This window comes from Podarcis tiliguerta (assembly GCF_965153285.1).
Source record: "Podarcis tiliguerta genome assembly, chromosome: 2".
Classification (NCBI taxonomy): domain Eukaryota; kingdom Metazoa; phylum Chordata; class Lepidosauria; order Squamata; family Lacertidae; genus Podarcis; species Podarcis tiliguerta.
Window position 1 is genome coordinate 82,420,905 of NC_139535.1, and position 107,949 is coordinate 82,528,853.

At 44.0% G+C, this 107,949-nt stretch overlaps 4 protein-coding genes and 2 long non-coding RNA genes across 16 annotated transcripts in view; 2 read left to right on the forward strand and 4 right to left on the reverse strand.

Annotated features, from left to right (window-relative positions):
* CCDC42 (coiled-coil domain containing 42) overlaps positions 1–6,887 on the reverse strand; it is an 8,166-nt gene extending 1,279 nt beyond the window's left edge. Inside the window, exons 1-6 of the mRNA XM_083429711.1 lie at positions 6,660–6,887; positions 5,053–5,158; positions 4,515–4,619; positions 3,303–3,500; positions 1,902–2,123; positions 453–611 (exon numbers count right to left, since the gene is read on the reverse strand). Of these exons, the coding sequence (XP_083285837.1) occupies positions 453–611; positions 1,902–2,123; positions 3,303–3,500; positions 4,515–4,619; positions 5,053–5,158; positions 6,660–6,736 (867 nt within the window). The 5' untranslated portion in view covers positions 6,737–6,887. The remainder of the gene's footprint in view (positions 1–452; positions 612–1,901; positions 2,124–3,302; positions 3,501–4,514; positions 4,620–5,052; positions 5,159–6,659) is intronic.
* Positions 6,888–6,935: 48 nt separating this feature from the next.
* LOC310672065 lies at positions 6,936–13,130 on the forward strand. 2 transcript variants are annotated; one of them, XR_014508375.1, is made up of 4 exons: positions 6,936–7,812; positions 9,937–10,007; positions 11,362–11,546; positions 12,161–13,130. It is a non-coding gene; the product is annotated as an uncharacterized lncRNA (long non-coding RNA). The 2 variants fall into 2 exon arrangements; XR_014508376.1 differs by lacking the exon at positions 11,362–11,546.
* Positions 13,131–18,544: 5,414 nt separating this feature from the next.
* On the reverse strand, positions 18,545–57,373 carry LOC310672502 (bMERB domain-containing protein 1-like). Of its 3 annotated transcripts, none has more exons than XM_083429772.1 (7): positions 57,318–57,373; positions 43,835–44,044; positions 38,889–39,009; positions 26,825–26,898; positions 24,711–24,825; positions 23,821–23,894; positions 18,545–22,664 (listed from the first exon to the last, which is right to left on the reverse strand). In XM_083429772.1, the coding sequence occupies exons 2-7, from the start codon at positions 43,911–43,913 to the stop codon at positions 22,546–22,548; spliced, it is 582 nt and encodes a 193-aa protein (XP_083285898.1). In that variant the 5' UTR covers positions 43,914–44,044; positions 57,318–57,373; the 3' UTR covers positions 18,545–22,545. The 3 variants fall into 3 exon arrangements, with proteins under 3 accessions (XP_083285898.1, XP_083285897.1, XP_083285899.1); XM_083429771.1 differs by lacking the exon at positions 57,318–57,373 and adding an exon at positions 44,116–44,186; XM_083429773.1 differs by lacking the exons at positions 43,835–44,044; positions 57,318–57,373 and adding an exon at positions 44,116–44,201.
* MFSD6L (major facilitator superfamily domain containing 6 like) lies at positions 50,179–59,690 on the reverse strand. Of its 7 annotated transcripts, XM_083429766.1 has the most exons (3): positions 59,583–59,690; positions 56,645–56,731; positions 50,179–54,995 (listed from the first exon to the last, which is right to left on the reverse strand). In XM_083429766.1, coding segments are annotated over exons 2-3 (1,983 nt in total). In that variant the 5' UTR covers positions 56,647–56,731; positions 59,583–59,690; the 3' UTR covers positions 50,179–53,014. The 7 variants fall into 7 exon arrangements, with proteins under 7 accessions (XP_083285892.1, XP_083285894.1, XP_083285890.1 ...); XM_083429768.1 differs by lacking the exon at positions 56,645–56,731; XM_083429764.1 differs by lacking the exons at positions 56,645–56,731; positions 59,583–59,690 and adding an exon at positions 57,128–57,343.
* A 668-nt stretch (positions 59,691–60,358) lies between these two features.
* Positions 60,359–103,532, reverse strand: PIK3R6 (phosphoinositide-3-kinase regulatory subunit 6). 2 transcript variants are annotated; one of them, XM_083429763.1, is made up of 22 exons: positions 102,842–103,532; positions 83,748–83,823; positions 82,725–82,901; positions 81,766–81,895; positions 80,852–80,935; positions 80,183–80,274; positions 79,335–79,403; positions 77,541–78,145; positions 77,068–77,271; positions 76,771–76,954; positions 74,909–75,056; positions 73,407–73,499; positions 72,164–72,623; positions 70,815–70,914; positions 70,578–70,700; positions 69,795–69,905; positions 69,569–69,659; positions 69,115–69,185; positions 68,137–68,227; positions 66,487–66,557; positions 64,142–64,254; positions 60,359–62,774 (listed from the first exon to the last, which is right to left on the reverse strand). In XM_083429763.1, exons 9-22 carry the CDS (start codon positions 77,118–77,120, stop codon positions 62,618–62,620), a joined length of 1,866 nt encoding a protein of 621 aa, XP_083285889.1. In that variant the 5' UTR covers positions 77,121–77,271; positions 77,541–78,145; positions 79,335–79,403; positions 80,183–80,274; positions 80,852–80,935; positions 81,766–81,895; positions 82,725–82,901; positions 83,748–83,823; positions 102,842–103,532; the 3' UTR covers positions 60,359–62,617. The 2 variants fall into 2 exon arrangements, with proteins under 2 accessions (XP_083285889.1, XP_083285888.1); XM_083429762.1 differs by having other exon boundaries at positions 77,068–77,137; positions 78,013–78,145; positions 102,842–103,531.
* Positions 79,307–81,545, forward strand: LOC310672503. The gene is made up of 3 exons (XR_014508631.1): positions 79,307–79,444; positions 79,706–79,794; positions 80,090–81,545. It is a non-coding gene; the product is annotated as an uncharacterized lncRNA (long non-coding RNA).
* Positions 103,533–107,949: the final 4,417 nt, after the last annotated feature.

Sequence of the window (107,949 nt, forward strand, 5' to 3'; positions counted from 1 at the left end):
AACTCTTGGTAGAACTATGGACTATGGGGCTGGTGGGGGGAAGCAATGTCCAAACTACACTGGAGAGAGAACATGCTGTAGCACAAGAGTCAATTCACTACTGTTTCCAGCTTACTGTGTTTCATTTCCAGATGCATTCTGGATGAACCAGATATAAACCCTCCCAATTATATCTCCTTGTCACAACATGGCTTGATGGGCCTCAAACAATGAAGGACTGAACACTTTATGCTCAACTTGCAACCAGAAATGGCCCACTCACGAGGCGGGGTGAAGCAACCATCTCAGGGGGCAGAAATGCAAGAGTGCCCTCAGGGCACTCAACCCCATGTGTATTTTGTGGTTTTGTATTTTGATTTTGTTCTGTGAACTGCCCTGAGACCTTCGGGTATAGACTTAAAAGCACTGCCAGACCCTGGAGAGGAGAGGTGGAGAACTCAGGACACGTGTACCATATCCAGCTGCTTGTGTGTGTCCTCCACGGGCACCATTAAAGCCTCCTTCATCTGCTTGGCAACACTCTGGAAGAGATTCAAAGTGGCCATCTTGATGGTACCCAGCATCAATGTTTTCTTCGCGGCCGTATTCTGGATATGGGCCCAACGTGACTCCTGCGGAGAAGGCAGAGGCATAGAAAATGAGGTTTCGATGGACGTGACTAGTATGCTGCTACTTTCCATGTTAAAAGTGCCCCGAACTTCATTTGGGGGAGATGGCGGGGACAGGGCTCAACACAACTTGCATAGCAACCAGCCTAAGATGCCTCTCTTATGTTTTGCATTTCCATTGTGCAATCTGATCTGCCACACACAAAGCCTTTTCAGCAAAATGTTCTGTGTTATTGTCTGCCTGTCTGTCTCCCCGCCCCCCAATGGAATTTTGGTTCAAATGCTAAGAAGTTTGTTACTAGGCAGAAATGGGCAGTCCAGTTAGGGTTCATGGCATCATCCTGCCTTGTCCTGCTGTAGCTAGTCATTCAAACACAAGCCCAGCATCTTTCTTTTCCCTCCCTAAACTGTAAGATATTCACCATTGCCAAAGATGGTGGTAAACGTTCTCTGGCTACCACTAACAAGGTTTAAAAATGAAGTAGCTCCCTCCTTCTGTCATTTCTTCCTGATAAAGAACAAATATGGTGGTCTGGAATGGCTCCTGGAATAGCTCAGCTGGTTAGAGTGTGGTGTTGATGTTGCCAAGTTTGCAGGTTCGATCCTGGTAAGGGACTGCTGCATATTCCTGCGTTCAGGGGTAGGGTGGGGTTTGGACTAGATGATCCTCAGGGTCCCTTCCAATGCTACGATTCTCTGAATACTCCAGCCCCATTTGCGCTATGTTTTGAAAGCAGTATCGTGCCACTTTAAGCAATCATGGCTTTCCAAAAGAATCAAGGGAACTGCAGTTTGTTATAGTTGCTGAGAGTTGTTAGGAGACCCTTATTCCACTCACAGTCCCCAAAGTTCCCCAGGAAAAGGGATTGACTATTAAACCACTCAGAGAACTGTAGCTCTGTGAGCAGATTTTGGCTCCAGGCCTCAGATTCCCTATCCCTGATTTCGAGTGATACAGTGGTATGTGCTAGCCAAAATGCCCTGCCCACTGCCAAACAGGTAAGTGGCTCCCAGTGATGCCCAGTGGATTGCTGACCATTCCTGCCATCCTCTCTGGCTTAAGTTTGAGCCAGGGTTTGTCTGCAGCTAGTCCAGAGTATGGGTTCATGGCAGCGGATTTTAAGTTATGATTACACCGAGGTCTGGGATGAGAGTAAGCCTGTTAGGATATGCAGATAGTTCACGAAGAGACAAAGATTCTGATCCATCCAGACTGGTTTCAGGCTTGCCATCGTATTACCAGGTCAAAGCCCTCCATGCAAAGGAAGACATTTCCCCATCCCTACTCCTTACCCAGACGATGACATCGCTGCGGGCATGGTCGAAACGCAGCTGTAGGCGGGCTAGCTCATTGTTGTGCTGCAGCATCTCATCATCTTTTTCCTCCTTGTAGCGCGCCAGGCGGACTTTAGCTTGCTCAATCATCTCCATCCCCTCCTGTGCCGACTGCACAAGGTCCCGGTGCATTCCTACGAGGGTCTTGTAGCGACCGATGACCTCCCGGATCTCCTCAAACTACAGGGAATGCCTTGCATTACTGTCCTGAACCCTGAGATACCGATCTTCCCTTAGCCAATAGTCAATTCCAAATAGTAGCCCCTCAAGGATCACATCGTCTCCTCCCCATGACAGATCCTTGGACATGCAGGAACAGATGGGTGCCTGGCCACAGACACCATAGCGCAGCCAGCCAATATATTGGCTTAGGAAGCCAGCTATTATTGTACAATGGGTATTTGACCACGGCTGTACTGCACTGTGCAGAACTACAGCTTAAAGGCAGCAAATAGGGGGACAAATGCTCACGATACAAAGTCACCATCATTGTTCATGAAACTGTGTAGATGCTTGAATAGCAGTTGCACCAATGATCCAGTTGTTCTAAACTTCAGATTCTAAAACTTAGTTTAGCATCAACTGTAGAAACTTCAGATTCTAGAACATGATTCTAGATTCTAGCATGAACTGTAGAGCCAGTGCTAAACCCAGTGCTTTTTTTTCTGGGGGGATGCAGGGGTACACATACCTCTAAACATTTTGTGAATCTAAGTTTGGCCTCATTGAGGGGCAGTATTTCAATATGAGTAGGAAAATGAGAATTACCATAAACTTTTTTTTCAAAAAAGAAAAAGGAAAAAAAAGCACTGGCTAAACCACAGAGCCTAGGGCTTACCGACCAGAAGGTCAGCGGTTCGAATCCCCGCGAGGGGGTGAGCTCCCGTTGCTCAGTCCCTGTTCCTGCCAACCTAGCAATTCGAAAGCAAGTCAAAGTGCAAGTAGATAAATAGGTACCACTCCGGCGGGAAGGTAAACGGCGTTTCCGTGCGCTGCTTTGGTTTGCCAGAAGCTGCTTAGTCATGCTGGCCACATGACCTGGAAGCTGTCTGTGGACAAACGCTTGTTCCTCGGCCTATAGAGCAAGATGAGCACCACAACCCCAGAGTCGTCCGCTACTGGACCTAATGTCACGGGTACCTTTACCTTTACTTAATTCTGATCTGCATATTTCTGGTGGCACAGACAGAATCACAATAAGGTAACTGAGGTTTCTCCCACTCCCCACCTCAAGTGTTGGTCCTTTGTCCCCCTGCCTGCTTCTTTGGTTCTGCACACAGGCTACAGACCAAAGAACTGGACATCTGCTCTTGAGCTCCACCCTCAGACTATGTCTCCCATCTTAGCAGCCATACGTACCTCGGAGACCTCAACCACTTTCTCCAGGTACTTGTTGAAGATGGAGTATTGCTGTAGCTTGTTGTAGAGCTTCTGGTGCTGCTGCTTCAGAGCTGCCATCTCTAACTTGGCCTTGGCCAGCTCTTTCACTCGCTGCTTCTTTAGTTCCCGCTCCTTGTTGGCTTTCTTCAGGGCTCTGATCCGTTTCTGGTCATTCTCCTAATGGCCCCATGTTGGACCCCACCCCACATACCATTGAAAGGGAATCAAGACAAGATGCAGAGTCTATAAGGCTGTCAGAAGTGCATAGGAAGTTGCCCTGTACCCTGTCAGGATATTTGCCCATCTAGCCCAGTAATGCCTGCTAGTACTGTTCTGGAGGCAGAGGCAGTGCTATAACTAACTAGCCATTTCTTTGACCAAGGCTGCGATTGAACATGAGACCTCATGCACACAAACCGTGTGCTCTACCACTGAGCTATGATCTCTCCCAACACCATGTCTCCATCTGAACCAGCATTGAATTGAGCTAGGAAATGGAGGTACTGCTTTAAAAGTACCACTACTGAAATTCTTGGCATTCAAACTGAGTCTACTCAGCATCTGGTGTGCAAAAATTCAGCTGGCTGATGGAGCCAATGTGGCTTGATCTTCTCCACTGCTAGCAGTAGTCAATGCCTGAATATGGTTTGCTTGGGTTAGCCTGCAGAAGCCTCAGCTATGGCACTTTGCATAGCCTGCTGCATTTATTGAGTCTCTGGTAATCTTCCACAAGCTGATATCTAGACTGTCCTCTACATCTGGAAGACAAGCTCACTAATTCGATGTTGAAAATAAAACACGATGTGATTTAAATACCTGGTGATTGCATTAAATGAATCTTGTATATTTTGTGTCCTTGCCCAGGTTATGCCCCCTATCACTCCACCTAAGTTAAACTGGGGTAGTTTCAGCTAGGATAGCTCAATCGGTTGGGCATGAGACTCTTAATCTCAGGGTCATGGGTTTGAGTCCTACGTTAGGCAAAAGATTCCTGCACTGCAGGAAGTTGGACCAGATGACTCTCGTGGTCCCTTCAAGCTCTACAATTCTACGATTCTACTACTGGGTGAAGAGCAACTAGCCTGTGTACATATGCGTAGCTCCAGGCATATCACAATCAGGCCTGTGCTGTGCTTAGATAGGGTGGAGGTCTTATAATGTAAGAGCCAGAGAAATGCAAGAAGCAAATACCTGTATGAATTGCTCAAATTTCCGAATATATGCTTTCAACTGAATCTCCTTAGAACCAAGTTCCTCCCAACGATTGTTCAGTGCTTCCATCCTTGTCTTGAATGCCTAAAAGGTTCACAAAGGGAAGAGACCAGTAGGACATCTGATTCCAGTAGATCAGACTGGTGCCTTTGAGATATTTTGGACTACAGCTCACACTCGTCCCTATTAACCATTCTGATGCTGATGGAAGCTAAAATTCAAAATATTTGGAGGACACCTGGTCAGGGAAGGCTGCAGTAGTCTTCTTGTTCTGTTAGGAGTCGGAAGACTGTGTTGCCTCCTTCTTTTCTCTCAAGTTACAGAGAGCCCAAAACCTCAAAGAAATTAGCATCCTGGCCAGGTGGATCAGAAGGTGTTTTGATAGCAAATAGGGAAAACATGTGCAATTTGCTGCCAATAAGCCATGTAGTCCTGTGGTTTTGAAGTGGCTGGTGACAAATGAAGGTAAAGCTGGTCATCAGGGATACAGAGGCAGTAAAGCAGGGCATCTCCTCACCTCCTTTTGTGCCTCCATGGCCTGGTGCACCAATTTGGCTTCTTTTTTCTTCTCCAGGAGCCGAATGGAGGGAGATGGGGACTCCTCCTCAGATACTGGGAATTTCCTAATAAAAGAGAAAAAGAATTTTCCCATGAAGAGTGCAGATATATTTCTAAGTCATAGGACCTGTGAGCTAGGTAGGTTTTGTGCAGCTCACACACCTTAGGATGAAGGGGCAGAATGATAGAATATCCTGTTTGTTCAAAGGTGCCTGGATCAAGCCCAGAGATGAGTTTCAGTCAGAAAACAGACAAGGTTCCAAATTACAAGGTCTACAAGGAGCAGCAAGAAAATGGGGCTTGGATTCAATTTAGATACCCAGCAAGAGAAAGGGGTTTGGAGGAAGGAAACGAAGCTTTAGTGGCAATAGTGGAAGAAAGGGAAATGAAAGCAGTGAATGGAACATGAGACAGACGAAGAAGGATGTTGGAAAGGAAAAGTGAACAGCTAATCATGGAGCCAAGAAGTGAGGAAGCTAGGCTTGTTTTAGTACTGGGTGGTCTGGTTAGTTGCCGAACCACTTGGGAACAGGGGTACAGCACCATCCAGGGAAGTATCCTGCAACAATTAGAATTAGGATTATTTGAGCATGCCAACAAGTGTATAAATAGTGATAATCTAGTAGATGCTATATATTTGAAAATACAAAAAGTGCTTTACAAAGTCCCTCGTCAAAGGATCCAAAGGATCAAACTACATGTGACATAGAGATTTATGTTCAGGATCTCCTACTTTTTTTAAAAAAAAGTTAATGGCAGCAGATGGATGTTACAATCAGGACCATAGCACTGGAGGTGAAGTTAAAATCCTCCTCTTACAATTTTCCAGTGTAGGGGGCTGTTACCTTCATGTCTAGTTTGGGTAGGCTTCAGGGAATCCGATTCCTCCCCTGGTGGCAGCAAAAAAACAGATAAACAAGAAGAGTTCTTACCACGTAATTTATTCAGTATTTACAGAATGAATGCAGTCTTTATTAAATAATGGTGTTGCTCTGAATAAATTCCAACCCCCTCTGTCACTCCTATGTTATCCCTGCGCCAGCTGATCTGAGCTTTCTGTTCTACTACTTGCAATGCTTGCCTAGTCCTAGTCCTGGGAGAGGGTGGCTCAGGAATGCTTTCCAAAGACACTGAGACTGTCAGCTGTCTCTCTCCCACTGCTTCTTCTTCCTGCTGTTCTTCTCCCAATATTCCCCAGCTTTGCCCCTTTGCAGCCTCTGAACTATGGCCTTCTGCCAACCACTGTTCTAAATCTATACTGTCTTCCTGTTCTTGGGAAGGTTCAAGAGGACTGAGGCAGCCCCCACCATTCTTCCTCAGTCCAGTCCCTGATGTAGACTTTCCAGATGCACCTGGCCAGCTGTTGCTGGAACCAGGATGCTGGTAAGACCTTGGACCCTTTTATTAAAAGTGTGGGGGGGGGGCGTGAAGCAGGAGAACCTAGAAGGGGAAAGAAAGAAGAATATACCAAAAACATGGGAGAGCAAAGAAGAAGACCATGGAGAGTAAAAGGTAGAATAGAGAGGAGCCCAGAGGAAGGTTCTTGCTGGAAGAGATTTAACTCACATCAGAAGTTTCAGCAACTTCTGTCCATACTGTATGCGGAAATACTCGCTCAGATCCTCTTCTTCCATGGTGGTCATGATGCCTGCTCACTGGCTAGGCAATGCACCCCTAGCCCTTTTAAACCCAACACTCTACGCAGAGCTAGAGACACCCCTTTCCACCTCTCCTAATGCCTTGGGAGGAATCAGGCAAAGAGAGTCTGTTACAGTTGGGGTCACAGAACCTTCCGGAAGATGCAGAAGGGTTGCTTAGCAACCACAGGGCTGTTCTGCACTGGGAATGATGTAGGGTCCTATGTGAAGCTATCGTTCTCGTGTGAAGGGTACCAGTAAATGCCACAATCCATCATTCCCTCTTGGAGAAGGACTGAACTGGCCAGGGAGATTGTGTGAAGTAGCAAGCATATACTTTTAGCGGCCAGTGGTTTCAGAGTGGTCAGGATAACAGGAAGGAGTTGTCATTTAGAAAAATGGTCAAATTAACCTTTTCTGCTAGATGGAGGAGAGCATTAAGGAATCAAAACACACATAATGCTCTTTGAAACAACATTGTGGCACAGCACGAGTTCTGATTAGAGCTGAAAAGAAATTAGATTCACTTTATCCTATCCTCACTTTCTGAAACAATATGTGAACCGAAACACAAACAGCCTTTAAAATTCACGCATCTCCAAATTTTGTAATGCAGTTCTCCAGCTGAGCGATGGGGCGGGGTGTGTATGCAAACATTGGTATAAAGTGTGTACAGGAATGCATATATCAGTGAAAACTTCATGCAAATTCATTATACTACGCAAAATATATTCTCAAAGTTCAAAATGTGCCCACTGGCCCAAAGAGGTTGGTTACCCCTGTTCAAGGTTGTTGTGTTCAGTTCCATCCACCCTATTGTCTCACAGTTGCTATGGCAAAAATGAAAACTTTGATGGTGACAACCAGATTGATAGGATGATACTACATACAAGTCTGGGCTTCTGTGCAGATAAGCAAGAGTGATTACCATGGTGGCAACTTTGAAGTAGTGAAACTTTAACTGGTCTCTTCAGGTGCAAAAATATTTGAGACTGGGACAAGCTCCGTCAAGCCCTGAAGCTCCAAAAGGTTTCCTGGAGAGTGGAATGCATCTGCCAGGCTCCTACGCCGACTTCCTTGAGGTGTGTGGCTGATCATGCTGCAGAAATGCCAGCTAACCATCAACATTGTGTGGGTGCTTTTCAGCAAATCCTGGGATCTTGTCACCACAGAAATGTGCCCCTCCCTCACTGGAAGCATGAACAGCACGAGAGTGCCCAAGATTTGGCTGAGCAAATGTTATTACGCCAGCCCAGTGTAGTATCGGCATCCTTCACCCCAACCCATTGTGGATTGGGCACTGTCTGTGGTGGAAGTCTTGATCATTCCATCAGCTCTGCTGTGTGTGGTAGGCCAGCTCCATCAGATCTCATCTCCCCTCAGCTGGCATGCGGGGTCAGCCATTCCATCAGGCTACCATAGCAAGAGATTAGAAGCAGGGCTCATTCATCAGCTCTGTTGAAAACCGAACTCCGTCAGGCACCTCCCAACCCTGAACTGTGCCAGCTGGTCACTTTAAGAACAGCTGTTTAAGAATTGGTGCCTGAGTTTGATTTTTATTTTCCTCTTCCCTCTCTGTCCTTTCCCCCTTGTGTGTCATTCCCCCCCCTTAACCATTGTAAGCCTGTAGGCAGTGATCTGTTTCAATTAACTGCATGTTAAACCACAGAGCCTAGGACTTGCCGATCAGAAGGTCAGCGGTTCGAATCCCCGCAACGGGGTGAGCTCCCGTTGCTCGGTCCCTGCTCCTGCCAACCTAGCAGTTCGAAAGCATGCCAAAGTGCAAGTACATAAATAGGTACCACTCCAGCGGGAAGGTAAAGGGCATTTCCGTGCGCTGCTCTGGTTTGCCAGAAGCTGCTTAGTCATGCTGGCCACATGACCCGGAAGCTGTATGCCGGCTCTCTCAGCCAATAAAGCGAGATGAGTGCCGCAACAGCAGAGTCAGTCATGACTGGACCTAATAGTCAGGGGTCCCTTTACCTTTACCTTAAGCCACTCTGGGAGCCTTTTAGACCAAAGAGTGAACTCCAAATAAAATAAATAATCATAATAAGTATTCCCCAGGGCTGATCTAGTCATACTGTCCTTGTGTTTTCACGTGGGCTGCAGCAAATGCCTTTACACTGGGGCTGAGCCTGAATTCTCCTGAAGTCAGTGATGGAAAAGTTTTGGAGCATTACCTCATGATGGAGTGGAAGCCACAGCGGGTTAGCTTTAATTGTCTTGTGCTTCACCCTTCTCTCCCAGTGTCTTTACATCTTCTCCCTGACTGAGCGCTCGGCTCTTGGATACAGTATGTGCTTTAAAAGCTCAGCTTCTTTTTTTCTTAGGTTCTCCATGGCAACTGCATCAGCACCCCATGAATAAATTACCTCTCTGACACAACATCGCTTATTAGAATAGAGAAAATGCCATTTCTGAGTCGTGTCTTTCTGATGGGGCCTTTTGTCTCTTCCTTCATTCTTCTGTCTGCCCAGTTCTCTGTGTGAAGAGAAAGTCAGCCAGACAGTTTGCCTTGGGGTGAGCACAATGTCCCTCTCCAGGCCATGGGTGACTTCAAAGGGCAGTGAGAGTTTCCTGTCCTGGCCTTAGTGTGGAGGATGCCATGGTAGGGAACAGACACTGTGGGTTGGCTTGCTTGTCTACAACCCTTTTCTTAAACCTAGTCCTCTACGGCTCTTGAATTAACCTCCCCTCCATCACCCACATACGCATCCTGCAGTTCTCAGTTAGTCTCATCTTTATCCCTCCTAACTGTTGTCCTGCCACAACATGCAGAGGGGAGATCGTTTTGTCATGCAGAAATGTTTGTGCTGATGGAACAATTATAATAGCAGGCCCTCCAAGTGTCCCTAGTTTCCAGCGACTGTCCTGAATTTACAGAAGCAGTCCCAGTTTCTCGCTTGATCCTGGAATGTCCCGCTTTTCCTTAGGACATCCCTATTTTCTTCAGAGGAATGTTGGAGGGCATGGAGTTATGTGACCCCTGAGCCAAGAAGATAAGTAACTATACAGACTTTAGAAGACATCTGAAGGCAGCCCTGTATAGGGGAGTTTTTTCATGTTTCATGTTTTATTATGTTTTTATATATGTTGGAAGCCGCCCAGAGTGGCTGGGGCAACCTAGTCATATGGGTGGGGTATAACAACAATAACAGCAGCATCCTCCCCATCCCATTTTTCTTTTGTGTCATATCTTTTAGGTTGCAAGCCTGTGGGAAGGAACTGCCTTATTTTTAATTGATTGTACATGAATCAATTGAGAGACCTGTGTGTAAGTAGGTGTGCTTTTTCTAGTCTCAGGATTCCAGGTTAATCGGTGTTGACTACAAATGAAAGACTGGAACTCTGCACAGAGAACTGTCCCATTTGACAGTTTTCAGCCTGTTGTGAGCTAAAAGTTCAGAATGTCAGGAGGAGAAAATTGGGGGGGAAATGCTGCAGTTAAATGTTGCAATAGAAGCACTTCAGTAACTCAGTGGAATTGTTTGTTTGGGAGGTATTGTGTGTCATATTGTGCATTCAGAGTTGTTGCAATCATCACAGTGGCAGACCAGTTTGTTTAAACTGTCTGTCCTGTTGCTACTAAGTGAGAGCAAGGGCCTAATTTTAAGGTTGCAATGGGTAAGGAGAGTTGAATCTCCCTGCAGCATAACTCCCAACAATTCATTGCCATCTCCCACCCCAAAACTGGCCTCTGATGTCAGAAGCCAGCTCACATACCTGGGAGAGGGCTGCCAGGAGGTGAGTTTGGGGACGGCTCATCTCCAACCTGTGCACACATTTTGCACTTAAAAGCAATGCTCCCATTATGTAGGGAACAAAATGCATAAGCCTCACCAGCTGAGTCCCCACCCCAGTTTTAGCTAATCTCACCCTCCAACACTCTAACAAGACAGTAACTAAGAGGGCCATTTGAAACCAGAAAAGGGTAACCTCTGAATTTGAGCACTGCTTAAAATCTGAAACAGTCTCCCATTGTCATGTGCAGCTTTTGCTTCAAACTTCTCCATCTGTGATTAATTACTGAACCTTAATGGCTTTTCGCATCTATGATCAAACAAACTGGTGAGAGGCAAAAAGCTGGATTCTGTGACCTTTGCTAGAGATTAAAATTCAATAAAATAATAATAGTGGCGAGAATACCAAGGCATTTGACTCCTATCTCCTTCAACTTACCAAGTGTGCAGTCCTACCAAAACATTCTCCTGGGTTTCAGCCAAAATGTTTCACCCCTGCAGGCTTATATATTTTTTCCTTTCCTCCATGTTGTATTCCATACAATTTTGTACAGTTATAAATGTTGCCTTTGAAATTCCTTTTAACCTAGGTGGGGTTTACTATTTTTATTAATAATAATTCTGAATCTTATATTAGCTCAAACAGATAAAGCAGGGAACTGAAGTACCGTACATGTCACAAAAACAAATACAAACAATAGCTCCCCTTGTTCCTACCATAATTATATAAGACACAAATCTGGGAACACACAAAAGTAGGGAAGAAAAAGGCTGTGGATAGCAATAGAGCAGTTGAACTAAGTTTATTATTGACATCACCACCATATTACCAGTTTAGAAAAGCATTTCCATTCCATAAAGAGGATGATTTTTTATTTTTTTTTGCAGATTGCAACCATTCTGTACGTCATGGGTAGCCAACATGGCAACTTCCAACATTCCTTGGCTATTGGTGATACTAGATGAGGCTGATGGGATTTGGAACCCAACCACATCTAGGAGGCCACAGGTTTCCCACCCCTGACATTACACCTTCCTTTCCATTTGGGGCATTGTCTGGCGGTTCATTCAAAGTAGGTGAAAGAAACAGATTAAACTCAAGAGGCTGAATTTTCATAGGTAGACAATTAGGTCTTATAACATATTTGTGCAAGCAGGCTCTGGCTGGAGACCACTCAGTTCATCCCTAGCATGTTCTTTCTACACTAGAGATTAAAAACATCCCAAGGTAAAGACGATTTCTCCCTCAGTTGTGTTCCATCTGCAAAATGCCACATGGTGGGGCTGTTGCAAGGCATCCTTGCCTTGGCTGGAATATATTTGTAAGATTTATTTATTTATTGCTCAATAAATACTGAGCAGGGTTGTTGTTGTGGATGTGTTGTTGGCAAGAGGCTGTTTCAAGGTCTTAATCTTGAAATTTGCTATTTTTGAACTCTGTATAAGCCTAACTCAGCTATTGTGGGAGCAGCAGCCAGGAGAAGGTGTGTATGAAGGAATAGAGAACGATCCTCTTATACTAGAATGTCAAGAAAGAAAGAGAAAGGGCCTTTCTTTGGAATGGATGCCAAACAGAATAGAACTGGGAGGGAGAGAAAGGTGGAGTGAGTTGCTAAGAAGTTCCCACACTTGTCATTTCAGAAACAAACATCAGAAACAGTGTCTGATTTCTCTCTCTTTCCAACAGTTCCGAGATAACATGTCATGATGAAGATGGGTTTCTTCTGTCTTGGAGTTTGGACCCACAGTATCAAGGCCCTGATCATCCATACACACCAAGCCTGGAATTATTCTCCAACTCAAGATTCCTGAAGTCAAGGACAGGGGCAGGAAATGCTGTTTCTCATGCTTTTGCTAGGAAGGACAAACCCAAGGATGAGGAATCTGTTGGTGGACTTCAGCTTCCACCATTCTTGCCCATTGGCTATGCTGACTGGGACGGATGGGATTTAGAGTCCAAGAACACCTGAAGGGTACCATGTTGGCTAACTCTGCTGTATACTATATGCTTAATCAACTGGCGACCACAGAGTTCCAGCTAGGTAAATGCAGGAAAGATAGCTACTCCTGTTTTTAATCAGTGCAGGTTTTATAGAGAAACCTCACTGAGTCTTTGGGGAGACTGGACTGGAACTTGCCACAGCAGTGGCCTGCATGTCTTTGATTTCCCAAGTCTTTTTAAACACCGGCTCTCCCTGGCACTCCCCCCCCCCCAATCCATACAGCAATTGTGAGTCTGAAAACTATGAATGATTGCCAGCTGCTAGTTGGAATCTTCAGAAATGTGCCAATTCATCCTTCCTCTCCTCTCTTTGTTAAATCCTATCCCTCCCCTCCTCCGCCCCATCTTAAGAGCATGGAATACAAAAAAGCTGCCTTCTACCAAGTCAGACCACTGGTCCATCTAGTTTAGTATTGCATACACTGACTGGCAGCAGCCCTCCAAGATTTGAGGCAGGGGACATTCCCAGCCCTAGCTGGAGATGCTGGGAGGATTGAACCTGGGACCTTTTTGAGCTTCTTGTGTACACACAGTGTAGAATTTGCCCTGGATGTAGATTCTGAAATATAGCCGTTTCTCCAGAGAGTTAGGAATATGCAAGACACAGCTGTAGAGGAGGAAACCGCTGCCAAGAATAAAATTCCTGGTAAACATTCCTGTATTGCTTTAATTAAAGCACAACTCAGCTCACAACATCAGAAGAACAGAGGAATGAAAGGGGAGCACCCACTGATGCCTGTTATGCTGCTACAGTATGGTGGGGGGACCTGAATATTCAGGAGTTTGCATTTGTGATTTGCTTTCTTCTGATAAAGCACTTAAGCTTTTTGCACAACACTGCAAGACTTGTGGCTTTTAGGAGCACAATTACCCCTGCTTCGTTCTCATTCAGACTCCTTCCAGTGGCAGATAGCAGAGTTGCTGGCAGCACTATATTCTTGCTGCTGAACATCCTTTGTAACGACACTGACATTAACAGCAGCGCTCGCCCCTTTGTATCCCTTCTGATGGTGCCACTTATCAACTGGACTTAAAAGAGCCTGGGACAAGCCACTGCGTCAGCTAATGGAAAGCCACTTTTCTGAAGAATTGCTTCGGAGCAGGTGCAGGGGGCTAGGGTCTTGTTGGTGTAAATCAGTTTATCTCTGTTATAGTCAATGGGTTTCGCTCAGGTACAGATTGGGTTGTCAGTGGCTCATGGAGGGTGCATTCAAAGAAAAAGAGGGAAGGTAATAGTTCATTTTTGTTTGGAAAACAGATTCAGCAGCAGGGGTCTAAAGACTGCTACCACTGTTGTGGAATTGTTCACCTAACCTCTGCATCTGGCCTGCCTGCAAATCCCTGGAAGCATTTGGAAGGGCCTTAGCTCAGGGAAGGGCCATTGTGCAATGGCAGAAGCTCTCAGTGCCTGTCCCCGGTATCTCTAGGTAGGGCTGGGAAAGATTCCTGCCAGTCAACATAAACCAAGGCATCTTCAAACATGCAGCAAGACACGTTTTGTGCAGTGTCTTTGTTATTTTTTTCTTCCTTCTTGTCTCCTTCTCTCTTAATTCTTATTTTCTCTTCCCTCCTTCATGTTTTTTTCTTTTGGTTAAAAAATGGTTTGGGTACAGGCAGTGTGCTGGCTGCTTGTGCAGTGTGTGTGGGGAGAAGCTCAGAATAGAACTGGTGGAAACCAGCCTTCTTCCAGACCTTCATCAGTCCCAGTCTTGGAAGGCAGTTGTTGTAGACCAGAACATCTGGAGGACACATTTAATGGCCTTGATCTACTTAGGCAAAGTGAGCAGAGACCACATTGGCTTGCCAAATCTGATGGCAGAAGATGGACTTCCATTTTCTGGAGGAGGTGATGGAGGAGGTCACTGAATAGGAGCAGAAGCAGTCTCAAAACCATGAAAAACTCCTCATCGGGAGCCTGCGGTAGAGTTAAACAAACTGATTACCTTAGGCCCGGCTGCAGAGTCATTGCTGGGCAACATCTCCTCAGAGTAGCTCCTATCACCAGCAGTATGATTTAGCTTTGATTCCTGCATTGGAGAGGATTGGATGAGATGACCCTTGAGGTCCAACCAACCCTTCAGTTCTCTGGTTCTCTGGTGCTGGGTCTGGAATGACTCACAGAATTCCCCAAGTAAGCCAGCATCTGCTGGGAAATGTATGCCACTACACCTGCAGCCTTGGCACTTGGAGACATCTTGGTGGAAGCGTTCAAGGAAGGCTGCTGTAGACCATACTAAGGTAGATAAACCAGGGCTGATATGGGGTAAATCAGCTTCCTGTGCTCCTTCTTCTGCCCCTCCAAAATGAGATATATTTTCTCATGAGATATATTTCATACTTATGATCCTTGGGGTGACGGCAGGAGACCAGAACAGGCTAAAGTCCTGGGAATATGTGGACTGTCAGGACAGTGTACACACCTGATCTATGAAATAGCAGTCACTGTTTTGTACCATGTAGTGCTTTGCTACAGTAGCATAGTTCAGAGCATTGAACACCCACCCACACCAAATCTCAGTTCAGCCTTAAACAAACAAGTTGGTTTAATAAAGCGTACCAGCTTACCTGGGTTGTGTTTCTTCTACAAAGAGCTAAAATAGGACCCCATTAATAGCCACAGCAGTGATAGTGATGCTGTCTGCCCACTGACATTGACGGGCACCCAGTGACTTGTGGTGACTCATCTGTGAGGCTGCTTTAGACAAGAGGGTTTGCAAGTTTGAGCTTATGGAGGGTGATAGCTGCAGTGTCATCATTGCTTATGAGGCTGCACATTCTCACACAGATTCATGGGTCTCTTGATTGATTAAGCTGATCCTTCCTGCCATCACTTCCCTCAAGAGACTTTGGCACCAGCCGCCTTTGGCACCAGCAGCCCCCAAATCCCATTTCCTTGCAGGACTGAGTTCACAAAGAAGCATTTCATGTGGATGGTGTAGTAAATTATTTGTTATGGGAATTTTGATGAACTGAGAAGGGAATATTTGACTACTGAATGTGATCCAGCTCACTGATCTTATGACCAACCTATTCCTTCATGCAACATGCAACCTGACTGTGTGCATCTTTACTCCAAAGTAAGTCCCAGTGTGTTTAATTAGGTTTTCTCCAAAGTACATGTGCACAGGGTTGCAGTCTAAGGCTGTGTGCACATGAATGGCTTTAAATGCTGTGAAGTCATTTCCCCCCTGTTATGTTTCAGGTTGCATTTTATGTTGCAGTGTACATACGCCAGAATCTAGGCCCTGCAGAAAACCTTACATCTCTAACTGTGGTAGATTTATTGTTCTGCATTTTAAGGATTATTACATAAACTGCTGTGGTGTGGTTTTTTTAATAGAGAAAGCAGGATATACATTTTCCATATACATAAACAAAATTTTCTTATTAGGTTGGTAATTCTAATTCTTCACACACGTCCAAAATCTTATTGCGATGAGAATTCTAAAATAATAAGATGCTGGATGGAGCTTAGAAGTTCAGCCTTACTCAATGCAATGTGAAGCTTTTTCCTGCATTCACTCTCCATCTCTGTGTGTCATTTAAACGTAAGCATACGTGGGAAGATCATTTTGACATTTCACTTTTTGTCTGAAAATGTCAAAGTTCTGCAATGCAGTTGTCCAGCTTTTCATCCTTCTAAAAGGGGTGGCAGCAATGGATCCCTTGCGAAATCACATCCCTTCCATAATGATAAAAGAATCTTGGATGCACTATCATGGGTAAGCAAAATAATATCTTAGTCCTGACACCATGGTGACAATAGCCTGGGAGTAACTTTGCTTGGGCACCCTTCAAAATCTGCAGTTTGAATAGATTGCTAAAAAAAAAATGTCAGAGAAAGACGGAGTGTGGGTGGAAGCTAAAATACACCCACAGTTTGCCTCACACTTACAGAAGGCCTCACAAATTGCAATATTTTGAAATGTGATTTATTGACTACATCAGGAACATGTCGACACTAATTCCAAAACCTTTTGTTGTTATATTAGCTTGTGGAGTCATGGAATGGAAATTAATATATATTTTCTGGCAGCTGGAGATACACATGGCAGATTGCTGAAGGCTGTTGTGCTGTGGTTTGATAAGGAATCCCCATAGAGAAAGCAGCAAGGCAGGCCAGAAGTTTCAGGACCACGGATAGCTCCAAGTGAGCAACTTGCTTCACCTAGACCTAAAGCACACAGAGGCCTTTAAAGCCAGACTAACTTTTCTAGGCTCTACCACATAAGTTAGGAACATTGACTTTTCAGGTGTTGAACTACAACAACCGTTAGCATGTTCAATGAAGAAGGGTGATGGGAGATGTCAAACAACAACATACTGAACGCCACAGCTTCCCCATTACTGCTCTATTCCAGGTTCTTAAAGGGCCAACTCTCTGACCTGAAGATAGGTAGTCCCCCTCTGTTCCATAGCCTCTCACCTGGTGTGCGCCTTGCCCTGCTGGAGTGGTGAGGTTCTGGGAGGAAGCATTTGGTACCTCACACTCAGGTGAGGGTCCTGGCTCTGGCCCTGATGGTACAGGTAATTTTTCTGGGAACTCCTCTCTGACACTCTCCTGCTGGTGGTCTCCTGCTCTTCAGCAGCACACTCAGAGCCCTGAACTTTTTAACTAGTGCCTCTGTAGCCTCTGAGTTGTATCCATTGAAGTTCCTCCCCCTCCATGGCTGCAATCACTTTCAATCACTTTGAACCACTCAGAGAGATCCTTCTCATTTTCAAACTGATGATGTGGAAGAGGTGAACTGATACTGCTAAAAATTTGATTTAAAAATAAACAAATGCTTCTGTGGGGTGGGCGGGATGAATGACTCAGTCATTTAAGGGAACTGAGCTATGAGCCTGTGGCGAGAGAATGTGGCATGGATGAACTGATGCTGTTGTAGATGAAATCATTTCTGTCTAGGAGGAGGAAAGGGAAGAAATGATTGTGTCTGCTATTAACTGATAGAACAATTATACACAATAATAGATCAAATTAACTGGAAGGTATCTGAAAGTAATATTTTCTAACCTCTTGTCTTTTAAGGGGTATGCAGGTATATCTGGGGATGTGTGAGAGATTTTATTGTTTTGCAGATTATTTTATTTTAGGTGTCTAGTGAGTGGTGATGGGAATGGGGAGCAGGGATGGGGATCATGGCGCTGTTTCACTTACATCCACTGAACAAAAGTGGTTCCCCACATATCAAACTTGACTTACCCTCATCTGATGGAAAGAACCATGCTTGCCCATTAGGTTCATGGAGAGGGTAAGCTCAAAGGTGTTTCCAGTGATTTCCCATCAAGCAGCTCTCTGATGCCTGCCATCTTGACAGCCTGAGGGTGGCTTGTTTCAGCACCCCTTACGCACACTCAAGCCTGTAGCAGTTCTTGTAGAGACAAGGTTAAGGGTGGGGTAAAATCTCTTAACCTCTCCCTGATGAACCATCAGAATAGCTCGGAGCTTAGGATGGGCTCTCCCCCCCACCTGCACATTCCACACTTCTTCCCTTGTCTGTGTTCACAATGGCCACCATATCTGCAGAGTGTCCTGACTGCACACAGAAACACAGCATGCTGTGGGGCTTTCTGTGTGTTATAGCAGCAGGAGGGGAACTGCTTCCCTGTGGCATCATTCATGGCTTGCCTGCCACACTCAGAAGCTGAGCACCATGTGGCTTCTTCCCTCTCTGTCCTCAGTTCTAATTACTACGCTGGAAGAAAATTACTGCCTAGGAAAGACAGGAGCAACTGACCACATGGTGCAGAGCTGTTCAATGTTACAGCAGTGGTAGCTTCTGTAAAGGACTCAGGGCATATGTCTATGCAAAAAATTTACATAAATTTGCATATTCATACACACAAAGAGAGCGATCCATCAGAGGAATTGCAAAGAGACCCAGGGTTTGGGGCAAAAGAACCAGGTTTTGGGCCCATCCGCTAGCTAGCGAAACCCTTGGATGTAGAAAAGCCATTATAGCCTCTGCTATAATAAAAAGGGACCCATGAACAAGAAGCTTATTTCACCATTAGCAAATGGGTTTCACAAAGAAGTAAGGAGAAGTTAATGATTCCAGACACCTCCATGCAGACAGGCAAGTGCAACTCGTAGCTTTTAATGAGGTTCTTAAATTGGGCCTCCGTCAAAGGGAGCTGACAGCAGTGCAACTTGATACAAACAGGTCCCAGAAGCTGGTACAGCATCTCATTATAAACCTAGATGTGATAATGGTTTATTGAGAGTGCAATGAGATTAAGGGCCACTATCTTGGTCGTTTGAATGCCCTTTTTACCCATTGTTGTCTTTTTAATTGCATATATTGCTTGTTTTATGTTACTATGGCCATTGGCTAATGTGAATAAAGTTCACCTATCTATCTATCAACCTAGATGTGAGCCAGATGTGTGTGAAAGTGGGCTGAAGTGTACGATTCCACTGGGAAATACATTCCTATGAAGGGCTTTGCTAGTGTAGAACTACTGCACTGCTCTTTGTGCTTCCTGGCACTGCAAATTCTGTTTTGTAAGGCTTCCCCTCTTTCATTAAAGTAGGTGTGTGCCCATCTTTCAAAATTAACTGATACTATGAATGAGCATACCTCAGAAATCCCTGTTCTCACAATTGGGGAGCCTTACTTTTCCCACTCATACATAGCCATTTGGAGAACAACCAAATACGATGTCCTTAAGCTAGGTGAGTTCAGGGATGAAACCCGCACCTTCCATTTCCCCATTCCTACCCCCAGGCCTCAATTAATTCAAAGCTGCATGTCGCTGCACAAAAGATAAAACAGTACAAGGTGCGCATTTGAAAAGATGCCAATAAAAAAAACCCTGCAACTCAGCTCTGCGGATGTATTCAAATTTATGGGGTCAGAGAAACTCAAGGCATTTGTGTCTTTTCCTTTGTGAGATGGGGAAAGGGGTGCTTTCTGTCTATTCTGAAGGATTCACTAAATAGGTTCCTGCATTGCAGGGGGTTGGACTATATGATCCTTGGGTCCCTTCCAACTCTACAGTTCTATGAGTCTATGGTTTGTGGCAAAGCCACAGCCAAATCAAGGTTCTGGACAAGCCTTCTCTGAAAGAGTTCTGCCAGGACTTAGAATAAGTGTATATATAAGACAGGCAGGCACATACAACTGATACGTGCCCATGTGTGGCCATCCCTGATGAAGCTAGCATCCTGTGTGCCTTAGCCATACAGAACAGTAGCCTTTCTTCTTCTCCCCTCATCTCATCCTAATCACTTCCAATTCATCTCATTTGGACACTATGCTATTCACTTCTTGCAGCTGCGATTTTCATTTTCCTTCCTAGCTGGAGCACAAAGCCATTAGCACAGGTTTCTGATCTGAGCCTTTGATCCACATTAGCCCTCTGAGCTTGAATTCATTTTGTGAAGAAAGTAGTGTTTACAAAACGGTGCGTACTACAACCATTAGCCATTGCTTGCCGAGCTCATGTGACACCCACTTCCCTCCCAGCCTTGACCTCTGACCTTTGGGGTTTGATCTCTTAACCTTTGCCCGATAGGGTGGCCATTTAAGCGTCACAAAATGCATCATCAAAAAGGAGAAAAGAGAACACAGATTTGCATAAAATGTGCATATGATCATTTATATGTATAGGTGAAAGCTTAGAAATAATTACTGTAATTTAAATAGAAATACAATACATCTCACCATAGCAGGGAAGATTGTGGCGAGATGACCTGCGCCCATTTTGCTGCCCAGGCATTTCTTGTTCTTGGAGTTCTTTATCTTCAAACCTGACTTGGACCAGACAGCCTTCTAGATGTTGCTGAACTGCAGCTCTCATCATCTCTGGTCATTGGTCATGCTGGTTGGGGCTGATGCGAGTTGTAGGTCAGCAGATTCTGGAGAGGTGAAGGTTCCCCCACACCGGATACAGAGGATGCTTTCAAATAGAGGGCTGCCCTCTGATAGGCCTTCAAAAAGTAGGTCCACCTCAAGCATGGCCACCCTAACTCCAAGCATGTGAGAAACAATCCTGGATACCCCCCATAAGCTATTCTGCCAAGGTGGGAAATCGGAAATCAAAGGAGGACATAATGCTACAGCAGAGGTCCCTGTGCTTCTCTGTCTAGCTGCAGCACTTCAAACATAGACATGAATGCACAGAGATTCTGCAGCTGGGCTTCACTTCAATTTGACAGCCACACATACCTCCTCAATTCCAATTCATGGCCTGGTCCCTCTAACACAAGTGGCATTCGGTGTCATAAAGATGACAGCTTGGAAGACCAAGCTTTTGGCTTTTTCTGCCCCCGAGAGAAATGTTCACCACTTGCCTTGGTGCCAGAAGCATGATCAGTAGAGAGGAAGGCTGAAACTCTCAGGGATGCCTTGGCAATTTCCTGGAGACCTGTGGGAAACTGATCTGGAGAAGAGAATGCTCTGGGCAGACTGTTTAGGTACATAGGATGTTGCTTTATAGCAAGTCAGACTCTTGGTCCACTTAGCTCATTAGTATCTACATTGACCAGCAGTGGCTCTCTAGGGCTTCAGTCAAGGAGTCTCTCCTAGCCCTGCCTGGAGGGATTGAAGCTGAGACCTTCTGCATAGTAAGCAGATATTCTACCAGTGAGCTACATCCCACCCCCTAGATTTGAAGTGTGAAAGTGCTCCAGTTTGACCAATTGACGGTAGAATGAGGCATGTCAAGAGGAAGGGCTGCAGAGTTCAAGGCAAGAAGCAGAGGGCACAAGAGCACTTTTCAAATATATAAATGGCTGCCATAAAATAGAGAAAGAGTGCAAGTTTGCAACTAAGGGAAATGACAAGAAGCAGCGGGTGAAGGTTCAGTTGTAGCAAACTGATATAAAGTATATTTTTATGGATGGCTTCCTCATTATTTTTATTTTTTCCAAAAAAAAATTGGGAATATACAGTAGGGGCTGCTGTAGAAACCATTTAAAGGAGGACACTGGATGTCCTGCTAGGGATGGTTTAGGAATCCATTATTTCTGGGACTCTCCGGGCTGCTTAATATGTGTCTTTTTCCCTTATAGGCATGGGGGAAGTATGCCTGTCTATATCTCTGCACACCATCCTATGTGAAGACCATGCAAGCACCTATTTTCCCAGAAGGTGTAGCTGACAGCAAAACAGACACGTGTGCATTCACACGTGGTAGTCTCTCCTCTGCACATACTCCTTACACCCATTTTCACACACCATTTGAAGCAGCATTTAATTAGCCACCCGTCTTTGCGCTGAACAGAATGAAGAATGAAGAGCTGATGATCGCTGTGAATGAGACTGCTGCTGGGCGGTAATTTAAGAATAAACTTAAACAGATTGCCGTCATTCTGCACATGGAAGCGGCCGCAGAGATGATACGGTGAAAGGCTCAGTGCCCCACAGTTGCTAGGTAACTTCATGGCGGTTTCGATGTAACCTGCTAATCAGAGAAGGAATGAAGAGGAGCAACATCCACATTACTGAGAGGCCGGGGTTGTGCGTGAGAGAGACGGGGGGGGGGGGGCAGAGAGTGTTGTATTAGTCCTGCTGATTCTTCTTGCTTTAAAACTATCAGAAGGGCTCGGTCCTTCCATATTGTTTGTGTCTGCATGTGTGTGCATCTGTTTGTGTGCACCTGGCAACAATATTTTGCTGCCTGAAACCTTCTCTGGTTCACCACCCTGTAGCCAGTCTGCAAATAGTATCCAGACTGGGGGCTCCTGTTTCCCCCCTGTCTGCCCTGTTAAAGGGTAGGAAAAAGGCAGCAGGCTGAAATCTTTGTCTGTGGTTTGGCCCTCCCATTTGGCAGCACACATACTGGCTCTCTGCTTGTGATGCCCACCCTGATTGTGTGGGTTGGTTTTGGTCGGCAGGTGGGTGGATGCCGGCCCTGCCTTTGGGCCCCCAGCAGTTTCCACATGTGCTTGCAAGGTCCATGTCATCTGCAAAAGAATCCCTTGTCCCTGCTCCTCAAGCTTGTGACTCTGCTATGAGTTGAATGGATCCAGTTGACCAGGGTGTGGGAGGGCAGGGCTTGCCCATGAATGTATTTTGTGTTTTGGGGTGGGTGGGGTGGGCAATATGGACAACAGCCCCAGCCTACATGACCGAGCAGGTGAAGCCGCAGCATTCCTTCAGAAGAGTGAGGCCTGTCTTTGTTACATATGGTGTAGAGGTTTGCTGTCCTCTTGAGGTCATCCTCTTTTCTTTTACTGGAGCTGTGAAGGAACAAACAGTCACTGCTATGGGAACAGTGGCTCATGCTCAGGCCCTATGATAGCCACCAATCTGCCTGAGGTAAGCAGGTGTCTGCATCTGGGATCCACACAACTCATATGGAAGGAAGGTGTGAGCTTTAAAGCTGGCCCATAACCAACCAGTGGAGGATTGTTCATATGGGCAAATGGGGCACTGCCCCACCAACCTCTGTCTGCCCTCAACCAGTCCTCCACCTGCCTGCTTCCTTATAGCCAGTCCAGGGCGTGACACTGGCTGCAAGCTTAATCTTCCTTATTCTCAGTGTTGCCCTTCTAGAACTTGGCAGGGAGGAGAGTGGAGACAAAACTAGAATTTGTTGACTCGCGTTGCCATTGGCTCTGGCTCCACCTACTGTTGACCTCCCTGCCTTCTGCCTTGCTAGTTCCAATGAGTACCAGCCACCATGGTAACCAAGTCATTTGTATATTTGTATATTGGGTGGCAGCAGCAAATCACAAAGGCACCAACCCTCCACTCCAAACTACACTCAGTGGGAACAGCTGCCAGCGCTGATAAGTATCTGTGTGTGCATATTTGCAAACATAAACTTGTCACACTTACACTGGACTTTAATAAGATATACTAGTAAAAATATTGGGCCACTCATTTTTTAAAAAGTAGATAATTCAGGATCTTTTTGATTATGAAGCAAGAAATACAAATAATATGCACAAATCATATAAGCAGCTGCTTCCCACATAGGCCAGCTGTTTTCTATTTGCAAACAACTTCTCCTGCTCCTTTTGGGCAGGGTGTGTGTGTGTGTATGTGTGTGTGTGTCCATCTGGCTGATGGACATTTTCCAGACTGCATGGGAACCTCTTCACACAAATGGCTTCCCTTCTGGAGCAGCATCTATGCAATGGATTCAGCCATGCAAGATAGCAAAACCCAGATCTATGAATGCAAAAGAGCAAACAGGGCAGAATCATAACACCTAATCTAAATTATGCAAATTTGCATCATTTACACAGGTTACAGACTTCAACTTTTCTTGGTGCAATAGAGATATAGAAAAAGATGACAGAGATAAAGATATAGCATGGAGGAAACACAACGCTGTTCCTCCATACACACAGCAGTGGAAAGGGAGGCTGCTCACTCCCAAGTACCTACTTGTTTTCGGAAGGCAGGTTTTGGAAATCCTGGTCTTCAAAAACTCTGCCATTTCTTTGTCTTCTTCTCGTTCTCTGTGGAAGGAGGAAATTGGTTACTACTCTGTGGATGAGATTTGCATCCCAGCAATAAGCAACCATTGCTTGGTGTGTGTGAAGGTATGGCTATAATCCAGATAGGTTAGAGTCAAGGTATCCTGAATTATTGTTCTTCAGATCTCTGTGAAGGACAAGGCAGGTTTTTTTGTTCTTTCTTGGCTCTAGGGAATATTTGCTTTCAGAAAGAGTGGTGCTTCACTGACATGCACAGCTCCTTTCCCCTGCTTGTACCAGTACCCCAAGCCTTTGTTTCTTGTCCTTTATTAAAAAAAACATTTTAAAATCTGCCTAGACTCCAGTATTGCAATACTGCCCAGAAGCAATGGTATAAATCTACGGTTCAAAAAGGTTGATCATCCCTGGAAACAATGATTTGAGTTTTTGGTGGGTGATGTAGAGTAAGCCCTGCCTCCATCTCCTCACCTTACCTTTGGAAAAGTCCCTTAAAAAAACAAAACAATATGCAACAATGAATTTAACAGCACACACATTTACAATTGCCCTGTGTGGGACTGAGGAGGCAACAGAAGCAAAGTCTGCCTGCATACCCCAACCAAAGAGTCTAGTGGATAAAATTGGCTTCAAATACTCGAGGTGACTCCCAGCCAGCTACCTTCACTCAGTCTCACCTACTTCACAGTGTTGTTGTGGGGTTAAAATGGGATAACCCCTGGGTATGCTGATCTGGGCTCCTTGGATGAAAGGTGGAAAACATATATGAACAGCACTAGGTTCATGCCAACACTGAGCTGGAGCCAGGAAGCTGGCACAGCCGTTGGTATCCATGTGTACCTGAGCCTTTCAAACTCCACGTCATCCACCAGGAAATCTCGGGTCTCCACAAGTTTGTGAATCTGCTGCACTAGCTCCTCCTCCTGCTGCTTATCTTCTTTCGATTTTTTATTTTCTGCAAAATAGGGGGAAACCCACAAAGGAATAGGTTAATGACAGAGGAATTGCATGAGAGATATGTGGGTGTCCTCTGCCTGACACAGAGCCCTCTCAGTAGTGGCATCCTAGTGATGGAACACTTTCCCCACAAAGGTTTTCCTGGCACTTACCTTACTGTCCTTTCAATGCCAGGCAAATAACTTTTTGATTTTGTTTTTTCCTGAGCATCTTATACACAGTGTTAATGTGTTTCTCGTGTTGCTGAATCAAAAGCTCAGTGGAGGTACATCAACCTGTAGCTGAACTAGCAAAAAGGAAAGACAAATTCTGAAGCTTGTAGAGGTCGAAATGTGACAGTGGATCGGCCTCTCCACTCTTCCTTGACCGTAATTAACTGATTCATAGAATCATAGAATTGTAGAGTTGGAGTTTGTTTCTCCCTATCTTCTCAAGTCCATGCTTCTTCAAAGTCCATGATGCCTTTGGTAGAGGCTATTCTCCAATTGGAGCGCTCGCAGGCCAGATCTCACTCGCAGGATCATCACCTTGTTGTGGTGAATGGCCTTGCACTTTCCTATGTTCCTTGTGAGCAAAGCCATCAGGAGTCTCATACTCCCATTAGGGTCACCCAAGATGATAAGGTCAAAGGGGAGAAGCTGGACAAAGAATGATCCAAGACGTCCTCAAGGGCAGAAGAGGCAGAAGACAACAATGTTGTTATGTTACAATGGCTGTGAAGGAGGACGAGGACTACGGCAGATAAGAAACTACTGATCATCATAATACTCATGACCTCGGAATAGAGCCTGACTGTGAAGACTGTGCATTGATCAGCATGCACTGATCTCCACACATAGAACAAATTCATGCACAGGCGTCTTCCAAAAACCCATCCACACACTTTAAAATACATAGATAATAGATAAATATAAAGTATGCACCCAACTGTTCTCCGGCAATGGATAGGCAGCATTTGAGTAGCCCCTCCATAAGGACAACTTGGCTTCCTGGTGGAGGTGGAAGTGGTTGAGGGGCAGGAGAAGCAGAGTGGCAGGGCTGAAAGTCTCAGTGCTAGGCAGTGGACAAGACCTGGAGGATGAAGACCCATGTTGTAGGGCACTGTTGTACAGAGAGTGAGTTGGTACTGATCAAGCTGCACCATGAAGAAAAGGAGGGTGCACCTTGGACTTGAGAAACTTTATCGTATTTAAACATTTGGGCTGTGGTTCAGGATACAAGGATTCCAGACAATGACTTTCAGGCCCAACTTGCAGTCCTCTGTCTAAACATCTCCAACCAAACATAGTGGTGGTTTCCACTATGACCTCCTATGGATGGTTGTAAATCTTTGTTCCTCCCCACAGGCTCTTTCCTCCTCCCAACCTTTTCATGAAGGTTCTTCTCGATTTTTTCTAACCTTTATTCCCTTCTTAATGATGGCACCCCTTAACTGGGACTGGGTGTGACAGACAATGCTATGAGCAGTACCTATTTATAAAACTATTTTTATTCCCCCCCCCCCCCGTGGTAGTTGTGGCAGAATGGGTTTTATACAGCTTTAGTAGGTTTCACCTGTTCTGAGATGCCTGGGTTCTCCTCCTGCCTTGCTTAACATTTAAAAATTCAGATTCCAAAGCTAGCCAAGCACCTCTGAGACAAGAAAAGTCTTACGATAACTTTGCATTGGCCTGTTTAATTCACATTCCTTTGCAACATCCTCTCCTAGCTTAGTGCATTGGAGGCCAAGTGATCCTGTAAATGGCAAACCCCACTGGTGAATAGGGTAGGGGTGGGGAATCCACAACCCTCCAGATGTTATTGGACTCCAACTCCCATCAGCCCCATCCAACATGGCCAGTGGACAGGGGTGATGGGAGTTGTATTTGTGCAATAGCTGGAGGTCACAAGCTCCTCATACCTCAATACATGGGGATGGCACCAACAAAGCTTTATGGAAAAACAAGGTGCTAAGAAAACTCACTCCCTGGGAGAGTTGCCATGGGTTTGGGCCTTACCTGGCACTGCAATCAGCTTCTGCAACTCCTTTTTCAATCTGGTGATTTCCTTACAAAGCTGGATGTCATCCATCCTGAAAAGACAAGGGAGGGAGCCTCAATCCCTTGTCCACAAGAGACCACAGAGACAAGTCACTTGAGCATCCCTTGCTGCAAATCCTAATCATTTACCTTTCAGCATGCTGCTGGGAAGAACTCCAAGCTGGGTTGGACACATTTGGCTGAAACCAGTCGCTTGGGGCCTTTGATACCACCTTGCAACGGATTATATGTGGAATATTTCTTGTTTATCGTTTTCCACTTTCTAATCCATCACCTGCATTTTACACTTTAAAACTCTCTAGCTGCTCCACAACCTTTCCTCCAAATTAGTAAATTGCTACATGAGACAGGTAAGTGAAGCAGCATGTGTTTCTACATGCAGAATGCAACAAGGGATCATTTAAGGAGCTGTAGAAGACAATTCGTCTTGGAAGGAGGGCTTACACTAGGGCGTGCACATTTGCTTCAGACAAACCCTTGAATCCTGAGACAAATCAGGAAGATTTGAAGAGAACTGGGGCTCTTCTAAGGTGGGTGTCCAATGCAACGTCACAGACTGAATCAGGCTGCTTCCAAAGCCTCTGGGATTGCCTTGGATATTTGGACATCGCAGGATACCTCTGGACACCTCCAGATTTGTCAGTATTATTACATCGCATACCTGAACTTGTGTTCACACATTTAAAGTAGATTAAAGCACTTCTTCACCCTTGTGACAATGAAACACGACCAGAAAATTGCACTAGAATGTGTGGAATAATGACCAAATATTGTGCAAATGAACAGCTTGTATGAGTTTGCCTTTTCTTCTGAACAGGCATTTGGGCTTATAGTAGATTACAGTAACGAGGGAGATCAAGCTCCAACATTGTAGCAAGGTATCATGAACCAATGGCAGGGACCAAGTGGGAGAGATATTCCCAGGAACACAGAACCTATTGCAAAAAATCAAAGGCAGCCTGCTATGAGAGCTTTGAACAAAGATGATCCAGTCTACAATTTTCTCTCAGCCATGAAACTGACTTAGCTGTAGATGCCCTTCAGGCAAGTCACTGCCTTTCAGCCTAATCTGTCTTCATGAATAAGAGGAGAAATCTGTACACTGAGGAGTGCGACAGAAATAATAAACTATAGATCTGCATCCCAGCAAATGGATTTGAATCAATGTTGCTCCTCTAATGACTCAGTCACAAGCTGAATACTTCCAGAGGATACTGTTCTCTAAATATGCAACCCTATAATTTATCTTGGTCACCGGTGAAACCCTATGAGAATACAGCCAAATGTGTTGATACCCATTCAAAGCCAAGAAATAATTTTATAAAGAAGACATTATTCAGGTTTCCTCCCCACATGCCAGCTGTTTCTTCTCTCCATTCTCCTTCAGTTTAGACGGCATTTTGGTTTTATAATGTGATGCTTTTAGGATTACAAGAAGGATCTTTGGGTGGAGGGCTTCTTCTAAGATAATCTAATAACTTGGGATGCTCTTTTTCAGGAAACACAAGCACACACATACAGGAATCATAACTTGGACAGGACTGAGACAGAGGAAGGAAAACAGAGTTCAAGAATTAGGTGGCAGTGAGATACTAATTCACCTTTCTAAGGACAACTTAGTGATAGTCAGAAGAAACTGCACCTGTGGTTTGCAAATTATCTGTAGCCTTGGGTGCCAAATCACTCTTAGAATCATTAAGGGTTAGAAATCGAATTCCTAGCTAGATTTAACTTGGGGCTGCTGGGAGCAAAAGTTATCTATATTGATCCATGCTCGCTAGCTTGCAGTGATGCTTGATGCCATCTATGGCTAGCAAGCCATGGAAAATGGGGAAGATTTAATGGCTGTGTACTTGGAACATATGGTACTGACCTTTAAAGGCCTAAATGGTCTCAGCCCTGAAGGAGCGTCTCCACCTCCATCGCTCAGCCCAGACACCGAGGTCCTCCTCCAAGGGCCTTCTGGTGGTTTCCTCACTGTGAGAAGTTAAGTTACAGGGAACCAGGCAGAGGGCCTTCCCAGTAGTGGCAACCACCCTGTGGTACACCCTCCCATGAGATGTCAAAGAAATAAACAATTATCTGATTTTTAGAAGACATCTGAAGGCAGCCCTGTATAGGGAAGTTTTAAATGTTTAGTGTTTTATTATGCTTTTATATTTGTTGAAAGCCACCCAGAGTGGCTGGGGCAACCCAGTCAGATGGGTGGGGTATAACAACAACAACAACAACAACACAAGGAAAAGTCCCAGAAACAATATAGCAGCTACTCCTATAGGTAGTATACCATGTCAACTATGTCTCATTGATCTAGTTCCCCTTAGTCCAGGGCATGGTCTAGGGGCATGTGATGCAGTCACCATTGCTGCTGCTAAGCAGGTCTGTGTCTGGTCATTTTCTGGATGGGAGATCTTCTGGGAACCACTTTGAGTATGTCATCTTGAGATGCTTGAAAGAAGAAAGGTGGGATATGATTGTACTGAAATAAACAAATATATAATAATCTTTGCTGTGCAGTACTATCGTATTGTGGGTGCTCCAATATGAGCTGATAGAATTATATTTTCTCTGCAGTGACTCAAAGAGCCATGCACAGTAAAGCAGAAATTAGGAGCTGTTCAACTGCATTGCAAGGAGATAGATACAATTTAAGAACTGGGATTCTTTTTTAAAAAAACAACAAGAACATTGGTATTTTACTCCCATTTCATGCCTTATTTTTAAATTGAATGTGAATTACTAAGTACGGTAATTCTGTAATGATTTATTGAGACCCCTTGGCTTAAACAAATACATTTTATCTGACAACAAAAGAAAGCTGGCTAAAATTAATGAAATTTTATTATCTAATTGTCTTTACAGTGCCACAATAGAGATTGTTGTATTATCCATCAGCGAATTTGGGTTGGCTACCTTTTGTGTATGTCTGTGTAATTTTACTTCCTATAGCACATCCCCGCAGCAAAAGAATTATGTGCATAATATACATGGGTTACATTCATCAGAACAGTGCATCTAATTGCATTACATTATGTAACCATCCTGGCAATCTCTCTTTTTTCTTGAGTTTTCCATTTTTCACAGAGGTCTTTTGATGTGCTAATTAATCCACACAGCCTTGCTCAGCCTGTCTTTAATAAGTGAAAAGAAAAATGGTCCTAAATGATGAGTGAAGGCCCCACCTAGGTACCATTTGATTCCTAAACCCTTTGTAGAAGCTACTCTCGTTATAATAATTCCCCCTTCCCTGCAGACACGAGGGCTAGAGGCATACTTCTGTATAGCAGGAAATCTCCAGGAGCACCAAATTCCGCATTATGAACCATATCCCATTAAGAATAGCAGAATGCAGGTATGGCCAACTGACAACCTGTGGTCTAGGTACAACCTCCAATACAATTTCTCCTAACCCCGGAAGGACCGACCAGTTTGAGTCATAGTAAATTGATAACCTACAATTTCACATGTAAAGAAATTGGGGATGGGGGGGGTGAGATTAGGGAGAGTTGGTAAGATCACAATTCTATGCATGTTTTTTTGGAAGTAAGCCCCACTGAATGTAGTGGGGCTTGCCTCTGAGTAAACATGCATCTGAATGCACAGTAGGTTTTAAGCAACAGACATTTCCACATTTTGTGATATCTCTCTTTTTGCTCTTGAGACCTGAGAATACAGGATAGTCCTCCTTGGCTTAATGCATTAGAACATAGGTAGGCAAACCAAGGCCCAGGGGCCAGATCTGGCCCAATTTCCTTCTAAATCCGGCCCACGGACAGTCCGGGAATCACTGTGTTTTTACATGAGTAGAATGTGTGCTTTTATTTAAAATGCATCTTGGGTTATATGTGGGGCATAGGAATTTGTTCATTTTTTTCTTCAAAATATAGTCTGGCCCCCCCACAAGGTCTGAGGGACAATGGACTGGGCCCCTGCTGAAAAAGTTTGCTGACCCCTGATCTAGAGTTCCTGCTCCCTTGCAGTTGACATCATCACTGTCATGGATGTATTGTTGGCTCAGAGTTTAACTAAAATGCTGGCTATTCTGAAAGTATTGAGAAGTCAGTGCAAAGTGCCTACAGCCTGCTGTATGGATTTCTGGGGAAATGCTTGCAAAGCAAACTGTTATGTCAAGGTAACAAATGTCTATCATCTTATATCGTGGATCTTTCCCTGCTGCAAATTCCATGGTGATTGCATTCAGGTTTTAATATCTGCTCCAGAAAACCAATTCCACAGTTTTTACTTCCTAAAAGTTGAGCTTTTATTGTAGACTAGAAGGCCCTTGGAATCCCTTCTAATTCTACAATTCTAAGATTCTAATGAGTGAGAAAATGAAAAGTTAAAAAACAAACAAACACAAAAGGCCAGAAATGGACAGGCTGTTCCTCCACTTTTTACTTAAAGAGCCCCACTAAAGCAGGCCAGTGGCCAATCTAGTCCAGCATCCTGTTCTCATAGTGGCCAACCAGATCCCTATGAGAAGCCTGCAAGCAGGATCTTGGCACAACAGCACTCTTCACCTCCTCTAGTTTCTAGCACCGGGTATTCATAAGTATACTACCTCTGTCTGTGGAGGCAGAGCATAGCCCTTGTGGCAAGAGCCAGAGATAGCCTTATCCTCAGTGAATTTGGTGGATCATCTCTTAACACTGTCCCAGAGTTGGTAGTAATCCCAGTGTGGTGTAGTGGTTAAGAGCAGTGGACTCGTAATCTGGTGAACCGGGTTCGCGTCTCTGCTCCTCCACATGCAGCAGCTGGGTGACCTTGGGCTAGTCACACTTCTCTGAAGTCTCTCAGCCCCACTCACCTCACAGAGTGTTTATTGTGGGGGAGGAAGGGAAAGGAGAATGTTAGCTGCTTTGAGACTATTTTGGGTAGTGATAAAGCAGGATATCAAATCCAAACTCCTCCTCTTCTTTTTGTGGTACTGGATTTCATAATTTAATGATACACTGTGAGAAGAAGTACTGTCTTTTGTCTATTATGACTCTTCCAATGTTTAGCTTTATCGGATGCACCTGTGTTCTAGTATCATGAAAGAGGGAGAAGAGCTTTTCCACTTTCTTGATGCCAAGGTGCCTGCAGAACTCAGCAGGGCATTGGATGAGGCAGCTAAACCACCTACACAAACCCAAAGAATTGCTCTTTCAAAGCACAGCAACTGCTACTCTTCTTCTGCAGCATGAGGAAAATGTATTTTGCTGCTGATGTCAGAACTCTTGTTTTTGCATATATAATGAACTAATAGAGGGATAAGGTTTATTATTTTGTGTGAAGGCCTGGGGGGGCACACTAAGCAGAGGGAGCTATCCATGGTTCTGTTAGAACAAACATATCCAAAGTCTGTTTTGGGGGCCTAATCTGGCCTCTGTGGCAGTTTATTTATTGGGGTCAAATCCTTAAAAAAGCTCAACAAGTTGAATTGTAAAAAAAAAGTTCAACAACTCTGGGGTAAAATTGTAAAAAAATCTCGACAACTTCAATCCTAAAAAAAATCCCGACAACTTTGGCCCTCAAATCTGGCCCTCTTTGGGAAAAAATTGGGCCCCTCTACCTTAGAAGAACTGGGCATGGAATCTGATTGTAGCTCTTTCAGGCACTGCAACTCATCACTGAAAAACTATAAGGCCCTGTTCACACTTAAATTAGGTTTTGTACTACCTACCATCTGTAGTTTGAAAGTAAAACCTAAATTGGCAAGATTGGACACCATTTAAAAATACACTCTGCTGCATAAACTTCTCTCACAAGTGATGCTTTCTGGGTGGGAAAGGTCTTTTTAGCATCACTTGAAGAAATATTCTTAACTTAAACCAATTTCCTTGCTAACTAAAAGACTATTTCACATATTGCCTAATCAGTCAGCTAGCTACCTCTTAAGCTGCTGTAGTGGAAGCAGCAAGTCTAATTATCTTCTGTACCCCCAGTCAGCAATCTGGCAGCTGCATTCTGGGTTAGTTGTAGTTTCCAAGTCACTTTCACAGGCTTATGATGTCTTTTTGCTGTTCACATGTTTCTGCCTTTTGCCAGTCATATCAAAATAAAGTGTCAGGAACATTTGTGCTTCTGTTTCATAGAAAACAGATCTGGCAGGGTGAGAAGGCACCTTAGCTCAGTGGTAGAATATCTGCTTTGCGTGAATTTCCAGGTAAGGTTGGGATTATCCCCTATCTAAAACTCAAGAGCCACTGTTAGTGCAGAAAATATGGGTGTCACTCAGTATAGGGCAGCTTCCTGTGTTTCTGGATAAAAATTGTGAAAGATTGTGAAAGAAACACATACCATACTATCTTAGGAGCCTCAGTGTTACAAAGGCTCCACTATAAAATAAGAATTCTCCAAAATATAATGCAGGCGTTGGCTTCTCAAATCTAACTCACAGTCCTGGATATGGCAACCCATGAAGCATATCCAGGCTCCAAATTAGACCCCACTTCAATACTCTACTTTTATTTATGCTTATGCTACAGCTCCTTGAAGCAAAGGAACACACACACACACACACACACACACACCTTCCTCTGCAAGATATGCTACCATTTGAGCAACTAGCCAGGGGACATAGCCACCTGAGAAAGGAAAGTTTAGTCCCACAACACTGCCGCTCAGTTATACTGTTCCGAGAGTCCTGCTTCTTGTAGATGAATATGAATAAAAAGATCTTTTGGCCTTGGGCAAAGCTCACACTGAAGGAGACAAGGATCTATTGATGTACGTCCCCCCCCCCTTAAGTAGGAGGACAAGGCTAGACCACTTTGAAGGGGATGCCTGGGCTAGAAGAGAGAATCGCATGGAGGTCATATCAAGAGTCACCAGTGTGGGTGGCTGCGTGGGAGAATTCATTAGATAATCAGCGGTACTTGGGAGAAAAAGGCAATTAGCAGCCAGCAAGTCTGCATCACAGCAGCAGTAGCAGCAACATTTGGTGAAGACTTTGGGCTAAGTCTATAACAGCTCTGAAGTGGGCAGAGAGCAGCCCTTATATTTGTTTGGAAGGGAGTACCAAAACTGTCATTGATGGGGTTTCTACCACCTTCTCTGTTCAGGTTAAGCCTTTCCCAACCCTAATGGCCTTCCAGATGTCTTGGACTATAACTCACATCGTCCCATGCTGCTGGAGCTGATGGGAGTTGTAGTCCACCTGGAGGGCACCAGTTGGGGATGGCTGCCCTAGGTATACTCATTGACCTGGCACTGCTTTTCAAAAGGCAGGTTGCCAGGAGACCTTTCCCCCCACTTTCAGCTAATGTGGAGAACTGCGAAGTCCCGACAGACTGGAGGAGGGCAAATGTTGTCCCTATTTTCAAAAAGGGGAAAAGAAAGGACCCAAATAATTACCGCCCAGTCAGTCTGACATCAATACCAGGGAAGATTCTGGAGCAGATCATTATGCAAACAGTCTGTGAGCACCTAGAAAGGAATGCTGTGATCACCAATAGTCAGCATGGATTTCTGAAAAATAAGTCATGTCAGACTAACCTGATCTCGTTTTTTGACAGAATTACAACCCTGGTAGATGAGGGAACGCAGTGGATGTAGCCTACCTTGATTTCAGCAAGGCATTTGACAAGGTGCCCCATGATATTCTTGTAAAGAAGCTGGTAAAATGCGGTCTTGACTATGCTACCACTCAGTGGATTTGTAACTGGCTGACTGACCGAACCCAAAGGGTGCTCATCAATGGTTCCTCTTCATCCTGGAGAAGAGTGACAAGTGGGGTGCCACAGGGTTCTGTCATGGGCCCGGTCTTATTCAACATCTTTATCAACGACTTGGATGATGGACTCAAGGGCATCCTGATCAAATTTGTAGATGACACCAAACTGGGAGGGGTGGCTAACACCCCAGAGGACAGGATCACACTTCAAAACGACCTTGACAGATTAGAGAACTGGGCCAAAACAAACAAGATGAATTTTAACAGGGAGAAATGTAAAGTATTGCACTTGGGCAAAAAATAAATAAAAAAAATGAGAGGCACAAATACAAGATGGGTGACACCTGGCTTGAGAGCAGTACATGTGAAAAGGATCTAGGAGTCTTGGTTGACCACAAACTTGACATGAGCCAACAGTGTGACGCGGCAGCTAAAAAAGCCAATGCAATTCTGGGCTGCATCAATAGGAGTATAGCATCTAGATCAAGGGAAGTAATAGTGCCACTGTATTCTGCTCTGGTCAGACCTCACCTGGAGTACTGTGTCCAGTTCTGGGCACCACAGTTCAAGAAGGACACTGACAAACTGGAACGTGTCCAGAGGAGGGCAACCAAAATGGTCAAAGGCCTGGAAACGATGCTTTATGAGGAATGGCTAAGGGAGCTGGGCATGTTTAGCCTGGAGAAGAGGAGGTTAAGGGGTGATATGATAGCCATGTTCAAATATATAAAAGGATGTCACATAGAGGAGGGAGAAAGGTTGTTTTCTGCTGCTCCAGAGAAGCGGACACAGAGCAATGGATCCAAACTACAAGATAGAAGATTCCACCTAAACATTAGGAAGAACTTCCTGACAGTAAGAGCTGTTCGACAGTGGAATTTGCTGCCAAGGAGTGTGGTGGAGTCTCCTTCTTTGGAGGTCTTTAAGCAGAGGCTTGACAACCATATGTCAGGAGTGCTCTGATGGTGTTTCCTGCTTGGCAGGGGGTTGGACTCGATGGCCCTTGTGGTCTCTTCCAACTCTATGATTCTATAATTCCTTTTTCTACATTGATTCACATTTCTGTAACTTCCATGCTTGATTATGGCAATGCACACTAAATAGAGCTGCCCTTGAAGATGCTACAGAAGTTTCAGCCTAAGTGCAGTTCTTCTGACAGGTGTTGGAAGGCACAATCATTTCCAACCCACTATGTGTCAGGCCAGTTGCAAGGATTGTCAAATCACTTCTGGGTCCTGTTCAGGCTACCCTTTAATGGTTAAAGCCATTGACTTGGTGTAGTAACATGATGCTCCAAAGACCATCTCTGGAGCCCACTTGCCTGCTGTGGTCCTGCCAGAAAGCTCTGTTGTGTGCTGTTTTTACAGTAAGCTACAACAGTAAGCCACCTTTTTGCTCTCTTTTCATAGTGACTGCAAGACCGGTTTCTTCTGGTTCACTTCTGGTTGATGTTCTTCTATGCCTGGCTAGCTTAGATAGTTGGATTTTGTTGCTGCTGTTGCTGCTGTTTTCATCTATATACTTTTCATCTCTATGGAAGACTGGTATATATATAAATAGGACTTCTAGGGCAACCTGGTGCCCTGCAGATGATTCTGGACTACAACATCACCATCCCTGACCATTGGCCATGCTGGCTGGGGCTGATGGAAGCTGTAGCCCAACAATGTGTAGAAGGTCACAGGTCCCTATCTTTGGTTTAAGGGCTAACCAGTTTGGGGGTGGACAGCTGAAAATAAATCTTGATCTAGGAAAAGGCCCTTGCAAATTCCTGTCCCTGTTGATATCTTTCAGAGGCAAAAATTAGCCCTGCTCTGTGGAACCCACAGTCTATGCAGAGCATGTCCTTGGCAAACCTGCCTTGTGTGCTGTAGGGTGGATATTGACACCTGCAGCTTGGCTGCTTCTTCCACGGAGTGATTCAGAGATTGGAGAAAACAAACAAAGGCTGCTGTAGCATGGAAATCAGAGCTATAGAAATTTCTCCCTCCTTCCGCTGCCTTGAAAAAGTCAGCTTGCATGCTGACTCAAGAAGGAGAAGGCCATGCTGTAACACGGCAAATGGGAAGGCTTTCCATCCCTAGGAGAGAGGCGCAGTGTTGACATCGCAGTCAGGTTTAGGCTAATGTTGATGAATGATGACTCACCTCTGACTTCAGTTTTAGATCTCTCTCTATGTGTATACAGGCCACAGAAGTCTGGCAGTGCTATTCCTTGAAAGCCCAGGGCTGCCAAACCTGCAATGCAGACATATTTGGGGGTGCTTTTTCTCTAACAGCCCCTGTTTGGGGTTCATTGCAGCACCAAGAATATGCTTTCTGTTGGACAGGAACCAGAAGAAGTGGTAGAGCATCTGCTTTGCATACAGGAGGTCCTGGGTTCAATCCCCAGCGTCTCCAAGTCAAACCAGAAAAGACCTTTGCCTGAAACTCTGGATAGCCACTGCCAGTCCCTGAGCAAAAGGGACCAATGATCCGACTCAGGCAGTTTCCTGTGTTCCAGGATAATGCTGCATAAAGGACAATGGGGTCCTTACGGCATTTCCCTTTGGCTGAGTCTGAAATATATGCCAGGATGCATCACGTAAAAATGAGATGCATTTGTCAAGGGGGTTTCTTAGGAGGATGCACAGTTCTACTAAAGCAGCCACGTCCTCCAGGCATTGCCAGACCACACCTCCCACCCTTTCCTGACAATTGAGTATGGTGGGTGGGGCTGATGGGAACTGGAGTCCCACAACATCTGGAGGGCCACAGGTTAGCCAACCCTGCGTTCAAGGTACATCCAAAGATCCATGGATGCCCCGAGGGATACATAGGTTCCTAACAGCAGCCCAGCCTCTGATGAAGACCAATCCCTAAGGCATTGGGATGAGTACAGCTGGATCGCAGAAGCTTTGCTTAGCTGAGTCATTCTTAGCTGCAAGAAGGGCTAGCACAGATTAGGCTAGCTACAGTCAGTCTCTGCAGTACCAGATGCTGGAAGTCATCAAAGGGAAGATGAGTTTCTTTTTGCATTTTCTAAATAGTGCGATGCTACATCTCATTCTCATTGACATGGCAGGGGCAGGGGCTGTGGTAGGCTCAGGACTGAGAAGAAAAATTGTACCATAAGATGTGTCACCGGTTGGGTGGCTTTTCAATGGATTAGGCACTTATTGTTTATTTTCCTTACAACAGCATCCTGCCATAATGGAACCCAAGGTAGCATACATGAGGTTCCCAGGCTGCCTCCTGTCCAGGCACTGATCAGACCTTCAAGGTGGTGGCCCCTTGAGCCTTTGGACCATATACAGTGTCAATGACTATTGGCTGTGACAGTAAAACCAAACTTCTATGTTCAGGAACAGTGTGAAACACCCTTTACCTCCCAACCCAATTCAGCAAGGATATATATATATATATATATATATATATATATATATATATATATACTGTACATGAGAGAGAGGGGGGGAGATAACTATACTGTGCTGGCTGGGGCTGATGGGAGTTGCAGTCCAACAATGTCTGAATAAACACAAGGTCCCCACTCTTGGTGCATCTATGAATAGTCAGGAGGAGCTCCTGAATTTTTAATCCATAGCTCTCCCCTGACCTGGTTTTGCTTCGGCGAGATAACGGTGTCCTGTGACACCAGAACGATTAGCCCAGGAAATGTTTTCATGGTCACGCAGTAGTCCCTTTCCATTGGTTCAAACATGGAGAAATTGTGACGCGGTTGCTGTGCAGATTCTGCGTACAGCATGTACATGCGCACAACTTCTGCCCATGTAGGCTTGGTGAAGAGGTTTAGGTGAAGAGGCTGGCGGCAGCCCACCTCATATTTTCACTATCCACAGAACTTAGACGGCAGCATTGGGCACCCTATACTGCAGCTCTTTTCAAAACACCCACGCTCCCATGAGCCACTTCCCAATCAGCTGTCTGCTGAGAAACCCTTGCACGCTTCAGGGAGGGGGGTGATGTTCCATGATGCAGAGGGCCAGACTGGCTATTTGACCTTTCCTGAAGATGGCATATGCAGCCTGAGAAAACATGGGATCCCGCCCACCCAGGCAGGCTGAAAGAGAGGTCTGGTACTCTTGTGGACTCTTCTCATTGAGTTAAGTCTACATCCTTTCAAAGAGAGCATCATCAGACTCCAGGGCCATTAGAAAACGAGAGAGACTAAAATGTGAGCTCAAAGCAGGGAGAGGGAAACTGAGCAGAACAGAGAGAGGGAGAGATGAAGAGGAGCACCTAGGACCAGCTGCCTCTTGCCTCCTTATAGGTGGTGGAAAGAGAAAGGATCGTGCCCATGGAGACTTTGCACCTTGCTGAGCGCCCTCCCACGGGCATCCTGCTCTCTAGTTTCCCAACTCACATGTATCTGAGCTCCGACTCCCTCCGCACCAGAACTTCCCGGATCCTCTCAATTTTAAAGAGCTCCCCTTCGATGTCATCAATGGTCGTTGTGGAGTCGGCCATGGACACTATCTCATCCTCTGAGGGCAAAAGGGAAAAGGAACTCAGTTAGCAGATGGGATGGGGGTGGACAGGAAAACAAGCAATGTCATCAGTGATTAGACTGGATTCTCTTCTAATTTATGGCAACATGGCGAAGAAGTTCTGATTTCTGTCAGGCTGCCTTATATGGCCTATGTGGGACCTGTGCCCCTCCCCAACACTGTTGGACTCCGACTCCCATCAGCCTCAGCCAGCACAGCCTAGGATGAGGCATGATGGGAGTTGTGGTCCAACAACCTCTGGAGAGCCACAGTTCAGTCTCATATCATTGCCTTCAACAGGATCTAAGAAGAGCTGATAAAATGGCATGAAAATATCACTGAAGAAATGGAGGGGCGACTGCAGAGAATTAGTTCCATAGATGGCAGCTGCTCCTCAGCTCCTTCTTCCAAACTCCCCTGAGGCAGACATATTTCTTTCACAGCAATGCCTGGGGGGCTCATTTCTCTCTTTATACCTCTAGAGAAGCACATTTCCCCTCATATCTTCTTGACATAGTTGTCAAGAGTCTGGCAGCAATTTCAGAGCCTGCACTCTTATACTAAGATTACAGGGAATGTGCTCATCTTAGCTTTTTTATTATAATCCCTTGTGGAATCTCTGAAACAAAACCAGCATTGATGGAGACTGAATTATCTGTGCATGCCTTTTCCTTTCCGCGTAGGGGGAACGGCACTGTGCTATTATTATTGTGTCAAAGGTCCAAAGAACAAAAGCTTGTGCTCTAGAGAAGACCCACCAGGGAGTAGCAGTTAGGACTGGCCTGCTATTTTGACTATGGAAGGAGAGAGGTTCTCTTGGTGGAAAAGTTGCTCTCTCACCTACATCAAGCAAAGAACTCAAGCAAAGACTTTATTGGGGGGACGGACTCCACAGGTCCTTCAATAGGCACAAGTGGGCAGGGTGAACAGTTAAGTGGCTCCTGTTATCCTGCATGTCACAGGCACTGTCCAGTAGGTGCTCATGACATTCAAACAACTGCTCCCCAAATAAGAACAGCCTCAGCAGTTGTGATACTTGGAACAAGGGATGAAAAATAGTTATTTACTACAGTAACAAAATATTGCTGTGTACAGTTTTGGTTAAAATAATACTTTGCTGCAGCAAACATGCAAGCCCTGCGTACATGTCTTGCAGACACAGAAATGGACTGCAAAAGTCCTAGGAACCTTCATTGTTTCAAAGTTGTGAGTTTTTTCTTGATTTTCTTGTTTTACCTTCTTGTAAACTGCTTTGAGGTTGTTTTCAACCATAAGAGGAGCCATTAACAAACATAAAGCCTGGCTCTTTGCATAATGCCAGGCTCAGAATTCATCCTGATTGGATTAGGGCACTTCCTGCATTTGAAGTGCATGTGATCTCAAGTACATCATCATCATCATCATCATCATCATTTATTATTTGTACCCCGCCCATTTGGGCGGCTTCCATAGAAACAAAAAATACAGTAAAATATCACAGATTAAAAACTTCCCTGAACAGGGCTGCCTTAAGATGTCTTCTAAATGTCAGGTAATTATTTATCGCTTTGACATCTGATGGGAGGGCGTTCCACAGGGCGGGTGCCACTACCAAGAAGGCCCTTTACCACCCCTACTGAGCCAAGGGCAGCCTTGAAGCACATTCTCTTCCCACCCTCACAGATGTTAGGAAGTAGCCTCATTTCAGAGCTGAATAGTTGTTGTTGAATTTCTTTACCATCCTTCACCTGAGGATCACAGGGCAGTTTACAATATTTAAAAAAGTTTCTATTGCTGAGTCTTGTATCCTCTGCTTTCTGGGGAAGGACTGTGGACCTGACTTGCATGTGGAAGGTCCAGGTTCCATCTCGGTCATCTCTAAGTAGGTCTGAGAAAGGCCCCTGTCAGAAAACCTGGAAAACCACTGCCAGTCAGTGTTGGCAAAACTGAGCTAAAGATGGACCAATGGTCTGATGTGGTTTAAGGCAGCTTCCTGTACTTCTGTCCTTTCCCCCCCACCATGTGCCAGCACTGCTATGGATATTCCTACAAACCACCCTGGAATGGGTTTGGATGAATGGAAATAAATGTTTAAAATAAAATGGGAAAAAACACGCATCTACCTGAATGAATGGAGCATCTACCTGCAGTGAAAGTCTCCTGCACAATTGCTCCTCCCTCACACACACAAATAGGCAGAATTAGTTGGCATGCAATCAAGTCTGAACCCCAACATCATCTCTCATGCTCTGTATTTTGCACTAACTGGACCAGTCATTCCTGAAGAATATTATTCCTTTGGATTTAGGGACAGACATGCAGCTGCATTATCTTTATACAAAGTGTATAAAGGCCATCTCCAGCTTCCTTGGCATGCACTAGCAGAACCAAGTGATGAGATCAATACATCATTACTGGAGCCAAATGACCTCCCAACACTGGCCTGTGCCAGTGAGTCAAGTCAGAGGAAAAAGCCAGCCTCTGGCCTCTGTCCCTCTTTCCTTCCCTCCCCTGATACCCTCTTGCATCTCTGCCTCCCAAAGGCTTGCACAGCTGCTTGTTGCAGCAGCCCTGGCTACAAGCTGGTGTCCCTGGGGCTGGCCAGGGGGTGCTTCCCCGGCCCCTGTGGAGCAGTGGGAGGAGGCACCTCTCTTTGGGTCAGAGGGGGCAGCTCAGAGACCAGCGATGGCGGCTGCCCAGAGCACTCCCAAGGAGAGGGGAGAAGAAAGCAGGCTGAGGAAACACTCCACAAGGGAGGGTGTTTGAAAAAGGGTGAAAGACTGCCAGCTCTGCAGGCAAGGGGTGACATAACTGGGCTTCTGAGCCCCACAGGGCTGCCGCAGGAAGAATGTAGTTGGGTCAAGGCAGCCGTGGAATCAAAAAGGTTGAAAACCTATGAGCTAAACAATGCTGTGATCATTACCTGGGAAGAAAGAATGAATGAAGAGGATGGAAGTTTAAACATCTGCCTCCTGTGACTTTGGAGGAAGCAGATGCTGGCTAGGAGCCTAGCACCACAGCCATCTCCAGCAAATCTGTTGATGGTGGCCCCTAACCCTTTAGGCTGAGTCGTATAAGATGCTAAGAACTGCATTAGGTGCTACGGAAACTTAACACAGATGAAAGGCCCTTTACTTCAAGGCAGATGAGACACATACACACACAAAATGCACCCCCTCTCCCATTGCACCACTAGTCCACCCTAAAAGCTATAGCAGAAAATCCCATAGTTTATGCTAAGAGAACTCACAAACAAAATGCTATACAGTGGTACCTCGGGTTAAGAACTTAATTCTTAATTCTGGAGGTCTGTTCTTAACCTGAAACTGTTCTTAACCTGAAGCACCACTTTAGTGGGGCCTCCCGCTGCTGCTGCTGCCACCATGCAATTTCTGTTCTCATCCTGAAGCAAAGTTGTTAACCCGAGGTACTACTTCCGGGTTAGCCAAGTCTGTAACCTGAAGCATCTGTAACCACTGTATTCTTGTCCGGAACTGAGCTATTAACTTCACCTGCTGTGGTGGGAGTGATTAAACCACTGGCTGCCAGCCCCATGCTGTCTCTAGCCTCCAGGGGGAGTAGCTGTTGGTTGGAGCCAGCTGAAAGGCTTTGGGGACTGAGAGAAGGCACACCCATCCACACGATGTACTCTCAGCTTGTGTGGGAAGTACCATAGGAGCCCAAGCTGGCATGCTACTTCCAGACCTGAGCTGAGCCACCTTGCATAATTTGCCTCATCTGCCTGGGGAATTGAACTGGTTTTGCACTAGGTGACCCACCTAACTCAGCCAAGTGCCCAGACCCACTGTTTCAAGCAACAGGGTCTTCTTTGCCATGCAACCTGGCTGAAACAGGCAGACTTGGTTTGGGCAGCAGGTTAAATGTGCTCCAGACACTCCTGATGCCAATATGCTTCTGTGTATCATATATATACATAATAAACACCCACCCACCAGCAGCGGATGAAGGGGAAGGAACTGCAACATCCTTGTCCTGCATGCTGCTTTAGCCACTAGTCTACACTGTACCTGATAAAGGCATTTGTACTGGTAAGGTGCGGCTGCTTCTCTAAGCAACAGAAGGAGATAGCTGAATTCTTGAATGGGAAGTTTGGGCATTAACTCCTTCCTGCCTGTCGCTTGCCCGGTTATGCCCATTCACAAAAATTGGGAACTGACACTGATGGTATATAGCCGAGTAGAGAAGGAGCAAATCCTTACCTGGTGCCTTCATGGGGTATTGCTAAAAGCCATCAATTAACCTCAATGCCCCTCAGCTTCACCCTTGGGGACGTGGCCTTTCCTGGAAACCCCAAATCATGTGCATTTCTCATTTTGGCCATTTCTGTAATGCCCACACATGCACTGAGGCATCCCCCAAGCTACTAGAGTGTGCCCAGCAGTCAAACTCCATCCACGCCAGAGGCTCTTTTTGTGAATGAACAGAGACTAGAGTGTCTGGTCCTCGGCCAGGTTTCTCTACTCATGTTTTCCCTGCTGCCTGCCACTACTCAATGCAAACTTACTCCGTTTCCACTGCCAGTGAGACAGACAGGTGGGGTCTCATTCATATATCTATATAAGAACAATAATAACATCACCAGGAGTGGGGTTTTTAGGGGGTGGGATTTGAACAAGACATCCATCTCCATCTCCACTGCTGCGAAACTTTCAAGGAAGACAGAAAATAACAGACACCCAGCAGGCAAATGTTATACTGGCACACATACACACACATCATGCAGATCTGCAAGGATTTAAGCCCCACTTCAGGGGGTGCAGTGAGTAACAGGGAGGGAGTTGGTACTTCGCTGCTGTGCCCCAGGTGTGCAAACTAATCTCACCTTTGCCTGCATCTGCTGCTTTCCACTTGGTTGACTCCAGGGATCCGTACTGGGTGGATGCCTTGGTTTCTTTCTCCATCCTTGCCTCTCGCTTGTGGGATGTTTTTCCCCCTCTAATCTTTTTTTTCTTTGTTTGTTTAGATGAGCATAATTTCTTAGGGAGAAGGACTTCTAAAGAGCACACGTTGCAGGGAAGTCAGAGCCCATCCTCTGGAAAAGGAATGATTAAATAGAGAGAGAAACAAAATCAAAGGAGCACAGAATACAGCCAAGCTTGGTACCTGCCCAGCAGCTGCTGCCTGCTAGTTCCACACCGAGATGCTTTAGCACAGCTGCCGAAAGATGAAATAGAATCAGAGGCTGCAGGAGACTAGATGTGGCTCTGTTATAACACCAAGAGCCGCCCTCTGGTGGAAATAAGTGCAAACTACTCATCAGCAAAACACAGGATGTTGTGATAGGCACCAACTTAGATGGCTTTAAAAGGGGTGAGATGAATGTTGTGTATATTGGTCAGCACTGAGGACTTTTTTTCAGGAGGAGAGAAGGGTACTACATTTTAAAGCAAATGAATGAAATTAAGCCCAATGTTATGAGTGTGGGAATGTTCAGGGAGGCAGGAGAGGATATATTGTTGAATTATATCCTTCCCAACAAGTTAACACTAGTTCTATAATTTAGCAGAGTAACATTCTCCTTTCTAACTTGTACAGCAGATAACATCTTTGCCAGGATCGTTTAAGCCTCTAAAATAAGTTTCCTGGTAATTCCCCTTTATTCACTCATAAAAGATTAGACAGTCTTGTATAAAAGTATAAAAGAGTTTATTCACACACATTCTGTTCACAGATGGATCCCAGACATCCACAGATGGCAGACATAAGCTACAAAATATATACACCTGGAATCTATCCCATAAGGAGATAGCTCCTTTGTCCTCTCTTGGCTGCAAGCCAAGAGAGCATCTCAGGCTAAGATGATGTTGCTTCTTCGAGGAATGGAGTCAGAGAGAGAGATGTCTGCATCCCCTGTGCCGTTTTCTTGCCTGCGTAGGTGAGGTCATGCGCATCTCTGGTCACATATAGAGGAAGTCTGTCCCAGCCCAGGAGGAAACAGGAAGTTCCAACTGGCTGGTCCAGACACCCCCTTTTATGTCCACTCTAGAAATGTTGTATTTGACTGCTCTGTGTTTCACATCCCACAATGAGGACATTAATAAGCAAACCATTCAACAGGCACTTTGAGTACAGGGCTTTAGAAGTGGTTATTTAAAATCAAGGCAGTTAAGACGCAAATGTTTCATTTAGCTATGGAGCTTCTAAACTGACCTTCTTGTAAATAAATTCCAGAATAGTTTGCAAACATTAAATAATCAACCAGTAAAATACAATTAAAATCATAAATCCTACCCCAACATATCTAAAAACTCTCACAGATGAAGCAATAAAACAACCCAAATTTGTGGAGGAAAAGGCTATATATGCCCATGGCTGGGAATCTTGAGAGTGAGAGTGACATTGCCTCTTGCGGGCTTCTCATAGGCATCTGGCCAGTCTGAGAATAAGATACTGGACTAGCCAGGTCTTTGGTCTGATCGTGCAGGTGCCTTCTTATGCTTCTGAGTAAACTCAGCTGATTGGCACTTTTCAAACAGACCCCTGAACTAAGTTGCAATTTGGCTGTGTTCAAAACCTTCCCCTAGATACCATGGAGCAAAGTATCAGATAAGTTACAAACTCATTTGTGTTTTTTATACCCTCTATTCATCTCTTCAGCATCTCACCGAGGAAGAAGGTAGCAAGAATTCTCTCTTCCTCTGACAACACTTCTATAAGCTCAGTCTCCAAAATGAATGCACCTTTGCCTTTGGGTTGCTTTCTTCAGGCCAGGTTCCTCCTGCAGCTTTATTAGCTGCATAATAAGTAGGAATTCAACAGGTGAGGCTTTTGTCGTCACCACACCTGGCCTCCTACCCCAAACCATCAGCCTTCTTGTGTCTGTTGCCCTACTTCCAGCTACCACAGCAACTGGCTTAAATCTCTCTTCCCTTTGGCTTTCTTCTAATGCAACATTGATGGAAACAACGAATAGTCAAGTTTCATCTTCCTCTTTTATTTGTACAGTACTTCCTTTGATTGCAACCTGTAATGACTCACCTGCTATAAAATATGCAAGTGAAGAGCTATTTACATTGATTGAGAGCTATTACGGATTTCTGCTTTTCACCAAATCCCTGCAAGTTCCTTTATTTAATGCCTCAAAAGTATTTAGTCATTAGAATGTAAGAGCCTCACTTAATCAGATCAAATATCTATTTTATCCAGCTTCCTGTATCCCACAATGGCACAAAGGAATCCTCCGGGAAGCCCAGCATTTCCACTACCTGAGATGTCTTGGTTACTCAGTTGTGTGGCTTTCTGAAGTTGCTTTGCAGACAGATTGGAGTAGGAGAGGGAGTGTCTATTGTCTGTCTTGTTGATAGTAGGCTGTCTAGACAACATGTTCCAGCCTGCTGCCTAGCTAGACTTGAACATACAGCATCCTGAATTAAAGATACAGCGTAGTATGTTAACTATTAGCGTACACACTGTGCTTTCTTTCTTGTTACAACCACTCATTCACGGGGCCTTGAGAGCTCGTTTGAATGTGTATGTGTGTTCACTTTGACACTGGGCTGCCTTAGGCACTGCTGGTTGAAATTCCATCCTCTTGGGTCCACCTTTCCACCAGTTCCACAGGAGGTTCTGCCAGGTAACCGAACTGCTGCTACAAAATCTTAACTTTCATGTGGCTGGGGAAACCCAGCCAGATGGATGGGTTATAAATAATAAATGATGATGGTGATGATGATGTGGTTCAAGCATATGGATAGAGGTGTAGACATTTTCAACCTCAAAATGCTTGTCCCAAATCAAAGGCCCCCAAGTAAAGTTAGAAGTCATGGGATAAGAAGGCTCAGAGATTACTGAGACAACGAGCTTTTGAGTGACTCTCAGAGTTAACTAAGAGCAGAGTTCAAATGCAGCACAGCAACTTTAAATCTTTCCAGAGGACTTGGTGCCATTCTGGTGGCACCAAGAATGCACATTAACATAGGCCCCTCAAGTAAACAGAAATGCTGACATGCATTTAGATTCCTATGCAAAAGGTAGTGTAGGCCAGGATAGGTCTGGATGCTCTAGTTGCAGAGAGGCAGCAAATTGTAAAGAGGCATCAAATCAGTCTGTTTCTAAATAAATGTTGAAACAATATCCTCCCTATAAATTTAGTTTTAAAAACCAAACACAGCTGACCATACTGGGGAGAAATGCCACTTTCTGGCCTATGGGTAGTGGATTTAAAAATATTTGACTTCATGTTTTCATGAGCTAGCCTTTTGAACATCTTCCTCCTGAGCACAGTGTCCTCAGATGCTGTATCATTTTTTGGTGCAAATGCAGACTACTTGTCAAACAGTAGGAAGATATGCCAAACTCCATAGAGAAACATATTGGCTGTTTCCTGTTAAAGTAGAAACACCTGCAAGCTTATTATTGCATCTTAATTACATACATAAAAGCTAGGAGGCTCAGCCAATGAAAATGACTCATCTCACTAAATGAAGCATCACATGGAGCTCTCAGTGTGTGTCATCTCAGATTTGTTTGGACTGCTCAACTTTGCATGGAAAGAGCACGGAGCAACAGTTAAATTAAGAAGATATTTGAAGGCTAAAAAGGCAGTCCCCTTTCCTGGAATGAATATAACCAAGAGCAAAAATGAAGGAATGTATAGCGACTTTTAGAGATTTATTCCAGGCAATTTACAAGTATGGGAATTTAAACTCATAATATTTGTGAGAGCTAGGCCTGAGTTTATGAGTCTGCAGATCACCTTGCTTTACTGAGTATGCTGTCAGTATCAAACAAAAGGTGCTGGGCGGAACTGGTAGAAGCAAATAAGAAAGTTCAATTCACAAGTAAATTTCTATTATGCACTTGACATCATATTTCTCATACCAACCAGGTAAATATTTGCCTTTGACTTCCGTATCAATCAATATTTATTCATATCTCATTTTAGCAGCAAAAATATATCAATGCCTTCAGTTTATCAGGAAACATATAAGGAACCCCAACGATCTATAAAAGAAAGTCAAATTCCTAATCAAGTATCAAGTAGTAATAGTTCCTCATGAATAGCCAAGACAAAATTCAATTCCAGTGGTTCTCATCACAACAGGCATTTTACATACTGGAAAAATGAAGAGCAGTATTATAATATAGTAGCAAAATAAATGAAGTTACTTGAATAGAAGATCAACACATGTTCCATCAAAGAGATTCAGTTTTTGAATTGCCTCATAATGTATTGATGGTGGGGGGGAGAGAGAGATGAAGAAATTACACAGCTGCTTTTAAAACAAAATTTCGTGCATGCACACGAAAGCTCATACCAATGACAAACTTACCGGTAGTTGGTCTCTAAGGTGCTACTGGAAGGAATTTTTTTATTTTGATTTGACTACAGCAGACCTGTAACTGGCTGCTTTTAGCTATCTGACAGAAAAGGGTAAAATGAGACCAATTTTCTAAAAGCTAAGTAAACGCTACTTAAAGCATAGCTGTCAACTTTTCCCTTTTCTTGCGAGGAATTATAAAACATGAATTTTTATGCCTTAAACATACCAGATCTCAAACCTGACTGTAAATTCCTCACTGAATGTCTTTTGTGAGAATGTTTGCCAATTATGCTGAATCTTTTGAAGAACCTGTAATGAGTTATACATAACAAATACACAGAAATTGAAAATTTCTCTCAGCTTATACTCCTGTCAATGCATCTCTTTGGAGCAATGGCACTGAGGCAATCTGTGAGACTCTATGCAAGTCACAGAAAAATTGAATTCCTGCAAGAAATCACATCCAGTGGAAATAATTGCAAGTCTTCTAAACAACACATTCAGCCTTATCAAGTTACAACCACCACCTAGTGCTTGGAAAAGGTTTCGGGAGAAGGCAAACACTGAGAGGTGTTACAGAAGGCAATTTCTATGGTTACAAAGATAAAAGCATGTCTTGGTAGAAGGTGATGCAATCAGCACACCATATTATATGTTATTTGACCTGAACTCTAAAAACATTCAACAGAGGTTGCAATTTTGCAATTTGAAATGAAAACCAAACACACACAGCTTAGTTTCCAGATACCAGGCAGTTTGAAGAGATGGCAATTAAAAATGTTTCTTTACTTGCAAACCTAACTAAAATAATTATGGGATACCGAGATTAAAACAAAACTGAGCTAGACTCCTGTGATCAATGCACAAGAGCAGAATAAATTCACAAGATCAGGTAGCACATTGATACTATAACATATTAGAAGGTGGATGAAGAAATCTCCGTGTGGAAGAAGAAAAATGGGTGGGTTTACAGTAAAGATAGCCTTAATGTTTTACATAGGAGGGCACTGCTTCAAAAGCATGTTTGCTGCCCTGAAAACATATCTTGGAACAAGCTCTAGAAGACATGGTTCTACGAATTTCCAAGGCATTGAGGAAAAGCCAGAGACTTATGGTTTGACTTCTGACTGGCTAATGCCTGTGCTATCAGCTTATACTCCTGTCAATGCATCTCTTTGGAGCAATGGCTCCAAAGATGGAATAGTAAAGATGGAATAGTAAAGCACCCCACAGACCCCACAGCATGTTAAACTTTATGGCTGGGTTAGGTCAGAATGTTTGTTGCTCTTATCGTGTGGTAAAATTCTGCTTTCCCTGAAAGCTAGCGGCACAACCCAGCCAAACTTTAGCTTTTTATGTCCTGCTGGCTTCACAGAAGAGTTAAACACGTGCTGTGCAGTGCAATTCTTCTATCTAGGCATGTGTGCTCAAGACGTCCCACTGAGTACTGTGAGGCTTACTTGCAGGAAAATGTGCATATGATTACATCATCTTTAAAAAGTAATTCAATAGGTCTTAAAATGCTCAGTTGCGACTGGATCATTCTCTAGGATTTTTGTTACTTAAGCGCATTAATGCTTAAAAGTTGGTCTTTAATGCTACTCATTACTAAAGCTATGTAATTAACATTAATACTGCCAGTCATCACTTGCTAACATAACACTGACATCTAAAAATGGATTTTGAAATTATTTCTACCGCTCATGTAACAATTCAGGATCAAACTCATGCACATTAAAGAACACTGTGTGCAGATGTCATATTCCCATAAAATATCCTCACACACAGCTTATGTGGGAAAACTGACAAATATAATCAGTGGGAAGGAAAGCAGACAACATGATTGCATGTTTATTGAAAAATTGTATCAGTCTGTCCTTTACTGGAATAACAAAGTATGAGATGAAATCAATCAAAGCTTTTTATTTGGGGAAATACAGAAAACATGGCTTTTTATAATATAAGAAGACCCAGTCAGATTTGCATTTATAGGATCTCTTTGTAATCCTTCAGTAGCTACAGTATTACTATAACAATATTTTCTTATGGAATATATTTATGAAAATTTGAATAATTATAGTATTTTATGAGAACATCAATTTGACACTTTTATGAAAAAACATTCAGCTCATTAGATATAGGTATGGTTATTTTTGCTTATCTTATTCATTAACTTCTTGAATATTAATCAATTTGTAAAATTTGTACAATATATATATACATAAATATCCTCATATATATTAACCCACTCCCAAAGTAATGCCAAATGTCATCATATACTTACAACCAAGCTACTGGGTTCTATTTTTATCAATCCGAGAAAGAGAACCTGGGCTAGGGACAGATTTTGTTTTCAATGGCTTCCACTGAGTTCTATGGACCAAGCAAACCAGCAGCATTCTGGGACACAGCTGAGAAAGGCAAAACTTTTCGCAGAGAGCAATCAGGGCTTCCACCTCAAACCATGCCCTTGTTTGCACTGGCTTGGCATTGTGGCACTAGGACAAAACATTTCACTGAGCAATTTTACCAGAAGACACTGGGTCACAAAAACAGATTTGCACCAGAGCGAGCTGTTAAATATGCAATCTAGAATGAGTAACAAATCTTCTTACTGATGAATGGTAAAACTTGCTTCTCAAAGCACCATATTTTCGTAATACTGTTCTGCCTATCAGGCTCTGCTGAAGTGAAAACTTGCTAGGGAAAATTAATACTACATCAAATACTTATTAAATAAAGTTCTCTGTAAGGACAGTTTATATTGTTAATTCTTGATACAAGTTGGTATTTACTTACAACACCAAACACTTTTCCATACCCATAACTACCAATATGTAAACATAGGGTGTGGTCAATACTATTTTCTTAGTCAAAGGGCAACAACATTCAGAGCAACATGCCTAGCATTCATGCAAAACACATGAAAAGCAACTTGATAAATTCAGACAATTTAGACTATGGGAGTTTCATGACTTGAACTCCCAACATCTTTTTTCTTTTCAAAAAGCAGCTGGGCAAGGGACACCCTTTGCTCGTGTGGTGATTCACCAGTTTAATGTTCCTGCTTCATGAAGTTGCTATAGCTGTGGAAGGGGAAAATTTGGGCATAAAACCTTTGCCTGTAGATTGCCCTCTCCATGGCTATTACCACCTATAGAAAGATGATTTGGATCAAGGCTGTAGCATGAGGACAAGCTACTGCAGAACAGTAAAACATCCTATTCAATCTTCCTCCCTCAAAGGCAACTTGTTAGCAGCAACACAGTTTGCACTGGAGAAATGAAAGGAAATTTTCCAATAGCTTGAAATGTGTGACAATTTATAGTAAAAGGTGGATTTTTCTGTAGTGTGCATTTGAAAGGCCACCTTCCAACTTCCCATGATGCTTCTAACATCCTTCTGAATCATGATTCCCCTATGAAATAAAGATATAGCTCTTCTCCAACACACACATATAAAGCTGAAAGTGTATATTCTCTCAGGCAAACATGTGGGGTTTGTAGCCCTCTGCATTGGTTAACTTGTTCCCTTGCCTGAGTAAACTGAATCAGTCAAACTAGATTATGGCTGAGGGCTGGATTCAACTAAACTGTTGCGCTAGAATGAGCCAACGCAATGAGTCCTGCTAGCACAATGGCTATTTCCCTCCCTCTTCTCCCTCTGTGCCTGCCCCTCATTGGCTCTGGGGAGGACTTAGGAGAGGGAGGATTTGTTCCATCTGCCAAGCAGAAATGCTTATGCTGATGGAACAATTATAAGAGCTTGACACTGAATTCCTCTCACCGTGTTTAAGCAAAGCCCTATGAGTACTAAAAAATGATTCTTAATATCCATCACCTAAGAAGGGCAAAGCCTGACATCCTAGAAACTTTGCTTCCTCATCCATTGGGTCTAATGTTAAGGGGCCTGGAGTTAACTTGTACAACTCAGTATTTCCACATATGCTATTATTGCAGGATAGAAAGTAGACAAGAGATTTGTGAGCTGCATGTGCATTCTAACCAATGTAGATTTTATATTCACATCACAGATGTGAGATGTTTAAAAAGAAATGTTTTTATTGTATGAAAGTTCCCAGTCAGGAGATGAGAGATATTCTGAAAGAATATTTTCTTTCAGAATAATACTGACCAAAGTAAGCCGCATACTTTGCCAGCAATAAAATTTACATAGCCACTAGACAATTTTATTCCAGAATCAAGGCCCACTTATTTAAAGTGCTAGTTTCCAAAAAGATGTTGGGTCCATAAAAATAAAGAATCAGCATATTTGTTTCTACAGCAGTTTGTGCCCAATTGAGGACAAAATTGAAAGAAGAGACAGCATGTTATCTACTAGGAATTAACTAGTAGTGAAAAAAAGATTAAATTGCTATGAATTACAACCTCCTATATGGCCAGCTGGGTCTCTAAAGATAACCAATTTTTGTCACTATTGAAGCTGAGAAACTATTAATTTCAGCAGAAACTAGTCAAAGTCCCATTTCCTTGAATCATGAAAACTTAAATCTTAGAAAAGCAAATAAAATGCTACAAGTTTTTGCAATAAATTAATCTTAGGAAAATAAAATCTTTATAAAATCTTTATAATTGCTTTTTTTATAAATATGTACATCATAAAATCCCACTGCTAGTAGAATGGCTTCTTACAGATTCCATGTGCATCATTTCTAATAGCATCACACTATTCCTCCAAAGTCTGTTCTTTGCCTGACAGACCGATGAAATGCAAGACTTTTACCAATTCCTAGTGAAGTTCTCGTCTTTCATAGCTTTCACCAGCCAGTCCCTTTCCTTATCATCATCATCAGAGTCACTCATATCACTAGAATCTGCAGCTAGGAGTCGGGAATAATTAATTCTTTTTTGACGTGGCAACTTGGATTGAACAATCAAGAACAAGATTAACCAGAGTATTAAAGTAATGGAACATGCCCGATAGAGCACTGCTAGGCCAAAGCTGTTCACAACAAACCCTCCTGCAAAACTTCCCAGACTGGCTCCACAGCCACAAGAGAGGCCCTGTAGGACAAGGTGGAGAGACCTTTCTGTGCCAGGAGTGGCAATGTCATCTGCCAGCATGTTCACAGCCCACCACAAGGCACCGTTGCTGAAGGCACAGAAGATCTGGATTGGTAGCACAGACCAGGTGTTCCATAGGAAGGAATAGTAGAGCAGCTGTGCTGCAAGGCAGCTTAAACTCAAGGCAACTGTGCCACCAGCTGAGAGAGTCCTTAGTAACTTGCTTTTGAAGATGTAGAGCAGGATTTCGGCAATCAGTCCAATGGCTACTGAGAGACCCATGTATAATTCACTGCTGCCTTGGTCTTGCATTTGCCAGAAAAGAAAATTCTGCACAGTTGACCCAATGGCACCCGTGAGAAAGACGGTTACTGCACACAGGATGGTTCTGCCGTCACTCCCAATCAGGTTTAAAGCTTTGACTGTTTTGTTTACATGTTCACTTTTTTTGGACACATGAATGGGAAAGAAGACACTGACAGCCAACGTTAAAGTTAGCAACATGGCATAGCCATAAAAATGAACTGCAAAACGTGGGATATTCGTGCTCAAGAAGCAACTCAGCTGATCCACAAATATTGCTACGCCACAGACACCCATAGATGCTCCTAAGTAACTCCAAATCCAAAGATTTCCATATTTGTCTGCTGCATCAACGAAATCAAGGTACTCAAAGAGGCTGTCCTCAACCATCCATCCAAGAGGTGCAGCCAGGAGCTCCCAAAGAACAACAGCACCTAGCACCATAAGAAAGGCCTGGTGTTCACTGTCCAAGAAGTCAGTACCTTGTAGTAACCAAGAACTCCTATCCTGTGCTCTTTCCCAGCGACCTGACAAGTTTTTGAATATATATTGTGTCTTTTTAAGAGGTACAGGGGCTGTGTAAAATGAGAAGTTAGCATTTCTTTCTGAAGAGTCATTTTCCACAATTTTTTCTTCAATATTCATATCAGCAGGTGGGCTACTGGTTGTCTTCACAGGCCTGTTTACAGTCAATGTCTCCAACGTTTGTTCTCCTGGGGAAACTTCTTTCCCAGAAGTACCAGATATCACACCATACGGAACATCAGTGAATTGCTGGGTACTTGTATCACCATCATTGACACCACTGTTGATCACAGAAGGGATATTAATAGTGGAATAAATTTTGAATGGTGCATTTGTTACTATTGGCTTTCCAGTAGTAATCAAGTCCTTAGAGATTATTCCAAATGATTCAGTAGATAGTGTTTTGTCATCAGAGGCAGGGTTAACATTCATTGCACTTGGACTGTTCACATTTACATCAGACACCTGGTTTGCTGTCAGTAATTTATTTGGATGCTGGCTCACATTACAATACCTATAGACAATGTCCTTGCTCGGTGGTGGGACAAGAGTAAGAAGCAAACTTGCTCCAACTGAGCACAGCAGTGATCCGCTGATGAGAACTTTTCTCTTATTGTGAGTTTTTGCTAAATAGGAGCACAGTGGAGCCCAAAGAGAAGTGACTAAGTGCTTTAATCCTATTATAATCCCTACTAATGGTGCAGTCAGTCCAAGCTGCCGAAAGTACAGAGTTAAAAACGGAATTGCACAGGCATTTCCTGCACCATAAAGAAAATGGAAGAGGCTAGCAAGAGTTAGTGCTTTGTTCACGTCCCACTGGTTGTTTGTATTCATGGCTTCAGGTGCAGGCTTGGCTCCCAATTTTGTCCTGCAAATTAATAAAAGGGGGGGGGGGGGGAAGGCTTGTCAATATCGAATAACAAATTAGAAATGCCAACAAGGAACATTTTCACTTATTGTCAGCCACCTTGAAGTCTTGTTGTCAGCATGAGAACATTGTAAGAAAATGAAAACAAAAAAATTCTTTTTCTAGCACTGCAAAAAGTTGTATTGGTAATCAAATCAGAAGTGCAGTTACAAATTTTCAAACAAACAAACAAGCAAGCCCTACAACAATAGTTACTGTGCTTGGTTACAGCCATAGAAACATTCCATATCAGATGCAGCTTTTAGGAGTTCATGAAAAAAGCAAAATCAACCTGACTTGTACAAATCCTTCTTTACTAACCAGAACAGATATTAGATTGCAATCTTATGTATGTTTACTATGTTTACCCATTTAACTCAGTGGGATTCGTTTCTGAGTAAAGTTTTTTCTTCTTATTTTTGAATAATTTCTTACACTGATATTCCACTTTTCTTCTATCATGGCACCCAAGGCATTTGGTTCCCAGGCAACCAGCTATACAGGCACTGGCCAGACCAAAACCTGCTTAGCTTCAGCAAACTGGTAGCCTCATGTGTATTCAGATCAAACCTTGGGATGTTTATGTGTGTGCTGTTAGAGCCTTTAGAGATTACTATGAAAAGCATTTTTAAAAGCTCTACCTTCATACTAAGCCCTATCCAGTGCCAGTTGCATGACACTCCTTTTCTACATAATGAAAGGACTTTTAAAAGGGTCTTGTAATTTATTAACTTTAGAAAAAAGAAAAATCCAATGGGATTTAAACAACTCACATGCAAAATTGCAGCCCAAACCTTTTTAAAATTCACAAAAGGTCTAGCAAGCCTACCATAAAGCAGATTTTAAATCAAACATAATGGAGAGAGAGTGATGTCTTCGGTACTATGACTTGTGCAACAAACTTCCTGTTCTATCCCATAAAAATGAATATGCAAATAAGGGATGAATCATACTTTTTCTAGAGACAAAATTTTGCAGGTCGAGGGCTGGGAAAATGCTATATCATTACAATAGCTGTGTTTCCTTGAATAAAGTTCAACAAGTGAGGAAATGTGTGCATTTATGTTGCATTATGAAATAAAACAATCAGAAAGACTCTTATAAATAAGAGTTCTCAAAGTATATAGCAGGGCATTGCTGAAGCTCATCTTCATAAAATCACTGATAGTCTACTACAGTGAATTTTGTGAGGATTCCCAGGTTCACTGGGCAGTGAACAGCACCAAGTTATTATAGTTAGCAAAAGGAACTGACTGAATGCCAGACACATAAAATAGGTCTCTATGTAAGGGTGTGTGTGGTGTAATATTTCAAGGAGCAGGAAATATTTGCTTTGTGTTGCTACCAGATTGCTACTAGTCTCTGTGTTATTTCAGAATGAGTCCAGGTGAGGTGGCATCGTTTTCGCTTTATACTTCAGGTCTATGGGAAAATGTCAAAGACCAGCAGCACTGCAGTGCAACAGAGCAGAATGAAATCCAGGATTTTTAACTAGCCTTTAAAGAGAAAAGCGAAGGTGTTTTGTAGAAGCATGATGCATTGTGTGTCATTTCACTTGGCACGACCGCTCTGCGAACTGAAGCGGCTGTGTAAAACAAACAGGCAAAAACATGCTCTGCTGCTGACCATTAGTTTTCAGCGACCTGTTGTTGTTACTCGACTGTCCATTAAAAGCGATGGAATCGGTACACGTTTGCCTGCAAAAGCATGGCTGCCTGTCAGCAAGGCCCTGGATCCCTCCCTCGCTTTTCCACACCGAGAACATCGGAACAGTTCCTGAGGTGGCGGCCCTCCATCCCCTCACCTGCCACCCACACGGGCGACTACTTAAAAACAAGCCCCCGTCAGTCCCTGTGGGTAATGCTCCTCTTGGCCCCCCGCAGCCACTCATTTCCCCCCGCCTCGGTTCAGTGGGGCGTAAGCTGCCCCGTCGCAACCCAGGCAGACACCCCGCCCACTCCTCTCCCTAGCAAGTGGGGCCTGGGGAACTTCCCCAGCCTCCCACCCCGCTCCTCGCGCGGGTTGCCATGGCAACCGCCCGCCCCTCTCGTGCCGAACTGCCTCTTACAATGCGCGCGCGGAGCCTCCCGTACCTGAGAGGAGGGCGTGGGGGGCGCGGGGGCGGGGGAAGGCGAGACGCCGCTTCTTCCGTTGTTCCACGAGGACAGCGGCCTCGGCCTGCTGTCAGCGGGAAAGCACTCTCGCGGCGCATGCGCCGCGGCGCACCTGTCCGCCGCGAGAGAGAGCGCGAGCGAGCCGCTCAAGCCCCGCCCTTCTCTTCACCTGCTGGCCTTGGCCCTTCGGAGAACTCCCGAGGAGCCCCTCCCGGCTTCGCTCGCTGCTCTCGATCTCCTTCTCGAGGGCGAAAGTGGGCTCGGCGGGGGCGCCTCAGGGGGGTGGGGCAAGCGGTTGCTAGGAAACGGCGGGTGGCCTTGGAGATGATGATGATGAGGGTGGATTCTTATCCTGTGCGGTTCGCACATTGACATTTCCAAGCTGTTCTGGCGTTGTGGTGCAGGTCCATCATATGTCTTCTGAGAAGTGAGCCCCATTCACTTCAGTGGGACTTACTCCCAAGTAATTGGATATATAATAGGACTTATTATATATATTTATATATAATTTTATACACACACACACATATATATTATAGATATATAATTGGATATATAAAAGGACCCTTGGAGCAGTCCCTCTGGACTCTGCCACTCCTCGGTTTCTACTTCTAGCCATACCTGTTAGAATAGGTTTTTCTTCTCATGTTTTGTCCCTTATTCCGATACTCTGTTTCATGTTATTTATATCCCCCCACCCCACCCTTCAGCACACCATGTTCCCCAAGGAGCTAAAATTAAAAAGCCAAAAAACAACAACCCCACACGAGTCAATCATATAATTAACCCAATTAAAATGAACCCTACATAAAACGGCGGAGGCAGGGAAAATAACAGTGGGGAAGGTCACGGGGGTTTTAAAACATTGAGAAAAATAAAAGGTCTCACAGAAAAGACAGCCTCTTCACCCTCTTTCAAAAGATGGGGACACCCAAATGTAGGATCTGCGTCACTGGAACCCATATTCCTACGGGCCAGAGAATTGTGGGTGAAACAGCATTTCAGATAGTTTTGCTGGGATGCAAAACGAAGCTGTGTTTAATCCTGATTGTTTTCTTTCTCTTCAGCTCACCATGAATTCAAGGGACTTAAGTCTTTTTGTGGTTTTGCCTCTTGCTTCATTGATATAGCTGCAGCAAATGGTGGTGCTTGGGACAAATCTTTTAAAAGCCAGATTTAGGATCAGCTACTAAGGGAACACAGACCTTTCTATCAAAATGGTTCTTGTAATCCCAGGATAAAAGTTCCTAGAGCCCAAATAACTTGGGGATTTATCCACAAACTAAACACAAGTAGCATTTGTTTTTAGTACCTGTTACTACAACTGGCCAAAAATTAAAAAATTAAAATCCTATAAATACCATGTGGCTGTATTACTTACACTGCATAATTATACGACTCTTCTTAGCTTTGCTAAAGAAATCTATGTCATCTCCTTTGCAATGGAAATCTTTTCCAGGAAAGATCCATGCTGGATCCCCAAGTCGAGTTCCATTGACACTGATACTTACTACCATGTTATTTGTTGTCATTATGCTGATGAAAACCACCAAGACAACTGAATTTTCTCTCATATAAGAGACATTTAAAATGTATTTTCAGAGTCTCTGGTTCTGCTGTCTACAAGTTGTCTTCCCTGTAATGAGAGGTATTCTTTTTCAGAGACGAATTAATTATTTACTGGTAAAGAATTGTACAGGTGGTTTGTCTTTAACTAGGTTTTATTTAGTTTCCAGTTCAATCTACTTGGTATTTAAGTAGTCCTTGATGGAACACATGAAAGTAAAGTGATACACAAATGGACTTCTCTGGAACCGTAGGTAAAAGTAAAGGAATAGTATAAAGTTTCAATGTACCTAGCTTATTTTAATATCTCACTTATGTGGAATATTCGGCATCTTCGGCATCGCTCTGGGATCTTCGGCATCGCGCAGCTTCGGCATCGCTCTGGCAGCTTGCGGGGCTGGGGGAGGGGGAAGCCCGCTGCCAGCCTCCAAACCACGTTGGGAGACAATGGGATGGCGCGCTGCGCCTCCCCGCTGTTCCCCGAGCTTGTGGGGCTGGCGATGGGGCTCTCCTGAAGCCTGGAGAGCGATAGGGGTCGGTGCGCACCGACCCCTCTCGTTCTCCAGGCTTCAGTGAAAGCCTGCTTTCACCCCATAGGACGCACACACATTTCCCCTTCATTTTTGGAGGGGGAAAAGTGCGTCCTATAGGGCAAAAAATACGGTACACTGCAGTCACAAGCATATTTACGGTACTTGGAGGCAATAACTCCATTAAAACTAATGCTGACTTTTGAATAACTATTGTTAGGACTGGGGTGTAAAGCTACAAGGAATAATCTTAAAAGATAAACCTTCTATTCAATTTTGATGCTCTTTGACTAAATATATATTTGCCCTGCTTCAACAGCGTGGCATCAGATACTCACAGATGTATTTCAAATTTAATTGATGTAGGAGCTGAAAGCAGTTCAGATCCAACCAGACACGGAACTATTTAGCTCTTCAGGTGTTACTGTTTGCAAAGCCATATTGTTGTAGCCTGCCAATAGGTAAAAAGGAAAGCAGAACACTGTATCAGGATTACAAGAGACTTTGGGTTGAGCATAAAACATCATTAAAAGATATTAAGAAACCACCCAACCCCTTTGTACCTTTGCAGTGTTGCTATGACTGAATGCTTAAAAAGCTTTCAATTGAAATCATTCTTCTATACTCTGGAAGCAATTATATATAATGTCCCACTTGGGTTGGGGTGTCCCCCCCCCCTTTTTTTGGAATATCATCTCCAGAACTACAACATCCCCGTCCAACTTTCTACTGGAAACAATGGGTTTTCCTAACATTAGATGATTTATTGGAACTGAGGCTGCAATACCTGTTAAAACTGTGCAGTTACAAACACACATGTATCCACTGTGTTGCACTTACAATACAGAGGTGCATATTGTACAGCTTATCACATAAATGAAGTGCCACTGTAGAAAACAGCATCTGTGGGGACCTTTGGGCCTCCAGATGTTGTTGGACTAAAACTCCCATCATCCCTGGCCACTGACTAAAGGTTCTCCACACCATACAGTCTTCCAATGGAATCAGAATGTGCAATTGACCAGGGGACGCAAAGATCATGTTGATATAACTAACCTCCACAGGATATCTTACCTCTGCTGGCAACTGTCAAATGAACACATGACATCAAACATCCTTGGAAGTTATTTAATGAAATTAAAGGATTCCACTTTTGAATATACAAAGTGTATTACATCTGTACAAATAATTTATAATTAATTTACATAATATACATTCTTAGTTAATACAGATATCTCCATTACAAAATTCAAAGCAATCCATCATATAACCTTCTGGTTTGTAAACATGTAGCCACAGCACCATACTTAAGAAAACCAATTAAAAAAATGCTTAAGACTGCAAACATTTTGAAATCTTTTCTTGCTTGTTTAAAGTCACTGTCCTTAACAACTCACGGGAGTATCATTGCTACATGTGGTTCCATCAGCTGCTATTTGACCTACATTTTAATTATTTTTCCCTCTAGGAAATTTATCCTTCTTTCCACATTCTAGCATATGTCTACTTTTAGTGCCTTCTCCCTTCGCAATAAACCTTATGGCATTGTTTATCAATTACTTTAAAAGTCTTACATTCAGACATGAAGCAACTGAAGTAGAAACATACTGTTGTTTAGGCCAAGAATCAGGGACGCTGCTAGAGGTGAACTCACAGAGCATAGACCCCAAATCTTGTCCTATGTGCTCTGAGTTTCTGGATGGGTAATGAATTCAAGCAAAATTACACTTTGTGTTCTTTTTATTACTTATCCCCACCTACAGCAGGGGGCGTCCTAATAATGTAAATCAAAACAATGCAAAGGTCCTGTCTTGTGCTGCACATGACATGCTTTGTGTCATTTCAGAAAATAAAATTTTATTTTACGGTTTAGCTTTTATTTTGAATAGAGATTTAGGACCTCTTAATCTTGCCCAGGGCATGGGAGTAATAAATGAGGGTAAGTAAAGGGGAATTGACATGATTTCTACAAGATCTGTTGAGAGATTAATTGGGGGGTAAATGAATGGAAAAGGAGCTAATTTGGGGTGATCTGGGGGTGGGGTGCAAATTAACTGAAGAATTTATCTGGATGATTTGGAAGGGAAATGAATTGGCTTGCCTTCTGTGATATTTATATCATAAATCTGTGCTTATATGTATAAATCTGCTATGCAAATTTCTTTCTATGGGCCTCTGCCCCACACTTTTAAAGAACCTAGCAACACCCTTGCTGAAAAGTCCAAATGCCTAGAAGAGCATGATGTAAAAGAGTAAAGCGTAGCAGCAAGCCAAGTTTCATGACACCTTGGAGTACAGCGAGTTTATCAATTTGTGTCCCCTCCTTTTGCATGTTTTAACACCTGGTTTTTAGGTCTTCATTTCCATTTTACTATTTATATTGTATTTAGCTGCAATTTTATTGTGAACTGGGGAGGGACCAAATGACAAAATATAAATATTTTAATTAATAAATAAATAAAAATACTGAAGGCAGGAAGTAGCGTTGACCTGACTCTGCCACAGCAAGGCCCACTAACCTTCTTGCGCACCTGTACAACACCACCACAAAGTCCTTCCTCCATGCCACCAGTGCTGGAGGTTTATTACCCGTGCTTCACTTCATGGCTAAAGCACTCTGCAAGATAGCAGGAGCCCAGTTCTCATGGGAAAACGCTTGACCTCTGTCTGCATAACATTTTGCCCTGCCTATGGTACATATTTTGTGCTATTCCACACAGTCACCACCACATATGTGCCTGTTCAAACATCTCTATAGCCACTAGTATTCCCCCCCCCTCAATTCCCTTGATGGGTAGCATGTATACCCTTTATCCCAAGATTCTGCTAACAGCAACAAAAATTGCATACTGTTTCATTAAATCCAAATCCCTAAATTCAGAACAGTTGTTTACCTGTCTGTGGTAGTTCTACAGAATAACCATATCTATACCACAGTCCAGCAACACCTGACTAAGCGGAGCTGTGATCACAACCAGGGTTCAAAGGAAAGTATATTTAGTATTAATTACCACCATTTCATTTATTGTGTCCTGGGAAACAAAACTATTCTCTCCTTGCCCAATGGAAGATGAATATAAGGAAAGCATGGCACTGAAGTCTGAAACTCTCATACTCTGTTTTGTTTTGTACATGCCCCCTGCCACAGTTTTATCTGCTACTATTATAGAAGGACACAGCTTCTCTGTACTGGGCTGGGATTCATCTCCTGCTGCAGACCTGAGCTGTTGTTCTGGTCTCCTTGCTTATCCTCCTTGTTGTTCTCCTTGCTTTTTCCTTTCTTCCACGGACTGCTTCACCATAGGAACACAATCACTAGATATTCCCTAATCAGACGCAGTAAAAGATGAAATAGCTGTGGCTATCAGCTTTTTCACTGAACAATGCCTGCAAAAGTGTTGATGGGTAGCAATAAAGATTTAGGTAAGTATTTGGCCAGTCCCACATCTTCCTCTTCCTCAAGGCTAGACCGTCTGGTTCTTGTCTTTTGTAAGCAGTAGCTGGGTTCTAGGCATGGGAAAACTTCAATACTGCAAGAAAACAAAAAATGTTGTTCCATTAGCTAAATACACAAGCTATTGGTCAGAATCTGATCTGGTGTTCACTCAATTCTGATATGAAGTTCTTTTATCTGGAAAACTTGTTTGTGGGTATTTGAACCTCAGGCAATGAGGTGCACATAATTTGCAAACCCTTTGCATATATTTTGAATGCACACCAATAATTGACATTATCATTGACAATCACTGAGGCTGATTAGTCTGAGAAGAATAACATGGATGGTGTGCAGCTAACACATCCCAGCGTAATGATTTCTGCTTGCACAATGGAACTCCCACCTTCCTGCACACCCCCTAAATCTATTATAGGGGCACCCCCAACCTGCAGGGCACACCCAGGAGGTGGTGGTGGGGTCATTCAATTGCACAAGTGTAAATCCTTGCTCTAATGGAATATGTTAGTTGAATATCACCCAGTACCTTTAAGGTGGCTAAAAATGCTATAATAGCTTTGTTTGGCAAATTTAGGCTGTGACAAGGAGTGTGGTATAAAACGAGAACTCTTCAGTGCTGAATCCTGCAGTCTAGAGAGAAAAGGGTTAGGGGACTTCTGGCCCATGAGGCCATTTTCTCTAAATCTCACTCACTTGTTAGACAGCTGACATCACTAGGTGATGGGTGAGCAGTGAGGTTCAATCCTGCTGACTGCTGCTTCACCAGTGCTTTCCCTGCACTCAACAGCTGGTGAGTAGGAAGGTCAATCCTGCTGGGTGCTACTTTCCCTCTAGGGAACATGCTGAGGAAGGAGACCACCACCCTCCAGACAACTTTGACAGTGAGCAAGACTATCACCATGCCCATCTATCAGGCACCTAATGTCATCATGGCATCAGATCATCAGCAGGTGGGTGGCCCCGTTCACCTGTCAAAGTTGATGCATGGGTTGCAGGGAAATAAAGCTCTGGTCCTCAGGCCCCAAAGTTTCCCCACTACTGAGATAAAATATCTTCCCCAAACATCTAAATTTTACAGTGATGTATGCGCAAAAACCAACAGAGTTTTAAAATACCGCAAAGGACTAAAGCCTTGATTTGTCACCCAGTAAGTTACATCTAGCCACCATGAGTTAGTAACAAGACACATGTGGCCCTCAGAGTGATTTAAGTTGCATATCCCAATGTCAGACCATGACAAATAAAGCAGCAGAAAACTGCTGAAATCTGAAAGACCAAAGTCCTCCACTGCTTCTGATCCATTTCAGTTTCCCTGGAGGCAGTTCTTGAGTTGACAGTGTTTATTAGTAGCACCCACACCATGTTCAAGAACTGACTTTGAGGAATGGGGAAGGGACACCTGGGTGAAAAGTTAATAATATACAGTTTATTGGAGAGCCCTACCTGGTCACATTCTTGTAGAGTCTCCTAGAGTCCTTGTCTAGGCACACAGTGAAGGTCCTTTGTTCTGTGCTTCTGATTTTGATGTTGCGTGTTCGAATAGTGTTTGTCACTAACTGGAACAAAAATGCAACAAAATGCTCTGCTTAGCAGTTAGAGTGCTTTTTTTAGTCAAGGCCAAATGCAAACAAGTGATGTAATACATGGTGTTACTGGATTAGCAAGTTTTTTGTTTTCTGTGGCATGAATCTCAAGTTTCTACCTTAGCAACAGAAAACAAAAACCAGCAATAGAATTGTGCAAAGGGTGGGTAAGCACAGAACAGATCCTGCTCTAGAAAGCTGTCTCTCAGGGAAAATCCAGACATGATTCAGAAGATCTGTGAATAGGGTTTCCTGCCTTTAATAGCAATGTCAGCCTCAAGGGGAGCAGACTGGACTGGGGCCGTGGCACTAGGGAAGGATGGGTTAACCCTTATCCCTGTCCTCTTTCCCACCACTCTCTCAAAGCTCCTATTTGCTACTTGGTGGGAAAAACATGCAGTTGTATCCAATGAAGTCATCCCATTAGCGCAAGGAGCTCTGGCTGCACAGTGGGTCTTACTTTTCTTTTCTCTCCTGGAGCCCCCTGCACCCCACCCAGATCTGTTCTGGAGGTTACCCCAACATTCCAGAGCAGGTTTTTGGGCAGGGGGCACAGGGAGAGGAAGTTCAATTGCACAAGTCCTTGCACAACAGGACAACTTTGTTAGGTACAACCCATAAGTCTTCTGAAGGTTGCATTAATGACATCAGTCCTTCTACAAGTTTAGCAAAGCATTTTTTTTTACAAAACTTTAATTACTACGTTCAACAAACCAAAATGCAATGCCATTTATTTTCCGTGTCAGGTTCCACAAAGCAATTCGCTACACAAGCTTTGTACTGTGACAGATAATTTTGGTAAAATCTGTTTCTAATCATGACTGTTGGGCATTTTACTGTTGCTCTTAGGTTCACCAATAAAAAATATAATTATGTATTGATAATAAACATTTAGAAACCTGCAAAGTGTGTGGTTACAAGATAGTGGCTTGGTTCTGACATTGACAAGAGTGGAAACTTAAATATTCACTGCTGGTGTAATCAGCCTATTTGATAAATTATGCAATGGAGAAATCATTGATAATTCATTTCTCACTTCAGATACTGATACTAATTGCAATGGAAATGCTGTTCCAACTGTGCATATAAGTTTGTTTTATTCAAAAATCTTCACCTCAGTAGGAATTATTGATGATGAAATGGGGGGGGGGTCCTGAAGTGAAAAGCAAGTGTATTCGATGTATAAGCCTGAAATGAAACCCTTTTTTCCTTTCTTTCACAGGTGCAGGAGAACACTTCTTCCAGCATAAAATTAATCTTTGAAGAATAAATGTAATTTAGAATCTAATATTTTGGATTACAAACCTAGTGACTTATATATCCTTCTGGAAAGGAAATGGATATTTCTTTGTCATTTCAATTTTAGCCACGTGAAATTGTAAATAACTACGTATTGGAAGAATAGTGCCATGATGAAAAGAGGAAGAAAATATCTTTGGGACAGCATCACACCAAGGCTGACTATGCAATTGAAATTATGAAACGCTTGTCGAGCTGTTTGTCCTGTGGCAAAGCCACTTTGTGTTGCACATATCCTGTGACCTGAGATGTAGGTCAGCATCAGGCAGTCAATTTACTAAGGGGCTCATCAAAGAAGCTTAACAGTTTCCATTCCAAGTGCACACATACTCTTGCAAACCTGATTGCTTTCTAACCCAAAGGACTCATGTAACATTCTTTTCTGGGAAAGCAGGATTTGCATTCCTCGTTGGGAAAGCACAAGGTTCAATAACCCAAGTAAACAGTTTGAAGCGATCCTGATTCAAGTATCAGAATGGCTTCAGCACCTGACATAGTGACATAGAACTGCTATGTGTGAAAGTTTCCATTCAAAAAAAACATACACAGGGTCTTTTTGGTTGGAATTTGAGATTTTAGCAAGATGTAGTTAATAAAGAAGCCCATGGAGACTCAGCAGACATGGTCAACAGAAGAATGAGGAAAGGAGGTTGTAATTTTTATGTTCAGCTATGATGAATATTCATTAATGGGTCTAGGGTTGCTGATTTTTGCTTCAGAAAAAAATTGGAGCAAACTTAACTTATATACTAGGTGGATTCATAAAGTTCCATTGAGGGTAACATTTTTTATGATTCTCTCCTACTTTGTATTGTAGAATAGGTGGAAAATCCTACATCCCACCCCCTGTAGATACTAAGCAGCACCACTAGGTTCCTAATTCTGAAGAATCAGAGTGTCACTTACAGAATATGATCGTCCTGAGAGGTTGGATACTTTTACAACTTCAGTAGTATTCACATTCAAGCACACCAGATCTGCAAAGTACAATGAAGAAAGATGGATGAATCAGTCATGACTTTCCCCCTTCTTTTTGCCTCAACTGATGCATTTGCATGATCCCCTGCCATGTTTAGCACTGGCCCAAATTTCCTCCATGACTAACATTGTTCTATGCAGCAGTAGAAGAGAGCTCTGGAACACAGTCAGAACACTGTTTCTCCTACCCTGAGAAACAGCATGGAGAAGTTCACTCAGACTTTATAGTTCCTCCTTGTCCTCCCTTCCTAGGACCTTTTAAGATATACGGGGGGCTGTGGGAGCAGGGTGGGGGGCTACACAATGAACATACAGCTACAATGAACATACTCTGTTTTTGTGCAACAGGCATAGGCAAACTCAGCCCTCCAGATGTTTTGGGACTACAACTCCCATCATCCCTAGCTAACAGGACCAATGGTCAGGGATGATGGGAACTGTTGTCTCAAAACATCTGGAGGGCCAAGTTTGCCTATGCCTGTTGTGGAAGATCCAAGTGTTTCTTAAAGAAGGACTTTGAAGGATATATTGAAGGGATACAAACATTTCCCCGAGGTTCAAAATTGCTGGGGAAAATGTGTGTATTTGTTCCCCAGCTTAGCTCCTCCATTGCTGCATGGAAGGTGGTTGTATGAGTTTCATTGGCACCTATTGGGTGGTGCATGTAACATCACAGATGATAACCAACACAAGTCCCACCATTCATTTATCATTTCTTTTTTAAAACCGTAATTTAGCAGCTGATTGCTCCCTCACAGGAACAGGGTGTCTACGAAAAAACAGACATGCATAAAAGTAGGTGTCACGCAATTTTGGAAACCTCACTAATTGTTTGTCCTACATAACATTTTGAGGACTGAGCCTGGGGTGGGGGGGGCAAGTTTCATCAATTTGAAGCAGAAGGAGTTGTGCAGAACACTGACTGATAGGGTATCTGCAACATCTTAAGGCACTCACTTCACAGAACATTTTTTAGCATAAGAAAACAACTGTTGGGTTCTTTGGGGGGGAAACAGACACCATGTGATTGCTTAAATGTGTCTCTCCCAAACCAATTTGCTGGCATTCCGTGGGTCTTGTTTGTTTCTCTTATTTGATTACTAGTAGCCTCATACCTAGAGTTGCTAAGGAATTCTAAGAAATCAAAATATTAGTAGAGTTTTGAAAGTTTCAGCCCACCATCTTGGTGCAAAATGGTATCCAACTGTTTCAAAACATAGACAAAAACCTGCTGTTTGATCTCAGGATCCATCATGCATACTTTGGTTACAATATTGTAAGAAGAGTCCAAATGCATAGTGAACAAACAGCTTTCTAAAATATACATTAGATTAACTCTGAGCTGTCCCTCTCTTCAGAAATGAAGTGGACATTTTAACCGCTCCCCATTTTTTTGTGACAGCAGCAAGTTGGCAAAACGAATGTATACCTACCATGAAGCAAGTTTAGACTGCTCCTTCACTTTGGAACAAGAGTGCATGTCACTCCAGCTCTCGCCCAGGAATCCAGCTAGGAATCCAGAAAAGTGGAAGCCCAGAAAACGAGTGTGTGCTGTCCCCACCTATACAATGCCTTTACCTTCAGTCTCATTTGAGGGAATGGCTTTAATAACCAGGCCTGTGGATCGCAGTGAAAGTGTCTCCTCCTTCTCACGGTTACTCAGCAAAACCTAGACAGAAATCACCATTGTTTCCCAGTGAAAAAAATGCATCAATCCTTATTGGAAACAATGGGTTATTATTTCAACCATACAGTATAACCATTGCTGTTTCTATATTTTGCAACAGTGCTCTTGTTTTCTTTTTACTGTAGTAGACCATTGTCCTATGCCTTTCATGTGCCGGGCAATCAGCACAGAGAACAGTGGAGAACTAGCCCCATCCATCCAGCAACTAAGAAGCCTATCATTCTGGGTAAGCATGAAATATGCAGGAAGAAAAGCCAGGACGGGTTAATTCTCTCTCTAGAAGTTTATCCATATTTTCTGGACCATCAATGAAAACAAATTACAGGTTCTTTCAGCATTCATAGCCTCAGTTATAATTAATGTGGGTGAAATATTTTGCCTAGGATGCCATGATGAATGCCAGGACTTTGTACCTGTCCCTTCTTGCCTACTACCATATTTTTTGCCCCATAGGACACACTTTTTCCCCTCCAAAAATGAAGGGGAAATGTATGTGCATCCTATGGGGCGAATGCAGGCTTTCGCTGAAGCCTGGAGAGCGAGAGGGGTCGGTGCGCACCGACCCCTCTCGCTCTCCAGGCTTCAGGAGAGCCCCACCGCCAGCCCCACAAGCTCGGGGTGAGCGGGGAGGCGGAACGCCACCATCCCGCCGTCCCCCGACCTGGTTTGGAGGCTGGCGGCGGGGAGAAACTTGCTCCTCCCCGCTGCCAGCCCCACAAGCTCGGGGAACAGTTTCCCGCCCCAGCCCCGCGCCTGGGGGGGGGGGAATAAATTTTTTTTCTTTATTTCTCCCCCCAAAAAACTAGGTGCGTCCTATGGGCCGGTGCGCCTTATGGGGCAAAAAATACGGTATTTATAAATGTTCTCACCTTCTTATACATGAGTGTAAGATCTGCACCAGGAACTTCTACTGCTAGCTTCTTTTTCGTTGGTAGAGTGTCTGCAAAAGAAACAGCCACAGATTTCAATTAGCTGGGATACTGACACAGCTATCTTCCCACTTAAGTTTACAGGGGGAGGGGAGAGGATGAATATTGGGGCATACTTTCCCTTATAAGGACCTATAAGTACAGCTGGAGTGGGAATAAAAGTGACAGGAAAAATAAGAGCCAATGAGTTCTGCAACTCATGGCATCACAGAAGAACACACAACTTGGTGTTTTTCCCCATTGACCAGTTACCCTTCTGCCTCCTTTCTTAACTTTTTATTTTCTTGAGACACAGCCTGGCTGAAGACCAGCGAACGCTTCCCCAGCTGGAAAGATCAGGGAGCTCTGAAAGGAGCTCTGCGATATCTAGGGAGCCCTGAAATGAGATACAGACCTCTGGAAGGGTTGAAGTCTTCAAGCATTAGACTCAGTTCAATCAAGAAAATGTCCTCAACAGGCTCCAAATCTGTATTACTGAAGAAAACCTGAAAGGCAGAAAGAGGCTCTCAAAGCATGGTTCCTTCCAAGTGGGTGAACTGTTACAAGTGTCATGAATATAATTTTTGTACAGCCTGGTGGTAAACTTCACAATGCTCAAAGAACAAGAAGAGAGCACTGACCTTCACTGCATACACCTGGAAGAAGACTGGCTGCAAGCCCAGACGCACATAGTACGCAATCACGTCAAGGATGAACAGCTCAGAGACTGTAGATTTGCTTGGAGAAGAGGGCTGTGTGGGATCAAAGATGACTGCATCAGTCCAAACCAACTGCCAAGTTACCTGCTATTTCTTTTAGCTTCCTGATCATTCCTGATATTTCACCTGCTTGGTGAATTAGGCAGCCAAGGGATGGTACACACAACTCATGTTGTATCTACAACACTAGAGCCAAGAAAGTGAAATACTAATATTTTTTTAAAAAAATGGGCCATTCTATTCTACCTCTATTATGAGTTGGAGAGGAAGAACTCGCCTTTCACCAGCAAGCATGCTAATGGATGTAAGTCTAGATCAGGGGTTGCCCACACGGTGTTCTCCAACTGTTGGACTATAATGCGTATATTTCCTGATGATTCCCCATTCTGGCTGAGGGCTGGTGGGAGCCTCAGGGTTACCCTTGGTCCAGGTATACGTAAGATCTGGAAGTACTTGGCCCTTGCCTCTGACTGAGCACCAGCCTCAATGACAGTTCCTTCTGCCCTCTGAAGAGCATTCCAAAATTTCCCATTGTTGTTTCTAAGGCAGAGGTGGGGAACTTGTGGGCCTGCAAATGTAGCTGGACTACAACTCCCACAGTCCCTGACCATTTGCCCAGCTGGCTGGGGCTGATGGGAGTTGGAGTCCTTGGGTTCCTATCCCTGTTCTAAGGAATACAAGCAGAAGGAAGGGCTCCTCTCCTACCATGGTGGCCAGCTTCGGAATCATGTGACAGAGGGTGTTAATGTTGCTCTCGTACCATGGATCAGCTCTTCCAAGGTAAGCAGCCAACTCACAAGGCTCTGTCTGGTCAGGCAGAGCACCTTCCTGGAAGAGAAGAAGTAGAGTAAGCCCACCAGTACAAAGAGCACAGGACCGTGGCAGGAAGAGGATGATCACAATTTAGCTCTGCCAGCCTCTGCATGGCCCTGAGCTGCTCACCTCGGTGGGGGAAGATGTGGGTTGTTCCTCCACAACAGGCACATAGTAAAATTGCACTTTTAGCCTTGGTGTAAGAAAGGCACGTCTGCTCTCCCGCTTCCTGGAAATGAGGAAGGGGAAATTGCTCTTAGGTCATTCCAGTATCTCATCTCTTCCGGTGGAGAGGACACAGGTGGACCTGTGCACATAGTATTCTGATAGCCACAAATAATGGTATTAGGGGAGGAATCCATGTCATTCTCTAGCCAGGAAGAATATGGTTGCCACTATTTCCCATGGAACTCCTTGGTATGTTCCTCCCCCTCCCCCCGCTGCCCCTAGCCTAGCATAAAACTTCCCATTAAGTCACGCTGAGCACCCTAAAGAGACCTACCTGTGCTCTTGCCATTTTCGTACTAACACCTTGTTCTAATCATGACCATGCATTCACATCAGCAGTGCCTAGAACAGGGTGGTCCAACACATGGCCCTAGGGCATAATGTGGCCCTCAATACCTTTTTGGAAGCCCTTGGCAATATTTGACACCCCCGCAGGCCCAGCCCTTGTACCACCCTTCCTCCAGCCTCCTCCCCAAAGCCTAGTTAGTGCTTGGGAAGGAGGTGGGAGTGCTCTAAGACCCTGCCAGAGCTTCATGCCTCCTTCCCAAAGCCTGGTGCCTCACTTTGGGAAGGCAGTGTGAGGGCTGCGGGGAGGGCAGCATCAAATTTTGGGCTTGCTTCCTCCACACACCACACACACACACAACAAGGCAGTGTCAGACCCTCCAAGTGTCCCTATTTTCCAGGGACAGTCCCGGTTTTACAGAAGGCACCCAGGTTTTACAGAAGCTGCCCCAGTTTCTGGTGTGATCTTGGGATGTCCAGTGTTTCCTTAGGATGTCCCTATTTTAATCAGAAAAATCTTGGAGGGTATGGATTTATCTGACCCCTGAGCCATCTGAAGGCAGCCTTGTAAAGGGAAGTTTTCTTCATATTTAATGTTTTGCTGTGTGTGTGTGTGTGTGTGTGTGTATAAACACTATATATATATATATATATATATATATATATATATATATATATAGGAAGCAACCCAGAGTGGCTGGGGAAACCCAGTCAGATGGGTGGGGTATAAATTATTATTATGGAATAGGATGTCCCTATTTTCTTCAGAGAATTGTTGGAGGGTATGGGCAGTGTGTGGCCCATGGGTTCCATGTCAAAGTATTCTTGCGGCCCACTTGGTATGAGAAGTTGGACCTCCTTGGCCTAGAAGGAGGTACTGCAACTCTACGACACAGAAACAGCAACTCTGTCCCAAACACAGCAAAACTCTCCCACTTCTCAAAGTCATCATGACAGTCACTTACCTCAGGGAGTAATAGGCCTGGGCTAGTCGCCCCAGAATTCTGTCATCACCCAGTACCAAGACACGAGCTGTGTGCAGCCGTTTCAGCTGAGCCACCGGCTCCATGACGCTACCCCCACATTTCCGATGCAGCTTCCCAGCAGGCTTTGCTCCTTGCCCATTAGAGCCACTCTGTAGGAAAGCGAGGCTGTCCAGAGGAGACCCCTTCTTCTTCATGCAACCTTTCCTCTGGAGCCGAGAGTGCTCAGCCTCAGGAGTGTAAGAAGACTGATTTTCATCACCCAGATTGGGCAGGTCTCGCTCAATCCCGCTGTCGTTGGAGAGCACAGAGAAACGTGTCTGCTCACAGCAGTCAAAGTCTGGCCCCATATCCTGAAACTCAAAGAGATCCAGTTCTGGACTCAAGGAATCCTGTTCACAGGATTGACTTGGCGAACGGAGGAATAGCACCAACTCCTTCCCTAAAATGAAGAGATGGTTTGTGAAATACCTAGGAGGCCATCATAATTCTTGAATCTTCACATGGCACAGTGTGGCATTGTTCCAACACTACAAAAGTAAAGTTTCTTGCCCACATTCATAGGCCAGACTACTTCAGTCTATGTGCACATACACAACATGTTTTAATATAATGTAGGCTGCCTCCTGACACGAAAACACTACCTTATTGGTTCCCATCCTTTCCCCTGAGATGGTTAGAGCCAATCAAAATGTTCAGGAGGAAAAACATGTTACCTCCCACCTGGGATTCTACAACTTCAGAACACAGGTGAATAGTTCCCCCATGTTGAAAGATAAGAGCTCTTATATTTATCTTATCTTTCTTTATTTTAAAGAAAGTAGGCATGGCAAGGATAAGCACATGTTATGAGCAGTACACTTTTAAAGAGACATGCTTAAACTGGTCAATTTTATTTTGAAAGAAAGGGGGGAAATCACAGGGCCCCCCCAATGTAGAATATGCTACTACTCTGGATCAGGGCCTCATGCAGGTTTTCTTCTGAGAAGCAGCCCCTCATCACTGCCATTTGCCCCTCAAAAGAACTGTCTGCAGTAAACTACACCTCTAAGGATAAATGGTAGCCAAAAGGAAACCAGAAGGGGCCAAAGACACGTTGCTTGCAGTGACCACAGGGACACTGCATCCCTGGAGTGACTCCGCCCTGCTTGCCCTCTCACAGAGTGAAAAAGGATAACAACAGCTGCTTCCAAGTGAGATACAGGCCATGAGAACAGACACTCACAAAGCTGGTCTTCATCTCTCCACAAGTGGAAGCTGATGTTAGGGTTGGGTAAAGGGATGCCTGAACTTTTTTCTACTGCTGTCTTCTCCACATCTGTAGGACAGAGAGAATTTTTTTGTTAATCTTTCAATTTCAAGGAGTAAAGTGAAGGCCAGACGGGCAAAAGCAGAGACTAGGAACTACACTAGAGGTCGAGGGAAACATACGGTAAAGGGAAAGTGGAAGTCCATGGGCTTTTTTAAAAAACAAAACAAAACTGTGGCTCATTTGCCCTGCATTAGCTGATGAAGAGCCTTCTTATAACTAAGCTAATGTAGAAAAATGTGAAGCAGCTAGCCAGAGGCTGATACATGGCAAAACAGCAGTTTCTTCAGGGCAATGAACAGCACCAGTTCCAGATACAGTGGTACCTCGGGTTAAGTACTTAATTCGTTCTGGAGGTCTGTTCTTAACCTGAAGCTGTTCTTAACCTGAAGCATCACTTTAGCTAATGCGGCCTCTAGCTGCCGCCGTGCCGCCAGAGCACGATTTCTGTTATCATCCTGAAGCAAAGTTCTCAACCCCAGGTACTATTTCTGGGTAAGCGGAGTCTGTAACCTGAAGCATATGTAACCTGAAGCGTATGTAACCCGAGGTACCACTGTAGTCAGAAAAAGCCTTGTGATTGCCAGAAATACACATTTATCCATTGTATTTCACGTCGTGGGGGAAAGATGTAAGCTTTATTTAGTGTAGTTGCCTGCTGGGTGATAACTAACATTTAAAAGTGTCAAATGACATCAATGTAGGTGAACGATGATGTTTCACATGCAATGTGTAATGGTTAGAGTGTTGGACTAGGAGTTGAGAGACCAGGGTTCAAACCCCTCTTCAGCCATGAAGCTCACAGGGTGACCTTCGGCCAATCACTCTCTCTTACCTTAACCTACCTCACAGGGTTGTTGTGAGGAAAAATGGGGATGGGAGAACAATGTACCACCTTGAGCTCCTTGGAGGAGGTGGCATAGACATGCAATAATAAATAAATAAAGCATTGTGTCGGAAGCTTATGATATCCCTCTTCGTTGATTTGGGGTGACCAGTAATATTACCTCTTACCATTGAGCAGACCCCCAAATTATACTTGGCACTTTTGCCCATTTAGCCTTCTTGTCTCTGACCAGTACAGGGTCACGCTTACTGAACAGACACACAAATTTCCTTCTCCTCAGAAATCACTGTGAAGTTGGTCTTTTTTAGTACCGAGGACTGCATGCAAATATCTATACAAGGGGGTGATCCTGAACAAAGCACAGAGCTACAAGACACAATCCCCTTTGGCTGCATAAATCAGTTTCCATCCTTTCAGCACCTAAATCAATGATTTTGCCTTTCACACTGTTGTGGGTGCTGTGGGAAGTGCCCACAAAAGCAACTACAATAAAGGCTCAGGGCTCAGTCCCAGATGAAGCGCAGGGACTGGGGTCCTTTTTCACATCCCAGCCCCGTAGGGCCACACTTACCTTTCTCTGAAGTGCTGAGCAATGTGCTGTAGATTTTCCCCAATTCTTCAACATATTGATTGTATTCTGCACTCATGTCTCTTCCTGCATGTTCAATGGCAGCCATCACTTGCTGAAAATAGTGCTCAGTCACATCTAAGGGCTTTGCCTGCCACAGGGGGAAGGAGTAATGAATCATTGCTGGAATCAGTGCTTTCTTTTTCAAAGGGTACTCAAGGGTACACAGTACCAACACCTTTTGTTGTTGTTGTTAAAAAGCTGGGCACTTACTGTAACAACTTCATGGTGAGTACTGGCACCTATTTTTCTGGGGGCGGGGGCGGGGGGGGGGGGAGTCCTGGCTGGAATGAAGTTCACAGACTGCAATCACCTATTCAAGGTTTTTTTCTTTATAGCAAATTACACTACGCATGTATGGTACTCACAATACTCAGCTCTTCCTAACTCAAAAACAATTTTGTCATTGACACATTGACATGTATGAACACATGGGGAAATAGGTAGACATGCAGCACCTGACAGCACAGCTAGCAGGTTTCTTAAAAGTATTCTTAAAACTTTGTTTGCTTCTAATATTTCTTATTAAAAGTTGACCTTTTAAGACTTTGGGAGTAATTTCCTTCCTTCTGTTTCCTAAGCTTCCCTTCTCCCCCATCTGTAGTCCAACAAATCTTGTTAAAATGCCAACAGACAATTCAATTTGGGATAAGTGTTTTATTTCTGGCTCAAGGAAGGCAATAAGCGCCAAAGGCAAGAGAACTGACTTTCATAGAACAATCCCTCTATGTGTCTACTTAGACATAAGTCCCAATGAGTTCAATGGGGCTTTCTCCAACATAAATGGATGGACTGCAGCCTCTAAGTACTTTCTCATTGGCACAAAGTCCCAGTCAAGGAGCAAAAGATAGTCAAACAGCTTCAAATAAATGTTGGAGAGGATGTCAAGGAACTGGTACATCTGCCTGCATGTGGTGGTCATATCCTCTAGTGGAGGAAAATTTGGGGAAATATCTTAAACAAAATTAATAACATAACTAAAGCAAGATACCCTTAAGTCTCTAAGTACTTGAAATACTGTTTTCCAAAGGACTGATAGTCTGCAATACATGAGAAGATATTTTTACATTCCTCAGCAGCAGCAAAAGCAATAATTACAATCAGTGAAAATGTTTGGTGTATCTGTCAAGTTTGGTGTATTTGTCAAGGCTAGGGTTCAAATTCAAAGGCTTTTGGAACACTTATTAATGGACAAAGTCACCAAGAACATGGCAGTTGCTAGAGGGGATGCAGAGCCTGAAACATTCATTAAAAACTTGAAACATTCTATACAATTTGGAACCTATTTTTTTATATGTTTCCATGAGTTCAATTGGCCATACTCCCAGGTAACTTTAGAAATTCTAGAGATGGCTGTCTTGGTGGTGGTGGAACTAATCAGGTCTGTGGCTCAGCATTAACAAAGTCTCTGTCTGGACGTATAACTTTGCAAGAAGACTAACAAAACCCTAAGAATCAGCCACTTACCATAAGATTTGTTTGCTTTCTTTCCGTCAGTTAACGTACCCTTTTACACAGTGGGGGAAAGGTGATCCGTTTGTTTTTTGTCTATATATGCCAGAGTGTACTGGATGGAGTGGTGTTCTTAAGCCAACAAGTTGTTTTGTTTAAATCTCTACCTTCTGCAGTTTTCATCTGAAGCAACACTGAGTAACTTTTGCTCACACATCCATCCCCAGTATGAGAATAATAGTCTATGGAGTAACTGTATAAGGGCAGCCCTCCAGATGGGAGGCAAGGGACTGGGAATGTCTGGTATTTCTGCTTATGGAATTTCATTTATTTCAATGAAATCTTTATGGTACCTGAAGAATGCTGTGCACGTTCTTAACGTGACCGTGTTCCTTCAGCACCGTTTGGAAGGCACGTTCTATCACACAGAGCATGCAGGACTTCATACACTGGGACAACTGAGCAGCCTTGATTTCATCAATGAGTGCCCGGCATACAGCTTCAGACAGCAGTTCTGGATCTACAAACATGAAAACCCTGGGGAATGAAGAGTTAACATATATAGAGACAGACACACATTAGTGCAGATTTATTTTTTGTGTGTGTGACAAATATGTCACTTTAAGACAGGTGAGAGGCCCTATACTTACTTTTCCTGATAGGGGAATGAGTCGTTCTTGAGACTTTGCTCTGCAGAAACCATTCTTTGGTATAATGCTCCTAATGAATAAAATAAGCGTCTAAATATCAGTCAAAGTTTAAAGGTCAGTGGTTTGGTTTTGGTATAACTAACCACACCATTGATAATGATGTCATAACATTGGTTTGAAATGGAATCAAGTCCAAAAGTGAGACTACAAACTGCATGAATGGGGGGGGGGGGGCGGAGAGAAATCTTCAAGGAAGTCTCAACAGAAAGGTGGAAAGGCAAATGGTTCTTTTTCTTCTGTCTGCAGTTTCCAAAGTTTTTACATGCAATGAACAGATCTCTTGCAATAGTCTACATATAATATAATATAATTTCCTGCATGGAAGTGTTACAAAAGTAACTGGAAATTCGGAACATTTGAAGTGGCTTTTTGCTATGGGCTCCTGGCTACGAAAAAGCTTTGGAGCATTCTACTTCATGAAGTAGGTACCTGATAAGTGAGCTGTAGTCATCCATTATTGAGCAATTAAAGTTGTTCATTAATAAGTTGGTTGCAGTATCTGAACATAAGCCTTTGCACAAAGAAGCATGCCAGGGCGTTTTTACACAGCCTTCAAGCACTGTGTGTTAAAAGAAATGCAGGTTGCCTTTCAGAAAGAACAGCTGTTTTGGTAGCACACTAACAGGGGAATCTAAGCAATGTTTCTGGCCCAGTGTTAGCTTATCAGTGTCAAGGAAAGTGTGAACCATGATAAGAGCATCCCACTTGGATTGGTTTCCTGCTGAAATGAACCAGCAGCAGGACCCAACTGACAGATGGATGAACACATCCTGCCACCCCAATTATGAGTGCGTTTCTTCTGCTTGACCAATTTTCCCCCACCTCCCCAATGGTCCTCAACAAACAAACCAAAAGAAAGCAAAAAGAGTGTGGAATATTGCACACCTGGTATTGTCCGTTCCAGTTTTAGCTGCCGAGCATAATCCAGGCCAATGGTGCAGTATGGTTTGGGCAGAGTTAGTAACTTCTTGCAGAAATCGTACACTCTCTCATACAAATCATCAGGGATGCAAGGTGCCTGGAGCAGCAATGGGAGAACAAACTTCGGTGTAAAAATTATTTAAATATGAGAAGTACCCTGTAGCATTGGCTGACAATCACCAGCCCAATTCACCCCTGGTATCAGTGGAATCAGGCATATTTGCATCTGCTGTTTGGTGGAATCTGGACTGAGCACTCCAACTATACTGAGAAGATGGTTCATCAAGATTCATATGTTTCCTTTTGCAGAGTAGCTGTACAAGGATAAATGCTTCTGTTACTTTATTTGCTTTATTTGTTGACCTCAGGGAATCTTGAATGATTACAAGGAGGCGGGAGGGGGGAGAAAGCAGTGTCTAAGTCTAAGATAACCATATGTTTCCCTGTCGTTTTACTCTCCAGGGTATGAAAATGCAGCTATCCTGAGACGCCCACAGCTACTAAACATTTCTTCAAATAAAAATGTCTTTCACTGTCGCTATTTCCTTATTACAGACTTCCATTTTCAACAAAACTGTGGGTGTTTTCTGCTCCAGAATTTTCGCTAAGCTGACTTTATGCTAGTATTTCACCATTTTTCCACAGGGAGCAAATGTAATTCTCCCAAGGTGTCTGCAAGCAGGGACAGCATCACTGCTAATGTATGTGCTTCACAATTCACATGAATTATGCATCTTTTATGCATGCAGACAGCATATGGTAAAGTAGGAGAACCTCTGGTTATAAACAGACCATTAATCACCTGCATTCCACCACAGCGATGTTGTTGAGTCACGTTTTCCCCCTCTTACCATTGATTTTAATGAGTCACTTCTTTTTAAACTATGAATGGAGCAGCACAAGAAAACGTGGCCATCCATAAATGCATTTCAGACTGTTGTCTGACACTCTGACAATATCCAGTGCTTACCCATTCCTACAGGGGAGAGGTGCTAGGGCTCAAATCTAACTAGAAGTCAGACCATTTTCACTTAAACACTCTGCTCCTAAGCCCCAGAAGTATCAAAGTGGCTGTGTCTTCCCAGCAGGGAGGGAAAAACACGCTGCACATGCTTAGAGGCACCCTCTCTTGCACATTTCACACATCCCTAGAATTCAAAATAGAATCTCGAGTGGTATCCATGGAAACCTAAGAGCTGTTGGCCACCGTGCAAGCTGACACCTCACATCAACTCCCAGCATGGAATTCCTGTGCTATCACAGCCGCATGAATTTATAGTTCTCACCTTTATCAATGTGTACATCAGCGTGTGAAGCAAAGGGATGATGTACTGCCGATAGTTGCATCTTTCTGCCTAGAGAAAGCAAACGGTTACGCTGAAGATTTTCCAACAATGTGAGGCTGATTTTGGATCCTCTGCTGTCACAAAACACATGAGGGAGGAGGGCTGGCAGCTAGAACAACAGAGCATTTGATAGCAGAGACAACTCTAGGTGGAACATTGCCATGGTACCAGCCAGACCTCAGCTGGACTGTGCGTTCAGTTAAAGGCTTACCCTTGACATGCTTAGGAGAGATTTGAGGGGGAGGGGGGGAATCTATGAATATAAAGCCTAGGAGACATCTGTGACATCTTTGGTCATGTGCATTTTGCAGGTTTTTGGAACACTACAAAATCCTGCAACATCTGCTTAGGGGAAAAAATTGTGGAATGAGCATGCACATCATGGACCTCCCAATGCTCTGTAAGTATACTATCTTCAGCCAACCTAAAGATCAGTTTTTCTGCAGGAAGAATGGTTTCTAATGAGAGAGTAAGAAGGACCAGAAGTGGCAGGAAGGTGCAGGATAAATAATAAGGAACACCGGGGCAGCTGGTTCCCTATAAACACTAGAGAGATTGTGAGTGATGTCAGAAGCAGGCTGCATTGGCTACCCTGAATTTATGACTGAGCCAATGAGCCTTAATAGAGGATCTGATGTTTGGAAGTGTCTTCAGTCTGAAGAGCAGTATATTAATTTAATCACATTTTCCCACAGCAATAAACCATAGATTCGTATTCATGAGAAAGGCTACATGTGGATTGTGAAGACAACTCCCAGCCCATTGTTTCCTTCTGTGGACATTCTTACCCTTTCCAGTTCTTTCACCAGAATTTTGATCAAGAGGGCTCCATTGCTGGGATTCCTGTCAATCTTCTTGTGCAAAGTCCATCTCAGCATCCCTGGAAGAAGGTGGGAAGAGAACCAAAGTTAAAACAGCTATCAATGTTTCACTGGGTCAGGAATCAGCAAGAGACAAGAGCAGAATATTGCAAAGAAGGAAAGTGAGTTGCACTTATAGAAGAAGAGGAGTGGACAGGACTGAACCATAAACAAAAACAGCTCTTCCCTCAAGGTTTCCACATATTATTTTATTTAATTATTTATTAGGTCATTCATTTGATTTCTTACTTGCCCTAAGGTCCCAGGGCAGCTTACAGCAGTTTGTACTTGGAAAACATATTCTTTATCACCAAGCTATGGCTCCTTCTCTCTACAATTGTTGCCAGTAAGGAAGAGTTTTACTGGTGACATTATTTTGTCTGGAATCAACCAGGTTCCCACACCCAGTCATATGCATCCATATGGGTAGGTATCTCAACAAGACCAGAAAACCCAGGAAATGCCAACACAGCTGGCCAAACATAAAAAGCCATTTCCTTTTGCTCTCTCTAGCTGTGGGAGAGGTGTTCTCAGACCCACTGCAAAACTCTTCAGTGCTCAGTGATGAGCTGGGGCACACGGGTCACCGGCTCTTACCTCTCTCGCTCTGGAAGGCTGGGTGGTGGCCATCAAGTTCACGAAGGAGGGCATGCACACTTCGGAGGAAGTCGGACTCAACCTCTTGACAAAGGAGAAAAACAGGGTGTGAAGAACAAGATAACTCAGTGTCTTCTTGTTATTTGTACTTAACAAACCAAATCCTACCAACAAAAGGGTAATGCTAGTGGTTTGCCATCAATGATGCAAGCTCCTTTTTGAGCAAATGCATGATAAAGTAGCACAGGAATAATGGCGAGCAGATAAGGGATGAGCTTTTCATGGATCGAAAGGTGAACGCACCCCTGCCTCCTTGTATACAACCAGTTATCACTGGTATTATAACAGCTTTGATGTTAACTCTCCAAACAAGAGAGTGTAGATAGGCATTGCCTTTGGTTATTACCAGTGAAAAACTTGCTTCCATAATATATAATTCCCATCTATTACCTCTCAGTAAATGCTTACACAACTGATGAAAGGGGGGGGGGATGTAATTGTTGTTATACTCCTACTGAAGGTGGGATTCTGGCAATGGTAGGGTTGCACAAGCTAATCAGGTCTATGTCTGCCTGTTGGAATAATAAATAATACAGCTTGCCTTACTCATGAGCTCCTGAAGTTCCTACTAGGTCTAACATTCCATCTAATGAAATGGGCTTATACTACAATAAATCTGTGCAACTTGAAGCAACCAAGAGCCTCTTTTTGTGTGTTTGCTGCATCAGACTAACATGGCTGCCCCTCCAAATTTTATTTATCTCTTTCTCTCAACTGTGCAGTGGGGGAACTGGAGACAATCCACTCTTTTCACCTAAACACCTCATGCTCAGAGAGCAAGCAGAAGCCGATACGGCACTTTGAGATGCTTCTGTGAAGATGAGACTAATGATCATAACAATAACAACAGTAACCTGGGTTATCCATGGTTGGGTGGAAGTCGCAGCAGGTGGTCGTGAGGTTATCTTTTCCAGCACTTCTGGGAGAACTGGGTGGCCAGAGGGTCCAGTTTCACTGAGCATGACCTAGTATCCTCTAGCACTTCTGCAAAAAAAACAAGATGGCGGTTGAGTGTGCTTGAAATCCCTGTTTAATACCAGGGACCTGACACTGAATTGATAAGTAGCCATGTTAGTTTGTTGTGGCAAAAACAAAAAAGAGACTTATTGCACCTTAATGCGTTTTGCTATTGTATCCACTTTTTAGATTATGCCCCACTTATTTCACACTAAGCTTATTTTACCCCAAAATTTGTTGGTGCAAGGTGCACAAGGCTCCATGAAAAAAGAGGGAAGGAGACAGTGTGGTTTTCACACTGTAGTTCCAACATTCAGTGTGCACCTCTTGTTCAAGAAGCAACAAGCTACATTATAGCATGCCCCCACTGGATGGTGTGGGGAAAAGGGATTTAGAAGATGAGTGTTATAATTCACAATGGCACAGAGTATGGGTGGGGAAGCTGTGGCCCTCAAGATTTTTTTTTTTGTTTGACTACAACTCCCATAAGCCCTGACCATTACCTATCTTAGCTGGGGCTGATGGGAGTTGTAGTCAACAACATCTGGCATGTCACAGGTTCCCCAATACTGGCATAGAACTTGGAGAAACCGCTGCCATAAATTACTGGTATTGTGCATGCTGGATGAAGGACGTGTGTGGTTGTTAAGGAAGTTGGCCAAACTCTTTCCAGAAGGACATATATCCTCAGATCAACATATTTGTAACATTTATATCTCATCTTCACCCCCACCCCCACCCCCCAAGGCAACATAGGAAATCAATTTCTAGATGATTAGCATCAGGAAACATGCCCAGGACAAGGGCTTGGTCAGAATGTCAATGACTCTGCTAGAAATAAAGAAGGTCCACTTACTCAGAATACTACAACGTCCTTGGCATCAGGCAGCGGCAAGACAGCAATTTCTACAACCACACCCAGGCTCTCTTGCTGGGATGCTGTCGGATTTCTTTGGAAGCTGCCAATCTCCGTCAAGTGGGAACACGCCCAAGACAAACTTGCTTTACCTGCCTCACCAGTACCAGCCAATACCTGCAAATATGTGTGTGAGAGAGAGAGAGAAAGAAAATCAGAAAAAGGAATGTGTGGGCTCCTCTTTGTCCATAGTTCCCAGTCGCCTATGACCACGTTTGTTTCACTTGCTGCAGATAAAGCCAGGGGAACAAGGACAGTTCTGTTAGTATTTACAGTTGTCCTGATAACATTATTCTCTTCAAAGTGATTTCCTAAGGCTTAAAAGGAAACTCTTTTCTCTGATTGTCCTCTCTGCCAGTTATAACACATTCTTCAGCAGCAGCCACAGGCATCCTGCTCAGGTGGGCTGGCACAATGTTATTTGGTTCACCTGCCTTCCGTTTCCTCTTTGTTCCAGCTCCCCTGTATATTCTGCCGAGATTCCTGGTGATATCCCAGGACCACTGGCCCATGCTGTTTAGTGCAAAGCCGAGATAATAAAATGCCTTTATTGCTTGGTCATTGCGCAGCACTATTTTGAGGTGGGTAGACAGTTGACTGGGGTGCTGGGTCATCTGCAGTAGACTGGCAAATATTTCTGACTCCCAATTATTTAACAATGGCAGAAGCAAAAAGGTGCCTTCTTTCCCCTCTTAAATTAAGACTGCTGAAATTATGAAAGGTTGAGTAAACCAGGAATAGGCTCCCCCACCCCCCACAAAAGAATTGTGAGCTCATTTTGGTCATGGAACTAACTAACTAACTAGAATGTGCTCAGAGGCACCCTGCTTTTTGAAATTCTAATCTTTTTGTCCTTTGCTCTTGGCTCAAGTTAGTACATTGTGGGATTCTAGTAAAAAAACAACAACAGACTAGCTCCAAAAAGCTGGAAGTTTGTCTATCCCTGCAGTAAATGATGCTCACCTTCTCTGAGCACATGGGCTAGGCTGCCCTGCAGAGATTCCAGCAGTTGTGCTCCAGGACTCACTTCAAAGGGAACCTGAGGAGCAAAACCAGAGATGCGACATTAGTTTCTCCTCCTCAGTAGCAGAACCAGAAGTGTAATCTTTGCAGCCTTTGAAACATGAGTAGAGTCACACCAGTAGTTGTTATGCTAGCCCCTGCCCCCTCTTGCATCCAAGTACACATAGGAATGACTCACTTCAGGAACAAGCATAGGAGTAACAACTTCTAGAGCATGGGGATGATGTGATGCTCTCCAGATGATGATAGACAACAGCCCACATCCATTATCCCTGACTATTGGCCACTCTGTCTGGAGCTGATGGGAACTGGAGTCCAACAACATTTGGAGGTCTCACCACTTTGGCTTCTCTTGTTCTAGAGTGGTCGCTCATGTTAGTCTGTTGCAGCAAAAACAACAGAGTGTCTTAAAGGGACCCCTGACCATTAAGTCCAGTTGTGACCGACTCTGGGGTTGCGGTGCTCATCTCGCTTTATTGGCCAAGGGAGCCGGCATACAGCTTCCGGGTCATGTGGCCAGCATGACTAAGCTGCTTCTGGTGAACCAGAGCAGCGCACGGAAACGCCGTTTACCTTCCCGCCGGAGCAGTACCTATTTATCTACTTGCACTTTGATGTGCTTTCAAACTGCTAGGTTGGCAGGAGCAGGGACCGAGCAACGGGAGCTCACCCTGTGGCAGGGATTCAAACCGCCGACCTTCTGATCAGCAAGTCCTAGGCTCTGTGGTTTAACCCACAGTGCCACCCGTGTCCCTTTAACAGAGTGTCTTGGGTCACCTCAAAGACTAACAGATTTATTGTGACATTAGATGGATCTTCATCAGATGTATGAAGACATAGATAGGCTGTTGGGGTAACATGCCACCAAAAAGCTGCCCACCAGGAGATAAAGTTGCATCACAACTCACTCACAAACCCAAACTTTTCTTATCCAGATTTAGAAAAACCGCTCTTTGAAGTGCTCCACCAGATAATTAAACCCTTTAACCCCACCTGCAATTATACAAGCAACGCCAAGTTGTTAAATTGGAATTTCTGAACCAATAGAAAATAGTATTCTTTTGGAATTATATCAGACAAACCATGGATCCATCAAGCCCAGTACGTTCAATACTGACTGGAAGTGGCCCTCCATGGTTTCAGACAGGAGTATTTCCACACAAGGGATTGAACCTGGGACTTTTTCCATGTTAATCATATCATGTCCACTAATCCACAGCCTGCCCACCCCCATTTTCCATTCAATTATCCAATTCCATTTAGGAATTCAGTTCATTAAAATTATTACGGGACTACTTGTGCATAATACTGAATAGGTTTGAAAAATAAAACCTGTTTGCAGAATGGGCTGATCACTTTTGACCATTGATGTATGTTCAAAGCAGTTCTCCCCTATTTGTACTGTCAACACCTACTAGCCTGAAGCTTTGTCTCCCATCAGAGATGGTCAGCATCAGTCATTACTGTAGAGTGACACAGTCATTCATAGAAGCAGCCCCAAGGGGCCTATGCCACTTTGCAATTTCCGCCGTTCTATTTTTAAGACCCCGTTCAGGCAGAAGTGATTACAGACAGCCTAGCTTCCTCTTCACACCTTCCCTACAGTGACGGCTGAGCTTACAAGAACCCCAACCCACAAGGCTCTCATGCTGTCACAACAAAGAGTCACGCTAACCTGCCTCAGATTTTTCATATTCTCCATCAGGCTTGAATAGTGCTGTCAAAGAGCAAGCAATGAAGCAACGAGGAGAGCATTTCCCAGCATGCACTGGGAACTATATGTGTTGTGAGGGAAGCCATATTGGACCCTATTCTTAGCTAAGCCATTCAGTTCATAGAAAATACTACATTTTGGAATATATATATATATGGGACTTGGGTGGCACTGTGGGTTAAACCACAGAGCCTAGGACTTGCCGATCAGAAGGTCGGAGGTTCAAATCCCCGCGACGGGGTGAGCTCCCGTTGCTCGGTCCCTGCTCCTGCCAACCTAGCAGTTCGAAAGCACGTCAAAGTGCAAGTAGATAAATAGGTACCGCTCCGGTGGGAAGGTAAACGGCGTTTCCGTGTGCTGCTCTGGTTTGCCAGAAGTGGCTTAGTCCAATAAAGCGAGATGAGCGCTGCAACCCCAGAATCGGTCACGACTGGACCTAATGGTCAGGGGCCCCTTTACCTTTATATATATATATATATATATATATGCTTTCGTAGATTTTCACGGGTACAGGAATGCAGGTTTTGGTGTCCTCGGGTGTCTTCCCGTGTAAAAGTTGGGGTGTCTAGGCGACGTTTCGACGAGGTCTCACTCGTCATCTTCAGGCTGGTGCTTTCGGCTTCTTGTTACTGGAACAGAGCAGGATCTCAGTGTTTGAGTTCCTATAAATACTGTTGAGGAGGTGTGGTGTATAGCCTCCAATGTTCTGGGCAGAGAGGAGGTTCCCAGGCTAGTGTGCCTTTTCTTCTTTTGTTCCTTAATTACTTGAGGGATATCTTGAGTGATTTCTTGAGTGATTTCCTGAATCCCACTTAGGTGGGTCATTAGGTGTGGATTAGTTGCTAAAGCCTTCGTGTCTTGAACTCTTGAACTTTGTGAAGAGTTTTTCTGAGAAGATGGCTGTACTGCACTTGGTTGTGCTCTGGCTTGGCTTCGTGTATAGGGGCGAGCTGTGGTTTTGTGGCCTGTGCCAGCCAGATCTGTGTAGGGATTGCAGGGGGGTGCAGCATCCGGAGGTGCCACCCTGGTTTGGCTACTGGATGGTGTCTGTAATTTATCTGTGGAGAGGGTCTGGGTTTGGGTCTGGTGTGGTTGATTGGTGATGGCGTTCTGTGTGCCTCTGGATCTGGTGTCAGATTTTGTGGGGAGGGCTAATTTCCAGATGTCTGGCAAGCGGGATGTGTCGTCACGCTTGTTCATGTTGTGAGGGTGTTTCTCTATCTCGATGGCTTCCATGATTATTCTCTTGTGGTGATGTTCCATGTTAAAGAGCAATTTGGAATCTGCAAAATTAATTTCGTGTCCTGTTTCTTTCATGTGTTGGAAAAGAGAGGAAGTTTTTTCTTCTTTTTTGACGGCATTCTTGTGTTCTGCGATCCGTGCATTTATTCGTCTGTTTGTTTGTCCAATGTACGTGGCTGGGCAGACTTTGCAGGGTATTTCATAGACCCCTTGGTTTTCCAACTGAATTTTATCCTTGGGGTTTCTGAGGATATTGGCTATTTTTTGGTTGGTGCAAAAGGCTGTTTTGATATTGTGTTTATGGAGGATTTTGCTAATTTTATCTGTAGTGCCCTTGATATAAGGAAGGAGGGCTATGCCATTGTTTTCTTCTGTGTCTTGGTTTTTGGGGGGTGTTTCTTTTTGGATTAGCTTCGTAACCCTGTTTTGCTGGTATCCATTGGCAATTAACACATTTGAGAGATTCTGTAACTCAGTTGTCAAGTGGTCTTCGTCAGCCAGGCGTTTGGTTCTGGAGATGAGAGTCTTGGCTACGGAGTTTATTTGTGCAGGGTGGTGGTGTGATTGTGCATGTAAGTAGCGGTTGGTGTGTGTTTTTTTCCGGTAGATAGTGTGTCCTAGGGAGCCATCAGGTTTTTTGTAGATTAGGACGTCAAGGAAGGGAAGTTGGTTGTTGGCTTCTATTTCCATAGTGAATTGTATTTTGGGGTGTAGGCTGTTGAGATGTGTGAGGAAGCTATCCAGTTTTTCCTTCCCGTGTGGCCAAATTACAAAGGTGTCGTCAACATATCTGAGCCAAAGTTTGGGTTTGTGTTCTGACTTGTCTAAAGCATTGGTTTCAAAGTGTTCCATGTACAGGTTAGCGATGACCGGTGAGAGGGGTGATCCCATAGGTGCTCCTTCTATCTGTTTGTATCTTTGTCCATTGTGGATGAAGTACGTGTTGGTTAGGCAGTGGTTGGTCAGGTCCAAGATGTATTCGGGGGGACTGTATTTGTTTTGAATGGCTGTCAAGGCTTCATTAATGGGCACTTGTGTGAAGAGAGATACAACATCGAAGCTCACAAGTAGGTCATTGGGTTGTAGGTTTTGCTTCTTTATTGTTTCTATGAACTGGAAGGAGTTTGGAACGTGTGAAGAGATGGATTCTGCATAGGGCTGAAGTTGCTTGGCGAGAAATTTAGCGAGATTTTGTAGAGGTGAGCCTATGGAGCTGACTATTGGTCTGAGTGGTGTTCCTTCTTTGTGTATCTTGGGGAGGCCGTAGAGTTTGGGGCATCTGGATGATTTTTCTCTGGGGATGATTCTTAGCTGGATTTCTTCACTGATAGGAGAGGCTTTTATTTTGGATTTGGTGGTTTTTTCCAGATAGGTGGTGGGATCTGTTTTTATAGGTTGGTAGGTAGGGTCTTGGAGTAGATTTGATAGTTTTGCTTGGTAGTCCGATGTGTTCATCACAACAGTGGCATTACCTTTGTCTGCTGGGAGAATGATTATGTTGTTGTCTTTCCTCAGGTTGGTGAGTGCTTTCTGTTCTTCTTTGTGTAAATTGCTTCTGGGTGGTTTGCTGGAGCAGAGGATGTTGGTGACTTCAAGTCTGATTTTATTGGCTTCATCTGGATTGATTTTGGTTAGGCTAGCTTCGACTCCGCATATGATGTTTTCCGTGGGGATGCGTCTCGGGGCGACTGCAAAGTTGAAACCTTTGGAGAGTACTTTGGTTTCAGTTGAGGTGAGGATCCTGTCTGATATGTTATGTACTGTTTGTTTCATGGGTTGTTGTGGAGGGTGGCTGGGCTTCTGGCGTTTCTCTAGTTTGTGGAGTTTGTTGGTGTGTGTGTCTGTCTTGTGTGAGGTCTCCGTTTCAGCTCTCCAGACGGCTAGTTGTTTGCATTTGTCCCAGAGTGCAGGGTGGATTTTGTTACAGAGTTTGAGGTGAAGAGTGAGTAGATCTTTGTTGGTTTGGTTTAGTAGGTATCTTTTCTTGTGTAGTTCGTTTCTGATTAGAGATAGTTCAGTTCGTTTCAGGATCCTTTCGGTAGCTGGGGTTTTAGAGTGGAATTTAAGTTGGAAGCATGTGGGAATTAAGTTGTTGTCTCGGCAGTTGCGTAGGAACAAGAGATCACATAAGATGGTGGCTCTTCGGATTTCTAGTTTCTCGTAGGTTCTTGTCAGCTGGAAGGTTTCCTCCCCGTAGAGGTGAGATATTTGCTTTCGTAGATTTTCACGGGTACAGGAATGCAGGTTTTGGTGTCCTCGGGTGTCTTCCCGTGTAAAAGTTGGGGTGTCTAGGCGACGTTTCGACGAGGTCTCACTCGTCATCTTCAGGCTGGTGCTTTCGGCTTCTTGTTACTGGAACAGAGCAGGATCTCAGTGTTTGAGTTCCTATAAATACTGTTGAGGAGGTGTGGTGTATAGCCTCCAATGTTCTGGGCAGAGAGGAGGTTCCCAGGCTAGTGTGCCTTTTCTTCTTTTGTTCCTTAATTACTTGAGGGATATCTTGAGTGATTGCCAATGGATACCAGCAAAACAGGGTTACGAAGCTAATCCAAAAAGAAACACCCCCCAAAAACCAAGACACAGAAGAAAACAATGGCATAGCCCTCCTTCCTTATATCAAGGGCACTACAGATAAAATTAGCAAAATCCTCCATAAACACAATATCAAAACAGCCTTTTGCACCAACCAAAAAATAGCCAATATCCTCAGAAACCCCAAGGATAAAATTCAGTTGGAAAACCAAGGGGTCTATGAAATACCCTGCAAAGTCTGCCCAGCCACGTACATTGGACAAACAAACAGACGAATAAATGCACGGATCGCAGAACACAAGAATGCCGTCAAAAAAGAAGAAAAAACTTCCTCTCTTTTCCAACACATGAAAGAAACAGGACACGAAATTAATTTTGCAGATTCCAAATTGCTCTTTAACATGGAACATCACCACAAGAGAATAATCATGGAAGCCATCGAGATAGAGAAACACCCTCACAACATGAACAAGCGTGACGACACATCCCGCTTGCCAGACATCTGGAAATTAGCCCTCCCCACAAAATCTGACACCAGATCCAGAGGCACACAGAACGCCATCACCAATCAACCACACCAGACCCAAACCCAGACCCTCTCCACAGATAAATTACAGACACCATCCAGTAGCCAAACCAGGGTGGCACCTCCGGATGCTGCACCCCCCTGCAATCCCTACACAGATCTGGCTGGCACAGGCCACAAAACCACAGCTCGCCCCTATACACGAAGCCAAGCCAGAGCACAACCAAGTGCAGTACAGCCATCTTCTCAGAAAAACTCTTCACAAAGTTCAAGAGTTCAAGACACGAAGGCTTTAGCAACTAATCCACACCTAATGACCCACCTAAGTGGGATTCAGGAAATCACTCAAGAAATCACTCAAGATATCCCTCAAGTAATTAAGGAACAAAAGAAGAAAAGGCACACTAGCCTGGGAACCTCCTCTCTGCCCAGAACATTGGAGGCTATACACCACACCTCCTCAACAGTATTTATAGGAACTCAAACACTGAGATCCTGCTCTGTTCCAGTAACAAGAAGCCGAAAGCACCAGCCTGAAGATGACGAGTGAGACCTCGTCGAAACGTCGCCTAGACACCCCAACTTTTACACGGGAAGACACCCGAGGACACCAAAACCTGCATTCCTGTACCCGTGAAAATCTACGAAAGCAAATATCTCACCTCTACGGGGAGGAAACCTTCCAGCTGACAAGAACCTACGAGAAACTAGAAATCCGAAGAGCCACCATCTTATGTGATCTCTTGTTCCTACGCAACTGCCGAGACAACAACTTAATTCCCACATGCTTCCAACTTAAATTCCACTCTAAAACCCCAGCTACCGAAAGGATCCTGAAACGAACTGAACTATCTCTAATCAGAAACGAACTACACAAGAAAAGATACCTACTAAACCAAACCAACAAAGATCTACTCACTCTTCACCTCAAACTCTGTAACAAAATCCACCCTGCACTCTGGGACAAATGCAAACAACTAGCCGTCTGGAGAGCTGAAACGGAGACCTCACACAAGACAGACACACACACCAACAAACTCCACAAACTAGAGAAACGCCAGAAGCCCAGCCACCCTCCACAACAACCCATGAAACAAACAGTACATAACATATCAGACAGGATCCTCACCTCAACTGAAACCAAAGTACTCTCCAAAGGTTTCAACTTTGCAGTCGCCCCGAGACGCATCCCCACGGAAAACATCATATGCGGAGTCGAAGCTAGCCTAACCAAAATCAATCCAGATGAAGCCAATAAAATCAGACTTGAAGTCACCAACATCCTCTGCTCCAGCAAACCACCCAGAAGCAATTTACACAAAGAAGAACAGAAAGCACTCACCAACCTGAGGAAAGACAACAACATAATCATTCTCCCAGCAGACAAAGGTAATGCCACTGTTGTGATGAACACATCGGACTACCAAGCAAAACTATCAAATCTACTCCAAGACCCTACCTACCAACCTATAAAAACAGATCCCACCACCTATCTGGAAAAAACCACCAAATCCAAAATAAAAGCCTCTCCTATCAGTGAAGAAATCCAGCTAAGAATCATCCCCAGAGAAAAATCATCCAGATGCCCCAAACTCTACGGCCTCCCCAAGATACACAAAGAAGGAACACCACTCAGACCAATAGTCAGCTCCATAGGCTCACCTCTACAAAATCTCGCTAAATTTCTCGCCAAGCAACTTCAGCCCTATGCAGAATCCATCTCTTCACACGTTCCAAACTCCTTCCAGTTCATAGAAACAATAAAGAAGCAAAACCTACAACCCAATGACCTACTTGTGAGCTTCGATGTTGTATCTCTCTTCACACAAGTGCCCATTAATGAAGCCTTGACAGCCATTCAAAACAAATACAATCCCCCCGAATACATCTTGGACCTGACCAACCACTGCCTAACCAACACGTACTTCATCCACAATGGACAAAGATACAAACAGATAGAAGGAGCACCTATGGGATCACCCCTCTCACCGGTCATCGCTAACCTGTACATGGAACACTTTGAAACCAATGCTTTAGACAAGTCAGAACACAAACCCAAACTTTGGCTCAGATATGTTGACGACACCTTTGTAATTTGGCCACACGGGAAGGAAAAACTGGATAGCTTCCTCACACATCTCAACAGCCTACACCCCAAAATACAATTCACTATGGAAATAGAAGCCAACAACCAACTTCCCTTCCTTGACGTCCTAATCTACAAAAAACCTGATGGCTCCCTAGGACACACTATCTACCGGAAAAAAACACACACCAACCGCTACTTACATGCACAATCACACCACCACCCTGCACAAATAAACTCCGTAGCCAAGACTCTCATCTCCAGAACCAAACGCCTGGCTGACGAAGACCACTTGACAACTGAGTTACAGAATCTCTCAAATGTGTTAATTGCCAATGGATACCAGCAAAACAGGGTTACGAAGCTAATCCAAAAAGAAACACCCCCCAAAAACCAAGACACAGAAGAAAACAATGGCATAGCCCTCCTTCCTTATATCAAGGGCACTACAGATAAAATTAGCAAAATCCTCCATAAACACAATATCAAAACAGCCTTTTGCACCAACCAAAAAATAGCCAATATCCTCAGAAACCCCAAGGATAAAATTCAGTTGGAAAACCAAGGGGTCTATGAAATACCCTGCAAAGTCTGCCCAGCCACGTACATTGGACAAACAAACAGACGAATAAATGCACGGATCGCAGAACACAAGAATGCCGTCAAAAAAGAAGAAAAAACTTCCTCTCTTTTCCAACACATGAAAGAAACAGGACACGAAATTAATTTTGCAGATTCCAAATTGCTCTTTAACATGGAACATCACCACAAGAGAATAATCATGGAAGCCATCGAGATAGAGAAACACCCTCACAACATGAACAAGCGTGACGACACATCCCGCTTGCCAGACATCTGGAAATTAGCCCTCCCCACAAAATCTGACACCAGATCCAGAGGCACACAGAACGCCATCACCAATCAACCACACCAGACCCAAACCCAGACCCTCTCCACAGATAAATTACAGACACCATCCAGTAGCCAAACCAGGGTGGCACCTCCGGATGCTGCACCCCCCTGCAATCCCTACACAGATCTGGCTGGCACAGGCCACAAAACCACAGCTCGCCCCTATACACGAAGCCAAGCCAGAGCACAACCAAGTGCAGTACAGCCATCTTCTCAGAAAAACTCTTCACAAAGTTCAAGAGTTCAAGACACGAAGGCTTTAGCAACTAATCCACACCTAATGACCCACCTAAGTGGGATTCAGGAAATCACTCAAGAAATCACTCAAGATATCCCTCAAGTAATTAAGGAACAAAAGAAGAAAAGGCACACTAGCCTGGGAACCTCCTCTCTGCCCAGAACATTGGAGGCTATACACCACACCTCCTCAACAGTATTTATAGGAACTCAAACACTGAGATCCTGCTCTGTTCCAGTAACAAGAAGCCGAAAGCACCAGCCTGAAGATGACGAGTGAGACCTCGTCGAAACGTCGCCTAGACACCCCAACTTTTACACGGGAAGACACCCGAGGACACCAAAACCTGCATATATATATATATATATATATATATATATATCTCTGATAATGAAGAATGTTATAGAAGTCCCTGTGGGCCTCTGGATGTTGGACTGCAACACCCAGCTTCCCCAACCATTTGGTTGGCTAGAGCTGATGGGAACAGCAGGCCAACAATAATCAAGTTCTTCATCCCCAGTGCCAGATTTATACACAAGTTAAGTAAACTACAGCTTAGGGCCTCAGATTGCGGGGGGGGGGGGGGATCTAAATACAAAACTCACACCAATTTAAAGTTTTACATAACTGATCAAAAATAAATGAAATGGGATGTATACTCTAAAGCAGATTTTATCATTCCGGTATGACAAAAATGTACTTAACGGCCACACATTTATTTGTTGCCCTTGGTTTATAAATCTGTGCAGCATGAACTACATTATAGTTTTTATATACGCTAAGTATGAAATCACAATGTATTTTAATGTAAAGGTATTTCATATACAAATTGTCTTATTGCAAGATACATGTTTCTATTAGATTGTCAGTTGTATGCTTGCCTACGTACGGGAATATATGCAAATATAAAAGCTTCTTATTTATGTTTTCATTATTCTTTCACTTAGAAAAATACACATTTTGGGGTAATGCTGTGGGGTTTCTTGAACTCCACTTTGCTTATGGCCTCAGCATGTCTTAACCCAGCCCTCCCCATTACACCACTTACTACAATTGACCTGCTTTTTCGAGACAAACATCTGTGATGCACCACTGTCAGAGTAATAAGAAAAGGGCTCAAGTCATTCTTTACAGGAGGCACAGAGGAGCCATTTTAGTGGCATGAATACATCAGCATAGCACACAGCTAGCTGACAATTTCAGCCGCGGTTAGCTCTCGCACAATTCTTTTAAAGGAAGAACAGCCCACCGAAAAGCAGACATTTCTATTTGCCACGGTCTGCACCTGAACGTTGCCACCTGAAGAGTTCAAAGATAAGGAACACATTGTGAGACCGAAGGAAAGCGATCCATTTTGTGGGTCAGAACAGAACTTCATTGGAATAGGCTGTCTTTGTAACATGAGACTGAAGTTGCTTTTTGCAGTTAAGGTGCATCTCACAAACAAACAAGGGACCATGCCTTGAAATGAGGATCGGGTGACAAGCCTATCTGCTACAATACACATCCATTACAAAACAAAGGAGTGGAAGAAAATGTAGAGCTTCACTACAGTTAAACAAACCCCTAAGTTAGGCATATTTATTCCTAATAATAATAAAAGAATGAAGAACTTCAACAAAACAAAAATAAGATGTGTCCTCATGAAAGCATAAGGCAACAGGAACTGATTCCCAGCTCTTTCCCTAAAGCTCAGCATATTTCACAGAAATAGATTATGGGAGGGCAAAAAGAAATGAGAGATACCTAAGTTCAAACTATCTTCCAAACATTCCGAGAAAAAGAAACTTGGTCCTGTAAAGTTTGTTGTTTAAAAATGAATAGGAGGGATTGGGAAATCAGAAATCTCTGGATTGTGTTTTAATTTAGAGTGAGGGGAGATAGCTCTAGGGGGCTGTAGTTCCATAATCAACGTATGAATGGGGTGGGAGTGTAAATGAATAAGCAAACTTAACAATTCCCTATTTGCTTCTACCTATGACCATATTAATAGCTGATTGGCTCCAATAAGGAATATCATTTAGATGGATATGTCTATTCATCTGTGTATGCACACACACGGGGAGGAATCCAATGTAATGCTAAGTTGAACTCCCTTAGCACTGTACTAGCTACACTAGTGGAATGGCTTGCACAAGAAAAGGCTCAGGAATCCAGCCTGGTTCTCATGGCTGGTTGCTCAACAGATCTCTGTAGCCCTGATACTTTCTGTTGTACAACCAGCTTCTGCTAGCACAACGTTTGCTCTGGATTTCATGCTTGTACCTAGAGCTGCCGCCCTCATAATAAAGCCCCCTGCCATTCCAAATGACAGAAAGTTTCTGTTGTATCTTTGTACTGAGATACTTTTGTCCCTGCTAAATTGTCTGAAGGCTTTGCTGTTTTGCTGTGCTAATCAACTGGTTTTCTTAAAAGACCATAGAGATGCTATTGTTGAAAGGTTGGATCCTGTTACATCGCTAGCAGGTTTTACTGTCGATGAACTGGATTGGGGCTGATTGTAGAAATGCACTGAGGTGGCTATGGGAGGCTGGTCAGCGACTGATATGAAATGTCAGGAACATCGCCGTGCACACAAAAGACATTTCCAACCCAAAGGTGTTCACAACCCCACTCCACTCCCCACTCCACCATTTTGATGCTGCTTGGCATACGTTGTTTGAATAGGCTTCGCAACAATCCTGTGAGGAAGGCTGGAATTACAACTTCAGAATAAAGGTAAAGATAAAGGTACCCCTGCCCGTACGGGCAAGTCTGGACAGACTCTAGGGTTGTGCGCCCATCTCACTTAAGAGGCCGGGGGCCAGCGCTGTCCGAAGACACTTCCGGGTCACGTGGCCAGCGTGACATCGCTGCTCTGGCGAGCCAGAGCCGCACACGGAAACGCCGTTTACCTTCCTGCTAGTAAGCGGTCCCTATTTATCTACTTGCACCCAGGGGTGCTTTCGAACTGCTAGGTTGGCAGGCGCTGGGACCGAACAGCGGGAGCGCACCCCGCTGCGGGGATTCGAACCACCGACCTTTCGATCGGCAAGCCCTAGGCACTGAGGCTTTAACCCACAGCGCCAACCGCGTCCCTTCAACTTCAGAATAAATCCAAGCAAATCATGTCCTCCCAAGTGACCAAAGGAATGCATTATGATATAGAGGCATGAAGACAGCGTAGGAAACTCTGTGACAGTTGCCCCCAAATAAAGTGATAATTGTTTTGACAGATAATTGTGGGAGCTTAGGCTTTGTCAACTAACCTGTCATGTCATATATCCCGGTGTGGAAGAGGATGTGGTCTCTATCATCCATGAAACCAAGACAGGCTGGCCACAGAATGGCTTGCTATGACTATATTACCAGGACCATGTAGGCCTTCACTATGTAGCCAGGAACTTTTAGCAACCTTTGCTGTGCTGATGTATACTTGCAAAATTTCCTTTGTCCTGAGGGAGTGGCTCATGGTTTGTTCCAATACAGTGGTACCTTGGGTTAAGTACTTAATTCGTTCCGGAGGTCTGTTCTTAACCTGAAACTGTTCTTAACCTGAAGTACCACTTTAGCTAATGGGGCCACTGCGCCGCCGGAGCACGATTTCGATTCTCATACTGAAGCAAAGTTCTTAACCTGAAGCACTATTTCTGGGTTAGCAGAGTCTGTAACCTGAAGCGTATGTAACCTGAAGTGTATGTAACCCGAGGTACCACTGTATTCAGTGCAGAAATGTGCATTTTCAGTTAGATTGTGTATCTTAATGTACTTTGCGTTGGAAAGATGAGGTTCTAGGAAAGTGCAAATGTGTGGCTTCAATTATGTTATCCTGCCTCCAGAAACAGATGTAGAAAATACATGGGGGGGGCATTCTCATGTTTCTTATGTTCACTCATTATTATTGCAGTTTAAACATGTTAAAGATGAGTAGATGTGGCATCACACTCCATGGCGAAGCATTTTTATCTATGTCTGAACCAGAATAGCACAAAATTCTGGAGGTTCAAACTAATTCTTAAAGATTGACCGAGAGAGAGAAATGAAAGTAGGCATCCCTTTAGCAGGGGTCAGCAAACTTTTTCAGCAGGGGACCGGTCCACTGTTCCTTAGACCTTGTGTGGGGCCAGACTATATTTTTTTGGGGGAGGGGAATGAACAAATTCCTATGCCCCACAAATAACCCAGAGATGCATTTTAAATAAAAGCACACAGTATACTCATGTAAAAACACCAGGCAGGCCTCACAAATAACCCGGAGTTGCATTTTAAATAAAATGACACATTCTACTTATCTAAAAACACGCTGATTCCTGGACCGTCCGCGGGCCAGATTTAGAAGGCGATTGGGCCGATTCGGACCCTGGGCCTTAGTTTGCCTACCCATGCTTAACTGGGTGGCAGTGGGGTTCTATTCTCATTCTGAAGGTGACTCCTTGGAGAGCTACTGGTATTTCTAATAGGCAACTATGCAGCCTGCCTCACAGGCTTGTTGTATGATCTGTTTGAATAAGGTATTCCAAAACAGTAGTACCAAAACAGTAACAGGAAAGTCTTGGGCATGGGTGGGGCTGCCTATGTGCATCTGCAGCACCCACTGGGGTTCCTGACATTCAAGTGTCGCTGAGTCTCTCCCAGCCATTTCAGTGTATTCAGAAGCTCAGCTCATGGGCATGGCAGGCAGCAAAACCTGCAGGCTATTTTGAAAGATCCAAGCAGTCTCCCAGCATTTTGATGGTTGTTTGGGAATTCAGTTGATGCAGCAAGCAGCAAAGCCTGTAGGCAATTCCTCAGGAATACAGCGATCTTCTCAAGGCACCCCCTCACTGTCATTCAGAATGGCAAGTCTCTTGAAAAAGCTTTATTCTGAGGCCTGTGGATGAGGATGCCGGATTCCAGCTCATTTCTAATGCATTTCAATGGCCATTTGTAAAACCTAGCTGATTTTTTTGTGGATGAATAAGCAACAGGTGATGGTACAATTTTGCAATTTATGCCAGTGCATTTCAATTGCTCCTCACAAGTGCAATGTTCTTCTGTTTGGCCACTTCAGGACATTCTCTGTAGACTGCCTAAAGACCAATAGGAACCATCTAAACTACCCTTCTTTTAATACATTCTAACTGCCATCTTAACATTTCACGTATTTCTATGGCAATACATTCAGATGGCTTTGCTCAGCGACAGTTATGCAAGTCATCGCTGTCCATAGAGCTCTTCGGTGCATTTGGAATTCATGAAAGGTACATTTCGAGTTCATATTTGTTACCACTTACTGTGATGCTTAGAGTGGTTTAAAAAATAAATCAATCAATAGTTGAATGGCTATATTGCCAAACCAGAATGAACTTCGGTGGCAGGGATGATGTTAAGGGGTGGCTGAGCCTCATTCAGCATGGCCCATGGTCAGGGATAATGGGAAGTGTGCTCCTACAACATCTGGAGAGCCACAGGTTTCCCATCTCTGAACTAAGGAGGGGAATTGGCTCTTTTCTCACCATCTTAGAACAGCTCTACCCATTACAGTTGCTGAAAGAAACATACGGTAAACACTGAGTTTCCGGCAGCACGCTTGCAATGTGTGAACATCATAAGCAACTGACAAATGGCAATATTCAAAAAATCAGCGGGGGGGGGGACGGGACACCCCAGACTCTCTCAGGACATTCTGTATGTGGCTGTACTTGAACAAAGGAACTTTAAAGAAATGTGAAATCATCAAGAGGGTCAGTGCTATCACTTGTGGATTGAATTATATTTTTATTATACTACATATGTTAATTGGCTTACCAATGGCCTAATGTCTGCATTATCAACATGTGTTTTGTGAATTACCACTGTTAATTATGTAATTATTGCTGTCTCTGTACTTTATGCAGTTAATTTCTCTCTGACCTCACTGTTTACAACCCCAAATGGGTAACGCACGCACACAGCAGTAACCTAGGACATTTCATCTGATTGAATGGATCACACTATGTGAATGCTCGTGTGATAATGAATTTGTCAATGTGCCACAAGTGTTACTGTGGTTTTTGTGTATCTTTAGACATTAATATGTCTGGGAACACGTGTTTAGGAAACCTAACTTACCCAGTGCACATAAACTAGATCTGCGCATATTTATGTGCACAAGAGATGTTTAATGTCAGAAATAGTGCTCCCCACATCCATTGTAATGTATTGAGTTGCTTTTATTTCATTTTTGAAGACTACATTTTAAAAAAGAAATTTGGGTTAAACTTAACTGATTTTACAATGCTCAGCTAAGGGACTCTGCAATTGGATGAACTCTTGCAGATGGTGCTAAATGCATCAGGAGACAAGTGTCACCAGTCCCTGTTTCATTGTTGCGACATACACATCTTTTATAATATCAAAGTATATCCAACACAACAACTGTTACAAACAAGAGGAAAAAGGAGAGTTGTTGTTCTTTAACCAACCTTTTAAAAAGGTACACTCTGGCTGTACAAGATCAAAAGTTCCAAAGTACATCTGTAACTGGATACAAAAAATACTTTTATCTAAAAGCTCACTCTAATCACGATGAAAGCCGCCCAACTAGCAACAATAAATCCCTCCAGGCTGTAAGGGAGTTTGTTTCTCAGGTAATTTTCCCTTGTTCCCAGGACCCAGTTCCCTGCAACAATAGCACATGTAACAGTAATCTAAAATACCAGAGCAGGTGAACCTTAAATGGTTCAAAATCCAGTGGCAGAACAGGTTATAAGATTTATTAGGAAACCAGAACAAAGCATAATTCCTAGCTGTAGCAAAAGAAGCAAAATCAGTACACTACTAATTCTGCCTTGTACTTTCTCTTTCCTGTGATGACATTAATAAGGACAACGCAGAAATACATGCTTATGCTATCTGTTTTATTGTTTGTTTCTTTTTCCTCCCTTCTTTCATAAACGAGATAAGGCATAAGCGTGGTGGCTGACATAAGCATAATAAAAGTTAATTTGGGGGCTAAACTAAATTTGGGAGCGCTGGGCGGATCTTTGCACCCCTGCAGCATATATGCTAAAGACAGTGCTGGGAAGTCTGGGAAACCCTGCCCTAGGTCTCCTCCTCCAGGGGTTGTGGACTACAACTCCCATCAGCCAGTTTGGTCAGGGATGGCGAGAGAGCTGCAGTCCAAAGCAGGACACCATAATAGATAATAGAATCATATAGTTGGAAGGGACCACGAGGGTAATTTAGTCCAACCCCCTGCAATGCAGGAATCTTTTCCCCAATGCAGGGCCCTGCCTTAGGACCACATGCCACATTTGAAGCACAATGGTTCATTGTAGGACTGCCAAAAGCTAGTGTCAGTCTGCTGCCAGTTCCTCCCTCGCTCTCTCGAGCTGAGCAGGCAAACTAGAGTGACATAAGACATGCTGTGAAGCTAGGGTGGGGTGCGGGGGTGGGGGGTGGCAGAGAGTGAGGCAGTATCTGAACAGAACCAGTAAACAGCCTATTGGGCCCTGAAGCTGCTCAATCTGGAGCTGACTGACAGCCGGAACCTATGAACCTTTAAATAAGAGATGAAAGAGGTCCTACTGGGAGCTGGCAGGAAGCAGCAGATCCATTGCCAGGTGGGTGAGGAGGCATCAAGGGAGCAGCAAGTTCTGATACTAGGAGCATTGGCATTTTAAGAAATTTCCTTCTTCGTGGAACTTTCTGTCTGCGAAACAGGCTTTTCAAGGACTCTTTCTTATAGCCGAAGGAGGATGTACAGACCAGTTCCTGGATGTTAATGATTCTTTGGAGAGTTCCTCCAGCACGTCATATTTAATTACTTTTTGGAAAAAGAAAATGGCCCTCAGGAAGCAACAGCCTGTTAAACTTTAGCATCTCCCCTCCCATTTCCACCGGTGGTTTCAGAAAAACAACCTGGGGGTGAGGTGGGGCGGGAAATTCCTACACTTGTTGCCAAATTTGTTCATCGAAAAAGCAGACACTAAGTGAGACAGCACATGAAAAAATATGATAAAGGAGCCAAGGCACACACTCCATCTCTCACCGCATGCTATAGACGGCTCTCGTTCAGTCCCGTTGTCCTGTGTAAGGAACCTGCAGTTGCTAGATATCATGTGTTGATCTCCCAGAGCCCTTTCTGCACTGAAATTATCCATGTGGAAAGCATGCCTTGTACATCAGTACATCTTGGACACTGGCTGCTAACTGGATCCTAACAGAAAGGGCTTTAGGATACTCCCATTTATCTTGCACTCCTGCCCTTCCTCTAGATCAGGCATGTCCAAAGTCTGTTTGGACATGTTGATTTAATCTGGCCCCCATGGCAGTATATGTCCTGAGGTAAAATCCTAAAAAAAAAAAAAAAAAAAAAGGCTAAAGGCTTCAATCCTAAAAACCTCAAGAAGTTTGGGGTAAGATTGTAAAAAAAAAGCTCAGCAACTTTGGCTGGCCCACATGCACGTTCACTTCTTCAAATGTGGCCCTCTTTGAAAAAAGTTTGGGCACCCCTGCTCTAGATCATGTGGAAGGCTGTGGAGTCAACCATAATCACAACCATGTCAAGCACATAAAGCACATTTAATAAACATGGTTTCCTACCACAGAACCCTGGGAACTGTAGCTTACCCCTCACAGAGCTACAATTGCTAGCACCCTTAGCAAACTACAGTTCCCAGGATTGTGTGGGTGTGCCTTAAATATGCACATGTGAATCAGCCGTCACAGATCAAGTACCAGAGACAGATTTTCGTTATACCACTTCCAACACCAGGCTGTTGGAAGGATTCTATTCACACATTCACCTGCAAAGAATCAAGGGCTGCCCATTCAAGTGATGGATGTGCATTTGCAAACAGACTCATAATATATTATAAATAGCACTGAGCCAGGAGGACAAGCAGCTGCCAATCTGGGCATGGCTGCAAGAGGGCAACATTCCAACAAAATGTGCTTAGAGGGGGGGAAAACTTCCTTGTAACACAAGACAGGGTTTGCGCAAGTATTTGAGGAGTGCTTGTTCCCAAAAGGCATCTGCGAACTTCCCCACGCCTCTCTTCCAGATTGTGCCTCTCCCACGACGAAGCCTGTAAAGTCTTTACCAGCAATATAAGTGGGCAGATCAAGAGAATAAACAGCTCTTCCTTGCCCTTGGGAGCTAGAAGGGAGCCAGACGACTCTCTGCGTCGACACACTGAAACTTTTTGGGAACACCTGTTGAATAGCATCTGGGCTTAAACGCTTCCTCTGCAGTTGTTTTGATGGGATCCATTCTGCACGGATGCATTTCTCCGGCCCACCCTTCCCAGAATAATCACCAGCTCCCTTGCAAATGAAATTGACTTAGGAAAAGGAAGCATCGATATCCTGTTGGAGTAGCTTCCTTCCTAAGTTGTTTCTTGGCAGAAATAGAACTCTCTCTGTCTCTCTCTCTCTCACACACGCACCCCTCTCCTTGCTCACCACAATACAGTATGTACTAATTTATCCCTTGCTAGCCCCATATACCACCAAGGTCTTTTCCTGCAATTTCACAAGGGCCCTCTCCGGAAAGATTTTGGAAAGGGTTGCCCAGATCCCGGACTCTACAGCAGGGCTTCTTGGAGGGCGCAATTTGAAAGCCACGTTTCCCAAAACGTTCCGCCAACATCTCCTAGCAAACCTCCAAAGAACGCTGTTTAACTCCCGGGACCTCTTTCCTTTTCGGCTCGTATTGCTCAAAGATCTACTTAAGGCACATCAAAAGAAAACAAACCCGAAAAGAGACAGGTATCGAAAGCCGAAGCGCAACGGTGCCGGTGGTGGCGGCGGCAACCGCCGTCTCAAGACAAGCTCAGCTTACCTCCGGGAGCTCGCTCGCTCCTTTCCGGAGGTCTAGCGCCGTCTGGTTCCTAGCCGCTCGCCGCCTTGGCTCGGGCTGCTCAGGAAGTCGCCGGGCGCTCGCTCGCTCGCTCAGCAGAGCGCGCAGCAAAACTCGACGGCGCGTCCTACTATAGGACGAAAAAAAAGCTTCCTTTTCTCGTCCAACCGCAAGGCGACCGCGCCGATCGCCTCCGCGGCGTCTGCTGCTTGGTTTTTTTCTAGGCGCCGAGGAATCGCAGAGCTGCAACCTTTCGCTGGCCTTCGCCGCCACCTCTCCAGCTCCAGAAGTCAAGTGGGGACGGCGGCGGCGGATGCAGCCGCTGCCAACAGCTACACTAAGGAGCGCCTGACTCACTCGCCCGGCGCGCTGCGCCCTGCCCAGTCCGGGAGATGTGCGCGTGGGTGCCTCTGTCCGAGGAGAGAGGTGGCTGCGCTGGGCACCTCTGCCCTGGTACCTCCAACAGGAAGAGGCCTGGGCTAAATAAAGAGACGGACACAAACAAGGTTGCTACGAGGAAAGCGGGCAGGTGCTGCCCCGCTCCGAGGGCTTCCCGGCAGCGGGAGCAGCTGAGCCGGCCTCCCAAGATCTCTTGGCAGCAGAAAAAGATCTCGATCTCGTGGGCACAGCGCATGGCGGCCCCACTCAATCACTCGTTCCCAGGCCCCCTTTCAGCATTTCTGCGCGTTTCCTGTTCATCAGTTTCCTCCTTCTGAAATGGTAAACTTAAAAAAAAAACTTTTTAAAAAAGAAAGAAAGAAGAAGTTGTATGTACTAACCAACAACCACAGACGCACATCCTTGTTGTGTGGGGCGCACAGCTGAACCCCAAAGTTCTGTTTTGACACCACTTCCGAGCAACTCCTCAAGCTAGAAACCAAAGATGGGCAGTGTGCGAACAAATCTTCATTCCAAAAGCCCATCACTCAATGGACAATTCATACAATAAACATGGGCAGGCGCGTTGCAGTGTTCTTTCAGAGCATAGGAGCCAACTCCTAGGGACCTAGATACCTTTGGTCCCCAATAAAATATTTGAGGGGGCTGCCCCCCCAAGTTAATCGGCCTTGTCATTCAAATGGTGTGTGTGTGCCACGTCTTGTGATCGATTATGTGGGGCAGGGCTTACCTGCCCCCCCAATATTTTATTCAAGTTGGCACCCTACCAGATAGTGTGGGACTACAATTCCCATTGGCTAAGCTGGCTGGGCATGATGGGAGGTGTAGTCCAACAACACTTGGCCACTCAAGGCTGAAGAACGCAAGTGTAGTAGGCGTAGGGTGTAGTAGGGACATATCCTGGGGAGATCTGGTTTCAAATTTCCACTCAGCCATGAAGTTTATTGGGGGACCCTGTGCCTCACCTACTTTGCAAGGTTGTTGTGAATCTAAAAGGGGAACAGAGTACTCTATTCTGAAGAGGGGCATCTGAGCTGTTTTGAAGAGGAGTGGGATTTTTAAAAAATGTAATAACATTCAACAAAGACAACTGGTCATGATCATGGATTCTCCAACCTCTGAAGCTGCTCCAGTTTCCAAATTCCACCATCTTTGAGGCTGTGAACACACAGTACCTTTAAAGCACATTAGAAAACACCCCCCTCTTCCCAATAATTAGTGTGTTAAGGGTTTTGGGGAATTGAGGGGTAAATGACAGTGCCCACAATTATTTGAGAAAGAATGTCCTTTGAATAGGCTTTGAAAGTATAGTGTGTATGAAGCCTGGGTTTAGTGATCCAATCTCCCTCTCAAGGACCTTTGTGCACAGCTGCTGCTCAGCTCCTCAGAGGCTCAGTTCACTCCAGGCTCAGGTCCAAGTGAGGCTTCAGGGTCATCTCTTCTTAGATGTGCAGCCTTATTCCAGATCATATGTTCAGGGGTCTGTCACAGAATCATCCTGATTTAGCAGAGTATGTTGCAAGCACATGGCAAGAGTGCAGGGACAACAGGATCCTTATATGGGAAGATCTGAACCCCCATGGGTTTAAATGTTTACCAGAGGCACTTTCCTGCAGATGCAAAGCAGGAAGCCTTTCAAGAGAGTACTTGCAGTATCTGATTTCTAAAAGTTAAACAAACTGTAACTAAGAACTCATGCATGGAGCTTGATTTATTCCCCCTCCTCCTTCCCAATTCCTTTTCCTTTTGTGCTGTGCCTTTTGCACTGTAAACCTCAGGGCAGATCACCTGACATTTATAAGCTGATCTGGGAGAGGGCTTAATAATAATAATAATAATAATAATAATAATAATAATAATAATAATAATTTATTTATACCCCACCCATCTGGCTGGGCTTCCCCAGCCACTCTGGGCGGCTTCCAACAAAATATTAAAATACAGTAATGCATTAAACATTAAAAGCTTCCCTAAACAGGGCTGCCTTCAGATGTCTTCTAAAAGTCTGATAGTTGTTGTTCTCTTTGACATCTGGAGGGAGGGCGTTCCACAGGATGGGTGCCACTACCGAGAAGGCCCTCTGCCTGGTTCCCTGCAACTTGGCTTTTCGCAGTGAGGGAACCACCAGAAGGCCCTCAGCGCTGGACCTCAGTGTTTCTGCTTTGGCTGAAGGGTATGGGGGGGGGAATGCTTTAAAGAAACAAATATCCAGCAGATCATTGAAGACTGGTTTAAAAGGCAAGAAATAATTCATACAGATGAGGACAATAAATTTCACTACATGGGTGGGCACACACACTACACAATCTCACTCTCATTTCTGCAGGAAATTATCATCCAGTGGTGGCAGGTGTCCATGGAGCTGGTAGGGCAGAAGGCAGGGAGACCAACTGCTTGCTGGCTGTCTCCCATCTGTTGCCTCCATACTGCACACAACCCACCCTTAACCCACCCTCCCTCTCCTGCCAACCTAGCACTTCGAAAGCACGTCAAAGTGCAAGTAGATAAATAGGTACCATTCCAGCGGGAAGGTAAACAGAATTTCCGTGCACTGCTTTGGTTCGCCAGAAGCAGTTTAGTCACACCAGCTCCCTTGGCCAATAAAGCGAGATGAGCGCCACAACCTCAGAGTCGGTCACGACTGGACCTAATGGTCAGGGTTCCCTTTGCCTTTACCTTTAACAGCGTCTTAACCACTCCCTCACTATTTTGTTGATCCAAATCATTGCCTTAATTTCTCTTAAAGTAGATCTCACGACAAACTTTATTTTTAAACTCATGTGAGTTTAAAAAGCAGCAGGGGCAGCAAATATATACTGTATGCTCCGGAGGAGTATAGGCTATAGCCTTTTACTTTAACCACCATCCTAAGGTTTAGCAGTGATTAAAAGGCTGAAACACTTAAGTGATACAGTTAAAAGAGTACAAAAAGGCACCCAGTGATTGAAATCATAAAAGCAAGTACAAAAATCAGCACAATCTGCACAACATACCAGTGGTCAGATGAGGGTACAATCAGATCAAAACAAGCTAATTTTACTCATCAGCTGGATAGGGATGTGATAAATGTGACAAACACAATGACATTATCGCTTCCCTTAATGTAAGAAAGTGAAAATCCTGAATTGTCAACAACCATCTCAGAAGTTTCTCATCTGAATTCCTGTTGACAGCCAACAGTTCACAAATGAAACTTTTGACCCCCATATAAGGCCAAAGCTTCCCCCAAAGACCAAATAATACGTGAACATTTCTTTTCAATAGCTGCAAGGTTCCTCACGAGGCAACAGCTTCAGACTTAAAGGGTTTTCTGGGTGAAAGGTGTAGTCTTTAAAAAGGAATTCACTATGTGCCCAGCAGGGGATAGTTTGGATGATGTTTGCATGCCCACAAACACACAAAAGGACTCTGGATTTTAATTTTCACTCTTCATTTGAGAATGCTAAGAGCAGGGAGGATTTTTAAAGCAATAAACAAGCAACTTTTTTTGCATGCCGGGGGAGAAAAGAGGGACATATAATGATAGCTCGGGCACAGGAAAACATGAGTGCCGGAAGCAATTTAAATTACTACAGATTGTATTTTCATATGTTTGGAAAAAACAGCCTTAAACACATGAAGTGAAGCTATTGGAAATAAGTGCAGCTGGTTACTGCAGGTACCTGCAAGATGGTCCAGGCTGGGGTCTAAGGCAATTTGGTGCCCAAGTATGCAAATTTGTGGTTTTGTATTATATTTTAGTTTTAGTGTACTGTACGCTGACTAGGCTCAAGAGATACAAAGGAGTTCTTTTAACATCAGGTTTTATTGAACAGTCTACTTCATTGCTTTTTGAAATTGCATGTTAGCCATCTAGAGTTGTCGAAATAAGGTAGGAGATAACTTTGCAACTGGTGTAAGATAATGCTACTCACCCTGAACCTTTGAGCAATCTCCTTTCTGCACAATTTCCTACTACTACTACTACTACTACTACTATTTTCAGGGTGGAAGTGAACTCACATGACAAAGTCAAATAGCACTGTCCAATTATTGGAGACTCTGTGGCATGATGGGATGGGTGATATTCAATGAGGTTTTGCTCAGAATAGATTCACTAAAAAGAATGAACATGGCTAAATTCAGTCTGTTAGTTTCATTAAGTCTTAAAACTTACCTGATGAAAGCACTTTAATTCATGAATTCTCTCTTATAATTACTGAATGAAGCAAATATACATTGTACAATTCTGCAGTTGTGATCAAAATTTATCATAGTTTTGTACAAAGAAACACAGTCTGTTCTTTGTGGGTAATAGGTTATCAATCATATGCCCTTTTCTGCTTTGAAATATGCATTGTACTGTTCCGATAAATATTTATTTATTGTATTTATTTTCCAACTTTCTTGGGATCAACAGATCAAGGCAGTGTGTATTGCAGGAATGTTGTTCGACTCTGCCTCCCTTCAGCCCCAGCCACTGTGGCCAATGGTCAGAAATAACAGAAGCTGGAGTCAAACAATTAGCGACAGACCTGACATACCCCATCCCTCCTGCTATATGATGTCCCCCTTCCATTTCATTCACACAACAACCCTGTGAGGTAGGTTAAGGTAAAGGTAAAGGTACCCCTGCCCGTGAGGTAGGTTAGCCAGTGAAATTCATGTCTGAGTGGGAATTTGAACCTGCGTCACTCCTTGGTTTTGTATTG

Bases quoted from the DNA above. Each gene is read 5' to 3' on its own strand.
- LOC310672502 (XM_083429772.1), bottom strand. From the start codon at position 43,913: ATGGAGAAAGAAACCAAGGCATCCACCCAGTACGGATCCCTGGAGTCA. The intron at 26,899-38,888 runs GTGAGTTGGGAA...TTGTCTTTTCAG, and splicing joins GAGTCGGAGCTCAGATACAT to GATGGATGACATCCAGCTTT. The intron at 23,895-24,710 runs GTACACATGGAT...CTCCTTCCACAG, and splicing joins GTGGAGTTTGAAAGGCTCAG to AGAACGAGAAGAAGACAAAG.
- MFSD6L (XM_083429764.1), bottom strand. From the start codon at position 57,246: ATGCGCCGCGAGAGTGCTTTCCCGCTGACAGCAGGCCGAGGCCGCTGT. The intron at 54,996-57,127 runs GTACGGGAGGCT...ATTAATTTGCAG, and splicing joins CCCCCACGCCCTCCTCTCAG to GACAAAATTGGGAGCCAAGC.
- PIK3R6 (XM_083429762.1), bottom strand. The intron at 69,906-70,577 runs GTAGGAGAGGAG...GATCCCACACAG, and splicing joins TTCCGAAGCTGGCCACCATG to CCCTCTTCTCCAAGCAAATC. The intron at 69,660-69,794 runs GTCAGTGCTCTC...TCTGCCTTTCAG, and splicing joins TCCAGGTGTATGCAGTGAAG to GTTTTCTTCAGTAATACAGA.